This window comes from Bos javanicus, chromosome 5 (genome assembly GCF_032452875.1).
Source record: "Bos javanicus breed banteng chromosome 5, ARS-OSU_banteng_1.0, whole genome shotgun sequence".
NCBI classification, from domain to species: domain Eukaryota; kingdom Metazoa; phylum Chordata; class Mammalia; order Artiodactyla; family Bovidae; genus Bos; species Bos javanicus.
Window position 1 is genome coordinate 49,101,699 of NC_083872.1, and position 112,044 is coordinate 49,213,742.

At 40.1% G+C, this 112,044-nt stretch overlaps 1 protein-coding gene and 1 non-coding gene across 2 annotated transcripts; both read left to right on the forward strand.

Moving 5' to 3' along the window:
- The first annotated feature begins 19,418 nt into the window (after window positions 1-19,418).
- WIF1 (WNT inhibitory factor 1) lies at window positions 19,419-111,394 on the forward strand. Its single transcript, XM_061416602.1, has 10 exons — window positions 19,419-19,881; window positions 20,431-20,570; window positions 75,715-75,823; window positions 88,416-88,556; window positions 89,733-89,828; window positions 95,687-95,782; window positions 100,294-100,389; window positions 106,192-106,287; window positions 106,799-106,894; window positions 110,546-111,394. Exons 1-10 carry the CDS (start codon window positions 19,734-19,736, stop codon window positions 110,665-110,667), a joined length of 1,140 nt encoding a protein of 379 aa, XP_061272586.1. The 5' UTR covers window positions 19,419-19,733; the 3' UTR covers window positions 110,668-111,394.
- On the forward strand, window positions 98,730-98,841 carry LOC133248964 (U6 spliceosomal RNA). The gene has a single exon (XR_009736791.1). It is a non-coding gene; the product is annotated as a U6 spliceosomal RNA (small nuclear RNA).
- Window positions 111,395-112,044: the final 650 nt, after the last annotated feature.

Here is a 112,044-nt window from a genome sequence, read left to right on the forward strand (position 1 = left end):
CCATTGAAGCACAAAACTAGTGAGGCTGTATAATGTAGTAAATTATCACTAGAATTAAGTGGCTAGATTTTAATCCTAACTGCCAATAACTTGCCAGCTTTGATTGAGATGTAGTTCATTCACTGTCATGAGTCCCATAAAGAGGAGTTTATATCTCTGCACATATCTGACACTATGCAGAAGACTGAGGAGAATGAGGAGTTTAGTCACTAGAGATGTGAACTGTGGAAACTTAGATACGATCAGGGTGTCTATGGCTTAGTTGAGTGGTTCTCAACACTAAGACCCAACATTGCCATTTTGGTTGTTTATTTTCTGTGCTTTGTTTGTGGTTTTCTCCCCCCAGTTTTTAAACATTTAAAAATACACATACAGTAAAATTCAACCTTTTTTGGTATGCATGTCTGAGTTTTAACAAATGCATGCAGTCATATAGTAGTCTCTACCACAGTCAAGAATCAAAACAGTTAACTTTGTCCCCAAGAAGTTCCCTCTTGATGCCCGGTTGTAATTAAACCTTTCTTGGAACCCCTAGCCTCTGGCAACCATTGATGTATCCCCGATTTTTAGAATGTCACATAAATAGAATTACATAACATATAGCGTGCTGCTGCTGCTGCTAAGTTGCTTCAGTCGTGTCCGACTCTGTGCGACTTCATAGAGGGCAGCCCACCAGGCTCCCCTGTCCCTGGGATTCTCCAGGCAAGAACACTGGAGTGGGTTGCCATTTCCTTCTCCAGTGCATGAAAGTGAAAAGTGAAAGTGAAGTCGCTCAGTCGTGTCTGACTCTTAGCGACCCCATGGACTGCAGCCTACCAGGCTCCTCCATCCATGGGATTTGCCAGGCAAGACTACTGGAGTGGGCTGCCACTGCCTTCTCCAATATATAGCCTAGACTGACACAAAGTTGCCTTTTTATTGGGTCTGCCAAAATGTTCATTCAGGTTTTTCTGTAACATCTTATGGAAAAACCCAGTGAACTTTTGGCCAATCCAATGTTTTAGATATTTTGTTATTCTTACATTATGATCCTTAAATAAAATCCAAATGGATGTTTGCATCTACTTTAATGAAAAGTTTGGTTTTAAGGGAAATAAGAAGATAAGAAGGTATTATATATAAAAATATAGGGAAATGAAAAAAGCAGAGGTGTTATGTGATTTTTCCAAAAGGTGAATAATTCTTGGTAAAGATCCAAACAAAACCAAATACAGTGTTACTTTTCACAGAATCTCACTACTCCCAGTAGTTGCACTTCTGGAAATTCAGTGTATATTAAAACTGTATGTTTATATGTAGAATGGAGCTAGGTTTCTCAGTTCAGATAATTATAAGAGGCTTTCATCTACGTGAATCTCCAATGCAGTCATCAAAAATACGTAGACTCTGGGACAGTTCATGTGTCGTTGGGTCTTGTGCATAGCAGGACATCTGCTATCCCTGCTCACACCCTTTAAGAGCCCAAAGTGCCCTCCAACTGTTGTAATAACCAAAAGCTTCCCCACAAGGCATTTCTAAAATGCCTCCCAGTGGATGGCAGTGGAGACTCACTGGCCAAGATTAAGTAACTCATGCCAGCCAAGACTCTCAGTGGAGATACCCATTCACAGATCTTCTGATTACCAGGTGAATTCTGCATATACCTTCATACTAGGAAAGGGAAGTCTTAGAGTGCTGACTTTTATATTCTAGTTTCCAAAAATAGATTCCCCATGTTAGAGATTAACAGATTATCATTTTGGTTTATCCCAGTTCTGTTTTGAGTTTGTTTAGCCTGAAACAGTCTCTGAAAACCTGATCAAGTTGAAAGTGACAAAATTAATTTCCTATTTCGTACCTAACTCTGCCAAAGTATTTTTCCTTCAATAGGTCTTACTTTCACAATTAGTTAATTTCCCTTGAAAATTTTGAATGTGTCCTGGCTGCGATCCAAAAGTCTACAAATAATAAATGCTGGAGAGGGTGTGGAGAAAAGGGAACCCTCTTACACTGTTGGTGGGAATGCAAACTAGTACAGCCACTATGGAGAACAGTGTGGAGATTCCTTAAAAAACTGGAAATAGAACTGCCTTATGATCCAGCAATCCCACTGCTGGGCATACACACTGAGGAAACCAGAAGGGAAAGAGACACGTGTACCCCAATGTTCATCGCAGCACTGTTTATAATAGCCAGGACATGGAAGCAACCTAGATGTCCATCAGCAGATGAATGGATAAGAAAGCTGTGGTACATATACACAATGGAGTATTACTCAGCCATTAAAAAGAATACATTTGAATCAGTTCTAATGAGGTGGATGAAACTGGAGCCTATTATACAGAGTGAAGTAAGCCAGAAGGACAAACACCAATACAGTATACTAAGGCATATATATGGAATTTAGAAAGATGGTAACGATAACCCTGTATACGAGACAGCAAAAGAGACACTGATGTATAGAACAGGCTTATGGACTCTGTGGGAGAGGGAGAGGGTGGCAAGATTTGGGAGAATGGCATTGAAACATGTGAAATGTCATGTATGAAACGAGATGCCAGTCCAGGTTCAATGCACGATGCTGGATGCTTGGGACTGGTGCACTGGGACGACCCAGAGGGATGGTATGGGGAGGGAGGAGGGTTCAGGATGGATTTTCTTTTAAAAATTTAGGGAAAAAAAAAAAAACTTCACAAGTGCATATTTTTTAAGGTTACTACATGCAAAAATCTGTTTTGCCTTAGTTGTTGTTTAGTCAATAAGTCGTGTCTGACTATTTTGCGACTCCATGAACTCTAACCTGCCAGGCTCCTCTGTCCATGGGATTTTCCCAGGCAAGAATACTGGAATGGGTTGCCATTCCCTTTTCCAGGGGGTCTTCCTGACCCAGGGATCAAACCCACATCTCCTGCTTGGCAGGCAAATTCTTTACCACTGAGCCACCTGGGAAACCCAATTTTTTTTTTTTTTTTTGCCTTAGTATATTACACAAATGAAGCCAGTCACATAAACTGGCACTGTTTGATTGTGATTATTTCCATGAATGGAAAGAAAAGGTGTTATGTTCAAATGATCCAGAGAAAAATGCCTCAAGAAACTTGAGTATTCTCAGGAATGAATGCAAGAGAGAATTCAACCCTTATTATGGTTTTAAACAAGGCAACTTCCACAATATATTTTATAAAAGCCTTGGTAAATGTTTTTTAATTATGAAGAGAGTTTTTTCTTAGGTGAGAAGGGTTTTTAGAGTCATGATGTTTTCTGAGATACTAGTTGATGCTGCTAAGTTCTTGCAGATTCTGAAGCTAGACCTGTGTCCCCATTGTCTATTAATGGTAATGTTTTTATTGCAATAACCAAAGGGCAGAGCAAAGTTTCTTCTTGGGGCCCAAGTTATATAGCTTCATATACATTAGTGATAAATATTCAAGACATTTATGCCATTAGAATAACCTCTGTTGAGAGTAAAGTTTTGCAGACAGTCTGTAGTAACTTGGAAGAAGCTAGTAATTTACAGGAGAGAGCCATTTGGATCCAAATATTTTATTAAATCTTGCCATGTATATTTTACAGATGCTCACGAAATACCTATTATATTTCAGAGACTTTAAAGCCAGAAACATTCCTTAAACTAAATCTGAGTTGAAGTAGCTACTCAAACAAAGCATCCTCAAATATTCAGTTGATGGGTGTAGGGAAGGGAGGACTCTGTCCTGTTTCCACAATCTGTATTTTTTCCATTACTCCACATTGCCTCCCAAGTGGTACTAAGGTGAAATTTTGTGGGACTATAAATATATTGTAAACAAGGCTCCACTCAGCATTCAGTCCCTTGGTATTCTTGCATAAATGAGAACAGTCTTTGTAAAACCTGATTTTAATCAAGCTTGTTGATAGCTAACCTCAAATGATGCTATTGCAGACTCTCAAATAGTTGTTATTTGCAGAGGCACATGACATTTTGATTCAATCTCTTTGCTTGGGGCAAAAAAACCCATTAAATATTTTTCAAACCAGTGAAATAGCTTTACTGCTTTTTCTTATTAATACACCTTTATTGTAAAGGTCCTAGATAATAGAACTAAACAAGATAAAGAAGAAAGTGAAAATCTGTGATGAAGTAATCATTTAATCACTGTTAACATAAGTAGTGTCCAGATATACACAAATATGTTAACATGCATAGACATATTTTAAACCATTCTATAATTATACTGTTGAGAATACCATGATCACCCATGCTTTTTTCATTTAAAATAATGAGTACTTCTTTTTATGTCAACAAATTCCATTAGACCCCCTTTTTTTGGCCACACCACCCACGGCATGCAGATCTTTGTTCTCCCACCAGGGATGGAACCCATGCAGGGAAAGCATGGAGCCTTAACCACTGGACCTCTAGAGAAATCCCAGACCCCATTTTAACTTGCACCAAAGGAGTCTACTGTGTGGTCATTTGTTCAGTTTTGATGAAAATTATTTCTAGTTCTTTAATATAGTAAAGTTAATCAAGAACATTCGTGTTCATGTATGTCTCATTCCTATCTAGTTATTTCATCAATTCTCAGAAGTAAAAATTTTTGTCAAAAGAATATGCCTATCTAAAACGTTAATGTGCTCATTACATGCAGAGTCTAAAAAGACATATGTGTGAAATCTAAAAAGACAATACAAAGGAACTTATTTACAAAATAGAACAGACTCACAGACTTAGAAAACAAACTTACGGTTTTTGGGGCAGGGGAAGAATGCGGGGAAGGGATAGTTGAGTTTGGGAGGGACATATACACTCTGCTATATTTAAATTGGGTAACCGACTTCACTTTCACTTTTCACTTTCATCAACTGGAGAAGGAAATGGCAACCCACTCCAGTGTTCTTGCCTGGAAAATCCCAGGGACGGGGGAGCCTGGTGGGCTGCCGTCTATGGGGTCACACAGAGTCGGACACGACTGAAATGACTTAGCAGCAGCAGCAACCAACAAAAACCATGTATAGCACATGTTCCATATATAGCACATGGAACTCTCCTCAATGTTATGTGCCAGCCTGGATGGGAGAGGGGTTTGGGGGAGAATGGATACATGTATATATATGTGGCTGTCCCTTCACTGTTCACCTGAAACTATCACAACGTTGTTTTGTTTTGTTTTAGCTGGAGGCTAATTACAATTTTGTCACCACAATTTTTGCCATACATCGACATGAATCAGCTACGGGTTTTTTGGCTATACCCTAGTACAAAATGTTTTTCGTGTTAAAAAAAAAAAATTAAAAAAGAAAAAAATTTGATGTGATCATTATATGTGGAATCTAAAAAGACATGATACAAATGAACTTATCTGCAAAATAGAAACAGGGTCACAGACTTAGAGAACAAACTTACGGTTGCCAGGGTGGGAGCGAATGGGGGGAGGGCATAGTTAGGGAGTTTGGGACGGACATGTACACACTGCTGTATTTTAAATGGATAACCAACAAGGACTTACTGTACAGCACAGAGAACTCTACCCAATGTTATGTGACAGCCTGAATGGTAGGGAGTTTGAGGGAGAATGGATCCATGCATATTATGGCTGAGTCCCTTTGCTATTCACGTGAAACTATCACAACATTGTTAACTGGCCATACTCACATACAAAATTAAAAGTTTAAATAAATAAATAAACGTTGATATGAGATACCATATAACTCTCTGGAAAGACTGCACCAACTCCTAACTCTTGCAACAGAGAATGCTATCAATCATTTCCATCTTTTCTTTCAGTTCAGTTCAGTTCAGTTCAGTTGCTCAGTCATGTCCGACTCTGCGACCCCATGAATCGCAGCACGCCAGGCCACCCTGTCCATCACCAACTCCCGAGTTCACTCAGACTCACGTCCATCGAGTCAGTGATGCCATCCAGCCATCTCATCCTCTGTCATCCCCTTCTCCTCCTGCCCCCAATCCCTCCCAGCATCAGAGTCTTTTCCAATGAGTCAACTCTTCGAATGAGGTGGCCAAAGTACTGGAGTTTCAGCTTTAGCATCATTCCTTCCAAAGAAATCCCAGGACTGATCTCCTTCAGAATGGACTGTTTGGATCACCTTGCAGTCCAAGGGACTCTCAAGAGTCTTCTCCTACACCACAGTTCAAAAGCATCAATCCTTCCTCGCTCAGCTTTCTTCACAGTCCAACTCTCACATCCATACATGACCACAGGAAAAACCATAGCCTTGACTAGATGGACCGTTGTTGGCAAAGTAATGTCTCTGCTTTTGAATATGCTATCTAGGTTGGTCATAACCTTTCTTCCAAGGAGTAAGCATCTTTTAATTTCATGGCTGCAGTCACCATCTGCAGTGATTTTGGAGCCCAAAAAAATATCTAACACTGTTTCCCCTGTTTCCCCATCTATTTCCCATGAAGTGATGTGACCAGATGCCATGATATTCGTTTTCTGAATGTTGAGTTTTAAGCCAACTTTTTCACTCTCCTCTTTCACCTTCATCAAGAGGCTTTTTAGTTCCTCTTCACTTTCTGCCATAAGGGTGGTGTCATCTGCATATCTGAGGTTATTGAGATTTCTCCCGGCAATCTTGATTCCAGCTTGTGCTTCTTCCAGTCCAGCGTTTCTCATGATGTACTCTGCATAGAAGTTAAATAAGCAGGGTGACAACATACAGCCTTGACGTACTCCTTTTCCTATTTGGAACCAGACTGTTGTTCCATGTCCAGTTCTAACTGTTGCTTCCTGACCTGCATACAGGTTTCTCAAGAGGCAGGTCAGGTGGTCTGGTATTCCCATCTCTTGAAGAATTTTCCACAGTTGATTGTGATCCACACAGTCAAAGGCGTCAGCAAAGTCAATAAAGCAGAAATAGATGTTTTTCTGGAACTCTCTTGCTTTTTCCATGATCCAGCAGATGTTGGCAATTTGGTCTCTGGTTCCTCTGACTTTTCTCTTTTTATTATTATTATTATTTTTTAAAATTTTATTTAACTTTACAATATTGTATTTGTTTTGCCATATATTCCTCTGACTTTTCTAAAACCAGCTTGAACATCTGGAAGTTCACAGTTCACATATTGCTGAAGCCTAGCTTGGAGAATTTTGAGCATTACTTTACTGGCGTTTGAGATGAGTGCAATTGTGCGGTAGTTTGAGCATTCTTTGGCATTGCCTTTCTTTGGGATTGGAATGAAAACTGACCTTTTCCAGTCCGGTTAAAGGGAATATCTCATTGTTTTTATTTGCATTTCTGCAATTACCAGCAAAGTTAGATATCTTAAAATGCTAAACTGCTGCTGCTGCTGCTGCTAAGTCACTTCAGTCGTGTCTGACTCTGTGCGACCCCATAGACGGCAGCCCACCAGGCTCCCCGTCCCTGGGATTCTCCAGGCAAGAACACTGGAGTGGGTTGCCATTTCCTTCTCCAAGGCATGAAAGTGAAAATGAAAGTGAAGTCTCTCAGTCGTGTCCGACTCTTAGCGACCCCATGGACTACAGTCTACCAGGCTTCTCTGCCCATGGGATTTTCCAGGCAAGAGTACTGGAGTGGGTTGCCATTGCCTTCTCCAAAATGCTAAACTACTATAGTTTAAAAAAAAAATGTTATTGAAGTTTAGTTGACTTACAATGTTGTGTTAATTTCTGCTATACAACAAAGTGATTCGTTACACATACATATCTATATTCTTTTTCGTATTCTTTTCTATTGTGGATTATCGCAGCATATTGAATATAGTTCCCTGTGCTATACAATAGGACCTCATTGTTTATCCATTCTATATATAATAATTTGCATCAGCAAATTCCAAACTCCTAATCCATCCCCTCACCTCCCCTCCCCCTTGGCAACCATAAGACTGTTCTCTGTGTTTGTGAGTCTGTTTCTAGTTTGTAGATATGTTCATTTGTGTCATATTTTAGATTCTATATAGAAGCAATATCATATGATATTTGTCTTTCTCTGTCTTACTTACTTCGCTTAGTATGATAATCTCTAGGTCCATTCATGTTGCAAATAGCATTACTTCATTCTTTTTATGGCTGAGTAATATTCCATCATGTGTGAATATTTTGGTTGGTTCCATGTCTTTAAATGGCCATAGTGTTTAATTTATTTGTATGTGTATGTCAATTCTCTGGAGTTTTGCCCATATTTGCCATTTTTCTATTGGAAAGTCATCACTTTTTAAAATTTTGGCAAGAATTGTCTTTGTTATGGATTTATGTATATGGGAGTTGAACTATAAAGAAAGCTGAGTGCCAAAAATTGATGCTTTTGAACTGTGGTGTTGGAGAAGACTTTTGAGAGTCCCTTTGACTGCACGGAGATCCAAGCAGTCCATCCTAAAGAAGATCAGTCCTGGGTGTTCATTGGAAGGACTGATGCTGAAGCTGAAACTCCAATACTTTGGTCACCTGATGCGAAGAACTGACTCATTCGAAAAGACCCTCTTGCTGGGAAAGATTGAAGGCAGAAGGGGATGACAGAGGATGAGATGGTTGAATGGCATCACCAACTCGATGGACATGAGTCTGAGCAAGCTCCAGGAGTTGGTGCTGGACAGGGAAGCCTGGTGTGCTGCAGTCCATGAGGTCGCAAAGAGTCGGACATGACTGAGTGACTGAACTGAACTGAAGGATTTTAACCCAGCATTTCCCTCAGGATATCATTTACCTTTTAATATTATTTCTTATATCCCTGAGATATAGATATGATTATATATATATGAATATAAATATATATATGTATCTACATAGGTAAAGATACATATATATATCTTATATATGTATCTTTCATACATATATATGATATATATCCATGTATATCTTTAGAGTGTTAGTTTAGAAAGATTGCCAAATGCTCACCTATATTTTTTTCTAGAATGTTTGCAAACTATCAGACCCAAGATCTTCTTTTCCCAAGTGGTGTGCAAACTAGATGTCTTCACCCATCCTGTCAGTTCTTTGCCATCCCCCAACCTTACTAAACAGAAAGACTCAAGGAAGGAAGGAGTGAGGATTATCTTGTAGGGGTAACTGTACCATTCTTAGTAGTTCTACAACAGCCCTCTCAAAAGGATGAGTGAAAGTGGTATGTTTGCTTCTGCTCTAGGCAAAATGGCCTCATCAAAGTTCTATGTCAAAACTGTTCTGCTTTCTTTTTCTTCTTTGTTTTTTTTTTGACGCTCATTCTGAAAAAAAGCTCCTTCATGTAGTATTTGTTACCCATGGAATTTTCTGTTGCTTCAGGAGTCTGTATTCTAGGATGCCTGTGTCTGTGATGACTTTCAGATGAGATTAGAATTCATAAGATTAGCAAATAAACTGGAAAGAAGAATCAAGGGAGGAAGATTCATAGTGCTCTGGAGACTTCAGAGATCAGTGATCACAAGAAAATCCTCCCAGTCCTCTGTCCTGAGAACAGCCTGAGACGTACAAGTGAGGGCAGGCAGGCATCTTAGTGATTCAGGCCACTGCTGCTGGAGCTCCTACAATACTAGCTATGAGTAGGGCTTTGCAGATTACGAAGTGCTTTCACATGAACTATGTAGTTATTGTCGAAACAACATATTTGTGTTCTGTCGTCCTTCTCAGCTCTCTGTCTCTTGCCTGAGAAAGTTACATTCCTGGATGGGTCCAACCTCTCTGTCCATCTCAAACTCAACTCCCAGCTCCAACTTCAGACCCCAGTGCCTTCCTTCCTGTCATGATTTCTCATACAGGATGTGTCTTCACAGACTGGGTGGAGTTGTAACTAGGAGTTTCACTGGGACCTGCTTCTTTAATAATTTAAAAGGCCATAGTCATGAGCTCTATGTGACATGAACACAGACTTGGGAATTAAACTTTCCTGAGGCTGTTTGGCTCGGTGGAGTTTTCAGGGAATTAAACTTTCCTGAGGCTGTTTGGCTCGGTGGAGTTTTCAGGGAATTAAACTTTCCTGAGGTTGTTTGGCTCGGTGGAGTTTTCACTGCTTGACCTTATACAAGTTACCTAACCTCATTGAGCCTCTTCTATACACATGCACAGTGACTCCCTGACAGAACTTTTGTGAGGAGTAAATTAATAAAACAAATGCTTCATACATAGAAGTGGCTAACGTGACAGTTAGTGTCCTCCATTTCTTTCACAAGAATCCATAGCTACTGTTTCAGCAATAATTTTCAATATTTAAGTAACTTTTTGGTTGTAGAAATGTTAGAACATAACAATAAGCAAATAAAATTAAAACAAGCAAAAAGAAGAAAGGAAAAATAAGTGGAGAAAATAAAAACTTGAGAGAGCTACTATTAACATTTTAAGATTACATTAAATATATTCACATTGAAAGTAAAAGTTGCTTAATCATGTCTGGCTCTTTGTGACTTCATGGACTGTCCATGGAATCCTCCAGGCCAGAATACTGGAGTGGGTAGCTGTTGCCTTCACCAGGGGATCTTCCCAACCCAGGGGTTGAACCCTGGTCTCCCTCATTGCAGGCAGATTCTTTACCAGCTGAGCCACCAGGGAAGCCCAAGAATATCAGAGTGGGTGGCCTATCCCTTCTCCAGTGGATCTTCCCCACCAGGAATCGAACCAGGGTCTCCTGCATTGCAGGTGGATTCTTTACCAGCTGAGCCACCATATTCACATTATGGTGCAGTTATTACCACTGTCCACCTCCAGAACTTTTCATCATCCCAGACTGAAACTTTGTACCCGTTAAACTGGAATATCCCCTGGAGAAGGGAATGGCAAGCCACTCCGGTATTCTTGCCTGGAAAATTCCATGGACAGAGGAGCCTGGTGGGTTACAGTCCATGGGGTCACAAAGAGTCAGACACAACTGAAGGGACTTAGCACCCATGTGTGTATTCTGCTAAATATTTTATAATTTTGTTTTTATATGATAATTCTTAGTAAATGTTTTATTGAAATATACACATAGAAAAGAGCACAAATCATAAGTATTCAATTTAACAAATTTTTACAAAATAAACATTCCCATGTAGCTAACATCCAGATCAAGAAACAAAACATTAGCAACACCCTGAAGCACCTTTTATAGCCACTTCCAATCATTACCCGCTTCCAAACTCAATCCCTTCACTATTTTGACTTCTAGTATCATGGATAGTGTTTCCTATTTTGAGATTTTTAGTAAATGGAATCATGCAGTATGCACCCTTTGGGCTTATTTAGCTCAACCTGAGGTCTTCAGGAGTCATCTGTGTTGCATGTAATTGTTGTTGTTCAGTCGCTCAGTCGTGTCCAACTCTTTGTGACCCCATGGACTGCAGCACACCAGGCTTCCCTGTCATTCACTATCTCCTAGACTTTGCTCAAACTCATATCCATTGAATCAGCGATGCCATACAACCATCTCATTCTCTGTCGTCCCCTTCTCCTGCCTTCAATCTTTCCCAGAATCAGGTCTTTTCCTATGAGTTGGTTCTTCGCATCAGATGGCCAAAGGATTGGAGCTTTGGCTTTAGCATCAGTCCTTCCGATGAATTCAGGACTGATTTCCTTTAGGATTTATTGGTTTGATCTCCTTGCAGACCAAGGGACTCTCAAGAGTCTTCTCCAACACCATTGTTTGAAAGCATGAATTCTTCGACACTCAGCCTTCCTTATGGTCCACATCTCACATGTGAGATGTACATCACATCTCACGTCTGTACATGACTACTAGAAAAACCGTAGCTTTGACTATATGGACCTTTGTTGACAAAGTAATGTCTCTGCTTTTTATACGCTGTCTAGGTTTGTCATAGCTTTTTTCCAAGGAGCAAGTATCTTTATTTCATGACTGCAGTCACAGTCCGCAGTGATTTTGGAGCCCAAGAAAATAAAGTCTGTCACGGTTTCCATTTTTTATCCATCTGTTTGCCATGAAGTGATGGGACCAATGTCATGATCTTAGTTTGCATATTCTCATTGCTGTGTAAGTAGTCCACTGTACCAATAATAATAGCTGATTAATTCATTCCACTGTTGATATTTGAGTTGTTTTCACTTAGGGGCCAAGATAAATAGAGCATGTCTTTTTTTACTATTAGTATTTATTTGTTTACTTGGCCACACCGTGCCTTGTGGCATGTAGGAGCTTGATCAGGGATGGAACTCATGCCCCTGTAGTGGAAGCTCAGAGTCTTAACCACTGGGCCACCAGGAAAGTCCAGAATACTGCATGTCTTTGGATGAATAGGTGCACATTTTTTTGTTGTTGTTGGGCTTCTCCATAGAAGTGCAATCACTGAGCCTTACTAGTATTTCCAGTTTTCCAAAATAATTGTACTAATTTATACTTTCACCAGCAATATATGTTTCACTTCTTCACCAGCTTCACATAGTCTTTTTTTTTTTTTTTTTTTTTAACCATTCTGATGACATGAATTGGTTTCACTGTAGTTTTGATTCCATGATTGCTAATGAAGTTCAGCAGTTTCTCTTGTGTTAATTTGCCATTTAGGTATGCTCTTTTATGAAGTGCTTATTCAAGCCTTCTGACCATTTTTCTACTGGATTGTTTGACCTTTTTCTTACTAATTTATAGAACTTGTTTACGTATTCTGGATAAGAGTCATATATGCCCAAGTACCTTATCTCACTTTATAGCTTGTCTTTTCACTCTCAGTGCTATCCTTTGATTAAAAAATACTTCTTAATTTTAATATCACCCAATTTACCAATTTTTTTCTTTTATGATTAGTGTTCGTGTCCTGATGAAACTTCAATATTTTTTTATTTCTTAAAAATGTTTAAGCTTATGTAATTTAATGCAGTTGCCATATAATAAACTGCACATATTTAAAGTGTATATGATTTGTTCAACTTCTGGGAGTGATGGTTAATGGATGTTATCTTGACTGATAATAATTTCATGGTTGAATTCACAGGTCAGAACTTTAACAGTTCAGTAATAATTCATCTTACTAATTCATCTTATTCAAATTTGTTTTCCATTTCTCTACTACTGGATAATGCAGTTGTTTTCCTTTTATTCTCTATCATAAAAAATAGCACGGTTAGTACCAATTTTCTAGATATAGAATCTAGAGAAATGGTACTGATGAACCTAGTAGAGAACAGAGTTGTGAACACAGTGGGAAAGGTAAGGGTGGGACGAATTGAGAAAGTAGCGTCGACATGTATTCACTATCATGTGTGAAACAGAGAGCTAGTGGGAAGCTGCTGTGTGACACAGGGAGCCCAGCCTGGTGCTCTGCGACGACCTGGAGCGGTGGGATGCAAGGAGGGGAGGGAGGCTGCAAAGGGAGGGGATATATGTGTGTGTGTGTGTATATATATGTAATTATGATTGATTCACACTGTTGTATGGCAGAAACCAACACAACATTGTGAAGCAATTTTCCACCAATTAAAACATTTTTAAAAAGTAAAAAACAAAAAAGCAATGTTAAATGTCATAGGGATGAAACAGCATGGATGAAGAGAAAATAATGGGTATGGTTCGTGGAAGACAAGATATGCTAGGTTGCTTGGCAGTGCTATCATGGGAGGGAAGGAGAGCAGGAGTGTTACATGCGATGGTGAGGAATCCTCAGGCTGTGCTGTGCTTCAATAATGAGCTGTCAGGTGTTGTGATGTACAGTTCTTAAGTGATAAAGTATGCAAGCAATGTCATAAGAGGTGCTGGCTCAGCGTGGTGACAGCTGCCTATTTCAAGAGAAACTCACTGAAGCAGGAGAGAAACAACCTTTCTTCTTCAAAATGCTTTTTAATTACAAGAGCATCTGCCCATTAAAAAAAAAAAAATCAGAAAATATGCATAAAGTGAAAATCATTCCCTAGTCCAAGTCTCACTCCTCATAGGTAACCCCTGGAAATATTTTGGTGTGTAATCTTTTAGATATTTTCCATGTTTGATTTTATATGCACATTAACTTGATAGATACCGTGTTTGGTTTTTAAAACAGGACTGCATTAAAATAATGCTTGGTGCAACATGGATGGACTCAGAGATTGCCATAGTGAGTGAAGTAAGATAAGGAGAAATATTATATGCTATTATATGTGGGATCTAAAAAAGGGTACGAACAGTCATGGCTGGTTAGCTAGCTGGTTAGAGCACGGTGCTAATTTTAAAAAGGTACAAACAGAAATAGAGTTGCAGATGTTGAAAAAAAAAAAACTTATGGTTATCAGGAGGTAAGGGAAGGAGGGATAAATTAGGAGACTGGGATTGGCATATACACACTACTATATATAAAACAGATAACTAATAAAGACCTACTGTAGAGCACAAGGAACTCAGTGCTCTAGAATGGCTTGTATGGGAAAAGAATCTAAAAAATAGTGGATGTATATATATGTACGACTGAGTCACTTTGCTGTACATCTGAAACTAACATAACATTGTAAACCAACTATATGTCAATAAACATTTTTTTAAAATAATGCTTGGCAGCTTGCCCTCTTCACTTACAATCTTGTGGCTCCCTTTCCAGACCAGTGTGCTGCAGGGGTGCCTGCTCCCCATTCTCCAAATGCAGCTCACAGTGCACCTGATATGCCCTATTCTCGGTCCTAATCCCTGTGGTCACCAAAATACTCTGGCTGAGACCACAAGGCAGAGTGGCCAGCAGGAGAGTTGTGTCCGACTCTTTGCGACCCCATGGACTGTAGCCCACCATGCTCCTCTGTCCATGGGATTCCCCAGGTAAGAATACTTAAGTGGGTTGCCATGCCCTCCTCCAGGGGATCTTCCTGACACAGGGATCAAATCAGTGTCTCTGAGTCTCCTGCATTGGCAGGGAGATTCCTTACTGCTGAGCCATCGGGGAAGCCCTTGAGGACAGTGTGTCTCCATAAATTGCTGAGAATTCTTCTCAGCACAGTTTCCATAACCAACTCCTATGTTACCCTTTTGGCTTCATCCATCCCTCTCTCCCCAACTCCAGGCTCATCACACTGCAGGTCGGTACCTGCAGGGCCTGGATCGTACCATTCTTTCTCTCATCTCTTGGTTCTTGCTACTGCTGGACATCGTTTGTCCCAGTCTGCATTAGGGAACTTTTATCGAAGTCCCAAACTACCCTGTGCACAAACCCGTCACAGTGCTTATTCTTCCCTATTGTTCATTAACAATCTCCCCTGTTAGACTGAGTTCAAAAGCCGGGGCTGTCTTTTCACGTGCCTTTCTATCCCCTCTACCTGTACAGTGCATACATCACACACTGTTTTTTGAATGAATGAACTAAAAAACTTTCAGAATCCCAGATATGAGATTTCTCCTTTGAATTTCCGATCCTGTCTCATCAATAATCACTGTATGTTGCCTTGAATTATGGTTACTGAATCCTTATCTTACTCGTTTTAATAGCCCCAGTGGTCTTTGAGGGCTGGGATTGTGTTTTGTCTCTTATGTAGTTTCATGATATTTTTCATTGCCTTTGTCTTTCCTGTTGCTTCCAGGACAGTTTCTTACACAAAATAGGCTTTAATAAATATATGTTGAATGCGTACACGAGTGAACACATACATGAAGCTGCCCACAAATGTAATTGATGAGAGTGAGTTACACAAGGAAAGCAAGGATAGCGGACTGGAAAATAAATGGTAGAGTTTTCAAACTAAATGAAGTTGGCTTGTAATACCTCCTAGCACATTACTTCCAGAATTTTATCATGTGCCAATAAATATTGTTACATTACATTTTTATTTGAGCAGAGAAATCTTAAAATATGACTTTTTTTCTGAGTGAAAAAGCCTCCGTGCTCTTTAACATCAGAAGAAAATCCAGCCTGATTCAATCTTAGATGGACCTTCTTCCCCAAAAATACACCCTCTTACTCTTGAAAAATAGCTGACTAGCGTATAACATTTGCTCCTTCCTCCCCTTCAAAAACCAAAAGAAAGCAAATCCAGTATTTTTAAATAACCCTTTTCTCTACCATAAAATGTAATTTCTCCAAGTGTCCACTGCTGGGGAGAAGTAAACAGAGAAAAAAATTCCTTACAGCTGTATATATCACCAGTATCACCAGTACCAGAATCAACTGTTGCACAAGAACCTCCCTCAGAAGAAGTTGAGTTAGGAGGGAATTTAGTGCCTCTTTTTCTCTACCAAAAAGTAAATTTTATGAAGGCTATTTACCGATTACTATTTGATTAGAACAGCCTGTAGAGGGCGTCCTTACATTAAGAGCTAGAGGGGTTAGAGCACTATTGAGGGAAAAAAATACTTTCAACTAAAACTGCACCTTTCTGGAGTAAAGAAAATGTCTACTGTGTTGTGAAATTATTATCTTTGGGGAACAATTGGCATTACAATGCTAAAGTGCTTTAAGTATTGCTGAATGTATATGAATGCATTACATAAATGAATATTCACTGAAATAAAAAATAGTGAAATCTTTGAATAGATGTGAATTTTATTGTAAAGGTAGAACAGCTGTGAAGGTTTGGTTGCAAACAGACTTAATCATGATTTACTTGTCAGTGTGAGGTATAGTGGTTAAGAGAATAGGCTTTGAAATCAGAGTGACTGGGATTTGAACCCTGACTCTACCACTGACCAGGTAAGTAACCATAGTTAGCACTGGGTAACCACAGTCAGCTAACTTACTGGACCTTTTTGAGCCTGGTTTCTCCATCAGTAACGTGGGAATAATAATATCACCTACCTATTTAAAAGTGTTGTGAGAAGTAAGCTCTTAAAGTACTTTTACAATTAAGAAGTTCAAATCCATTGGAGATTTCTTGTTGTTAGGGAAATTAAAATGGAGGAAGTCTTGTTTTGGCTTCAGAAGCAGGAGAGCAGGTTCTGACTTGCTTCTGACTGGCCTGGACACTGCCTGGATTCTGTGCCTATCTGCAAACACAAGTCAGGCAGCACTGTAGATTAAAAAAAAAGGAGGTAGGTCTGGAATTCTTGAGCTCCTGAGGGTCTGGCCAGCATCCCCACACCCCAACCCCAGATCTAACAAAATCCTATGACTCACAAGATAAAACAAACAGCATTGTAAAAGTTTAAAAAAGAACCAGGGCTGCACTTTTGTGTGCAAATTGATGATATGTTTGTAGCCCAGGATTGTAAGTGGGAGCCCTGGAAACTGTAATTTGAAGTCTCACCCATGGGGTGGACGCATTGCCCAGGACCTTTTCCCAAATGGGACTCCAGATTGCTATTAATGAGGGACTTCCTAGGGCTGTTCAAGCCTGGATGTTGGTTGGCGCAATTTGGTGATATATGTGCTTTTACTTTTCTTTATTCTTTTTTCAGTTCAGTTGCTCAGCCATATCCAAATCTTTGCTACCCCATGGACTGCAGCACACCAGGCTTCCCTGTCCAGCACCAACTCCTAGAGCTTGCTCAAACTCATGTCCATTGAGTCAGTGATACCATCCAACCATCTTATCCTCTGTCTTCCCCTTCTCCTGCCTTCAATTTTTCCCAGCATCAGGGTCTTTTCCAATGAGTCAGTTCTTCACATCAGGTGGCCAAAGTACTGGAGTTTCAACTTCAGCTTCAGTCCTTTCGGTGAATATTCAGGACTGATTTCCTTTAGGGTTGACTAGTTTGATCTCCTTGTGGTCCAAGGGACTCTCAAGAGTCTTCTTCAACACCACAGTTTAAAAGCATCAATTCTTCTGTGCTCAGCTTTCTTTATGGTCCAACTCTCACATCCATACATGACTGCTGGAAAAACCATAGCTTTCACTAGAAGGATCTTTGTCTTTTCTTTTAATGACTGTATAATTGAAATGAAGGCAATTAATCCTCGATTAAATATTGAAATTGTTTATTGTGTGACCAGTGGTTTCTTTTGTTAACAAATCCTTCAAACCTAAAATGAAAGCAAAACTTTCATCAAAACACTTGTTCTTTTTGAAGATGAACAGTTGTACCACTGAAAATATTTCATAATTAGAAATGCATATGCTTTAGTAACTCATGACCCAATACTTAATGCATGCACCTGTTCCACTTCAGGTTTGTTCTCTCACCTTGTACCTGTGTGCTCAGTAATGTCCGACTCTTTGTGACCCCCTAGACTGTTGACCACCAGGCTCCTCTGTCCATGGGATTTCCCAGGCAAGAATACTGGAGTGGGTTGCCATTTCCTTCTCCAGAGGATCTTCCTGACCCAGGAATGGAACCCATGCCTCTCCTGCACTGACAGGCGGATTCTTTACCATTAAGCCACCAGGGAAGCCCCTCCCCACAAGGGATTGAGTCAAACAATATGCCAAACCCCACAGGCTCAATCCTTGGGACATCTGTTGCAGCATTTGGATGCCAAAAAACAGAGAAGTAAACAACCTTATTCTGAGTCTGAAATCTAAGTTAAACAAAAGAAGAAACCCCCTTTTGCTTCCGTTTTCATCACACACCCAAGGAATTTGGCAGGGGGGCAAATTAAATCCCTACTGGGGTTTAATGGGTGTAGCTGGCCAGAGCCCATTGCCAGCCAACTACTCTTCCCGTATGCAAGGCCAGAGCCTTGGCTTGCTCTAAAGCGCCTGAGATTTCAGTACCAGCGCGGCACGCCTCCAAATTTCTCAATATACTCGCAACTATGAAGATAGTCGGAGAAGGCAGTGGCACCCTACTCCAGTACTCCTGCCTGGAAAATCCCATGGACGGAGGAGCCTGGTGGGCTACAGTCCATGGAATCGCTGAGGGTCGGACACGACTCAGTGACTTCACTTTCACTTTTCACTTTCATGCATTGGAGAACGAGATGGCAACCCACTCCAGTGTTCTTGCCTGGAGAATCCCAGGGACGGGGGAGCCTGGTGGGCTGCCGTCTATGGGGTCACACAGAGTCAGACACGACTGAAGTGACTTAGCAGCAACATGAAGATAGTCATGACTTTTTGAGCCCGACCCCAGCACGTTAGGCAAGCCTGTCATCCAGAGCTCAGGGTGCTGCCGGTGAGCAGGGAGAAGAGCGTCCCCAGCTGTAAAAAGCATTCTCCGCAGTGTCAGACAAGCGAGGAGTGAAAGCCCCACGCCCTGGTCAGCCCCAGCGCCAGCAACCAGGGCACTTCTGGACAGTGGACTCTCGGGTTTTAAATAGATGGGAATGCGCCAAGTGTTTGCAGAGTGAAGAATGACAGGGGTGGAATATGGGAGAAGTGGGACAGTGAGAAAAGTGGAGGAATATGAGCCTTCATTTAACACCGGGGTACCAATGGAACTTATCATCATTATTATCGTCTGGGTTCAGTCAAGCCTTAATAAGTCAATTCACCGCATTTCCCTCCGTTCATGCCTCATCTGGCCAGAGGCAGCGCAAGTGACGTCCCAGGGGTCCCTTGGAGGGCCCTTTTCCGCGTCTGCTCCCAAGCGGCGCACGGCGGGTGGACTAGGTCTCCGGGGTTCCGCGCCTCCCCACCCCCGCGCGTCCCCCCAGCGCCCCCCAGTGGCGGCCGACTGGGCACCGTCACTCATTGCTCGCACCGCACTTGCGCCTGCCCTTCCTGCTCTAACTCTCCCGCTATATTTAACCCTCTGACCGTTGTGTCTCCTTCGGCGGGCTGGCATCTCCTGCTTTGCCAGTCTTGCGCCTCCGCTCCCTCCTCTCCCACCTGCTCCCCGTTCCCTTGTCCCGCTCTCTCCAGTTCTTCTCCCTCCTCCTACTCCTCCTCCAGCACACCCAGGCTCACGTACCAGAGCCAAGAGGCTACACGCCCAGCCGTCTACGCGGGGAACTGCTCCGGCTGGGAGACAACTTAAGGGCGGCAGGTTGGGTAGGTGCGGGAGGAGTTTCAGCTGCGAGAACCACGATCCAGGAGGTCCGGAGTAGCATGGCCCGGAAAAGCGCCTTCCCTGCCGGCGCGCTCTGGCTCTGGAGCATCCTCCCGTGCCTGCTGGTGTTGCGAGCGGAGGTCGGGCAGCAGCCGGAGGAAAGCCTGTACCTGTGGATCGACGCTCACCAGGCGAGAGTGCTCATAGGTAAGGTTTCGCGGGAGCTTCTACTTCTTCCCAAATGCCTGGGTCTTCACGCCCTGCAGCTCTTCTATTAAAGGAGAGATACATGCATTTAGAATGTTTGTAAAACTTAATTTCCAAGGAAGATTGTCCCCTTTTTAGTTAGTTGCGTGTTTGCTAAGCCCCTTCAGTCGTGTCGGACTCTTCGATCCTATGGACTATCGCTTTTCCATCTAAAAGCGTTTAAGCTTTTCTCTCCATAAATCTAAGCTGTTCTAATGTTCTGATCATGCTGTTGTTGGTTTCTACAATCCAGCGTTTTTCAGTGGACCGAGCATGTGTTGGCACCAGTTTACCCCACAGTTCACTCCGTTTCACTGAAAGCATGTCTTTGCCATCATTCTTATCATCCACAGGAACATTAATTGGTACTTGAAGGCAGGTGCTTTGTGAAAAGAAATGACCCATTACTAATTCTTCGGTGTTCTTTTGGCACGCAAGTTCTGTTTTGGATTCTTCTAAGTTCAGCTAGTTTGATAGCTTTATTTCTTTGTGTGTGTGTTTTTAAACCAGGACTTGAAGAAGATATCTTGATTGTTTCAGAGGGGAAAATGGCCCCCTTTACACATGATTTCAGAAGAGCACAGCAGAGAATGCCAGCTATTCCTGTCAATATCCATTCTATGAATTTCACCTGGCAAGCTGCAGGGCAGGTGAGTCCTGTTAACCAGAAAGGCTGGAGAAAATCACCCTATAATATTTCCAGCACCTGATGGCAGATAGAAATAAGGCGATATAACATGTAGTCGGCTACATTTTTCTTTTTTACAATTTTCAAGAGTGATTTCTCATCTGATCTCCAAAGCAAATAAAGAGTTAACTCCCATTTATTTAAATATGTCACATAAATTGAAGATTCCCAGAAGAAAGAGCTAGGCAAAGTGCCTAAGATCACTATTTTGATAAGTCTCAGTGTCTTCAGACTGCTGGAAATATAATGACCTCAAATAGCAGCATGACTTTTTTCTGTGCTCATTGACTTTAAAATTTAACATAATACTTAAAAGTCTCTTTTCCCCATAGTATCGATATATACCAACCAACCATCTGTGACATTGTTTACACTTTAAAACAATTTTTAAAGTCTGTAAGTACTTTTGATATTGTGCCTTTGAAAAAATGACATATTGAGTGTTATTCACTAATGATAACACTATATATTTCTGGTACAAGTTCACAGACTCAAAGTGTCATAGAAGAATGTTTGTAAAATATTGGAAGCTATTGGTTTTTTAATACCTTCACATGAAAAAGAAAACTACACTGTATTTTTATGAAGAAGCATTCCTTTTATTTCTTAGCATATTAGCATCTTTTTTTATGTTTCAGTATTAAATGACCTGTATTTTGGAAAAGAAAGGGAAGATAAAATGTAAGCTTAGTTTCTTTTGTTCAATTGGAGAATTTACTCTAGAGGACAAATGGTAAGTTAATAAATTCTTCTGCTCATTAGTGGGTAAAATGTGTCTACTTATGAAAATCATTGTAATTAAAACCACATTTTAGGTCTTTTTATTCTAAAGCTGCTTAAATGGCTATTTTCATAAAGAATGTGATCCAGAAAACACTTTATAAAAAGTAGTTACTTTGAATTGAGACACCACTTTGGTTCTCTCTAATTACCTGCTGTAGTATAGGCATGATTATTTAAGCTGCCTTTTCCACAGGTCTGTTCTCTCATTTTTCCTTTCAACTCTAGATCCTTCAACACTTCCATTGTCATACAGGAATAGATGTTTTGGGTCCACCAGAGTTCCTAACAGGAGGGTCATCTATTCTAATACCCCCATTTTGCAGATAAGCTCACTGAAGCTCCTACTGCTCTCTGAGGAGGGTATTCCTTCCTTCCCCCGCTACAGTTTCCTCTTCATAGATACTTTATGGACAGCTAATCTTGAATTATTGTGAAACCCAGTGATAAATCAATGAATGGCCTTTTATTGTCACCTTTTATTTTTCACCTGAATCTATTGTGTTTGACCACTTGTCAGCTGGGATCAATATTGATTCTGTGATTTTAAAAAGGAACATTTTCTTTATTTATACTTCTATAGATTTGTAAGAACCATTAGGGACTTCCCTTGTGTGTCAGTGGTAAGAAACCTACCTGTCAACGTGGGATACAAGGGTTTGATCCCTGGGCTGGGAAGACCCCCTGGAGGAGAAAATGGTAACCCATTCAAGTATCCTTGCCTAGGAAATCCCATGAACAGAGGAGCCTGGCAGGCTACAGTCTATGGGGGTCAAAAAAAGAGTCGGACACAACTTAGTGACCAAACAACAGCAAAGAACCGTTAGTTTGACTTGCACCCCTCCCTAGCTGACAGTGTTCAGTAACTTCAGGCAAAGTAGAAAATATTAGTAGCTCTGGTTAGTTGATTTGATTGGTTTATCAATCTATTTATTTTTCCTATGAGTTTGTCTTCCGAAGAATGGAACTTGAAGCAAAGGCTTAAATTCCATGCTCTCTCCCCTTTGCAAACGTTGTCATATTGTTGAGTACAAAATGGATTGCATATCCAAGAATCTGAGGAATATTTCTTGTAGAGGATTAGAGAGGGTGGTGGAACTGGCATGTAGATGAAGCTTCAAGAGTCTTTTTCTCTCTGGTTTAGTTGTTGATTCCTCTTGTGGATTATGCTGGCCAATGTTAGCACCTCAGTTCAGTTTGCTCCAGATTGGTTACCACAGGTAACTGTGTGAAATCTGTTATGTTTCCTTTTTGGAGGAGTGGGGGATACTGAGAAAGGAGAAAGGATCTACATGATGCCAAACAGCAAGATGTTTTAAAATATTATTTAGATGTGACTAATGCCAATAAAGTTCTGTGATTCCAGCACCATAATTTTTGAAATGCATGGAAATTTTGAATATGGAAAAAATATGACTTCAATACCAAAAAATACTCTAAGACTTTAGAAAGGCAACTTTGGCTAAATCCAAACCACATCAAAGCATCTACATGGAAAAATGAAGAGTTCCTTCCATTATCTAATTATTTCATTCAAAATGTCAAACATTTAGGGATTTCAGCACAAGCAAGACACATAGCTTATTAATGAAAATTTAATCTTAAATATTAAATGTTTCAGTAACCATGGAAAATTAAAAATTTTAGGATTGAAGATCCAGTAGGTGTTATCTACTTCCAATAAAGTATTTGTTCACTAACCCATGCTATTCTTGGGGCCATTTAAAATGACTTTCATGTTTGACTCCAAACAAATGCAAATAAAAATTACAGTGAGATTCGTATTCTCACACTACGTTGGTCAAGTTTTTAAAAGTATTTTTAGTTTGTGGAGGATTATCCTTACTGATTTGTTTCTGATGCATGTTAGCTTTTCTGTAGGGCAATTTGACTCTGATGGCAAAAGAATTGACATGGATCATTTGACTAGGATATTTTACTCCCAGAGATTCATCTTGAGAAAATAATCATGGATACGAATAAAGTTTTTGGTGCCAGCCTGTTCGTGGTCATGCTATTAATAAAAGGAAAAAAATGGGCAACCTAGAAGTCTCTGATAATGGCAAGAAGCATTAATAAAAATATCTAGATATCTACTCAATGCCATGGAAAGATGTTCATGACAAATTATGCAATAGCCTATAATAGTATATTCTGTTTAGTTTCATTACAGAATATATGGACAGTTATAGGAAAACATGTCTGATAAATGTCTAATCCTCCAAGGTGTTAACATTAGTTATATCTACCTTTTGGTTTTGGTTTTCTATGTTTTGGTTTATCTATGTTTTGGTTTTTCCACAGTGAATGTGTTTTGATTTGTAATTTTAAAAATTATTTTACATTAAACGTATGTAAAAAGTTATACTTCAGCGTCTAAAACTGGATGATGTACTGTATTATAAATAGTTTACTTATATTTTTATCCAGTTTCATTTTTGCACTGCAGATCACTCAACAAAATGGTAAAATGGCTGATCATAACCTATGGATCCCAAAGAATTTGCTTATGTATAGTTCTCACTGACTATTTTTTTGTGAAATCTTCAAAAGTCTGCTTTGCTAAACTTTCCTGCCTGAAATCAGATTCCTTGACCTCTTCCTCTCTCTTAAAAATTCTGTCTCTACTTGATTGCCCATTTAAAATATTCATTCATTTTATGACGTGCACCTTCTCAAGGCTTTTAGATTAGAGAATTTCTACTAAAGAGGCTTAAGCTTAGAAGATTGGGATAATTAAAGGGAAAATAGTCTTTATTACTGTATATAACTTTTAATAGTTGATATTTTTCAATGAGGCATTCTTTATTCTAATTTTTCCCTAAATTTGAGATAAGTAGAGGCCAAGAGCAACTACTTTGGTTTTCTACACTACACACTAATTAAACATTTTATTTGGAAAATAACCCTTTCTAAACCAAAAGGCTTTCAAATAAAACTTTAATGAGAAGTTTTGTTAGACAAATCTGAATTCTAATACTGAGACACCACTCTTGATTTCCATATGAAGAAATTTGGTGTCAGGCCAAATATTTTATTTCTAGAAATTGTATAAATAGATCTTTGTTTATAAAGATTATATAGACTTGATCTTAATCACTTTACTATATTCTATCACTTGCATAAAGATGCTAAGGTACTATGACTCTGGTCCCTAGTTAATAGGGCATCCCTTTTTCTGTTGGCTTCTGGTAGCGGTAATGATGAATTTATGCTGAGCCATCTATGCTAGTTTTCCTATCTTCTTATGACCAAATGCCTGTACTTCATGATGTTTGGCAAGGGTTGGAATGAAATTGGTGTCTATGGAAGAGAAATCTTCTGGATGAAGATAATGGGCCAATATTAACTTTAAGTCCATCACCTGAATTATTAAGCAAGCTCTGATGATCTGTACCAACAAGTCCAGATCTTAGAGTAAGCTTTTTGTCATGTATCATTGTTGTTTAGTTGCTGAGTCGTGTCCGACTCTTAAAACCCCATGGGCTATCCATGGGATTTCCCAGGCAAGAACACAGAAGTTGGTTGCCATTTCCTTCTCCAGGGGATCTTCCCAACCCAGGAATTGAACCAGAGGTTCTTGCCGCTTCTCCTACATTGCAAGCGGGCTCTTTACCACTGAGTCACCAGGAAAGCCCGGTATAGTAGTCATGTATAGTGGTCATAATTCTTGCAACCTCTAAAAGATATATATATATATATATATATATATATATATATATATATATATTCATTTTTCTCAGTTTTAGGATGTTTAAAAACAAAAGTTTAGAACATTGCTGTGGATACAGGAAAGGAAGAACGTTTTACCTGCTGCCCTGGGGAAATGGGTGGACATGTGTATGGTGTGGAAAATTTACTTTATTGGATTAAACTGCAGGAACATGCTCCTTTGTTCAATGTGTGATCATTGAAAATAGAAAATAGTAGATATGCTGAAGATACAGTGTATAAAGTGAAATATCTTCCAAAATGTAAGGTTAAATATAAATGTGTTCATAACTTTTATTAGCTCTCTACAATTAAAAAAACTTCTTGAATTACTGAAAACTGCCAGAATAACAATAATATAAAGCCAACTATAAGGAAAGACTGAGACTTTTGCCTAGATTGTTGTGTCTTTGTAAATGATTCCAGTTAGCACCCAAATTTAGCCTTTTTTGGTTGTTTTTAAGTGAAGCATTGTTGTTTTATTATAGAATGTTGTGTTATTTTATATGTACAGCAAGGTGGTTCAGTTATACATATATATATTATTTTTTAGATGGTTCAGTTATACATGTATATATATTTTTTGAAGATTCTTTTCTATTATAGATTACAAACTATTGAATATAGTTCCCTGTGCTATACAGTAGGTCCTTGTTTTTTATTTTATATATAATAGTGTGTAATGTAATGCACATGCATGCATAATGTGTATCTTTGCAATCTCATGGACTATAGCCCACCAGGCTCCTCTGTCCATGGGATCTTCCAGGCAAGAATACTGGAGCGGGTTGCCATTTCCTTCTCCAGGAGATTTTCCTGACATAGAGATCAAACCTGTGTCTCCTTTATTGGCAAGCAGATTCTTTACCTCTGTGCCACCTGGAAAGCCTGTATATGTGTATTTGTATCCAAATTCAGATTTAAAATGAAGAAAGTACCATTGAGGGGAAAAAAAAGTCAGAAACAGACTATTTTCCTGACAACTGACTCACATTTTTGCTAGGTTTTTTTTTTTTTTAATAGGATCACTCTACTGACAGGTATCTATAAAATCAACTGGATCATCCCCTAGAGAGCTTGTTTTGCAGTATGGTGGTTGATATGATGTAACACTGGGCCCCTTAATTTGGTTGCAATTCCAAGTCTCAAATTTCCCCTTGGACTGGTTGTGTTAAGAAGACCTGTATTAAAATGGTATTTTCCTTCCTTTCTCCCCTTGACCAAAATCAAAGAAAAACAATAGAGAGTGAATTTTCATTTAAATACTTCCTCTCGCTCTTCAAAGCAACTGCCAAATGCCCTTAAATACCTCCTCCCAACTCTGAAGTTATGGTAGTGCTTATTGTCATTAGTTAAATCCTTCAATGTGTACCGTCCACATTTTTTTCCTGATGGAGTTATGATTGTGTTGGTGGTTACAACCCAAGTAGTTTATCCCTTTGCACCCTTGGAGTTTGCAGTGGTTTTATGTCACCAAATGAAGGAAATGCCTCGATTTTTGATCCCTGTTTCATGGTTTCCAAGTGAGAACGTGGAAACGTTTACATACTGTGGGCATGATTTCTTCTTTTAAAAAAGAAGGTACTCATATCAAAAGCACAACTTTAAACCTTTAGTGTTTAGATTCTGCTGCGTTGTGGTATTTTGCATTGTGGTGTTGTGGACGTGCCACCAGGGATCAAAGAGTAATTCTGCAGAGGGCCCATTTCATTAAGCAAGCAGGCATGTGCCAGCCATCTGTTGTATCCACTGATAGAAAACAGCAGTAAGTTTCTCAAACTTTTGCCAGGGAAAAAAAAGAGAGACTTTATAGCTTAGAGGAGATGAGTTGCAAGGTACCTTGTAAGCCTCATCTGGTTCTAGAGCGATTTATATGGCATAAATGTAAACCCTGCTGGGTCTTCCTCACACAGTGGTGTCAACATACATAAACAAACCTTTTGCTGTTATCCTCTACGTTTATTCCTGACTTTTAAATGTTTGCACCAATAGAAATCTTTTAACTTGTTGTGGTGAGGTGGAAAGAAATGATGTTCGATAAAGCATTTTTTTTAAATCAAGACTTTATTGAATATATGTTACACAGCATTCTTTAACATTTAGGTCTCAGCATAGTTGTTTTGGGTTAAACTCATTTAACTTAAATGTCCCTGATGAGTAGGATGAGTGTTGTAAGGAAAGAATTTGAGGATTGAAGAGCGTACAGGAAGGGAGACACCTTCCATAGCCCGAGAGTGGACTTTCGTCTAACACTCTGAAATGAATTGTCTCCAAGGGAACACTTGCTGTCAAAGCAAGAGACTACTGGGAAAGGGGTGCCTGGGTGGAGAGCAGTAGGGTAAGGGAACCCAGGAGGACTGCTCTGCCATATGGCTCACTGTCTTGGGTTTTATGGTGATGGGATTAGTTTCTGGGTTTTCTCTAGCCAGTCATTCTGACTGAGGGTTCTTTCTCATGCCCCATGCATTGCTCAGCCAAGAGGGATTCCAGCGAGGAGGGTTCTGGGAAGTTGGTAGGACATGTGGCGTCTCCTTTTGACCTTTCCCAAATTCTTCCGGTTGGTGGTGGCTTGTTAGTTCCATGTTCCTTACCAGACCTCCTGTTATAAGATGACTCATGCAGATAGTTACTATGGTGCCTAACCGGGGTGGATAAGTTTCTGTCAGTGTTTCCCCTAACAAGAATGTAGTGAAAATGCTCTTCATCTTTCAGCCACATCTCTGGAAGAAGTATTATCAGATCAGGGCTTCTTTTGCTGCAGTTTTTTAGCCAGCTTTCTCCATTTGCCAGCCTGGGATGAACTTGGTTACATTCCCTTGAACACTTCGTGGATGAGGAGTTGTTCTCCCATGCAGTGTTTCTCTCTGCTGCTGGCACTCAGTCAGTGAACAGATACGGACACTCAGTCAGTCACTGGAGCATACAAAGAGGAGTAAACATGGTCCCTGCCCTCAGGGAGCCCATAGTCTAGGAAACAGATATCCGTCACACCCAGGCAAATGAGGTTAGAAAGTCTAGGGCTGGCTGAGAGCACAAAGAAGGCCACCCCTTTCCCTGTCTGGAGGAGGAAGGGAGCCAGGAGCTGAGCAGGTGACTTCCGAATTAATTCCTGCAGGATAAGTAAGCTTTCACCAGACCAGCAAGAGAAGAAAGTGCTTTTCAAGTGAAGAGCTCAGGCTGTTCAAGGGCGTGGAGGTCTTAAAGGGGAAGGCATCTTTTAGGTGATCACAGTGGATCTTGTATCTTATCTGACAGGTTATGGAAATTCAGTAAAGGAGATGTCAAGGTCAAACAATGGACAAGGGTTTGGGGAAGAAGAAGGTACAAACAATTTAAGGAGGTTTCTCTCTTTTCTACCATGAACAGAATGGACTCAAACATTTTGCAGCTTTGTCCCAGGGACATATTAAGTAAATCTGGTTTCTCTGTTAAGTTGACAGTGGCTTTTCTTTTTTAAAATTTATTTGAGTATAGTTGATTTACAGTGTTGTATTAATTTCTGCTGTACAGCAAAGTGACTCAGATATACATATACATAGATATACACACATTCTTTTTCATTTTCATTTATGGTTTATCACAGATATGAAATATAGTTCCCTGTGCTATATAGTAGGGCCTCGTTGTTTATCGTTTCTATACATAATAGTTTGCATTTGCGAATCCCAAACTCCTAAAACATCCCTTCCCCAAACCCTCTCCCACTTGGCAACCACAAGCCTGTGGTTTCATGTTTGCAACCTCTGTGTCTGCATGTTTCATAGATAAATTAATTTATGTCATATTTTAGATTATGTGACAATGGCTTTTCTACAACTATAATTTAGCTCTTGTTTTTCTTACTAAACTTTTGAAAGTTTGTGATGATTAGTCTCAGCTCCAGGTTAAATTTTTTTAGGTGATTAGAGCATAGAACTATTAAAGAAAACCACTTCATATAAAAAAAAAATCACTTTATGTGAGTGCATAGGAAAACAATTTGCTGATGGAATCTAGAGCTTTGCACTTACTGTAGAAGGATGCTTAAGTAAAGAAAATAATGTTCAAAGAGGAATTGACTTAGCATTCTCAACTCTTATATTACATTTCTAATTATTAAGAAAAACTTTCCAAGTATCAAGAAAAAGTATGATAAAGATAATAGGAATTATACTTGGCAGGTGATCTTGCAGTTGAAATGATAAGAAGTTGAACAGTGTAAATGGATGAATTCAAACTATGCCTGCTTCTTCAAGTATTCGATTTTCTTTCAAAACCTATGAGTTAAAACTCTAGGATCAAGGAACAAATGTCTCTGCCTCTGAGAGATACATTTTATCTTCTTTTTAGATTTTATGGATGAATCTGATGAAAGACACTTGGAAAATATCAGGCATTTTTGAAACCTATTCACCTGAACAAATCTCCCAGGCAGCAGTGTGTTGTGGGCCTGGGACAAAGCGACATATTTAGGGAGTGAATTCTTAGCTGACAGTGAGATAAAGGACATGAACCCAGTCCCTGCTTAGCTGCTCTTGGCCAGAACTCAGATCATGCCTTGGGTACAAAACATAATCAAGAACCCAGTCCCATATGGCTGGTTCATGTTGATGTATGGCAGAAACCAACACAATATTGTAAAGCAGTTATCCTTCAATTAAAAGTAAATGTTTCTTTAAAAAAAAAAAAAAAACTAAAAAGACAATCAGAATAAAACAACAAAGACAAAAAAACCAAAAGAACCCAATCCCTGCCCTTGAGAAAACTAGAAGCCAACAAGAGAGGCAGCTATATGGAGACAGATCACTTTAAGAATTCCTGGTAAGTAGTGTTGTAGAAGCCGGAGAAGGCAATGGCACCCCACTCCAGTACTCCTGCCTGGAAAATCCCATGGATGGAGGAGCCTGGAAGGCTGCAGTCCATGGGGTCACTAAGGGTCGGACACGACTGAGCAACTTCACTTTCACTTTTCACTTTCGTGCACTGGAGAAGGAAATGGCAACCCACTCCAGTATTCTTGCCTGGAGGATCCCAGGGACGGGGGAGCCTGGTGGGCTGCCATCTATGGGGTCGCACAGAGTCAGACACGACTGAAGCGACTTAGCAGCAGCAGCAGCAGTGTTGTAGAAGTACTGAAGCATTCCCAGGTTAGAATGAGAGCACACAGGAGAAAGATCTCTGGCCCTGAGTCTGAACTGGACAAGCACAAATGTGGAAGAGGGGATGATTTTCAGGGAAAGGAGACAACGTAAAGCAAGGCATAGAGACCAGGCATACATTATCTGGGGAACTAGTACTTTGGTGTGGCTGGAGTGTATGTGCAAGGTAGGCAGTGGAGAGGAAGGCAGGGGCTAGGTCTCCACAACTTCATCCTTCATGTCAAGGCACCTGAAACTTACTCTCTAGGTAATGTTGAGTCAATCCATGAAAAAGTATGAAACAGAGTACAATAGAATCTGCCTGCAATGCAGGAGACACCAATTAGATTCCTGGGTTGGGAAGATCCCCTGGAGAAGGAAATGGCAACCCACTCCTGTATTCTTGCCTGGAGAATCCCATGTACAGAGGAGCCTGGCAGGCTTCAGTCCATGGGGTCGCAAGGGTCAGCCACGACTTAGTGACTAACCCACTGGAGTATGACAGAGGCAGTTAGAATTTAGATCATCCTGTCAGCAGAATGGGGGATGCCTCTGAGCTGGGTGTTTCTATATAGCATTATGGAAAACCCAAACAAACTTTTTGGCCAAACCACTGTTCATTTTTAATTATTTGACTCTCCCCATAAATGTTCATGACAGCAAGGACTTTGACCTATTTACCATACAATTCTAGGTCCTGGAACAGCTCCTAACACACAATGCTGCTGCTGCTAAGTCACGTCAGTCGTGTCCAACTCTGTGCGACCCCACAGATGGCAGCCCACCAGGCTCCTGTCCTTGGGATTCTCCAGGCAACAATACTGGAGTGGGTTGCCGTTTCCTTCTCCAGTGAATGAAAGTGAAAAGTGAAAGTGAAGTCGCTCAGTCGTGTCCGACTCTTTATGACCCCATGGACTGTAGCCTACCACGCTCCTCCATCCATGGGATTTTTCAGGCAAGAGTACTGGAGTGGGTTGCCATTGCCTTCTCCGGACACACAATAGGCAATCAATAATGAACTGTTGAATGACTGAATACATTATTGTTCCCATTTGAGAGAGAAAACAACTGAGAAGAGCAAAGGAAGAACAAGTGAAGGGTGACAGAACTGGGATTTAAACCTAGACAGGTGGGATCTAGAGTCCTTGCACTCCAGTGTGTAATTGCTCAGTCATATCCGACTCTCTCCAGCCCCATAGACTGTAGCCCACCAGGCTCCTCTCTGTCCATGGGATTCTCCAGGCAAGAATACTGGAGTAAGTTGCCATTTCCTTCTCTAGGGGATCTTCCCAACCCAGGGATCAAACCCGTATCTCTTCCATCTACTGCATTGGCAGATGAGTTCTTTATCCCTGAGCCACCTGGGAAGTCCTGTCCTTACTCTGATTCATGCTAAATAGGTATATGAACACAGAGCGAGCTCTGGGAACACAGAGGAGGAAGCAGCTAGCTTTGGCTGAGGAAGTAGGGGAAGGCTTCACTAGAGAAGATCTAATAATCAAAGTGGGGCTTGAAGAATGTGCATGAGGGGTTAAATCCTCTAAGATGGGAGCAAGGCACAGGAAGGAAGATATCACAGGCAGAGGCAAAAAAAAGTTGTGAAAATGCATTGTGGGCAAGGCTAATGGTACCTGAGACTGAGGCTAGTTGAGTGGAAGGGAGAATATTGGGGGTTCTGGAAGAGAGGAAATGAAGAAATGATGCTGGACACTTGGTAAGGGTCAGATGGAGAAACACTAGAACCTGCAGAAAGGTCACTTGACCAGTTCTTATATCTATACGAAAAGCTGTTGGGTTACCTCTAAACTCCTTCCAAATTCTGAACTATTAGTATTCTATACCTTAATATTAAAATATCTTTAATCATTTAATATTAATGGTAATATCTTTATATAAACTGAAATGTCTCTATATTTTTTAAATCAAAGCAGAAAAATTCTTCTTCCAGAATTGTCTCATTGTCAATGTTAAAAAGATTCACCTCAGAATCTTTTCTTTTTTATCCTATGTTAATAGTAACAGACAATACTTAATAAGTCATACTCGGGACGGGGTGCTTTTCTGAGCACTTTACAGATACTATCTCATCAGATCCTCATAACAATCCTAGGGTAGGTACTATTTTTATGTCCACTACGTAGATGAGGAAACCAGGGCATAAGAAAGTCAAATTCCTTGCCCAAGACTACACAACTAAGAACACTTATGTACACATTTATATACTTAAGAGATCTTTGATAATTTTTGGAATATCTCCTCATGCCAAAAAATAGCCATTCAAACAATACTTATCAATGTTTACATGGCCTAGGTTCTGAGAATACAAATTTTGATTGATCTACCTGCCTTCTAGGAATTCATCAGCTGGTGGTAAAGACTGGCATCAGAAAGGCCATTATGTCTTGGGGCAATCCAAGTGCTGAGTGCTAAAGAACTTCCACACATAGAGCGTTTTAGAAGAAAATGAGTTTATTAAGGATGAAGAGCAGAGATAAAGGGGTATTATGAGCACAATGGGCGACCTCCTCACAGGCTAGGGAGAGTCAACAGTTTTCATGGATTCATAGCCAACTTTTATAGCCTCAAGACAAAGAAAATCCCTGCCGGAAGGTTAGTGTTAGGTGATTGGTTAGAGTGCCCTAAGGTGTTTACTGGAGTGGGCATCTTTGCCTAATTTGGAGTCGGGAAGCTTATTAGTGATGACCACTGGAATTTGGCCACAGTTACAGAGGGGCTCAATTAGCTTCAAAAATGTCTTTGGTTCTGGGCTCCACTTCTGTGGCATTGGTACAAGACCGCTCACCTGTTGCCTGGGGGCAGGACTCAACATTCTGGGACTGCCCTAGGGGTCCAGTGGCTAAGACTCCACGCTCCCAAGGCGGGGGGCTTGAGTTTGAGCCCTGGTCAGGGAACTAGATCCCCATGTGCCACAACTAACAGTTTTCATCCCACAACTAAAAGATCCCACATGCTGTAGCTAAGACCTGGTGCAGCCAAATAAATAAATATTTTTTTAAAAAATAAAAAAAAAGCAATCGTAATCATTGTGGTAAGTTCTTGGGCTACCATGTTCAGTTGGACGAGGTTTTTCACTGCTTGAGGGAATCTGACCAAAGCGTCAAGTTCAACCTGACTAAGCTGAAATCCAGCCCATATTTCACTTGTCAAGTCTTACAGCCTGACACAGAGCTGCCCCTGCCCAGAGGGGACACTTCTACCTAATTTGCACAGAGCTTTCCTATGGGCTAGCTGTTGCCCCTATTAAATGCCCTAAGGAAAGTGCTAGGGGAATATAAAACCAGAGGATCTTGCCATTGATTAGGTAAATTTGCAGTTGCTTATCTTCTGGGGTAAACAGCACAGTGGCGGTACCATCTAAACTGGGTCACAAACTGTTCAGTAGGCAGACAGTGACCAAGGCAGGTGGGGTTAGGATGGGCATTCTAGGTCTACTGGATGACCTGTGGGAAGGCACACAGGATTGAGAATCAGCAGAGCGGCTGGAGAAAGACAATTTGTCCAGAATTGTTAGGGTTTATGGAACAGAATATCTCAAAAAGTAAGTGTGAGAAGATTATGATGACTACTGTATGCCACTGTTGGCTTGTCTTATAAAAAGTGGCAAGCCATTGAAAGTTTAAAAGTAGATGATGATGTATCTGTATGGAGGATAATTTTGGTGGCAGATGAAGGGTAGATGAGGTAGCTGACTGAGGACAGGAGCAAATTAGGAAGTTATTTAAGATGCCATAAGAGGTGGCAAGGATGTGAACCAAAGCAGGTAATTGGGAGAAGGAGGGAGGAAATAGGAAGATACCACTGATGGGTCTCTTTCAGTATAATTGGCAGAACTTATTGAAAGTAGGTAGTCTGGAAATGGGGGAATAGAGGGTGACTTACATGGTTGGGAAGATGGTTAGATCTTAACTGGTAAACTAATTACAGAACAGTTTGAGGCACAACGATAGTAGGATTCATTTGGAAATTGCTGAAGATGAAATTTCTGCTGAGCATCTCAGATGGCAAAGTCTGAGATTTGAAAACTAGAGTCTGCATTTGAAAACTAGAGTCTAAAGCTAAGACATGAGGTATAGAATAGAAATACTGATTTTGGACACTTTGGATCCTTCTTGTCTTCCTCTCTTCCTTCCTTCTTTTGATCTCAACTCAATAAATACTTATTGAGGGACTACCTAATGACAAAGCATGTGTTGAATGCTAAAAAAATGAAATGTAAATTATATATGATGCTTGCTTTCAGTTCAGTTCAGTTCAGTCGCTCAGTCGTGTCCGACTCTTTGCAACCCCATGAATCGCAGCACACCAGGCCTCCCTGTCCATCACCAACTCCCGGAGTTCACCCAAACTCATGTCCATTGAGTCGGTGATGCCATCCAGCCATATCATCCTCTATCGTCCCCTTCTCCTCCTGCCCCCAATCCTTCCCAGCATCAGAGTCTTTTCCAGTGAGTCAACTCTTCTCATGAGGTGGCCGAAGTACTGGAGTTTAAGCATTACCATCAGTCCTTCCAAAGAACACCCAGGACTGATCTCCTTTAGAATGGACTGGTTGGATCTCCTTGCAGTCCAAGGGGTGCTCAAGAGTCTCTTCCAACACCACAGCTTGCTTTCAAGGAGACTACAATTTAGTACAGAAGCAGATAGGAACAAAAATAGCAATAATACAGTAACAACCACATTTTAAATGCAGAATGAACAAGATGCTATGAAAGTACCTCTGTTGGGGGAGGAGTGAATTATCAGCATAGGGGCCCTGTGTTCTTCAAAGCCTAGCCTATGACCTGTGAGACTAAAATATGTGCATTTGGAATGGCTTCTCTGCTTGACTTCATGACTTATGTACTTAAGATAATTTGGCCTAATGTAGTCTGCCTTCCACTTGCCATATATATTAAATATATATATATATATATATTTGGAAATGAATATAACAAATATCACTATATTACTAGGGGATAGAGTCAGCTCTCCCAAAGGAAACTATCTGTGGGAGCTGAACATTGGCCTGAATAAACTGCCAATGTAGGACTTGTTAGGATGCCTCATTTCCAAGGGCTGTTTCAGTACTGGTCATGGATGCACCACTGGGAGAATTCACAAGTCAAGTAGGACATCTAATTAAGGCAATAACCAGGTGGATCTCCAACAGACTTTTAAAAGTATTCTAGTATTTATTTTGCATTTGAGTACTTAGTGAAGCCATTTGATTCCTATCACTTGTAAGTTCAATCAGTATTCTTATTTCCAGTTGGATCTGATTAGAATATTTCAGATTGTATTATATTGCACTTATACCAGTAGCCAGCAGATGGCAATGTAAAGGTTACTTCTTTGTGGAGTTTTCCACTCCAGCATTTTTAAAGGCTGTAGGGGTGCTCTCTCTCTCACAGAGACCTGTTTGTGGGTACTGTGATCTTTATGTAACTCATTTCATTAGACCATTCATCTATTCAGTGTTAGAAAACAACTTTCCCAAATTCAGTGTCCCTGTAAACATTAAAACTCATCAGATGTTTGAGAACTCATCCTAAATAACTAAAAATGTGAATGATTTCATGATACACTGATTACCCATTTCTTCCTTTTAAACAACTGCTCAGTTTCAGACAGGAGTCAAGCTTTGGGTTATCTCTCCATGTTCATCCAGTTTTTTTTCCTTTGGTTTCTATGTAAAGGTCACGGACTAGCAGAGTTGAAAGCGATCTCAGAGCTCATCTACCCCGTGAATCCCAACCTTTCTTTGAAGCATCCATGATCATGATCACATAGCCTCTAGCTGAACATGCTCAGTGGCAGTGAACTTATTATGGCAGAATTTATTTAGTGATTTTGATCGTGGTAATCATAGAAAGTTGCTCTTCTTAATGGTCCAAAACATGTCTTCCTGTTGTAACTTTAATATTCCAAGACTCCACCAGTCTGTGCACTCACATTTGGTGAGTGCTACTTTGCATTTGTACCCTTAAATTTACTGACTTGTCCCCTCCATTGCTGATGTAGGGCCTCTGGTTCATTTACTCCTACTTCTTCTCTAGCAAAGACCAACTATTTCTGTGAGTTCTTAGAAAGGCTATACCCATTCCATCCTGGAGGGGACTGTCTTGACCTCTGCTGCTGCAGTGAGGCGCTGAGAGAAGCCGCCTCCTCAGGTCCAGGTTCAGCCTCTCCTTGCTTCCTAAGCTATACAAACTCAAGAGGCCAAGCTGGGCTATATTTTTCACAAGCCTTACAGCCTCAAAGCAGCTTGGTGTTCTGTGCAAAAATAAGTCTGCCCCTGTCCAAAGTTTAGCACTGAAGTCTGTCACTTGATACCTAATGCCATACAGCTAAGACCCTGACCCCAACTGAAGACATCAATATTGAGTTCCTGCAACCCATGTCATTTAGAGTCTTATTTTACAAGGCAAATAACAAATCATCTAAGTCAAGACCTATTTCAAATGCCAAATAGAACTTGACTCCAGACTAGCTGTCTTTGGTTCTCAAAGTTTGATTATTAAACTAATCTGATTTCTTGGATACCCACAGGCTTGAGTTTGGAGAATTATCATTGCATGTCCTATGGTGTCTAGAGTTTGAGGAAACATTTACTTGTTAATGGAAGGAGAGTGTATAAATTAGTACAGCTCTCGCGCTAGTGATAAAGAACCTGCCTGCCAATGCAGGAGACATAAGAGATGTGGGTTCAGTCCCTGGGTCAGGAAGATCCTCTGGAGAAGGAAATGGCAACCCACTCCAGTACTCTTGCCTGGAAAATCCCATGGACAGAGGAGCCTGGCAGGCTACAGACTGTAGAGTCACAAAGAGTCGGACACAACTGAAGCAACTTAGCACAACATGCTCCTAAATTGAGGTAAGACATTGCTCTATCATCCCATTAATAGCAATGATGCCTTTCTTTATTGCACTTAATAGTTTAAAACACATTTTCATTTATATGATCTCATTAGGTTCATTCAGTCCTTCCAATAACTGTGAAAAAAATCATGCATTAATGTAACTGCACATAACTAAATATGAGAGATAACTATAATTTACAGGGAGTAACCTTTAGTCAAAAGTAAAATAATTCAAGCCTAATCTTGAATAGCTATGCATTTTTCTATAATGCACAGATTTGTGTGTTTGTGATTTTGTGGAAAGGCTTTAGGATCTGTGCAGTAGAATACTGTTTAAATTATAAGGAAATATTTTCCATGGAAAATATAAGTGGGTTATCATTCCATTCCATAGTAAGCATAGAAATAATTACCTTTCATCTGTTTTCCTTTTTAAAATATTAATTTATTTGGCCGTGCTGGGCCTTAGCTGTGGCATACATGATCTTTAGTGGCAGATGTGGGATCTAGTTTCGTCACCAAGAATCGAGCCTCAGCCTCCTGCATCGGGAGCATGGAGTCTCAACCACTGGACAACCAGGGAATTCCCCCAGATCTGTTTTCTTTTGGTAGTCCAGATATTTTTTGCTTTCAATTCCTTAAGAAATTCTGCCTACCCAAGACTTTTCCAGAATGGTGTTTACATGATTCTGGAAAGTTGTTTCATAATATAAACACTTCAGTTTAAGAAAGGTAATTGAATCTGCCCTTTTGAGTGGAGCATAGAGCCAGGACGAGGGCGAGACTGGCAAGGCTTCCAGGGTGCTTGTTGAACCTGGAAGTGAGCGCCTCTGTAAATCCGTGATCCGGGTGTCTTGCTTACCTCTCCCTAGTCCAGGTCCTCAACATACTGAAGAATATGATGTATACTGGTTAATTTTATGTGTCAGCTGACCAGGCCATAGAGCACCCAGACATTTGATCAAACATTATTCTTGCTTTATCGGTGAAGTTGTTTTGGATGAGATTGACATTTGAATTGGTAGACTAAGGGCCAATGTGGGTGGGCCTCACCCAATAAGTTGAAGATCTGAATAGAACAAAAAGGTTGACCCTCTTAGGAGCGAGAGGGGAGAACTCCGCCTACCTGCTGCCTTCATTCAGAAAGAATGGCTCTTCTTGGGCCTTGAGCCTGCCTTCTTTCAGACTGGAATATATACCACTGATGCTCCTCATTCTCAGGCCTTTGGATTCTGATTGGAATAGCACCACGATCTCTCCTCAGTCTCCAGCTTGCTAACTATCAGCCTCCATGATTATATGAACCAATTCGTTATAGCCAGTCAATCTATTTATCCCTTTGGTTTCTTTTCTCTGGAGAAATCTAACACATCTACTTTTCCATGTCAGCTGCCTAACAGTGGGAGAAGTTACCATCAAAATGAGACAAATGAAAACCTCAGCCAAATCCTGATCGACTTAAACTCTTGGGGCCTTCATTTCTTCAAGTACTAAAAGAAAAGAATTAATTTACTTTGTACCGTGGCAGCAAAATGCAGTTGCATAATGTGTACAAAGTACTTGACACGTAGTAGACACTGAAAAAGTAAGGCCTTTTCTTCCCTTTGTATTAATGAGCTGTTAGTGCTAAATGGGAGCCATGAAGCCAAAGGAAGGTAGTCAGCCAGATCCCAGGCAGGGAGCGTGCTGGCAGGGTGCCCAGATTCCACCCCAAGCCATGGCAGCTCACTCTCTGAACTCAAGAGTGTCACACTGAGCCGGCCTCCGGAGACCTGGCTTCCGGCCTGGCCCCCACACCATTTATCTGGTTCCTCAGACAAGTATTTCATTTTCTTTCTCATCTGTAAAATAAGAGTTCCTTTCAGTTCTAAAATGTCTGTGATTTATTATTCATCATTACCATTTCTGCATTGTTCTTAGCTTTATGTCTGAATGCAAATCACAGGAAGAAAAAAACAGTTTGGACTGTTCAGTTAATTGTAACAACAACAAAAATAAATTTTAAGCAGAATTAACTTTTCAAAATCCTGTTTGCCTTCAGAATGCGGATCAAATCTCCTAAAATCTATTTTAGACAACTTTTCTCTGGTTTTCTTATTAGCTTGATTTTAGCCTATTCAGTTTGACTAATAAACTGAGAGCTAAACTCAGAGGCAGGTAAGACAGGGCAGCTATAGTATTACTATTGATTATCCTTTAAGAGCTTCTCCAAATCATAACATTTATTCCTGGCTTGGCTGTTTACAAAGAATAGAGAATCAACTCAGATCTTGTCTCACTGTTACAAATTGAGATTTTTTTTTTCTTTGCAAACTGTCTTTATAGTAATTATAACTTGCAAAACCCAATACTCAGGAACATAAACTAGGCTTCATTAGAGTTTGTAGTACTTAATTTCCTGGGTGTAACTCTTTCTTTTTATGAATGCTTATAGTTTTCTTTTAACTTCATTACGTTTTTCCATCATAAACTAGTACACTCTACATTTTTTTGGAAAATACAGAAAAAGAGAAAGAAGAATAGGAAAGTCATGTATGGTTAACTTATGTTAAGAAATGTTAATATTTTGGTGTTTTTTATAGAACATACTTATGGCTACTAAGTGGGGAAGGAATGGGATGAATAGGGAGATTGGGACTGACATATATACAGTGCTGCTGCTGCTGCTGTTGCTGCTAATTCGCTTCAGTCTTGTCCGACTCTGTGTGACCCCATAGACGGCAGCCCACCAGGCTCCCCTGTCCCTGGGATTCTCCAGGCAAGAACACTGGAGTGGGTTGCCATTTCCTTCTCCAGTGAATGAAAGTGAAAAGTGAAAGTGAAAAGTGAAAGTGAAGTCGCCCAGTCATATCCGACTCTTAGCGACCCCATAGACGGCAGCCCACCAGGCTCCCCCATCCCTGGGATTCTCCTATGTATAAAATCGATAACTAATGAGAACCTACTGTATAGCACAGAGAACTCTACTCAATGCTCTCTGGTGACCTAAATGGGAAGTAAATCCAAAAAGGAGGGAATATATGTATACGTACAGCTGATTCAGTTTGCTGTACAGCAGAAACTAACACACCGTTGTAAAGCAACTATACTCCAATAAAAACTAATAAAAAATATTTTGGTTTTTTTTCATCTAGTTCTTTGCACTGAAGTAACAATTTATGTCCTTATTTGTTTGTTGTTGGGCTTCCCTGGTGGCTCAGCTGGTAAAGAATCCACCCACAATGTGGGAGACCTGGGTTCGATCCCTGGGTTGGGAAGATCCCCTAGAGAAGGGAAAGGCTACCCACTCTAGTATTCTGGTCTGGAGAATTCCACGGACTGCATAGTCCATGGGGTCACAAAGAGTCGGACAGGACTAAGCGACTTTCACTTGTTTGTTGTTCGCTTAAGGACAAGTGGGAGCAGTTTCACATGTTATTATGTTTGTTCTCTGGTTTATTTAAATATTCTCCTGTTTTGATTATGTCTCTAGATAGTTTTTCACTATATAAATTACTCTGTGAAGGGCATCTTGATGCATAAAAGTTTTTCCATATTAGGATTAATAGTATGAATAAAATTGTCCCTTAGGACTGAATTCCACAAGTGGAATTCTGTGTCAGAGCAACTGGGATATCCTTGGACAGGCTCTTGGCACATACACTGTGGCTGTGGATGGAAGACAGCACTTGTCATAGCTACACATTTTAAACACAATTAGGCAAGGGTGTCCTTTTCAGTGTCCTTTTGTGGCGTATTTCTAAACCTCCAAATGAAGTTTTCTAAATGGTACTGATGGAGGTTGATTTTAGCCTGCATTTTGCTAAGTTCTAACCAATTCACCTCAGTGGGAATTTCCTACTGTAGGGGGCAGTGGGGGAGCAGTAAGCAACTCTCCTTTCCACACAGGGATGTGAAGCCCTCCAAGGTCAACACCGCCTCATAGGGGTGGTTATTAACTGTGGAAATAGCTCTTCAGATAGATATTAATTAAAATTATACTTCTAATCTAAAAATAATGCCAAAGAATGCTCAAACTACCACACAATTGCACTCATCTCATACGCTAGTAAAGTAATGCTCAAAATTCTCCAAGCCAGGCTTCAGCAATACGTGAACCATGAACTTCCAGATGTTCAAGCTGGATTTAGAAAAGGCAGAGGAACCAGAGATCAAATTGCCAACATCTGCTGGATCATCAAAAAGACAAGAAAGTTCCAGAAAAACATCTATTTCTGCTTTATTGACTATGCCAAAGCCTTTGATTGTGTGGATCACAATAAACTGGAAAATTCTTCAAGAGATGGGAATACCAGACCGCCTGACCTGCCTCTTGAGAAACCTATATGCAGGTCAGGAAGCAACAGTTAGAACTGGATATAGAACAACAGACTGGTTCCAGATAGGAAAAGGAGTACGTCAAGGCTGTATATTGTCACCCTGCTTAACTTCTATGCAGAGTACATCATGAGAAATGCTGGGCTGGAAGAAGCACAAGCTGGAATCAAGATTGCCGGGAGAAATATCAATCACCTCAGATATGCAGATGACACCACCCTTATGGCAGAAAGTGAAGAGGAACTAAAAAGCCTCTTGATGAAAGTGAAAGAGGAGAGTGAAAAAGTTGGCTTAAAGCTCAATATTCAGAAAACAAAGATCATGGCATCTGGTCCCATCACTTCATGGGAAATAGATGGGGAAACAGTGGAAACAGTGTCAGACTTTATGACACTGAAATTAAAAGACATGAAAATTAAAAGACGCCTACTCCTTGGAAGGAAAGTTATGACCAATGGAGATAGCATATTAAAAAGCAGAGACATTACTTTGCCAACAAAGGTCCGTCTGATCAAGGCTCTGGTTTTTCCAGTGGTCATGTATGGATGTGAGAGTTGGACTGTGAAGAAGGCTGAGCACCAAAGAATTGATGCTTTTGGACTGTGGTGTTGGAGAAGACTCTTGAGAGTCCCTTGGACTGCAAGGAGATCCAACCAGTCCATCCTAAAGGAAATCAGTCCTGGGTGTTCATTGGAAGGACTGATGCTGAGGCTGAAACTTCAATACTTTGGCCACCTCATGCGAAGAGTTGACTCAATGGAAAAGACCCAGATGCTGGGAGGGATTGGGGGCAGGAGGAGAAGGGTATGACAGAGGATGAGATGGCTGGATGGCATCACCAACTTGACGCACATGAGTTTGGGTGAACTCTGGGAGTTAGTGATGGACAGGGTGGCCTGGCGTGCTGCGATTCATGGGGTCGCAAAGAGTCGGACACAACTGAGTGACTGAAGTGAACTGAATCTAAAAACACAAAACTAGTAGGTAATTTCTAAAGAATAAACCAGGTAATTCCTTTAACATAGCAACAAAGCACATTTTCTATGAATTTTCAGTGACTATGAATAAATATTTATGAGTTTCTCTGCCTGTTTCATATAGATATTTAGAAATATTTATCCAAAAATATTTTGAAATAGTGATTGGAATATTTATTTTTGCATGTATACTCATTACATTTTTTTCTAAACAGATATTAAGTAATTTTTTCTCCCAACACTCTGTGGTAAAGTTTTGTCACTTTTGATTGGGACAAGGTAGAGGGGAATTAGCAAGTAGATCAACTTCAAAGCTTAGAGAGTTACTATCATTAGTAGCTAGAAGATAGCACTTTCTACAAGGAAGAATGTCATAGTTTGCTGCTGCTACTGCTGCTGCTGCCACTAAGTCACTTCAGTCGTGTCCGACTCTGTGTGACCCCATAGATGGCAGCCCACCAGACTCCCCTGTCCCTGGGATTCTCCAGACAAGAACACTGGAGTGGGTTGCCATTTCCTTCTCCAGTGCATGAAAGTGAAAAGTGAAAGTGAAGTCACTCAGTCGTGTCGGACCCTCAGGGACCCCATGGACTGCAGCCTACCAGGCTCCTCCATCCATGGGATTTTCCAGGCAGGAGTACTGGAGTGGGGTGCCATTGCCTTCTCCGCATAGTTTGCTATATTTATCAAAATAAGGAAACCCTGGTTTGATTCCTGGGTTGAAATATCCACTGGAGAAGGAATAGGCTACCCACTCCCATATTCTTGGGCTTCCCTTGTGGCTCAGCTGGTAAAGAATCTACCTGTAATGTGGGAGACCTGGGTTCGATCCCTGGGTTGGGAAGATCCCCTGGAAAAGAGAAAGGTTACCCAGTCCATTATTCAGGCCTGGAGAATTCCATGGACTATATCCATGGGGTCGCAAAGAGTTGGACACAACTGAGCGATTTTCACTTCACTTCACTATGGGTGTTTGGTAACAGAGAAGACAAAGTAAATTTGCTTATCAGAGCTGAACATCCAAGTGGGTAGAAGGGGAAAGAGTGGAAGGGGGAGTATTTAAGAGAAAGTGCTCGGGCAGCTAAAGAACTGGTTTCACTTGATTCAGCAGTCTTGATATCTGAGTAAATACTCTGCATGTTAGCCTTTAAAGCGTGTTAACTTCGGCTGAATGTGCTCTCTGTGGAATACAATGTTCAGAGGGGAACTAAAACCTGGTAGGTAGATTCAAATAATGATTTATAAACTGCTGGCCTCTCTGTTGTGAGTATCTTCTGCAGCCACTTCGAAGGCAGGAGCTCTTCCCATGCTTCTCTGAGATCTCCTATGTGAACACATGATGAACAGAAGAGAAATGGGCATAAGCGTTCTCAGCCACCCCATTGGCTCCCTCGTTCTAAGTCATCTATTTACTTGCTTATCAAAATGTGTCTCTGCACTTTGAAGAACCCAGACATTGATAAAGACAAAAATGTGCGAACAAGGATGTCTGTGTGTCAAATATCCATGTCTCCATACACTCTGCAAGGATGACTCTAATGAATCATGAGTCTCCAATCACTAAGAGCACAGAGCTGATATGCCATGGCTTTAACATTGAGAACTATTTTTTAAAAACATATATATATATATATATCATATTTTTAAACTTTATATTATATATTGGAGCATAGCCGATTAACAATGTTGTGATAGTTTCAGGTGGACAGCAAAGGGAATCAGCCATACATATACATGTATCCATTCTCCCCAAACTCCCCTCCCATCCAGGCTGCCTATAACACTGAGCAACATTCCCTGTGCTACACAGTAGGACCTTGTTGGTTTATATTTTAAATATAGCAGTGTGTGCATGTTGATCACAATCTCCGTAACTATCCCTTCCCCACCACCCCCCATCCTTCCCCTGGTAACTGTAAGTTCAAGAACTAACTCTTCACTGAGCCCAGTTCTCCATCTAGTTATCTATGCAGGATGAACTACAAGAACACATGGTGAACAGAAGAGAAATGGCCAAGTGTTCAGACTCTAGGTTCAACCCTGGAAGAATTTGTCAAGAACTGCCTCCACCTAGAATGATAAACTCTTAAAAGAGAAGGAATCTTAAAGATTCCTCAGACACCTTATTTTTCTGATGAGAAAATTCAAGACCAGAGATGATGACTGACTTTCTGAGGATCACAGAGAAAGCTAGCCACAGAGCTGGCCAAAGAGCACACATCTGCTGACAGCCAGAGCAGAGCTTTCCACTTTGTTTCACTCTGAATCTTTAAGCTGTGAAAAGGTGTAGTAGCATCACCACATCACAATTCAATGGTCCCATAAAATGTGGAAGGAAAGAATTGCCTACAATTTTTCTGCCGGGATGGAGTCAAGGAAATCTGTTGATCTGTTCTTGTGTTATCCAGTCCAATAAACACACACACATACACACACACACTTTAAAGTTCAATTTGGGGGCAGCAGTTGGATGGAATCCTTACAGATGCTGCTCAGCTCTGGCCATGATATGTTTCATCCAACACAGTGCCTAGGACACGGTGGATATTTAATGATGGCAGTCCCCCAAATCCTAGGCTAGTATCAGTGTGGGTTTTTCCCCTTTCATTTCAACGTTAGCATCATGGAAATGGTTGTTAGGGAGGCAGTGTGATATCATGGAAAACATGCTGGTCCGGTTCTGCCAGTGCTGACCTTGGAAATATAACCTAACCTCTATGACCTTCAATTTCCCCACATGATCTCCTGGCATTCTTCCAGCTCAAAGCTACCATGTTCTACCATTTTACCTTAGAGGGGGCGCTTTATGAAGACTGACCTGTTTACAGAGCTCTCTGAGATCCTGAATTGTGGAGATTCCAACAGCATCAAAAGAAACTATAGATAAAGGTTTTTCAATGAGAGCTGAAAAGTTTTTAGTAGTCAGATCATATATATCTTTAAACATAGCACTGTTTTTACTTGACTTTGAAAGGCAAAGGATTGGCTTTGTCTTTTGTCCACTGCCTAAGAAGGAAGAAAGTCATCATGTCAGCACAATGTCTAGTGACCCTTATGTCCTGTTGTCCTTCTCTCATTTCATTTTAGAATGTTGGCTTTTCCTGGGGCTAAATTCTTTCCCCTAGAAGCCACCAATCTTAGAATTACAGCCTCTCCCCTTTTCCTTCCTTCTTCCATTTAATAAACATGATTTCCCCCCATGGTACTAGAACTTCTGTTACTTTCATTTCCTCTAATAGTATGAAAAGTGATACGGCTCAACCAAAGCAAATTGAGGGAAAACACTCGGGACAGAAATATAAGGGATAATGCCAAGATGACTCTAAAAAAAAAAGCTGATGGAAAGAGTTCTGTGGGAGTGAGATAACTTAGAAATAAATGTATGGGAGGATTTTTTTTTCCAGAATAAAGCAGTTTTGGGGGGCTCAGGAAGAGTAGCATGAACAAATGACAAAGTTTGGGAGTGGAAAAAGTCGAAACAAGAAGGAGCCAGTGCACCAGTCCAGACAGGAGTGGGGAGGAAATGTTGACAGAGAAGCTGCTTGTGAACAAAGACACTTTCAAGGTCAGCCATAGCTTAGCAGAGCTGGAAGGGAGCTCAGCCTCTCACAGGAAGCATTGCAGGGTGAATCTTCAAGTGCCTCTGTAAGAACTCCCCCATCATTTTGGCTATCCAGACTTTCGTCATATTGATGGCCCACACTTTCTATCCATCTAGAATCTCACTTACTACAATGAAATCTCACTTCTTTTTGTTGTACCCTTAAGGACAGCCATTTAGAAAAAAGTCACTGACATCAGAGACTAGTTTCCCATACTGATATGTAAAAAGAAAGAAAGAAAAAAAGCCTTGTTAGAATTAAAGACAAAAAACAAAATTAGAAAAGTAATACTTAACTTTCAAAAACAGCTTTCATAAGCCATTTTAAATAGCTTTAGTAAGCTTTTTGTATGTTTCTCTGAAATTTTGGATTCATATAATTTAAATAAATAGTAGTATTATATTTAATGCATGGCACGAAAGGATTTTTGCACACAATAGGTTTCATAATCAAGTTGACTTTTTGTATAGCATGAAATTGCTTACTCAAATTCAGGTTGTGATAAGCTATGATTTTCTAGATTGATTTGCCTAGTTTCAATTGCCCCATTATGCTTTAGTGGTTGGCATATTTTATTCTAGTTTTAATAATGTTTTATTTAATTTAACCAATTAAAATAGGTTAAGATGTGGACACTTCTGTCCTGCAGTGTGTTAAAATCTACTTGATTTAAGAAAGTCTACAGCTGTTGTGAGCAACTTCACATTTTGTTTCTAAAAGAATAAGAATATCTAAGTGGTTGGTTTTCCAAGATCAGTTTGAGTGAAACACCAGTGTGCCGACTAGCCTTCTATAGGTTTATGCTTTGGGCATACCTCTTAGTTTGATTGTGTCACCATTCCATAGCATGATAGAAAGGCTAGATGTCCCAGTTGTGGGAAGGAATCCATAGTGATTCTGAAATAAAAGTAGACTCTCTCCATCGTTTCCTGTGCTCTCTCTTAAGGAAAACCATCAGTTAAGTCAGGCACTATTTGGGCCTTGTGACTCTACGTTGATGTCTAGCTTATCCCTTTAGCTATTAAAAGAGAGATATTGATGCTGATCTGCTTGTAATTTCCAGAGCCATTCTTTTTTTCCCCTCCTGAAAGGGTCTTAGCTACAGCATGTGGGATCTTTTAGTTGTGGGATGAAAACTGTGAGTTGTGGCACATGGGGATCTAGTTCCTTGACCAGGGCTCAAACCCAAGCCCCCTGCCTTGGGAGCATGGAGTCTTAGCCACTGGACCACCAGGGCAGTCCCAGGATGTTGAGTCCTGCTCCCAGGCAACCGGTGAGAGGTCTTGTACCAATGCCACAGAAGGGGAGCCCAGAACCAAGGACATTTTTGAAGTTAATCGAGCCCCTCTTGAATTTTTAATTTCCACACATTCACGCAAATCATGATTCAGATCATATAAGCTCTGCTGATTTGCATACATACAGTTTTCCTATTGGTCTGTCTTTTCCTCCTTATGTAACCTGTTATCCTCTGTCACAACTGGGGACTGATCTCAGCAAGGCTGCAATGAGAGGGGGCGTGAAGCGACATCTTAATTCCCTACCCAGGAATTGAACCTGGACCAAAATAAGCTCACTGATATTTTCTTAAAAAAAAAAAAAATCAAACTGAAGAAGTTAAAAGCCGGATCCTTCTTCCATTGATGTTATGGCCTGCTTTGATCATCCCTTTCTGTATGTGTGTGCATGCACAAGATATTTGAATTTACTTTTATAAAATGACATTAAACCATTTAAAAGAGATTTGCTAAACAATTATGGTCTCAGCCTTTAGGAATTGTAATCAAATAGAGGAGATATAAAGCCAGATATCATATTTCTTCGTAGATGGGTACAATGAATGCATTGTGAGTTAGTAGTTCAAATTTCAATTTGAAAGCTAGTAACATTTGCAAGTGGAGACATTCTATACAATAGCAGTAGAGTTACAAAGATTTAGCAGTGCTATTTTGAACTAAGGCATCTAAAGGCATATATACATTTGCTAGGAAATAGATTGGGCAACTTTAAAATATATTGCAAAAGGAAAAGAATCGTGGTTACTGGTAATGAAACTGAATAGGTGACACTGGGCCGGGGTAGTAATAGTTTTGAGGAAGGGGCCAACATGCAAAAACAACTCCTTTGACGTGTCCTCTCTTTGCCATTGCTTTTGGCTTTATATTCTCATTTCTCTTTAAAGATCTGATGTTTAGTCCAAAAAGGTAGGACTGATCTTTGGATATCTTTTATTCTGTCATTAAGTGTTCCTTCAATTTAGACTTCCTTGTCCCCTTACATAGATCAGAAAACTCTGGATTTGTTTTGTTTGTATTAAACTCCCATGGCTCTGGATTAGGTACTTTCCTTTCCAAATCTTCTCTCATTTGCTACTGCCCTTCCACCCAAAGTGAAGCTAGTGAAGCTACACTGAACACCCACATTTTAAAATTTAGTAATAATGTAATTTAGCTTAATGAGAGAGAGCTAGAAGTAAATATAAATCTTAGATACTATAAATAATGACATAATGGCTTCCTTGCCAAGTCCAGGTTATTTGAGAACTTCACATGAGAGTATGCCTTTTGCTGAATGAATATAGTTTCCATTTATGTTTTAACAGTGATTTGTTGGAGAAGTCTTTTATTCCCCTGATAACATTTTTTTCAAAGCACACAAGCCATGCAATTAAGTAAAAAGTTATTGGCTTTGATTTAATTGCTTTACACAAATGAGTGTCTGTTGGATTTGGAGGAAGTAGCCTTTTAAGCTTTCCCCGAATTCCTACCCGCTAGGTACCCACACCCTAGTTTAAGGGCCCAGAGAGTTCAAGGCTGAACTCTTTTCGGTAGCTGTGAAAAGTTTCATAGCCTTTTAAAAAAGTTCAGCGGCTGTGTTTGGGGAAGAGATACGTGTATTATGCAAGACTGCTAGCTAATGCTGAGATTGTAACATATGGAATTCATAAAGGTCCAATTACAGGATCGTCACTGTTTGCCATGGTTGTAACTTATGTAAGTTATTGATTAGACTTTCATGAGATCATAATCAAAAGGTTATTCTTTGGTAATGGTGTGTTAGAAGAGCTTTATCCTGAACTTCAAAGCCATCCTCTGAGCCCCAGGAACAAAGGCTTAGAAGTTTGAACCAGGGCCAGAATCAGTCTATGAGTTAACGATGTCCCAGACCATCAGGGAGCCCAGTGGACTCATCCACGTGTGTGAACTTTCTCTCATCACATCAGATCAACAGTCATCATGGAAAGATGACAGTTGATTCAGCTTTAATGTGCTTTTTTTTTTTTTTTAAATGAATCAGCTTGGCTGACTGTGGTGTCTGCTTGCATTTGCCTCGTAACTGTTTATTTTACCTGTAAAGCACATTCACAGTGCTTGGGAAGACAGTGCTTATCCTTAACTCGGTTTACCTCTCAGAAGAGGAACTACAGTCAGCCACGGTGCTTTTCAAGTTCTAGTTAAGGGCGGGGAGGAGTTTTAACTATGAATACATGTTTACTACTACATAGAAATAGGTATTTTGATTACTGAAATGAAAACAGTTTTAGCACTAATCAGAGGACATTTTATTATCCTGTAGATAACTAATCTACAGGAAATAACTTTTAGAAATGAAAAAGCAACTATGTAACATAACAATTAGTAATAAAGGAAGGTTCAGAATGGTGCTAATCTTCTGCCGTGTTTTAAGTGGGCAAAATGAGAGGCTGTGTGGTTGGCTTACACTCAAATGGAAAATGCGGTGTCCTGTCTTTGGCTCTTAAAAATCCTTCTGTAAGGATCTAAGGACTTAAAACTATTACAGCAAATAAGCAAAATGCCATAGAGCAGTCTTTTTCACAACAGCACCTCCAAATCTACTATGTGGGCTTCTTTCTCCTAGACCTTTGGACAAATCCTCAGGCAGATCCTGGATTTTGCTCGTCAGCCAGAGATAATAAAATGTCTTCTGATTAGTGCTAAAACTGTTCTCATTTCAGTAATCAAAATATCCATTTCTGTGTAGTAGTAAACCTGTTCTCATAGTTAAAACTCCTCCCCGCCCTTAGCTGGGACCTGAAAGGCACCACGGCTGACTGTTCTCACTAGACCTCCTCCTGGGCTAGATGCCCAGGGTGCAGGTGGGAGGGCCACAAAAGAGCGAGACGAGATGCGAGGCAGGGTGTTGGTGTCACCCACGTCAAACACAGTTAACCTCCAGAGGATGGTTAGAGCTGATCTTGTTATTAAGGGCAGTTTTCCTGAGTCCCTCCTCTGGGAGCATCTGGCACCTTTGCCTGTGCCAGGGCAATGCTTTCCCTCCCATCTGGGCGCCCATAATCACAGTGCCCAGTCTGCTCTGGTCTTGCCACATTGGCTTCCATGCTGTTTCCTGATTGTCCTATGTCCCATCCCGCCCAAGGGATTTGGCGCTAACCATTCCTTGTGCCGGAGAAGGCAATAGGACCCCACTCCAGTACTCTTGCCTGGAAAATCCCATGGACACAGGAGCCTGGGAGGCTGCAGTCCATGGGGTCGCTAAGAGTCGGACATGACTGAGCGACTTCACTTTTACTCTTCACTTTCATGCACTGGAGAAGGAAATGGCAGCCCACTCCAGTGTTCTTGCCTGGAGAATCCCAGGGACGGGGGAGCCTTGTGGGCTGCTGTCTATGGGGTCGAACAGAGTCGGACACGACTGACATGACTTAGCAGCAGCAGCAGCATTCCTTGTGCTGGCGTACTCTTCTCCCAGATACTTGTTCAATTATTTACAAGACTTCTCATCCTCATATTCACCTACTTGTATTGATACAGACACTTTTCTGACAAAAACAACAACAGATATATATATATATATAGTACTGGTTTAAGTCAGTAGTATTTATTGCCTATATCATCTACAGTGTTAGACAAGATAAGAACTACAGAAGTCGTCTTTGCCTCTGTCTTCAAGAAACTACTACTTGACTGAACTTACTTAAGGGTATAAGTATCCACAGGGTGTTGGTTGCATGTGCTAAGTCACTTCGGTCATGTCCAACTTTTTGTGACCCCATGGACTACTACCCACAAGGCTCATCTGCCCATGGGATTTTCCAGGCAAGAATACTAGAGTGGGTTGCCATGCCCTTCTCCAGGGGATCTTCCTGACCCAGGGATTGAACCCGCGTCTCTTGTGTCTCTTGCATTGGAAAGTAGGTTCTTTTTCACTAGCACCACCTGGGGAGTATCCAGGAGCCCCCATGAACACCCAAATTGATGATGTTCTACCCATTAGTATATATGATGGTGCAGTGCAATGAACACAGTTGGCCTTCTATATCTGCAGCTTCATCCATTTTCCATCAGTGGTTGGTTGAATCCATGGATGCAAAACCAATGGATGCAGAGTTGATTGTCTTGCTTCTGCTTAAACTAAATGTAATGTTTTCTCCCATACGACCAATTTCCTATATTTCAATTTGAACAGAAGTCACACAACAGATAAAAATGATACTGTGGTTAAATTATACTGTGTGTATATTTCCAAAAGCATGTTTGATTTTCCTAGATCTTGCCTTTTACCTTATGGCTCCATTTCAGCCAACAGCTCTGACGATGGCAAAGGTTTTAAAGTAAATTAATTCTGATTAATTAATAACAAAATCTTCTCCAAATTGAAACATAAACAGAAGAATAGATGATTGTATGTAGCTGATCTTTATTCCTTCCATCTCTCCTTCATCCTGTGAGTTGACTGAGCACTTGCAATGCGGCAGGCACTGCTTGAGGTGGTAGGGATGCAGCAGAGAAGAGAGGTGAAGTGTTGGCCCTCATGGGGCTCACTTTCCATGTGGTGAATAGGAGATATAAGAAGTTTAAGTGGACATAGGTCAAGTAATGATAAGTGTTATGTGGGAAATTATAAGCAGAAAATAAGAATATGCATGGTGGGAGTTGTTATTTCAGAGAGGAGGTATGAGCAAGGTTGCTTGGATGAGATGGCATTTTACTTGAATAAAATTCAGGGTGTAACTGTGTACATATCTGAGGGGCAAGCACCCTAGCAGAAGGAATAGTTAGTGCCCAGCTCCCCAGGCAGGAAGGTGCCTGGCACGCTAAGGCAGCAGCAAGGAAGCTGGTGTGTCTGGATGAGAGAGGTGGGGGAGCCTTGGTTATGAACATCCAGCCAGAGGGTTAGCACTTGAGAATGAAGTTTCATTGTGTGTGTGTGTGTGTGTGTGTGTGTGTGTGTTTTGCTGTGCCACATATGGGATCTTATTTCCCCAACCAGGGATCGAACCTGTGCCCCCTGTATTGGAAGCACTGGACTGGCAGGGAAACTCTGCTGTATCACTTGGGGTGTGTTATTCTCTGTGAATTGAAGCTTATTCACTCCACACAGATGTCAATATGAGATTTTGTTTTCTTTTTTAAAAAGCTTTTTATTATGGAAAATTTTAAACATATACAAATATAGACAGAATAGTAAAATGAACACCCATGTGTCCATCATCCAAATTCAAGAATTGTTAACTTTGGCTGGTCTTGTTTTATCTATACTCTGTACCTACTTCCTCTCCCCATAGCATTTTGAAACAATTTCAGGTGGTATATCACTTCATCCATAAATATTTTAGTATGTTGCTATAAAGATAACTACAACTCCCCTACAAAACTAGTAAAAATAATTCTCTAATATAGACAAACATCTGGTTAGTGTTTACATTTCCTACTATCTCTCAGAAACATCATACATTTTTAAAGATTTCTTTATTTGAATAAGGATCCAGAATAAGGTCCACATATTGTGATTGGTTAAGTCTTTTCAGTTTAGTTCAGTCGCTTAGTCGTGTCCGACTCTTTGCAACCCCATGAACCGCAGCACACCAGGCCTCCCTGTCCATCACCAACTCCTGGAGTCTACCCAAACTCATGTCCATTGAGTTGGTGATGCCATCCAACCATCTCATTCTCTGTCGTCCCCTTCTCCTCCTGCCCTGTCTTTCCCACCATCAGGGTCTTTTCAAATGAGTCAGCTCTTTGCATCAAGTGGCCAAAGTATTGGAGTTTCAGCTTCAACATCAGTCCTTCCAATGAACACCCAGGACTGATCTCCTTTAGGATGGACTGATTGGATCTCCTTGCAGTCCAAGGGACTCTCAAGAGTCTTCTCTGATACCACAGTTCAAAAGCATCAATTCTTTGGTACTCAGCTTTCTTTATAGTCCAACTCTCACAGCATATTAAAAGAACAGAGACATTACTTTGTCAGCAAAGGTCCGTCTAGTCAAGGCTATGCTTTTTCTAGTAGTCATGTATGGATGTGAGAGTTGGACTAAGTCTTTTAGGTCTCATGTAATCTGTGTTTGGCCTTCATTGCTCTCCTTTTTTAAATTGCTTCAAATCTTTGTTGAGGAGACTAGGTTTTTGGCCTATAGAGGTTCCCATAACCTAAATTTTGTAGATTACATCTTTGTGGTGTAGTTTCACTTTCTCTTCTGTCTTCTAAATTAATATTTTTTGTAGCTATACCTTAGTGTGTTAAATAGAAACATAATATTCCATTTTACAGATATACTATAATTTGTAGGAAAAAAGTTAAAAAAATTTTATTGTGGTAAACATCACATAAAATATAAAACATCCTATTTTAACCATATCTAAATTAATACTTTGATAAGCATTTCTAACTTGTTTTTAAGCTAAAGAAATAAGGTAATTGCAATTTTGCCATGTATGATAACATGGACTGTAAATGCATGTCTGAAAAAAGCAAACAAAGGAAAAGTTTTTAGACTATTTTCTCAGCCACTGCTTCCCTTTTGAACTCTTCTGTCACCTCAGCTCATGGCTGATGTCCTTCAGGATGGTTTGATTTCATTCCTCCCGCCCCAAACATCCAGAAACCTCCAGACTGCTTCTTTCTACCTGTGGGTTCTCCCACTGTTTAGAAACTTTTGCTGCCACACCCCATCAATAAGGGACTTGCATAATCCTAATATTTGTTGAATGCTTACTATGTGCCAACATTGGCTACCTACTTTACACATGGCACTTATTTTAATCCTTGCAACACTGCTGTGAAGCAGGGGCTGGCCTCCCTCCGGTTCCTCATGCTTGCCAAAGTTCTGTCAGAGCTTCCTCACCTGGCCTTTCCACTGCCAAAAGCGCTGTTCCCTCTTTGACCTGTTTAACTTCCACTTATGCGGCAGAAGTCAGGCAAGCCTTTCTTGAGCCCCTGTGTGTACGTGCTAAGTCTCTTCAGTCATGTCCCACTCTGTGCAACCCTCTGGACTGCAGCCTGCCAGGCTCTTCTTCCATGGGATTCTCCAGGCGAGAATACTGGAGTGGGTTGCCATGCCTTCTTTACCACTAGTGCCACCTGGGAAACCCAGCGAAGTCAAATTACATATTCTCAAAGCACTACACACTTCTACTCTGAAGTACTTTATCACAGTCTTAATTATTTGATCAACTCCCTTCTAGCATGCAAACTCTATAAGGACAAATACTGGTTTTGTACCTCGGCACTGGAGGCATACACAATGCCCGGTGCCTGGCACACTCAGGAATATGGGTTGAAAGAATAAGAGGCTAAGACTTTGCCCAAGGCCAGCTAGTAAGCAGTGGGATGAGAATTCAAGCCAAGTTGGTCTGCTGCTGCGGCGGCTGCTAAGTCGCTTCTCATGTCCGATTCTGTGTGACCCCATAGACGGCAGCCAACCAGGCTCCCCCATTCCTGGGATTCTCCAGGCAAGAACACTGGAGTAGGTTGCCATTTCCTTCTCCAGTGCATGAAAGTGAAAAGTGAAAGTCAAGTCACTCAGTCTCGTCCGACTCTTAGCGACCCCATGGACTGCACCCTACCAGGCTCCTCCGCCCATGGGATTTTCCAAGCAAGAGTACTGGAGTGGGGTGCCATTGCCTTCTCCCAAGTTGGTCTGACTGTAGCCCAAATTCACGCCTGCCTCTGGATGATATTATTTGGACTGCTAGCCATCTCCATTGGAGAAGGCAATGGCACCCCACTCCAATACTCTTGCCTGGAAAATCCCATGGACGGAGGGGCCTGGTAGGCTGCAGTCCATGGGGTCACTGAGGGTCAGACACGACTGAGCAACTTCACTTTCACTTTTCACTTTCTGCACTGGAGAAGGAAATGGCAACCCACTCCAGTGTTCTTGCCTGGAGAATCCCAGGGACGGCGGAGCCTGGTGGGCTGCCATCTATGAGGTCACACAGAGTGGGACACGACTGAAGCGACTTAGCAGCAGCAGCAGCTGTCTCCATGGAGAGTAGGCTCAGAACCAGTGTAGCTGGTGGCCTCACTGTCACCCTTTCCTGCTAAGTTGTTATTGGAATCCTGGTCTACCTCTCTCAGTCAAAGCTTCACAAGTATACTGGGGCTTCTGTTTCCTTTAAAATCAGAAATTTCATGACTTGGACTAGACATAGTAAGACATGATTTACCTATTTTTTTTAAGGATATAACTAATTGAACCTAAAGCTTTTGAGCCACAAAAATATATTAGTCACTGGGGATTCAAATAAGAATAGTTTTTGAGCCACAAAAATATATATTGAGTTGGCCAAAAGGTTCATTTGGGTTTTTCTGTAAGATGTTTTGAAAAACTCCAGATGAACTTTTTGGCCAACATAATATTAGTCACTGGGGATTCAAATAAAAATAGACAATAGACAAAGTTCTTGCCACAGAGGAGAGTGGGAAGTCAAGTAAATAGATTGTTAGTATAAATACAATAGTAAAGATAAGGGAAAGTACAGGAAAGATTCATCTGGAATGGAAAAGTTTTACCAAAGAGGTGACATTTTACCTGAGTCTGGAAGGTTAAGTCAAAGTTTGCTTGGTAGACAAAAGTGTGCATGCTCAGTCGCTCAGTCATATCCCACAGGGCAGGTGGTAAACATTTCAAACATAGAGAAGGGAGCAGGGTTTGTGTGAAAGCATGGCAGCTTAATGGACTCAAAACTTGCTGTCACTGGATCAAAGCCTTGTGAGGGAAGACATGAGAGAAGAGCTTGTGGGCAGAGCCTGATGTAAAGCTGTAACTGAACTCCGCCTTGTCATCAGAAATCATTAAGAGTTTTAAGTGGGAACAGTGATGTGGTCCAGCTGGCATGAAAGAGGAAAAAACTGGATGATAATGTGGATTGGAGGGGATAAATCTGGGAGTCATTAATTAATGGAGAGAGAGGTCAGGGACAATTACAGCAGCATGGGTGAGAAGTGTCTGAATTTTGGTAGTAACAGTGGGAAGGAAAAGAAAGGGATAGATCTGAAAAATCAATGAGGATTTGTGGAGGTGATTGGTGAAAGAATAGTTTATAAAGACTAACACATTTATAGGTTGGACAATTGGTTATGGACTGGTTGCTATCTTAAGAAATAAAAGTGAAGAGGTTCTTTGGGAAGATAATGAGTTTGGTTCAAACATGTTAAGTCCAAGGGGAGCTGTCTTGTAGATAGTTGTTGATATGAATCTAGAACTCAGAAGAAGGGTAAAAACTGGAGATAAAAATGTGGAGATCACAGAAACATAGGTGTAAGTTGAAGACAGAGAAACAGATAAGATACCCCAAGAAGAGAGCAAAAGCAGGAAGAGGAGTCCAGAAGTTGTATCCTGGAAACATTCACCTTGAAGGCAGTGATTCTTAACCCTTTTTTTGGAGTCGTGGACTCCTTTAAGAATGTGATAAAAGCTAGGGTCTACTCTCCACAGAAAAACAGTCATATTTATGGCAACACAAAAGCTATGGATTCTCTAATGGTGTCTGGGCCCACATCTGAACTCTTTGTCAGGTGCAGTTATAAAAGGAGAAGTATGTGAAGGTCATAGTGAAAGACATCAGAGAAAGAGAGAGAGAAGAGAAAGTGTTGTAATGTATAGGTCAAAAAAAAAAAAAAAAAGAGAGAGAGAGAAAGAGAAATTGATTGTAATAAAAAACATTTAAGAGAATATTTTTGTTTGTTCAGTCACTAATTTTTGTTGGACTCTTTGTGACCCCATAGACTGCACCACACCAGGCTTCCCTGTCCTTCCCTATCTCCCAGAGTTTGTGCAAACTTATATCATTGATTTGGATGCCATCCAACCATGTTATCCTCTATCACCCGCTTCTCCTGCACTCAGTCTTTCCCAGCATCAGGTTGTTTTCCAATAAGTCGGCTCTTCACATCAAGTAGCCAAAGTATTGAAGCTTCAGCATCAGTCCTTCCAGTGAATATTCAGGGTTGATTTCCTTTAGGTTTGACTGGTTCAATCTCCTTGCTGTTCAAGGGACCATCAAGAGTCTTCTCAGGACCGCAGTTCAAAAGCATCAATTCTTCAGTGCTCAGCCTTCTTTATGGTCCAACTCTCACATCTGTACATGATTACTAGAAAAGCCATAGCTCTGACTATACAGACCTTTATCAGCAAAGTGATGTCTCTGCTTTTTAATATGCTGCCTAGGTTTGTCATAGCTTTTCTTCCAAGGAGCAAGGTCCAGCTCTCAATGGATTTAACAATTTGGAAGTCATCAGTGATCTTTTAAGAAAGCATGTTGTTAGTAATGAGGGCAAAAGCCATATTGTAGTGAGCAGAAGACTGATGGGCAAGAAAACCAAGCCCATGAGTATAGCCTCCTCTGGCAGCATCATAATGACAGGAAGGAAGAAAGATAGCCTGGTAGAGACAGGGTTGGGTTTTTAACCTTTTCATTACATTAATATAAATGAGAGAAGATGACATTATCGATGCTGCCAGACTCAGGATGTGGGAAGGAAGCAAGATGGAATGTGGGTGTGCCTGTTTGTAGATGGATGGAGGAAAGTGGAGAGTATTCCTGTCTAACAGTCTTGTGGATAAGATATTGTCATCAGTTGAGTGAAGACAGTAGGAATGGGCAGAGGACTTCGAGGAGTCTATGGAATTGTTGTGTGTAGGAGAAGAGATGTTTAAAAGAATTGTTCAGGGGTCCTTGGATACTACTGGAGTTGGCCACATAGACTGAGCCAGTCCTCAGACTATGGATTGTCAGCATCAGTATTCTCCAGAAAATTCCTTTGATTCTGTTTCTTGAAGAGGGATGATTGGTGTATGTATGAGTAACAATTTAAAATAGCAAATATCCAGAGGAGCCTAGAAAATTAAAAAGGCTAATTGTGTTACATGTTCTAGGCAATGGTTTTTCCTGAAGTATAAAAAACATTTATAGTGGTGACTGTTACTCGACTATATAGAGCTTCTCCAGGTTTGGCTGCAAATAATGTAATCAGTCTGATTTCAGTATTGACCATCTGGTGATATGCATGTGTAGAGTCTTCTCTTGTGCTGTTGGAAGAGGGTATTTGCTATGACCAGTGTGTTCTCTTGGCAAAACTCTATTAGCCTTTGCCCTGCTTCATTTTGTACTCCAAGGTCAAACTTGCCTGTTACTCCAGGTAGTTCTTAACTTTCTACTTTTGCATTCCAGTACCCTATAATGAAAAGGACATCTTTTTTGGGTGTTAGTTCTAGAAGGTCTTGTAGGTCTTCATAGAACCGTTCAACTTCAGCTTCTTCAGCATTACTGGTCAGGGCATAGACTTGGATTAATGTGACATTGAATGGTTTGCCTTGGAGATGAACAGAGACCGTTCTGTCATTTTTGAGATTGTATCCAAGTACTGCATTTTGGACTCTCTTGAGGGCTATGCCATTTCTTCTAAGGGATTCTTGCCCACAGTGGTAGATATAAAGGTCATCTGAGTTAAATTCACCCATTCCAGTCCATTTTAGTTCACTGATTCCTAAAATGTCAATGTTCACTCTTGCCATCTCCTGTTTGGTCACCTCCAATTTACCTTGATTCATGGACCTAACATTCTAAGTTCCTATGCAGTATTGTTCTTTACAACATCATTTTTTTTTTTTTTTTTGCTTTGGCTCCATCTCTTCATTCTTTCTGGAGTTATTTCTCCACTCTTCTCCAGGAGCATATTGGGCACTACCGACCTAGGGAGTTCATCTTTCAGTGTCTTATCTTTCAGCAAAAATAAGACCAGGAACTGACTCAGATTATATGGCTCAGATCATGAACTCCGTATTGCCAAATGCAAACTTAAATTGAAGAAAGTAGGGAAAACCACTGACCATTCAGGTATGACCTAAATCAAATCCCTTACAATTATACAATGGAAGTGACAAATAGATTAAAGGGACTAGATCTGATAGACAGAGTGCCTGAAGAGCTATGGATGGAGGTTTCTGACATTGTACAGGAGGCAGTGATCAAGACCATCCCTAAGAAAAAGAAATACAAAAAGGCAAAATGGTTTTCTGAAGAGGCCTTACAAATAGTGAAAAGAAGAGACGCAAAAGGCAAAGGAGAAAAGGAAAGATATACCCATCTGAATGCAGAGTTCCAAAGAATGGCAAGGAGAGATAAGAAAGCTTTCTTAAGTGAACAATGCAAAGAAATACAGGAAAACAATAGAATGGGAAAGACTAGTGATCTCTTCAAGAAAATTAGAGATACCAAGGGAACATTTCATGCAAAGATGGGCTCAATAAAGGAAAGAAATGGTAGGGACCTAACAGAAGCTGAAGATATTAAGAAGAGGTGGCAACACTACACAGAAGAACTATGTAAAAAAGATCTTAATGACACAGATAACCATGATGGTGTGATCACTGAGCTAGAGTCAGACATTCTGGAGTGCGAAGTCAAGTGGGCCTTAGGAATCATCACTATGAACAAAGCTAGTGGAGGTGATAGAATTCCACTTGAGCTATTTCAAATCCTGAAAGATGATGCTGTGAAAGTGCTTCACTCAAGATGCCAGCAAATTTGGAAAACTCAGTAGTGGCCACAGGACTGGAAAAGGTCCGTTTTCATTCCAATCCCAAAGAAAGGCAATGCCAAAGAATGCTCAAACTACCACACAATTGCACTCATCTCACATGCTAGCAAAGTAATGTTCAAAATTCTCCAAGCCAGGCTTCAACAGTACATGAACTGTGAACTTCCAGATGTTCAAGCTGGATTTAGAAAAGGCAGAGGAACCAAAGATCAAATTGCCAACATCCGTTGGATCGTCGAAAAAGCAAGAAAGTTCCAGAAAAACATCTACTTTTGCTTTATTGACTATGCCAAAGCCTTTGACTGTGTGGATCACAATAAACTGGAAAATTCTTAAAGAGATGGGAATATCAGACCACCTCCTGAGAAATCTGTATGCACGTCAAGAAGCCTCCTGAGAAATCTGTATGCAGGTCAAGAAGCAACAGTTAGAACTAGACATGGAACAACAGACTGGTTCCAAATCAGGAAAGGAGTACATCAAGGCTGTATATTGTCACCCTGTTTATTTCACTTGTATGCAGAGTACATCATGGGAAATGCTGGGCTGGATTAAGTACAAGCCAGAATCAAGATTGCCAGGAGAAATATCAATAACCTCAGATATGCAGGTAACACCATTCTTATGGCAGAAAGTGAAAAAGAACTAAAGAGCCTTTTGATAAAAGTGAAAGAGGAGAGTGAAAAAGTTGGCTTAAAACTCAACATTCAAAAAAAAAAAAAAAACTCAACATTCAGAAAACTAAGATTATGGCATCTGGTCCCATCATTTCATGGCAAATAGATAGGGAAACAATGGAAACAGTGACAAACTTTATTTTGGGGGGCTCCAAAATCACTGCAAATGGTGACTATAGCCATGAAATTAAAAGATGCTTGCTCCTTGGAAGAAAAGCTATGACCAACCTAGACAGCATATTAAAAAGCAGAGACATTACTTTGCCAACAAAGGTCCGTCTAGTCAAGGCTATAGTTTTTCCAATGGTCATGTATGGATGTGAGAGTTGGACTGTAAAGAAAGCTGAGCACTGAAGAATTGATGCTTTGGAACTATGGTGTTGGAGAAGACTCTTGAGAGCCCCTTGGACTCCTAGGAGATCCAACCAGTCCATCCTAAAGGCAATCAGTCCTGAATATTCATTGGAAGGACTGATGCTAAAGCTGAAACTCCAATAGTTTGGCCACCTGATGTGAAGAACTGACTCACTGGAAAAGACCCTGATGCTGGGAAAGATTGAAGGCAGGTAAAGAAGGGGAAGACAGAGGATGAGATGGTTAGATGGCATCACCAACTTGATGGACATGAATTTGAGCAAGCTCTGGGAGTTGGTGATGGACAGGGAGGCCTGGCGTGCTGCAGTCCATGGGGTCAGAAAAAGTCAGACACGACTGAGCGACTGAACTGAACTGAACTGATTACTCAACTAGTTCTGTAAATTTTGGCCTCTGTGAATCTAATTATGAGGTTACAGATTTTTTTTTTTTTTCTGTTTGGCTCTTAGGTAGGAACAGAACAACTGGGCATTGGAAGATATCTTGTCACATAGTATTCTAGTATATGAAATTGAAATTATATGAACAAAGCAGTCAAATTAAGGCCTATCTCACAGCCGTTACCAAGGTAGTTTGATGCATCTTTTTTAAAACATAAAGTTAAGGGGGAAAGTCTGGTTTTTATGATTTTTATCAAAGAAGTTAATACTGTCCATGTGGATTCAAGAAAAATATATTAAATAATTGAAGAAAATTACCTGAAGCTGAAACTAAGAAAAATAAGACCTGATATTAAATATGGGATAAGCCATCATTGACAATATCTCCCAATATTTCTAAGCCCATTAAAAATTTTAGCGCTTTTTATCAATAGAATGAAATATGTATACCTCTGCTGCTGCTGCTAAGTCTCTTCAGTCGTGTCCGACTCTGTGCGACCCCATAGACGGCAGCCCACCAGGCTCCCCCATCCCTGGGATTCTCCAGGCAAGAACACTGGAGTGGGTTGCCATTTCCTTCTCCAATGCATGAAAGTGAAAAGTGAAAGTGAAGTCACTTAGTCGTGTCCAACTCTTCGCAACCCCATGGACTGCAGCCCACCAGGCTCCTCCGCCCATGGGATTTTCCAGGCAACAGTACTGGAGTGGGGTGTCATCGCCTTCTCCGTGTATACCTCTAGAGATAACTATATATTATAAAGAACTCTGGAAGAAACACAATATTGACTTGCTATGTATAAGTGAAAGTGAAGTCGCTCAGTCGTGTCCGACTCTTTGCGACCCCATGGCCACCAGGCTCCTCTGTCCATGGGATTTTCTAGGCAAGAGTACTGGAGTGAGTTGCCTTTTCCTTCTCCAGGGAACTTCCAGACCCAGGGATCGAACTCAGGTCTCCCGCATTGTAGACAGATGCTTTACCATCTGAGCCACCAGGGAAGTATATGTATATGTACTACCCAAATTTATTGGTACATTTTGTAAGTGTCATTATGTCCCCCCAAAATGTGATGTGCTGAAATACACTGCCATGTGAATTGTGTGAAGGAGAGAACAAGGAGATGAGATGCTGATGAAGAATAAATGAGGTCTAAGTGTGATTGCTCAGTTTTTAAATAATTATTAAAGAAATAACTCTTAGTACATTCTCCCCCACCCTAGCCAATGCATGAATACCCAGTGATGCTTCTGAAGCTTTAACAAAAATATATTCAAATATAAATCCTGAGATGTGGAGGGAAAAATAGAAAAAGTATTCCTTTTTCTTTGTTAGAACTGAACCCTCCCTCTCCCATCTCCTCTAAGACCATTCAGACTGCTTTATTAGCCCTCCCATGGTCTCCAATAACTTTTCTGTCGTAGTACTTGGGAGAAATTGTAGCTGTGCTCCTGAGTTCCTCCACACGGTTTCCCCCCCATACTTATAGACTGTCCCTAGTCTCCAAAGTGCCATCTGCACCTCTTGGAATGATGTTCCTTACCTTACCCCACTCAATATTGCCCCAAACAATCCTTCTTCTTAGGGCCTAATTTTTAGGTTGGCAGTGATCCATAACTTTGCAAATGTTTGAATCAGGGCAAGATTATTCTAAGAAGGAGGTACTTGTCCCAGAAGCCTCGAGGTCAGAGGCCCCACTGCTGCCTGTGATCTCAGAAAGACAGCAGTGAACAGTCCTAAAGTGGGATCTTAGTGCCCAGGAGTTGAAACCTAGATACAAACCAGGAATCCTAGCTGCTAGGACACGAGGGGCTAGAGGCAAAGTTTCCCTGGCTCTTACCTCCTTTGAAAGCAAGAATGTTTCATAGAGGCAAAAACTGTAAAAACAGGCACAGAGTTTGTCATCAGAGACAGTGTAACATGTGAGAGCACAGAAGCAGTTTGTTTAAGACAGAAGCAAGGCAGAAATACACACCCAGAGAGGAGTGTGGGCATCCTGAATGAGAAGCACAGCTACGTCAGAAGCTAGGCAGAGATGCAGACCCAGAGAGAAAGCATATGGGCATCCTCTCTAAAAAGGGACACGGTAAAGAAGTGATTTAAATCGTGTATATAGGATAGTACTTCTGGGTCTTTGTTTACTTTTGGCCAATTAGATTTTTTCCTTACACCTGACTGATTCATAGACCCTGCTCAATACACGTGTGCAACCTTTTGCTAAGACGGTCCCCCTGCAGAGGCCTGTTGGAGTATGTCCACACTTATTATGGGTGGTGACCCCTCCTTTTTTAACCCCCAAGGAGCCTTCCTGCACATGTGCAAGACAGGGAAGTTTTCCTTGACCTCAGGAAAGGTCATCTTATCTCTTTAGCAGAGCTCAGCTTCTGCCATTAGCTTTGTCCTTCAAGTGTCTGAATAAGAACAAATCTTCAATTTTATTTCACTTGACAAAGACCAGCTGTTCAGTCTGGGGACCCATCTATTTCTTACCTCACCTCCATTGCTCTTTCCAAGGAAAATTTTGGGAGTCTGATGAATGTGTGCTGAACAGGATTTTCTTTAGAGCCTACATGGTCTACTGTGCTAGTGGTGGTGGTTTAATCACTAAATTGTGTCCAACTCCTGCAACCCCATGGACCATAGCCTGGGAGGCTTCTCTGACTGTGGGATTTCCCAGGCAAGAATGCTGGAGTGGGATGCCATTTTCTTCTCCAGGGAATATTCCCGACCCAGGGATCGAACCTAGGTCTCCTGCATTGCAGGCATATTCTTTCTACTGACTGAGCCACCAGGGAAGCTGGACATGGTCTTTACGCTGATATCCATTTTTTCAGTCTTCAAAAGAACTTAAGAAAACCTTTTTTATTGTCGAATGCTTTGCTTTTCTACTTCCTTGTTCAGTTCAGTTCAGTCGCTCAGTCGTGTCCGACTCTTTGCGACCCCATGAATCGCAGCACACCCCCATGAATCGCAGCACGCCAGGCCTCCCTGTCCATCACCAACTCCCGGAGTTCACTCAGACTCACGTCCATCGAGTCAGTGATGCCATCCGTCCCCTCTGTCGTCCCCTTCTCCTCCTGCCCCCAATCCCTCCCAGCATCAGAGTCTTCTCCAATGAGTCAACTCTTTAACTCTCCCACATAAAATACATTAAAAAAAAATAAACAATCCTAACTTTTGGTTTTATCTAATACAAAATAGCAATTTAATTCTCTATTGCATTGCTTTCCTATCTTTAGGACTCTTAAAAGAGAGTGACTAGCCAGGGATTTGTCGGATAACCAGGTCTGTTTTTGGTTTGCATGAGCAAGGATAGTTCCAAACCCTAGGAGGAAAAAATGGAAAATGTCTTAGATATTTCAGATGCATGTGAAGCCAAACCGTGTGATCTCCTGCCAGTTTTAGTTTACAAAACTCTTGTGGTCCTGGGTGTGTTTACTTGGACTTTAACTTTTAGTATTACCATTATATTCCAATAACTTCACTCCCTCAACCGGTCCACTGACTGTGGTCTAGTCTAGGGTGTATAAAAAATGATTACTAGAATAGAAGAACTAGGCAAATTGAAATTCTCTCTTTAAGCCTTGTTAATCTCAGTGTCAATTTCATCCAAGCCAGCGACATGAGGAAATAACTACCCTGCATGAGAAGGTGCTTTTTCTTTTTGTTTTTGAAGCAAATTCCTCTTAGGGCCTTCAAAAGAAAGCAGGAAAAAAGTCATTGTTGATATTTTAGTGACATTGCAATTGCATATTGTAATTTACAGAACACATAGTTTATGTACATTTATACAACTTTACAAATTTGGTAGCTCAATTGATAAAGAATCTGCCTGCAATGCATGAGACCCTGGTTCAATTCCTGGGTCAGGAAGATTCACTGGCGAAGGGATAGGCTACCCACTCCAGGATTCTGGCCTGGAGAATTCCATGGCCTGTATAGTCCATGGGGTCGCAAAGAGTCGGACACAACTGAGTGAATTTCACAAATTTAATTAACTTTAAAACTTATACAAATTACTTGTCTTTATCATTATACATATGTAACTTATAGGAGAGACCCAAGTAGAAAATATGAACCAGAAGAGCACTGGATAAAGTCATGTTTTAGAACTAGACCTTGTTTATATTATTTGCTTGTATTCTTTCTGGGAGCCTGATTGCCAAGGTTTTGTCCCTAAACAAGCATGAAACAGTTACAAACTATGCCCAGACTGGCTGGCTATCAAATGTCAATGTTTGTTTGATCTTTTCTTCCAAAACCTTCACTATTCTCTATGTATGCTGGGGTGACTGGCCAGACAGCAAAATAAAAGAGACTCTTCTGACCCGTAAAAGTAATTTACCAATTGCCAAAACAGAGAAGCTGCTGCTTGTCAGTAGAATCAGAGGCTAATGCCACTTCACCACAACAGAGTGTTCTGGATGCACTGGGCTTACACATCTGAATGCTTCCTGGTAGGTCATTCATTCATTCAGCAAATATTTAAAGGCTGAGTGAATCTCCAGTAGAGTGCCGGAAAAAAAATGTAATCCCATTCTTAACACAAAGAATCCAAGATGTACATGAGAATACATGATATACCCATGTGAAAAATTTCTTAATAATATATGGTGGTACATGTTTAAGGGCCAAATTGGTTTAAGTCCTATCACAGGTCAGTATGGGCTTCCCAGTGGCTCAGCAGTAAAGAATCCACCTGCAGTGCAGGAGCTGCAGGAGACGCAGGCTTGATCCCTGGGTCAGGAAGATCCTCTGGAGAAGAGCATGGCAACCACTCCAGTATTCTTGCCTGGGAAGTCCTACAGTTAGAGGAGCCTGGTGGGCTACAGTCTGACTTGCAAAGAGTCAGACACGACTGAAGCAACTTAGCGCACACACACACACACACACACGCGAGTCAGTGTAAGTGAAAACACTGGAATACAGGCATGGCTCTGGTATGTTCAAAGTAGGCCAGTTGAGCTCCAGCAGCATGTCCCTGTTGAGGAATATTAAAAAATAAGAGAAACATGGAGCCAAATTTTGGAGAGCATTCAAACAGGCTAAAGGCCTTATCCTGGAGATAAGGAGAAACAGGGGAATGGTGATGTGACAAAAGTGATACTAGGTCAAAAAGATACATGCACCCCTGTGTTCATAGCAGCACTGTTTACAATAGCCAGGACATGAAAGTAACCTAGATGTCCAGCAGAGGAGTAAATAAAGATGTGGTACATACATACAACGGAATACTGTTGTCATTCAGTCGCTCAGTCACATCTGACTCTTTGTGACCCCATGGACTGCAGCACGGCAGGATTCCCTGTCCTTCACCATTTCCCAGAGTTTGTCCAAACTCATGTCCATTGACTGGAGAAGGCAATGGCACCCCACTCCAGTACTCTTGCCTAGAAAATCCCATGGACAGAGGAGCCTGGTAGGCTACAGTCCATGGGGTCGCAAAGAGTCAGACACGACTGAGCAACTTCACTTTTACTTTTCACTCTCATGCACTGGAGAAGGAAATGGCAACCCACTCCAGTATTCTTGCCTGGAGAATCCCAGGGACAGAGGAGCCTGGTGGGCTGCTGTCTATGGGGTCGCACAGGGTCGGACACGACTGAAGCGACTTAGCAGCAGCAGCAGCAGCATGTCCATTGACTCGGTGATGCCATCCCACCATCTCGTCCTCTGTCACCCCCTTCTCCGCCTGCCCTCAATCTTTCCCAGCATCAAGCTCCTTACCAGTGAATCTGCTCTTCTCATAAGGAGGCCAAAGTATTTGAACTTTAGCTTCAGCATCAGTCCTTCCAATGAATATTCAGGATTGATTTCCTTTAGGATTGACTGGTTTGATCTCCTTGCTATCCAAGGGACTCTTGCTATCAAGAGTCTTCTCCAGCAGCACGGTTTGAAAGCATCACTTCTTTAGTGCTCAGCCTTCCTTATGGTCTGACCCTCACATCTGTACAAGACTACTGGTAAAATTGTAGCTTTGACTATACAGACCTTTGTTGGCAAAATGATGTCTCTGCTTTTTAATACATTCTCTAGGTTTGTCTTAGCTTTTCTTCCAAGGAGCAAGCATCTTTTAATTTCCTGGCTGCTGTCTCTGTCCACAGTGATTTTGGAGCCCAAGAAAATAAAGTCTGTCACTGTTTCCATTTTTCCCTATCTATTTACTGTGAAGTGATGGGACCAGATTCCATAATCTTTGTTTTTTGATGTTGAGTTTTAAGCCAGGTTTTCACTCTCCTCTTTCACGTTCAACAACAGCTTTTTAGTTCCTCTTCACTTTCTGCCATTAGAGTGGTATCATCTGCATATCTGAGATTGTTGGTATTTCTTCTGGCAATTTTGATACTAACTTGTGATTTCTCCAGCCTGGCATTTCACATGATGTACTCTGTATAGAAGTTAAATAAGCAGGATGACAATATACAGCCTTGATGTACTCCTTTCCCAATTTTGAAACAGTCCATTGTTCCATGTCCAGTTCTAAATGTTGCTTCTTGACTTGCATACAGCTTTCACAGAAGACAGGTAAGGTGGTCTGGTATTCCCAGTGGAAGAGTATTCCACAGTTTGTTGTGATCCACATAGTCAAAGGCTTTAGTATAGTCAATGAAGCAGATATTTTTCTGGAATTCCCTTGCTTTTTCTAAGATCCAACAGATATTGACAACTTGATCTCTGGTTCCTCTGCCTTTTCTAAATCCAGGGCTTCCTTGGTGGCTCAGATGGTAAAGAATCTGCCTGCAATGCAGGAGACCTGGGTTTGATCCCTGGGTTTGATCCCTGGGTCGAGAAGATCCCCTGAAGAAGGCAATGGCTGACCCACCTCAGTATTCTTGCCTGGAGAATTCCACAGACAGAGGAGCCTGGCAGGCTACAGTTCATGGGGGTCACAAAGAGTCAGACACAACTGAGCAACTAACACAATGGAATATTACTCCACCATAAAAAAGAAAGAGCTACTGCCATCTGCAGCAACATGGATGGATCTAGAGAATGTTATGCTTAGTGAAGTGAGAAGAAAAGAAAAATGCTATATGATACCACTTATATGTGGAATCTGAAAAAATAATACAAGTAAGTGTTAATCACTCAGTCATGTCTAACTCTTTGTGACCTCGTGGACTGTAGCCCTCGCCTCCTCTGTCCATAGAATTCTCCAGGCAAGAATACTGGGGTGGGTTGCCATTCCCTTCTCCAGAGGATCTTCCCAACCCAGGGATCAAATTCAGGTTTCCTGTATTGTATGTGGATTCTTTACCATCTGAGCCATCAGGGAAAATTTATGTCCAAAACCGAAACAGACTCACAGATAGGGAAAACAAACTTGTGATTACTAAAAGGCAGAGGGGATTAGGGAAAGGCAAATTAGGAGTTTCAGTTCAGTTCAGTCGCTCAGTTGTGTCTGACTCCCTGTAACCCCATGAACCGCAGCACTCCAGGCCTCCCTGTCCATCACCAACTCCCGGAGTTTACCCAAATTCATGTCCACTGAGTCGGTGATGCCATCCAGCCATCTCATCCTCTGTCATCCCCTTCTCCTCCTGCCTGCAATCTTTCCCAACATCAGGGTCTTTTCAAATGAGTCAGCTCTTTGCATCAGGTGGCCAAAGTATTGGAGTTTGAGCTTCAGCATCAATCCTTCCAATGAACACCCAGGTCTGATTTCCTTTAGGATGGACTGGTTGGATCTCCTTACAGTCCAGGGGACTCTCAAGAGTCTTCTCCAACACCACAGTTCAAAAGCATCAATTCTTCTGTGCTCAGCTTTCTTCACAGTCCAACTCTCACATCTATATATGACCACTGGAAAAACCATAGCCTTGACTAGACGGACCTTTGTTGGCAAAGTAATGTCTCTGCTTTTTAATATGCTGTCTAGGTTGGTCATAACTTTCCTTCCAAGGAGTAAGCGTCTTTTAATTTCATGGCTGCAGTCACCATCTGCAGTGATTTTGGAGCCCCAAAAATAAAGTCAGCCACTGTTTCCACGTCTATTTGCCATGAAGTGATGGGACCAGATGCCATGATCTTAGTTTTCTGAATGTTGAGTTTTAAGCCAACTTTTTCACTCTCCTCTTTCACTTTCATCAAGAGGCTCTTTAGCTCTTTACTTTCTGCCATGAAGGGTGGTGTCATCTGCCTATCTGAGGTTATTGATATTTCTCCTGGCAATCCTGATTCCAGCTTGTGCTTCCTCCAGACCAGCATTTCTCATGATGTACTCTGCATGTAAGTTAAATAAGCAGGGTGACAATATACAGCCTTGACATACTCCTTTTCCTATTTGGAACCACTCTGTTGTTCCATGTCCAGTTCTAACTGTTCCTTCCTGACCTGCATATAGGTTTCTCAAGAGGCAGGTCAGGTGGTCTGGTATTCCCATCTCTTTCAGAATTTTCCACAATTTATTGTGATCCACACAGTCAAAGGCTTTGGCATAGTCAGATCATGAACTCCTTATTGCCAAAATTCAGACTTAAATTGAAGAAAGTGGGGAAGACCACTAGATAATTCAGGTATGATCTCAATCAAATCCCTTATGATTATACGGTGGAAGTGAGAAATAGATTTAAGGGACTAGATCTGATAGAATGCCTGATGAACTATGGATGGAGGTTCGTGACATTGTACAGGAGACAGGGATCAAGACCATCCCCAAGAAAAAATTAGGAGTATAGAATTAAGAAATATAAATCTATATAAAATAGATGAGCAACAAAGATATACTGGATAGCACTGATAATTATACCCACTATCTTGTAATAGCCTATTATGGAATATAATCTTCAAAAATACTGAATCACTATATGATACACCTGAAGACAACACAATATTGTAAATTATACTTTAATAAAAGGGAAAGGGAAGTTGCTCAGTCGTGTCCGACTCTTCGCGACCCCATGCACTGCAGCCTACCAGGCTCCTCCATCCATGGGATTTTCCAGGCAAGAGTACTGGAGTGGGGTGCCATTGCCTTCTCCAACTTTAATAAGAAAGTGATGTTAAAAAAAAGAGATGTTTCAGTTAGATATATTAGTTTTTGTTATGGCATTAAAGAGGCAGGGAGGGAGGATATTTCAGAAATTTTACAGTAATGCCACCTTGAGGAAATAAAGTCTGAGTTAAGATGGAAGCAATGGGAATGGAAGAGACAGACTCAAAAGAGATTATGGAGAGACAAACGATAAGATTTTGGTGTCTGGCTATCGGAAGAGGCAAGAAATGACAACTCTGAGGTTCAGTACCTTTGTCATGAAAAAATAATAATTCTGTCAACAGAAATTAAGAAATCAGGTGGGGAAGCTGTTTTGGGCAGGTGATGAATGAGGCTCTGTGTGCCCAAGCACGGCCATGAGGTGCTGTGAACTATTCACACCGCGCAGCTCGTTGCTCAGGAGCAAAAAGTTCAGTCTGTGAAAGTGCAGGAGTTTTATGGCAGAATATAAAGATTGAAGAGCTGAGGCTTGGGTCCTAATGATTTTTCCGAGATTTTGAGCTGACAGGAGCCTTAATAAGGAAATGCAGGAAAAGCAAGATGTGGGAGAAGAATCAGCAGACTGTCACAGAATCCAGGGACAACGAGTTGTGAATTTGAAGGATGAAATTTTGCAGAGAGGTGACAAGAAGAATGCTGAGGAAGAATGCGAGATCTGGCAATTTTGGGGTCTAGACATTCAGGCGTCAGATTATTTGAAGCATTAGGCATGCTTATTCGTTTTGTTTGGAACTTCAACATTGAACTATTTTCCTTTCTTATTTTAGTAGATTTCTTCTTGCCTTTCACATACTGTATAGGAGCTATTTTATATTCCTTTAGTAATTCTCACGCTCAGGGCCTGGCTAATCGGAACATACTTGAATGCTATAATAGTAGTAGGTTTTTGTGAGAATTAAATGAACGGTGACTGGAGTATAGTAAACACTTAGTAAAAATTATTTGTAAAATTGCAAACTTTACAGCACTATATTCTATATTTTTGAATTACTTAAAATTTTAGGGGGGGCAGATACGATGTCTTTACTGTTTTAGTATTTTCCCGTGAATGCTTAGGCCAACATCATAATACGTGAAGTTGAAAGGGGTTTGAGAACCATGGTTTTATGAAGAACCTTTGATTCTTAACTCAGAGGTTCCTGCAATTATTGTGCTTATTAGATTAAGTGTACACCATAAACTCAGAACTTCAAAGGTAAAAAAGAAATACTGGATTCTCTCCATTCCCTCCAATGGTTAATGCAATTCTCTGCTTCCTTTCTCTATGTCTACTCAAAAAAGAGTGCCAGACTGAAGGCCTTCTGAGTTGTCCCATTTGTATTTTAAATGATGTCTTCATCTCTTCTGGAAGGAACAACCTGAATATTCAGCCAAGTTGCTTGGAAGCAAGTTAAATGGGCTCCAGCACTCCTTCCTTGATAATATTTGGGTGTCTTTTATACTTCTGTATGAAAAGAAAATTTACTGTGTGGCGAACCAGGCCAGCAAGATTTCTCAGCAACTTAATTTAGAAGTGAATTATTCTTCTGAATAGACCCATTCTTTGTTTGAGTACAAGGCAATCTTTTCATGTGATTCCTAAATAAGCACCCTGGTTACCTCTACCTGAGTTTCCACTAGTGTCACTGAGTGTAACAAAATGTACTTTTTCCTAATAGAGGTTTTATGCTCTCCAGCATAGTACCTCCCTATTACAGTTCATACTCTGGGCTCCTTTTATCTTAGTAATAAATCTGAAATTTGTAAGACTTGTTCCCAAACTTTAAAGCTAGCTCTCTGTTCCCTTTGGCATAGAATTTAGGTTTTATTTGCCCCCAAATAAGTTTTTCCAGGAGAGAGTTTGGGACTAAGAATAGTTATTATATTATAAATAAAGTAAAAGCAGAAAGTCCTATCTAGGAGTTATAACATTAATAAATCTATCACTTATTTCATCAACCATTCTCTATGACTTTGAGGGGAGTGTTTAAGTCCTTAATTTAAATGAGGAATTTATTTCATCTCTACTTCATGGTGATGATGATTTATTTGTAAAAACATTTATATGGTATTGATGGTTTGGATAGATTGCTTTATAATGACAGTGAAACTTTGAAAGAAGTCTGTTTCACTATCAGACAAAGAATTGGTCAATTTCTAAGTGATTTTCAACTTAGAGTTTTTAAGAAGGCAGTGGACATAAACTTCTTTTAAAAACAAATATACCATATATGAAGAAAATTGTTTATTTTAGAGATTAGAGCATCAATATCTCTAAAAAGAAAGCCAAACAAATAAAAATGGGTTTCTCTGGCAACTGTCTTTTGCTGATAAAATCCAAAGAAGAAGCCATTTTAACCAGTTCCTGCTTTATGATACAGTCTTAGGATTGTAGCAGAAAAGCCATGATGTTTACTGATTCTCAGAGAAATCAAAGGGTCACCCTACTGTGAAATTTGTGATTGATAAGATCAGAGTATTGGTTGGCCAGATGAGTTCATTAAACCCAGCTACATCCTGCAGTGAGGTCATGCCAACGCAAATTATAAACTCTCTGGGACTGAATATAGCACATTCATGCTTCCCAACCCACCTTACATGATCATACTGAAAAACAGCAACAGGAGGGACTTTCCTGGCAGTCCAGTGGTTAGCAGTCTGCCTTGCAATACAGGGGTCTCGGGTTCAATCCCTGGTCAGGGAACTAAAATCCCACACACCACAGGGCAACTAAGCCTGTGTGCCACAACTACAGAGCCTGTATGTTCTAGATCCCACGTGCTGCGACTACTGAGCCTGCCCATCACAACAAGAGAGACCACAGGCCACGGGGAAAGATCCTGCAGGATGCAATGAAGACCCCACATGCCATAACTAAGACTTGAAGCATGCCAAATGATAATTTTGAAAAAAAATTAAAAAGAAACTGGCAAAGGTTGTGTTTGTTTGTTTGTTATGAAACGATAATAACAGGAGACCCAAAGGTTCTATGAAGTTACGTTTTTGGACTGGGTGAAATTCTTTCTGTCCCACATTGGGTGAACATCATCAAAAGCTTCTGAAAGAGACATTTAGAAGCTGCTTAGATACTGAGTGTTGTTTTCTTGAAGCACAGTTTCAGGAAGAAGAGCAAGAGATTTGAATACATTGTTACCTGAGCACAGCCATGCTAAATAGAAGCCTAAGAAGAATATTTCGTCTATGATCAGAGATTTATACAAGTAGAGCCGGTGATTATCAGCCACACAGAACTGAAAGCAGGGTATATGATTTATGTCTGTTGTTAAATTAGTGTATTTATTTCACTATGAAAGGCATGGAACCATATGTAGAAAATTTGGGAGAGAGAGAAAAGGCAAAAAATCAGTTATCATCAATCCTATGCAGTCATTCTCTTTAATCTTCATCTCTCGTCTTTCATCCTTTTTCTTATTAACCCAAAAAATAATTTTTAAAACTTGCTGAAATTACATTTGTTTTTATAAATGCGATTTTAAAATATATCATCCACATAAACATAGATTTAGTGTATAATGTGATAAAGCTCAAAGGTATAATTATGGAGCAACAAATGATAACATGCGGTATTTGAAGCAATATAGCTTCAAACTGTTTTATTTTCAATAAAACTGAATTGTTTTATTTTCAACATATTTGCACTCTGTTCACTCAACCCTTTTCCAATGTTAAATGTACTACAAATACAAATATTTCGAGTAAGTCTTGGCTTGTAGTATGCCATTCGTGAGTGATGTTTTATTGTTGCTAGTTATTATTACTGTATTTGGTAATATAAATAACCAAAAGTTACTAACTATAAAGGCATACAGCACCAAATCCTTTATAATGCCAACCAAGATATGTTTTAGAACAAAATGTGAAATGATAAATATTATCTAGTAAAGTGTAGAGGGAAGTACAGCTTGTAGAAGTCATTTAAAACACTTGAATTCATGAAATGCCATCTAAGATGTAGCTCACTTTTAATAATCATTGGTTTTCTTGAAGGGACATAATTAATGTTCTTGCTTTCAAAGGGATTCATTCAATTGAATGACCTTTCCTGATGATACTCCTTTCATCAGACTTCTTGCAATTCTCTGCCTTCCCTTAAACAGGGTAGGAATTAACTCTTGATGACTCTTTATCCTCAAGGCCCTCCTAATGAATGAATTTATTAAAATTAATTCACACAACATTTTTACCCACCCAGGAAACCCTTCACAGTGGTCTTATGGAACCATTGCCACAAGTCAAAGAAACAGTTGCAGTGGAATTTTGGTTAATGAAGGTGCTCTTTTTGACCTGGTAAAACCTTGAAGTGCTTTTCAGCTTGAGACAGGTGTGACAGTATCCCTACAGATTACCTTCTAAGATTAACCTTTTACATTATTTTACTCATGAAGTTCTTAATGCCTAATACATTGATATTGTGACTTAAAGCAGAAAGGTGTATCAGTCTACCATGTATCTCTTATATCTTCCATGTTGGAAAATAAATTTTATAATGCATGTAAATTTTTTATACTGCATGTAAGAAAGGCTGTATTTTTAAAACCTCTTCCTAGCCCATGTTTATGTAATCAGCTTAATTAACCGATCCAAATTCTGGATATCTCTGCAGATAACTGCAGAACCACTTAGTCTGCCTAACTTTTATTTTGGTATCTGTATGATTTATTGATTGTTCTTTATTCCTAAGCAAGAACACATTGTTTCCATTACAAGTCCCTTTAATAACCCAGATGAGAATCAGTTAAGCATCAAAGCTCTACAGTGAGATTATACATTACTACTATCAGTAGTTCGTGGCCATTCAAGTAACAAGAATCAACTTCTCAACTAGATTCAGTGGGAAAGTGAAAATGTTTACAATGTAAAGTTTTATGGCTTATTGTCATATTGCAGAGGTGGTTTTTACATTTTTAGACTTTTTCTCTCCATAATTAAATTGAGATATTATATAAACCTTCCAAAGGAAATGATACTGAAAAATACATGTTAACACCAAGATTATATAAACCTTCCAAAGGAAATGATACTGAAAAATAAATGTTAACACCAAGATCATTAAATTTTGGACTTCCATATCTTCTTTTGCACTTAGGTTTTTGCTTTTGTTATCACTTGTTTATTATGTCTTTCCAAATTCTGATCAAAAAAGTCACTTCACATTTGAAAAGAATTAAAGAATGACCCAAGAAACAGATGGATTTTATAAGGGCTAGTTGAAGATTGTTTTGACATCAACTATTTCCTTCAGAGCATTTTTCTCAATCCTTTTAAGCTAAAAGGCTACCTTGTAAATATCTTGGATATGTGTTATTAATGTTTGCTTCTCTCCAAGCAGTCTAATTCTAGAGTTCTAAAACGCAGAAGAGAGAGTTACGCCTATACAATATTATAGGTGTCGTGTGTTCCAGAATTCCGATGGTGAAAAATGTCAGTATTCCATCAGAGGGATGATGAATTGAGAAGTGCCTTCCCACTCTCTGTGGTTTCCATGGTACTGATTGTCAATGCCTTTTGTTGTAGGCAGAATACTTCTATGAATTCCTGTCCTTGCGCTCCTTGGATAAAGGCATCATGGCAGACCCAACTGTCAATGTCCCTCTTCTGGGAACAGTGCCTCACAAGGCATCAGGTGGGTGGTCTTTGCCTCAGAGAAAGGTTTATGCTTAAAATATAATAGTGGTGGGAATACTATTTTAGATCCAAATGTCATCCATCAGAGAGATTACAGGATGTTTTCTTGAAGACAGCTATTGATTTTAGGGCAAATCAGTTGTTATGTCCCAATTTCCTTTGGACAAAAGATTAGGATAGGCGTGAAGAAATGGAAGTTTTAGAATTTCCTAAAAATTCAGTTCATAAATGATTTCAGATTAAAAAAAGAAAGTCATTGTATGAAATATACTTGGCCAACAAGTGCTAATTAATGTAATGCATATAAGTGTGGCAAAGATACAAACTAAGTGATTGAGAGGGAATGGGATAAATCAAGAAAAATTTCCCCTAAATGAACATTGTATTAAATAGGAATTCGAAGTAGAGAAGAGAAATGCAAAAGTGGGAGAAAAGGGTTCAGTCTTTCAGACCTAATCATCCTTCTTTGCTTAGAAAGTATAGTATGCAGTTAGGTATTTAGAACTTTTCAGCTTACAAAGCACCAATTCTTACATTATCTAATTCATGTTCTGGGAGAGAGTCAAGGCTTAAATTACATCTCCATTTTAAAAATTAGAAAATCGAGGCTTGTGAGGTTTAACTGACTTTCCCAAAGTCATATATTAGTAGTAAGTGGCAGAGCTGAAACTAGAGCCCAGGTTTTATGACTTTTAGAAAAATACAGAGATCTCTTATGTTAACATGTTCCAATATTTCCTTCTGCCTTGAGTCTATTTTTTTTTACATAATTGTAGTAATATTATATATTGTTTTTACATGATGTTTTTCTGGCTTTTAACATTTTAACATAAGCATTTTCCCATGTCATTGCAGATTTTTCCGAAAGTTCTTAATGTGCTTATAATATTCTATTTTATGAACATACCATAATTTATGTTCCCTTATTGTATGTTATGTAGATTGTTTTTAGGGTTTGCATACTAAAAATATCACAGTAACCATTCTTTTTTAAAGTAATAGATGGTCAATACACCACGACTGTCAATATAAGGCCCTGCACAGAATGGGCATTCAAAAAACACTTGTTGGATTACTGTGTGTAGCAGAATCTTAAAGTTCATCGCATTATTTTTTTTTTTGAAAAAAATATATTTTTAATTTTATTTTATTTAACTTTATGATATTATATTGGTTTTGCCATATATCAAAATGAATCTGCCACAGGTATACATGTGTTCCCCATCCTGAACCCTCCTCCCTCCTCCCTCCCCATACCATCCTTCTGGGTTGTCCCAGTGCACCAGCCCCAAGCATCCAGTATCCTGCATCGAACCTGGACTGGCGACTCGTTTCATATATGATATTATACATATTTCAATGCCATTCTCCCAAATCATCCCACCCTCTCCCTCTCCCACAGAGTCCAAAAGACTGTTCTATACATCAGTGTCTCTCTTGCTGTCTCGTATACAGGGTTACTGTTACCATCTTTCTAAATTCCATATATATGCGTTAGTATACTGTATTGGTGTTTTTCTTTCTGGCTTACTTCACTCTGTATAATAGGCTCCAGTTTCATCCACCTCATTAGAACTGATTCAAATGTATTCTTTTTAATGGCTGAGTAATACTCCATTGTGTATATGTACCACAGCTTTCTTTATCCATTCATCTGTTGATGGGCATCTAGGTTGCCTTCCATGTCCTGGCTGTTATAAACAGTGCTGCGATGAACACTGGGGTACACATGTCTCTTTCCCTTCTGGTTTCCTCAGTGTGTATGCCCAGCAGTGGGATTGCTGGATCATAAGGCAGTTCTATTTCCAGTTTTTAAAGGAATCTCCACACTGTTCTCCATAGTGGCTGTACTAGTTTGCATTCCCACCAACAGTGTAAGAGAGTTCCCTTTTCTCCACACCCTCTCCAGCATTTATTATTTGTAGACTTTTGGATCGCAGCCATTCTGACTGGTGTGAAATGGTACCTCATAGTGGTTTTGATTTGCATTTCTCTGATAATGAGTGATGTTGAGCATCTTTTCATGTGTTTGTTAGCCATCTGTATGTCTTCTTTGGAAAAATGTCTATTTAGTTCTTTGGCCCATTTTTTGATTGGGTCATTTATTTTTCTGGAATTCAGCTGTAGGAGTTGCTTGTAGATTTTTAAGATTAGTTGTTTGTCTGTTGCTTCATTTGCTATTATTTTCTCCCATTCTGAAGGCTGTCTTTTCACCTTGCTTATAGTTTCCTTTGTTGTGCAGAAGCTTTTAAGTTTAATTAGGTCCCACTTGTTTATTTTTGCTTTTATTTCCAATATTCTGGGAGGTGGGTCATAGAGGATCCTGCTGTGATGTATGTTGGAGAGTGTTTTGCCTATGTTCTCCTCTAGGAGTTTTATAGTTTCTGGTCTTACGTTGAGATCTTTAATCCATTTTGAGTTTATTTTTGTGTATGGTGTTAGAAAGTGTTCTAGTTTCATTCTTTTACAAGTGGTTGACCAGATTTCCCAGCACCACTTGTTAAAGAGATTGTCTTTAATCCATTGTATATTCTTGCCTCCTTTGTCAAAGATAAGGTGTCCATATGTGCATGGATTTATCTCTGGGCTCTCTATTTTGTTCCATTGATCTATATTTCTGTCTTTGTGCCAGTACCATACTGTCTTGATGACTGTGGCTTTGTAGTAGAGCCTGAAGTCAGGCAGGTTGATTCCTCCAGTTCCATTCTTCTTTCTCAAGATCGCTTTGGCTATTCGAGGTTTTTTGTATTTCCATACAAATTGTGAAATTATTTGTTCTAGCTCTGTGAAGAATACGTTTGGTAGCTTGATAGGGATTGCATTGAATCTATAAATTGCTTTGGGTAATATACTCATTTTCACTATATTGATTCTTCCAATCCATGAACATGGTATATTTCTCCATCTATTAGTGTCCTCTTTGATTTCTTTCACCAGTGTTTTATAGTTTTCTATATATAGGTCTTTAGTTTCTTTAGGTAGATATATTCCTAAGTATTTTATTCTTTCCGTTGCAATGGTGAATGGAATTGTTTCCTTAATTTCTCTTTCTGTTTTCTCATTATTAGTGTATAGGAATGCAAGGGATTTCTGTGTGTTGATTTTATATCCTGCAACTTTACTATATTCATTGATTAATTCTAGTAATTTTCTGGTGGAGTCTTTAGGGTGTTCTATGTAGAGGATCATGTCATCTTCAAACAGTGAGTTCTCATTATTTTTTTAAAATAGTTTCTTAGAGGTAAAATTATCGTGTCAAAAGATATGAACTTGAACTTTTTATAAGGCTCTTGGAACAAATTGCCAAAATCCCAAATTACTTTCTGCAAAGATTGCACCCATTGGTACCTTGGCTACCAGTGTGGCAGACAGCCTGACTTATTGCAGTCTCATCAACATGGGTTATTAATCATGTTAGCTGTTTAGCTGGCTTAAAAAGTGAAAAGTGGTTTCTCAATGTTCTTTTAATTTGATTTTTTAAATGCCTATTGAGGTAGGAGACTATTTTCTTGTATTAGACAATGTAAAATGTCTGTACATTGTGCTCATTTTTTGTGGTTCTTTTCATTAATTTGCAAAGCTCACTGTGCCAGGGTCCAGCTCCGGTAGATCCAGGGAATTCGAAGGGGAGACGACGTCGGTGATCAGGAGACAATAGCTTAATTAAGTGTTAATTAGAGATATAAAGAGTGGTTAAATAGGGATAGCTCAGTGAAAAAATTCAGTGGAGAAAAGAGGCTGAATAACTTGGTTTACGTGGAAAACCAATAAAACTCCAAGACAAGGAGTTTGCAGGTGTCCTCCCATTCTCCCGAAGTAGAGGAGACACTAAGGCCTCCCCGGTCAGATCTTAGAAGTCCAGGCAAAATTAGTAGGCTTGGCGAGCCTCCATGCTCCAGATGTGAATTCAGCCAGAAGGTGAGAGAAAGAACAACATGGGGAGACCAAGCTTCGGTGAGCAAGGCCCGCACTTTATTTTCCAAAGTAGTTTTTATACCTTAAGTTGTGCATAGAGGATAATGGGGGGAGGGGTAGAGTCATGCAAGGTCAGCAGTCCTTGATCCTTATCGAAGCCTGGCTTTCTTCCTACAAACTTATCATATGCAAAAGTTTAGGTGATTTACATCATCTTCTGGCCAGGAGGCCTGTTAACATTTTATGACCCTTTCTTCAGAAAACTTATTTTTCTCTAAAGGTGATTATTCTAAAGTCAGGCGCCACCCTCTGAAAGCATTAGATAAAGTTGCATTCCTATAGGGCAAAAATGTGGTGGGCTGTAACAAGAAAAGAATTAACTCAAGGGTCCAAGGTTACAAACATTAGAGCTACTACTTACATTCCTATACACCAACTATATTAATCAATACACTCCCAGGGACACAGTAGGTAAGGGATATGGAAACTTAGCAGCAGACATTGGCCCAATAAATGAAAACCCTTCACCAATATAATTTCTAATCAACCCACTATACTATACTAATAATCTTCTAACTGCTCAAAGGAATCTGTATTTAGAAAGTTTAGAACATCTCGTGCCTCTCACGATTGGGAGGCTGTGAACAATCACAGCCTGTGGCCGGAAGAACCTGTTCAGGCAGGCTAGAGAACTTCCAAAGGAGTTTGTGAACTAAAACACTCTTGTCACGTCCAGGAACTTTATTAACTGGAGCTGTAAGTTAACTCTTTTTCAGAGAGAGAGAGGTGGTGGGGGACAGTTCCCCATAAAGTCAGAGGTGTAGGTGAGAGCACAAAGCAGTAAAGTAGGCAGACTCTGGTTTTGGGGGTAGATGCTCGAGAATTGCCAGGGGGACTCCTGAGGCTCAATCCCACCTTTGTGTATGCCGAGCCTCCTTCCTCATGACCTTTGCCACAGGCGGAGTTCCTCACGCTGGCTCCCGGCATCACTGTAAAGTATTTGTAGTTTTTTTCAACTTATCATTTATGTTTTATTTTTTTTTTTTTGAGGAGGGTTAAAATCCTGTGTGGTCAAAACTATCTTTTCATTTGTGATGGATCGCATTCATTATTTGTAGACTTTTTAATGATGACCATTCTGACCAATGTGAGGTGGTATAGTTTTGATTTGTGTTTCTCTAATAATTAGTGATGCTGAGCATCTTTTCATGTGCCTGTTGGCTGTTTGTATCTCTTCTTTGGAGAAATATCTGTTTGGATCTTCTGCCTATTTTCTGATTGGGTTGTTCGTTTTTTTGATATTGAGCTGTATGAACCTTTTGCATATTTTGGAGATGAACCTCTTGTCAGTCATCATTTGTGAATATTGTCTCCTAGTCCATAGGTTGCCCTTTCATTTTGTCTATGGTTTCCTCCCTAGGGAGCTCATTTAAATTGGTGAAACAGGAAATCAGGCACCCTTACAGAGTCCATTTTCAGGTTGTGATTATCTACTACTTCCAAATGTATCTGTATTGATGAATCCCAGCACTGTAAGAGTTGGGGATTAAATAAGCACAGAGTTTTTCTAATTTTCTGGCATAGGCGCCCATGTGAGTATAGACAGGAAGAGTGAATCTGAGTTTCTCGTGGGTCATCACAATGCTGCTGCTATGACTCACAGCCCTCTCAGAGGATTTGCTTCCAATCAAGATGGAAGTTCCCATGAAGGAAAAGGCCATGGGTTCCGGAGATACACTCACCTGAGGTTTATAGCCCCAAGGATGTGAATATCCCTTTCCAAATACAGGAAAACCCCAATTCTGCTCAGATGATCGTGCTTGTACTATTGCATACCGCTGCATCATGGAGACAAGAAAGTTCTTAGAATATGACCACCAAATTCTTAGAATAGGGCGTTACTCAGTTTTGTGCCATGTCAGTTGATGTTCTTTTTTGGTCAAAGATAATTTTCTATAAAATTTTTCTTGATATTTTTTGATCTTTTAAGAAGTGATCAGGAATAAGAAATATATACAACATGTCTCTCAATTTCCATTTTATATTTTTGAATTTTTCCTGCATCTTTTTCTGTTATTAAAGAACTGCAAACTCATTTAACCCTTTGAAAATGCATTAATTAAATTAATTGCACAGTGACACCTGCTCAACTTAAATTAATCTTGTATCTTTGGATTTCTAATCAAATGCTTGTCTCCAAAATCTTCCCAGCTTTATTAATTTTTTGTGTCTGCTGGAAAAAAAAAAAAAGCTTACTGAAAATCTACTTCTTGGGATGTTGAAACTGTAAGGTTTTGAATATATATTTCAATCGGTTACATTTAGAGAAAACATCATTTACTGATAATTTAGAATCTTTATAAATCAAATGTAGAGGGGAAAGTGGATGATGCATTAGACAAGGTGAGACTAAAAAGAACAAACCTTCTGGGATGAGGCGACTCATGCATGTGTATGCATGCACACACACATACACTTTACACAGATAACCTCCCCTCCTTCAGTTCAGGTCAGTTCAGTCGCTCAGTCGTGTCCGACTCTTTGCGACCCCATGAATCACAGCACGCCAGGCCTCCCTGTCCATCACCAACTCCCGGAGTTCACTCAGACTCAAGTCCATTGAGTCAGTGATGCCATCCAGCCATCTCATCCTCTGGCGTTCCCTTCTCCTCCTGCCCTCAATCCCTCCCAGCATCAGAGTCTTTTCCAATGAGTCAGCTCTTCGCATGAGGTGACCAAAGTAGGTTTTTGGAAGCAGATGTAGGATTTTTTTTTGCAGAAATGCAGGTGCAGGAAGTTTATGGGAATTTTAGTCCACTGCAGGGCATTATTCATTGCCTCATTAAGCTCAGTACCCCCAGCCTGAGCAATGAGGGTAACTTGAATTATTAAAAAGTAATCAAATCAGTGTGTCTTGCTCCTAAGCATCCAGGTAGCATTCATTACTCTGCTGGTCTGTTTAATATCTTCAAGCTGCTAAGGTGTTCTTTTCTCCTACAGACTCCTATGTGCCTAAGCATTGCATGAAATAGAAAACTCTTGATCTTTAACAGTTAGGAAGTGCCTGCCTTCTGGCATCAGAAGGGAACAAAAAGAGGAAATACAAACTGGATGGTCCAGTAAAATACCTGAGTTGGATAACAAAAAACATTTTCCATCAAGCCAAGGCTTGGCCTGTTGGAACACTCTGTCTCTGTCATCCCATGAAACCAAGGCAGCAGGAATGTTTCTCAACCAAGACCATCAGGAATCCAATGAGTAGGAACTGTCATATAGGTGTTAATGCTGGGAGGACCATCTTCTTCTCAGTGACCCCTGTTCTGAGCAGAAAGTGAAGCCCAGAGTAGATGCTCAGTAAGTATTGCTGGGAGAATGAATGGCTGTCAGCACAGCGTGGAGCATGGATGACTACTTGTGTTGAATGATTTATATTCATGGAGCAGCATATAATCATGTGATATTGAGGATGAGCTCTGGCCTAGCCTGCCTTTCTCATTTCTTCCTTTGTTGGGAGGCAGTGGCTTGCATGACCAAGGCTGAGGCTGTGTGAGCACTGTGCCTGTCTCAGTGTAGAAGAGCTATTTAATCAGAATAAGTTTGTTGTTTATGTCTATAGAAGAGTTAGTTTGTGTGCAGTTGGTGGCACATCAGTGTGTACTTGAATGCCATGTGAGTTATGTTCAATCTACTTGAGTTTTTCTGAGTTGTTCTAATTTACCCTGGTCTCGATTATACAACCTAGAAGGCACTGGAATTCACAACATCTGACCTCATTTCCATCTAGCTTTTGGTAAAAGTGGCTCTCTATTCATAGGCTTATTGCTGCAATAGCACATGGTAACTTTCACGTTTCTGTTATTCCTTGGAAATAGACAGCCTGTGCTGTTTCTCCCTTTGAGGTCTTTTTCTTTATGCGTGTGTTTTTTCTGAGTACACATTGTTCATATTGTACTCTGTCTCCCACTGCCTAAGGGGTATTTCTGTCTCTTTCTGTGTATGTGTGCAGGTGTGCACATGTATTTGTGCAAGTGTGTGTCTGTGTAAAGTATATGGATGTCTCCCATAAGGTATATCTTTGTTACTGTCAGTGCCTAGTTTGTGACAATGTACTAAGTGCTGAGGTTATAAAAACACATACCATACGGTCCTTCCCTTTGAAAATCACGTTCTTAGCAAAGGATTTGTTGTTTGTTGTTGTTTAGAGGCTCAGTCATGTCTGACTCTTTTGTGACCCCATGGACTGTAGCCCACCAGGCTTCTCTGTCCATGGGATTTCCCAGGCAAGAATTCTGGAGTGGGTTGCCATTTCCTTCTCCAGGGGATCTTCCTGATCTAGGGATCAAACCTGCATCTCCTGCATTGGCAGGTGGATTCTTTACCACTGAGCCATCTGGGAAGCCTAGCAAGGGTGCATAATCATAATCAAATCATTAGATTATAATGCAGTTGTATACAGAGGTATATGTGAACTGATGTCATCGGCGGCGGCGGGGGATGTTAGGGAAACCTACAGAGAACAAGTGCTGTTTAATTTGGGTTTTGAGAGGTGAGCAGGAGAACATGGGACAGAAAAGAGGAGAAAGAACATTACAGGCAGCAGGATAGGTGTGCAGAGTCAGGTACTGCAGACATGCACCACGTGTTTGGGAACTGAAAGAAATCTATTTTGAGTTGAGCACAGGTTATATACAAGTCCCTGAAAATGAGGCTAACTAAAGTCAGATTTTGTTTTCTAAGCAAAATTCTTTGAAATATGTTTAAAAAGGTGTTCAATTATAATTCTTATTACCTGAACAGTCTTACAGGTAAAATTTATAAACAGAAAACAGGACAAGTGGAATTTGCAGAAAAGGAATAAAATTTCTATTTCACATTTCAAAACTGAAAAGTGGGCAAGTGTAATTAGTGCAATTTATACATCTTTCCTTAATTTCTACTTTTACTTTAAAAGTGAATTTATTGAAACTCATAAACTATGTATCTCCTAACCTCTGAACATTATTTCCTAGTTCCTTTCAAATCATTCTGTACTGAGGTTAACATAACAGTTATGTTTACATGCCTCCTATATCAAAAGAGGTGAATATATATGGAAAAATATTTTTACCTAGGGTGAGAGGATTTTTCATGTGTTCATCTTTCACTGGAAGTTGAATTTGTCAGGTTGATATTACAAATATATAAATAAAATGAGCAGAATTTTAAACCTAGAGTTTATTAGATCTTTACATGATGAAGATAGAAAATACTTCATATTAATATTCATTGAGCATAATTTTAGATTGGTAAAATAATTCTTTTCTTTGATTTACTCAGAAGATGAAGATGTCACATCTTTAGTTTTCTGCCAAGATTGCCTCAGGTTTTCCTAATCAAAAATATAAAAGACTTTATTTTCCTCTATTTGCATTTGGCATAATTTTGCAGAACTATGCTAGATGTGTGAGTTTTTTTAATGACTTTTTAAAATGAAAGACATGTTTGATGGTCAACAGTAACATTACAGTTTTAACCTTTCAAATGGCAGGTCTTTCCACACCAAAAAAAAAATTTTTTTTAACTACTTTAGTAGTAGTATTATTGGTCTTATGGCTAAAGGAGGAGACTGAGGCCTGAGAAGTTTAACTAAACCACGTGATCCATCCAAATCAATGGATCACAGCAAGTGCAATTCTCCACCTGATCCTTTTTAAGCATTAGACAATATGCTCAGAAGACACTTATGCATCTGTTGTGAAGTTAAAATACAGGCAAATTGAACTTAGGTTATAAAAGTTGAGACCCAAAGAATCTAGTAGTTGCAGACTCAAACATTGCAGCTACTTTGAATTCTAACCAGTCTGTAGCTTTAAACATGTATCAATGTTTGCTTTATTTTTCTAGATGTTTTAAATGATTGAAATATTTAACTGTCACAAAATATCTCCAAAATAAATCATTGAGACCTCGGTGCCACAAAAGCCTGGGGTTTTTGTCTTGTTTGCTAAAGCACCCCCACTGCTTAGAACAGTGTCACATGGTAACATCAGTAACTATTTACTGAATGGATGAACTCTGTGTGTGCTCAGTTGTGTCCAACTCTGCCATTTCCTACTCCAGGGCATCTTCCTGACCCAGGGATCGAACCTGAGTCTCTTGCTTCTTCTGCGTTGGCAGGCAGATTGTTTACCACTAGTGCCACTGGGAACTGTTTGTATATTGACTCAAATTTGTATTTATCCATTTAAAGGGAAAAATTCATCTTGAAAACTCTAAAGAAGTTACTTATGGCATGTTTTCTTTCTGTTGGACTTTATATCCTCATTTTTCTTCCCTGGAATTGCTCAGAGCCATATTGTTTAGGTGGGACTATTATGGCTCAGATGGTAAAGAATCTGCCTACAATGCAGGAGACCTGGGTTCTGTCCCTGGGTCAGGAAGGTCCCCTGCAGAAGACAATGGCTACCCACTCCAGTATTCTTGCCTGGAGAATTCCATGGACAGAGGAGCCTGGTGGGCTATACTTCATGGGATGGCAAAGAGTCAGATACAACTAATTGACTGACACTCACTCATATTTAAGGCCAGGGAACTCTGTGCATCTTGGTACCTACACTGAACTTAGAGGCTATGTTAACTAATCACACATTTACATGAGAACCTTCCAAATTGTCTAGAAGACCCCCTGATGACTGGAGCATGTGGACATGTAGTCATAACTTAGATTTGTAAATGGTTTGCTTTTAGCACATCTGGAAATATGGACAAACTAGTAATTATTCTCAATGGAATTTCCTATACATATTATAAGACATGTTTTGATATTTGATATCTAAGATATGTTTTGCAACTTGACAATGCTGATAAATAGAAATGAAGATTAGTTTGCATACAAGGATCTTCTCTTCCATACAAAGATTTTGAAAGCTAAAAAAACTCTGAAGTGCCTTGAAGAGAATTAGGTGGGCTACAAAGTAGAGGCTCAGTAAGGTCCAAGAAAAAGATAAACCTGAAAGATGTGGTAAGGAAGATTCTGAAAGTTCTATCTTTTAGGTTCTTCCATGTTTTTATGCCTCAGGGCAATTATTGGCCTACCCATCTGCGCAAGAGTCACGAGAAAAACACTTTATATCTGAACAAAGTGAAAATGCATTGTAGCGTTAATGATTGAAAGAAATTACCTGTCAGCTCCTCCACCTCCTTTTGAAATGGAAATCCCTACAATGGATTTTAGTGTTTTGTAAATTTACGTTTTCATATATAAGATTTCATTCAACCAAGGTTTTCAATGGGGACAATTTTACTTTGGAACTTCAGAAACAATTTTGGTTTTTTCTCTTTTTAGTTCTTTTAAACTGTCCCCACCCCCAAACCCCCCTCCCCATTTAACTGGTTATTTGCAATGGTCAGATCTCAAGATTCAGGAAACAAATTCATGTTATTTGGAGAAGGGCACAGTAATGAACACTGACAATGCCAAAGCCTTGAGAGTAGGTTTTTGGTTGCCAAGCATGTTAAGAAGATTTTATGACCAGCTGGTGTGCAGTGCCTTACGGAAAAGAGAAGATCAGTTTCTAGCTCATTTCTTCTTATAAACTTAGGAAGAAGTTTTATAAAAACTCTTAAGGGAAAGAATTTTTCTTGGCGTGGTATGATTTTCCCAAGCTTGGCAATAACCATAACCTGCCATACAGAAACAAAATGAAACAATTTCATACGTATGTCTCTTAGTAATATTTCTTCTATTCATAAGGAAGAACTAGAATCTAGTGGATCAGTTTTCCCCAGTGGATATGTGATGATAATCCTGTAGATTTCAGAAATGTTATGTAGTCAGCCTCTCAGCCAATGGCTTGAGCCCATTTCTACCTAATGACTTGTGGGTACTTCACAATTGGTGGCCCTCTCTCCTCCTCTGTACAGCAACACTCTTAGTTCCCACTTTCTGTTGAGTCACACCTAGACACCCCAAGGGATTGTTCATCTCACTGAAAAGGAGGAGCTCCTGTTTAGGAACCTAAACCATTAGTTATAAGTCTATTGTGAGATTATTTCACCACAGCAAACTCTCTTCTAAATCCCTGAGATACGAATACTTCTTAATATTGACAATTAGCCTGAGGAAATACTAACTTCATTAACTCGGTCCAATGACTAGGGTCTAGTCTGAGTTGTGGTGTATTTCCAAAGGAGATATTTTGTCACTTTCAAGCATAGAGAGTAAAAATAAACCAGTAGGGGTGTTGCTTATAGAGCTTTATTTAATGGATTCTGGAATGTTGATTTTTAGCTCTTTTTGAATTATATGGAGGCTGGTAAAGATGCTCATACAGTTTCTTTTCCTAATTAATTAATTAATCTATGCTACCTATTTGCACCTTTACTTTTCAGAGAAAATTTTACCATCTTTTTTTCAAGATGGTACAAGTTCAGACTATGAACAGAATATCTTCAGTTTTATATAAGTAGGGTACAAATTAAGGAGGGTCATTAATTCTTTCTCTACCCAGCATGATGTATATGTTCTGGGGAGAATGCCCAGATAATCAAAATATAGCTCTTACTTTAGTGGAGATACAAGAATGTCAAATAACGGAATGTGAACATTTTTGTTTTGTTCTTTGCTGTCTTACTGAGGTGTCTGTAAAACTGGAATCAACTAGATAAACCGTGTCTCCATACTTCTTTTTCTTTAGTTGTTCAGGTTGGTTTCCCATGTCTCGGCAAACAAGATGGAGTGGCAGCATTTGAAGTGAATGTGATTGTCATGAATTCTGAAGGCAATACCATCCTGCAGACACCTCAAAATGCCATCTTCTTTAAAACATGTCAACAAGGTAATCAGTGATGGTGATTCTAGAGAAGACATAAAACTTCCAGGTGTGATTTGAACAAAAAAATTGTAGCTAGCTAGCTAGATAATTATTTTGTATAATTATAACCACACCAGTGGGAGGAGGGGCTGCTAAGTGCAGGGTCCAGTAATAGTACTAAGATAGACTTGTTCTCGGAGAAGGCAATGGCACCCCACTCCAGTACTCTTGCCTGGAAAATCCCATGGATGGAGGAGCCAGGTAGGCTGCAGTCCATGGGGTCGCTAGGAGTCGGACATGACTGAGCAACTTCACGTTCACTTTTCACTTTCATGCATTGGAGAAGGAAATGGCAACCCACTCCAGTGTTCTTGCCTGGAGAATCCCAGGGACGGGGGAGCCTGGTGGGCTGCTGTCTATGGGGTTGCACAGAGTCGGACACAACTTAAGTGACTTAGCAGTAGCAGACTTGCTCTACTTTGACCCCACTCAAAATTTTAGGGACTCCAGTACCCTTCAAAATGCTCTGTCTTCCACCTCTTTCTCTCCCTATTCCAGTATAGTCTTGGGAGTCCTCAACCTCATAGCAAGGTCACCAGTCATCACTAGCAACTACGACTACCCATACATGCTGCCAAACACTTGATCCTTTTGACTTTCATGGAAAACAGGTCACTGCCATCTCAACAGCAATCTCTGCCAGGCAAAGTCACCTCCCACCACAGCCCGGGTAACCAGGGAAAGGGAAGGCCTGTCCCCTTCCCTATTCTGATATAAGCTCTTCCAGCACAGAATTTTAGCTCTGGAGGCTTTCAGTGCCCTAGGGATGTACCAAAAAGTCATTACCCACTCTGACAATGAATATGGAGGGCAATATCCATTGTTCTATCTCAGTGTGAATTGAAAGTCCAGTGCAGTAAATTGATAGGTGAGATGAAGGAAGAACATAAAGCTTGCTTTGCCTTCTTCCACGAGCCCCTTAACTGTTGAAAGTAGGATTGAGAGAAGCAAAGTCTTACTTTCCTGAAAACTTAAGAAAGTACAAGTGATGTAGAGAGAATGAAGTGGAAATATTGGTATTCAATAGATTACAATCGGTGTGCTGGGGAAAATGTGACCGCTAAACTCCTTGTGCTCCCTGTAATTCACTCACTATGTTTTGAAAAGTGTCTATACAAAGCTTGTTTCTCTTTGGTGAAGCTGAGTGCCCAGGAGGATGCAGAAATGGAGGCTTTTGTAATGAAAGACGGGTCTGCGAATGTCCTGATGGATTCTACGGCCCTCACTGTGAAAAAGGTAAAGAACACGGACAGCCAGCTCCCTGGCTTGCTTCTTAGTGAAATGGGTGTCACACAGGAGCCCCACATGTATTTTTAGCACATCCCCTGAAATTATCTTTCTGATCACATTATATGGATTCATGCAGCCTTAAAAAGCCACAGGAAAGCTATTGGGAAGTGTTTCTTCTAGGAGTGGTTTTCTGTTAAATCCAATATGTGGTGACAGGCGCAGAAAACTGGTGCAGTGTTGACATTCTTTGTGGCCACTTTACTCTCCTCCATCCCCCTACCCAGGCTCACTGTTATATACACTCTGCTTTGGCACAATCTTACAAAAGTTTTGAGTTTTTCTCCCTCCACTAAAATTGGTTTTAAAAAGAGTATTGTGACCGATTTGAAAGTATCTACTCCAATTAAAAGTAGCTTGAATCACAATTAAGTCTACACCTGAGTTATGAAGGTGCTCTAGGCAAAAAAGGGAGGATGAAGATCATATTTGTGTAGTAAGTATATCTGTTTCAGTGAAACTACTACTAAGAAAGTTATACGAAAAAAAGAGATGAACATGAAAATGTTTACTAATCCCATGACTGGCTGCATGCTTAGTCTTTCAGTTGTGTCCAGCTCTCAACCACAAAGGTATATAAACCACAAGCTCACATAGAATGAATTCATTTAACAAGAATAAGAAAAATATTTTTCATCTTCGAAAAAATAAGAATTTTTCTTGTTTGCATTTATTTTTTTATTTTTTGGATTAAAATATTTGATTTACAATGTTGTTAGCTTCAAGTGTACAGCAAAATGATTCAGTTATTCATACATATATATCTATTTTTTCAGGTTCTTTTCCTTTGTGTGTTATTACAAAATACTGAGTATAGCTTCCTAAGCTACAGTAGGTCCTTGTTGATTATCTGTTCTATACATAGTGGTACAAATATATAAATTCTAAACTCCAAATTTATCCCTCTCTGGGCCTCCTTTCAACCATAAGTTTGCCCTCCATGTCTGTAGGTCTGTTTCTTCTTTGCATATAAGTTCATTTGTATCATGTTTTTAGATTCCATATGATAAGCCATGCCATATGATATTTGTCTTTCCCTTCCTTCACTTAGTATGATAATCTCTAAGTCCATCCATTTTGCTGCAAATGGCATTATTTTATTCTTTTATGCCTGAGTATTTTTCCATTGTGTGTATATGCATACCATGTCTTTATTCATCTGTCAATGTACATTTAAGTTACTTCCATGTCTTGGCTATTATATATAGTGCTGCAATGAACACTGGGGTGCATGTATATTTTCAAATTCTGGTTTTCTCTGGATATGCCTAGGAGTGGGATTGTAGGATCATATGGTAACTCTATTTCTAGTTTTTTGGGGAACCTCCATACTGTTCTCCCGGAGAAGGCAATGGCACCCCATTCCAGTACTCTTGCCTGGAAAATCCCATGGACAGAGGAGCCTGGTAGGCTGCAGTCCATGGGTTCGCTAGGAGTTGGACACGACTGAGCAACTTCACGTTCACTTTTCACTTTCATGCATTGGAGAAGGAAATGGCAACCCACTCCAGTGTTCTTGCCTGGAGAATCCCAGGGACAGGAGAGCCTGGTGGACTGCCGTCTCTGGGGTCGCACAGAGTCGGACACAACTGAAGCGATTTAGCAGCAGTAGCATACTGTTCTCCATAGAGACTGCACCAATTTACATTCCCACCAACAGTGTAGGAGAGTTCCTCTTTCTCCAAACCCACTCCAACATTTATTGTTTGTAGAATTTTTGATGATGGCCAGCCTGATCAGTGTGAGGTAATATCTCATTGCAGCTTAGATTTGCATTTCTCTAATAATTAGTGATATTGAGCATCTTTTCATGTGCCTGTTAGTCCTGTATCTCTTCTTTGGAAAAACATCTATTTAGAACTTCTGCCCATTTTTTGATTAAGTTGTTTGTTCTTTTGATATTGAACTATATGAGCTGTTTGTACACTTCAAAAATTAATCCCTTGTTGGTGACATCATTTGCAAATATTTTCTGCCATTCTGCAGCTTGTCTTCTCATTTTGTTTATGGTTACCTTTACTATTCAAAAGCATTTAACTTTAAATAGGTCCTATTTGGTTTTGTTTTTATTTCCATTACTCTAGGGGATGAATCCCAAAAGATCTTGCTGCAGTATATGTCAAAGAGTGTTCTGCCTATGCTTTCCTTTAAGAGTATTATAGTATCTGGTCTCATCTTTAGGTCTTCAGTCATTTTGATTTTTATGTTTGTGTGTGTGTGTGTGGTGTTAGACAATGTTCTAATTTCATCTTTTACATGGAGCTGTCCACTTTTCTCAGGACCACTTATTGAAGAGATCATCTTCTCTCCGTTGCATGGACCTGCCTCCTTTGTCACAGATGAATTGACCACAGATGTGCATAGGTTTATTTCTGGACTTTCTATCATGTTCCATTGATCTCTCTGTCTGGTTTTGTGCAAGTGCCATACTATTTTGATGATTGTAGCCTTGTAGTATAATCTGAAGTCAGGGAGTCTGATTCCTCCAGCTCTGTTTTTCTTTCTCAAGATTTCCTTGGCTGTTCCAGGGGTCTTTTGTGTTTCCATGCAAATTAAAAAATGTTTGCCCTAGTTCTGTGAAAAATGCTATTTGTAATTTGATAGGGATTACAGTGAAAGTGCTGCACTCAATATGCCAACAAATTTGGAAAACTCAGCAGTGGCCACAGGACTGGAAAAGGTCCATTTTCATTCCAATCCCAAAGAAAGGCAATGCCAAAGAATGCTCAAACTACCACACAATTGCACTCATCTCACACGCTAGTAAAGGAATGCTCAAAATTCTCCAAGCCAGGCTTCAGCAATACGTGAACCGTGAACTTCCAGATGTTCAAGCTGGTTTTAGAAAAGGCAGAAGAACCAGAGATCAAATTGCAAAACATCCGCTGGATCATGGAAAAAGCAAGAGAGTTCCAGAAAAACATCTATTTCTGCTTTATTGAGTATGCCAAAGCCTTTGACTGTGTGGATCACAATAAACTGTGGAAAATTCTTCAAAAGATGGGAATACCAGACCACCTGACTGGCCTCTTGAGAAGCCTGACTGGCTTCTATGCAGGTCAGGAAGCAACAGTTAGAACTGGACACGGAACAACAGACTGGTTCCAAATAGGAAAAGGAGTATGTCAAGGCTGTATATTGTCACCCTGCTTATTTAACTTATATGCAGAGTACATCATGAGAAATGCTGGGCTGGAAGAAGCACAAGCTGGAATCAAGATTTGCTGGGAGAAATACCTCAGATATGCAGATGACACCACCCTTATGGCAGAAAGTGAAGAGGAACTAAAGAGACCCTTGATGAAAGTGAAAGAGGAGAGTGAAAAAGTTGGCGTAAAGCTCAACATTCAGAAAACGAAGATCATGGCATCCGGTCCCATTGCTTCATGGCAAATAGATGGAGAAACAATGGACACAGTGGCAGACTTTATTTTTGGGGGCTCCAAAATCACTGCAGATGGTGACTGCAGCCATGAAATTAAAAGACGCTTACTCCTTAGAAGAAAAGTTATGACCAACCTAGATAGCACATTAAAAAGCAGAGACATTACTTTGCCAACAAAGGTCCGTCTAGTCAAGGCTATGGTTTTTCCAGTGGTCATGTATGGATGTGAGAGTTGGACTGTGAAGAAAGCTGAGCACCGAAAAATTGATGCTTTTGAACTGTGGTGTTGGAGAAGACTCTTGAGAGTCCCTTGGACTGCAAGGAGGTCCAACCAGTCCATCCTAAAGGAGATCAGTTCTGGGTGTTCATTGGAAGGACTGTTGCTAAAGCTGAAACTCTAATACTTTGGCCACCTCATGAGAAGAGTTGACTAATTGGAAAAGACTTTGATGCTGGGAGGGGTTGGGGGCAAGAGGAGAAGGGGATGACGGAGGATGAGATGGCTGGATGGCATCACTGACTCGATGCACATGAGTTTGAATAAACTCCAGGAGTTGCTGATGGACAGGGAGGCCTGGCGTGCTGTGATTCATGGGGTCGCAAAGAGTCAGACATGACTGAGTGACTGAACTGAACTGAATAGTGAATTTGTAGACTTCCTTGGATAGTATGGTCATTCTAACAATATTGATTCTTCCAATCTGAGAAGATGGTGCATCTTTCCATCTGATTGTATCATCTTCAATTTTTTTTTATCAGTGACTTACAGTTTTTTTGAGTATAGATCTTTTATCTTCTCAGATAGCTTTCCTCTTAGGTATTTTATTCTTTTTGATGTGATGGTAAGTGGGATTGTTTCCATGGTGTCCCAAAGCTTGTGTTGGCCTGCTAGTTGCAGGTCTGGGGCCCAGTTGGTCCCACCCAGGGTAGCGTCTGGCCTGTTGTGGGTAGGCTAGGTCCTCAGACTGAGGGGTTGTGGTTTTCTTGCATCTGTTATCTGCCCCTCAGTGGGTGAGGCTGGTCTAGAGGCTTATGTAGGCTTTCTGTTTGGAGGGGCCTTGTGAGTGAAGCTGGGTGTTGGCCCTCTGGTGGGGAGGGCCATGTCAAGGGGTGTCTCTAGCGGTGACTGATGCTGAGAAAGATTGAGGGCAGGAGGAGAAGGAGACGACAGAGGATGAGATGGTTGGATGGCATCATTGAGATGTAGACATGAGTTTAAACAATCGTGAAGGACAGGGAAGCCTGCTGTTCTGCAGTCCATGGAGTTGCAGAGTCAGACATGACTTAGTGACTGAACAAGATGAGGTGGCTATGAGGTCACGAAGTCTTTAGGCAGCCTGTCTGCTGATGAGTAGGCTGTGTTCCTACCCTGTTTATTGTTTGGCCTGAGGTGTACAAGCACTGGATCCTATAGGCTGTTGGGTGTGTTCTGGTCTTGGTGCCAAAATGTTGGCCTGGCCTCCATGAGAGCTCATGCCAGTGAAAATTCCCTGAATCTTCTGACCAGTGTCCTTGTCCCCAGAGTGAGCCACAGCTTGCCCCTGCCTCTCCTGGAGATCCTCCAAGACTAGGTAGGTCTAGCCCAGGCTCCTGTAAAGTCACTACTTTTGCCCTGGGTCTTGGTAACACAAGACCCAGGTATGCCCTCCAAGAGTGGAGTCTTTGCTTCCCGAAGTCCGGTGGAGCTCCTGCACTCAAGTCTAGCCTCCTCCTGATGCCAGACCCCCAGACTGGGGAGGCTGATGTGGGACTCAGAGCTCTCACTCCTGTGGGAGAGCTTCTGCAACTGTTGTCAGTTTGTGGGTCACCCACCCAGGGGGTATGGGATTTGACTGTGTAGAGAGTGTGCCCCTCCTGCCTTCTTGTTGTGGTTTGTTCTTTATGTCTTTGTGATGTAGAATATCTTTTTTGGTACGTTCCAGTCTTTTTTTTATCAATGATTGTTTAGCAGTTGTGATTTTGGTCTTCTCATGAGAGGAAGTGATCTCAAAGTCCTTCTATTCCACCATCTTGTCCTGAGCTCCATCTGGACTGATTTTGAAATTGAAAGATTGAGGAAATACAGCAGAAAATGATATTTACAGAAGATAGTTTGAAATTGAAAAATTGAGGAAATAAGGCAGAAAAAGGTACTTCTTAAGAAGACCACATCTTACTTAAAATAATGATTCTGGGAAAATTTTAATCAGCCATTCAAGTGGAACAATTCCAAAATTCTCTTCTATGAAATTGGTTAAAAATATAACCTTATTTACAGCACAAAAATAATTTTAATATAGCAAACTTCTATCTTTACAGAGCAACCCCTTTAGAGTCAACCACAAAGCTTGAAAATGTAGACCTGTTATATTATCGACATTTCCAAAATGGTCCTGTTTCTAAAACCCTATTGGCCTTAATTAGAATTCTCTCTCCCCATTAGTCCTTTGCTCACCACGATGCATGAATGGCGGGCTATGTGTTACTCCCGGTTTCTGCATCTGTCCACCTGGATTCTATGGAGTCAATTGCGATAAAGGTAACTTCCTAAGAACAAGGTTCTTTTTACTTTTTTTTTTTTTTTTACTGGAGGATAATTGCTTTATAATGCTGTGTTGGTTTCTTCTATACAACAAGGTGAATCAGCCATAAGTACACATTCGTCCCCTCCCCCTTGAACCTCCTTCCCAGCCCTCTAGGTCATTATAGAGCACTTGTTTGAGCTCCCTGTGTTATACAGCAACTTCCCACTAGCTACCTATTTTACATATGGTAATATATATGTTTCAATTAAAAGAAGTATATTTACTATATCATCACTCTTCATAACAGCTTTATAAATAGGGTGTATCACTTCGCTGGTTGCTTTAACATTAACTATAAATTTCAGTGTAGCTTAACACAGTACAAGTTTACATTCACTCACAGAATGCTCCAGCGCAGGAACCTGGTCAGTGGGCAAGGCAGTTCTCCATACAGTGACTCAGGGCCCCAGGCACTGATGATCCTGCTGACAGCTTAGGAGCTCTCTGGTTCCAGCAAAGATTGGAATAGGCACTGCTTAAAAAAAAACAAAAAAAGTCCAAAAGTGACCCACAAAACTTTCAACACACATTCCATGGATAGGAATTAGCCTCATTACCTACCTGGATGCAAGCAGGAGAAATGTCATTCCTGGTTGGACAGCTATCTCCCTTTATGGGAGGGGAGCATGAAGTTTCATGGACAGTTAGCTACTCCTGGCCCATTGCTGTTTTCGTATGTCCTAAATCAGTTTTATGGGTGAGCTTCTAAAACAATCTCTTCCAAATTGCCTGACCTAGAAGTTCACTGATCACCCACTTAATTCTCTGCTCACAGATCACATCCCTGAGAGCATGGGTCCCTCCTTCCTATGAAGCAGCAGCATAGCCAGATTTTACTCTCAGAAAGTAGATTCAAACATGGCTCTAGAGTAGAATGGTGTGATTCATAGTCTCGCAAGACACCTATCTACTTTGCCTGGTTCACATCTTTTATGGAAAAAAATGAACATCTGTAAAGTATATGATGGAAAAAAATTAACATCCTTAAAGTGTATGTATTTAATGAAATTATCCTTCTGTCAAAAATGCTAATTGTGTGAGTTGTTGTTGTTTGGTTGCTTGGTTGTGTCCGACTCTTTTGCAACCCCATGGACTGTAGCCCACCAGGCTCCTCAGTCCATGAGATTCTCCAGGCAAGAACATTGGAGTGGGTTGCCATTTCCTCCTCCAGGGATCTTCCCGACCCAGGGACTGACTCACATCTCCTACATGGGCAGCCGGGTTCTTTACCACTGAGCCACCAGAAAAGCCAATTGCACGAGTAGGGCACTATTTTCTAAAATAAATATTGGATTGGCCAAAATAAAATAATGTGCTTATTTTTGAGAAGTGTCTCTTTAGTGATAATACAGATAGCACCAATTAACATCAAAATGAGCAGCTTTTTTAAAATGAAAGAAAAGCTAAAGGAAAGAGCCCTTAGCATGAGTCAGAATAATCATTATGGTTGTCTGTTATTTTGTGATATGCAAAGTACCTTCATACAATTACCTGACTTTAGTTCTAACAATCTTTTGAGATATGTAAATAATTATTCATCATAGTCCCAGATAAGCAAAATAAAGTTTATAGACCTTGAGTAGTTTGACCCAAATTCACACCCTCCACTGTACCGTGTTGCCACTCAGGCTACCTGTTTCAGAACCCGGTTCCTCTACAAGTGACTCTGAGTACAGAAACCAATCTCTGTGGGCCATGCTTTTCCCAACTGTAAATAGAAATTAAGCCATTGACCCCTGGTTCCCCCATCTCTAAGCTAACTGAGAGCACATGTTCACATCTCTACCTTTTATTTGTAGGTGGTCTTTGAAAACTATAGCACTGGAATGAAAACAACTTTAAAATTTTATAAAGATTAATCACTAATGACACTGATAATAATAGCCAGTGAGTAAAAAATTCTTTCTTGTGCAGCTTCTTTTCATTTGTCTAAATTTAGCATTCAGCCCTTCTGCTACTTCAGAATTGGGCAGAATTTAATTCTAGAAGCAGAATTAAATTCATATTATCTCAAATTTACTAGGCAATAGAGCCAATCCTTCAGAAATTTGGATGAAGAACAAGTGTATTATCCAATTTTAAAAGACCATTTATGAGGCTTATTATTGGTGTAGTATGCACAGTGACTGATAATCAACTATAATGTCTTTTTTATGCCAGGGTGTCTCAACACTGCATGGTCCTGTGAAGGAAAATATCTATGTGTATTCCAGTCCTTTTACATTTGTAATATTTTACCTTTCAGATGAAAGATTTTCCTTCTTGTTAGACTCCAGTAACTTTTTCTTATTCTTTTGGAAAGTCTGTTGAAATTCCACTTGGTCTCACTGGAGATCTGGGAACATTAAAAGAAATAATGTTTTTTTACTATCTCAACCAAAAGATGCATTTATTATCCAGGAGGGAGTATAGAGCTTCTGAAAAATGGTTTAATTACTGGCATGGAACTAGACCTTGGCACTACAGATTCAAAGAAACACTAAAGATTAACTTTCATTGGCTCTTGGGACATCTGTTGTAAACGTTAACGGCTGAGTGGTTAAATACCGGCCCAGCAAACCTTCAGCCCCAGTGAAAGTCCTTTGGTGTCTCTGGCTCATTTTTTTGGTCAAGAATCATCGCACAACAGAGATGGAGAGAAGCAATTATGCAATTATTAAGGGTGTGGCCAGATTCAATAATCAGTTTTGTCACATTTGTAATGTGACACATTTGTAATGTTGGTCACATTCTGTAACTTTTGATTAAACTCCCAGGTTCATTGCATTCTACATGTTAGTAAGGATAGTGTCCAGCGAGATCCAGCAAAGTGGACACAGATCCTGATGTTTTCTCATCTCCTATTATCCCCAGGAGAAACAGGGGCAAGTGGGGAGATAGGACATGCTCACAAAAACAACTGTCCTCTGCTCACTTTGGCAATACATGTGATAACGTTGGAACAGGACAGAGAAGATTAGCATGGCCCCTGTGTAAGGATGACAGGCAAACTTGTGAAACATTCCATAATAATTCTAGATTATTACAAAAGGTCCAGCCCTAATATTAGCTTCAGTGGCTCAGATGGTAATTGCCTGCAAGGAGGAGACCTGGGTTCGATCCCTGGGTGGGGAAGATACTACCCTGGAGAAGGATGGGAATGGCTACCCTCTCCAATATTCTTGCCTGGAGAATTCCATGACAGAGGAGGCTGGTGAGCTACAGCCTATGCGGTTGTGAAGTCAGACAGCACTGAGCAACACTTCACTTTCAACAATGTTAGCAGCAAGTAACAAAGGAAGTTCAAAAATCGGATTCTCCTAAATCCTAAATCCTGTCCTCCAGTGCTTTTGTTACCCTCTATGACAGGAAACTTGATTTTGCCAAGGCAAGTACAGCATGGCCTTAAGCTAGGAGATGCTTATGATTTTTAACAAAAGTTTTATCATTTAGGAAGCAAGATATTCATAGAATATTTTAGTTGGATTTCATTTCCGCAAAGAAAGCACACACTTAGAACTTTTGGAAATCCTTTCTGATTTTCTTCCTGGACGCTTATTCCAGCTCTCATTCACCTACAGCCAATTTTGGCCTGTTTTATATAGGACAAGAACAAAGAGGCCGTGAAACTGGAATAGCTGAGTTCTTATTTTCATCTCCATTATAGAATGAGCCAACTTGTCTATTTTTAGATACTTGCTCTCCCCCGTTTTCATTTCTGTCCTCCCTCTATTTTAGGTGCCAGTGAGCAGTGAAACTCCAGAAGCTGACTCTAAAAAGGAGGGTTTAGGATGAACTACCAGCAGTATGATTATCACCTGGAAAATCTAGTTTATTGGACTCCCACAGTCACATACCCACTTTCGTCATCCCTCTAGCTCATGCCGCTGCCACTTCCCTGCCTACGGGATCTCATAAAGGGGAATAGGCTGCCCTTTCCTGAATATAATTACTCTTTCTTGCAAACGTCATAAAAACTTATTTTTTTCAAAAATTTCTGTTATATAAGATGCATCTCTGTTCCTCTTAATCAGGAAAAAAGTTGCTTTCTCCTCTGTCCAATCCTAATATTTATGACTTCTTTCCCTTTTATCTGCTCCAAAGAAGGTTTTCTCCTTTTATTCTTCATTCATCTTAAATATTTTCTTGGGTTTATAGCATTCTTTTCCTTTTTAAGAGCATAGATATTTACAATAAAATTAAAAAGATATTTGTTTTTACCCACTGTTGCCTTTTTTCACTAAGAGGCAAACAAACCCCTAGAGGTGGGTCTGGTGTCATGTGTGTGGTATCCTGTTATATTGCCTGAATCTGCAAATGATCAAGCAATTGATTACCACTGCTGTCTGGGTAATATGGCTTATTTTATTAAATAAGTAAATGGGCAAGTAGCAGATGCCTAAGAAGTATCACTTAGCCTTAATGAAATGTTGTTGTTAGATTTAAGTGACTATCTAATGCAATACCCTGTTATTCATTCTAACAGCAAATTGCTCAGCCACCTGCTTTAACGGAGGGACCTGTTTCTACCCTGGAAAGTGTATTTGCCCTCCAGGACTAGAGGGAGAGCAGTGTGAAACAAGTGAGTACTGACCCGCATTGTCTTTGTTTGGGGTGGGGAACATGAGCGGCACCATCTGACCCCTTCATTTTATTGATGAGGAATCTGAAGCCCCGAGACAATGAATAGCTCGTCTAAGGTCTCAGGCCAGGGGTTTCTTTTTACTAGATTCAGCCGCCATCCATTTTGGCTAACAGTGGGGTAGAGGAGAGGCATAGATCAGCTCAGCTGACTCATTAAACACTCTCTGACTCGGTTGTGTCTGGTTTGCGCTCTTCACCATGTTGCACTGTTTCTTGTGGAGAGTTCATAGTTTGAGACTAGAAATGTAGACCAGAGCTTAAGGACAGCTGGAATTTGTTCACTTACCTGCAGGCATAGAGTCTTTTTCCCCCACCTCTGGCTTTCTTCTTTCTGTTCACATTTCCCAACTCACTGCCACATTTCCCAACCAGCCAGAGCCTAGTAATCCATCTCAGAGAAAAAGACAGACTCAAGAAAAAGGAGGGAAGTAAGGTAAAGAGCAATAAAAACAAAAGCATCTAATAGCACACACAACAGCGTGAATGAATTGCACAGATGTTATGCTAAGTAAAAGAAGTTAGACACACGAAAATGCATGCTGGACGATTCCATTTTTATGAAGTTCAAGAACAGACAAAAGTATTAGGAGATCATAGAAACCAGAATAGTGATTGGGAGCACAATAAAACTTTCTGATGTGCCTAAAATGCTCTGTATCTAGATTGAGGAAGTGTCTCTTAAGTGTTTATTTATGGTTGACAAAAAAAAAATAGTTGATCCATAAACTTAAAATCAATGCACATTATGCCTTCTCTAGATGTTTGTCATGCTGTGATACCAAAAAAAAAAAAAATACAAATTTAAGGGTGGAATGTGGTGGATAATCATTGTTTTGGGAACCAGGATACCAAACTCTTTGCCCTGGCCCTGTTATCTTCCCATCACTGAAGCTCTCTGCTCAACTCAGAAATGAGCCAACCTCACCCTAGATTGCTCTGTGACCCCAAAAACAGATAACACCAAAGCCTGGCTCAGGAAGAAACGAAAGGAATGTGAGTGAGCATGTCCCTACTTTTCTGGAAGTTCTGGAATACAGCATTTTCACCTCCAGCTGCATTATGTCCATAAAACACCACTGTGTTTGCTCTAGCCATAGTTTCTGAAGTTGTAGTGGGTTCAGAATTAAATAATACTGACTTACTATTTTAACTTTCAACCTCTAATTTATTTGTGGGGATTTTTTCACTTTAATGAGTAATAGCTGAAATGACTATTTTTTTTATAGAGTTCAAATGAAATACTTCTGAAGTTTTCATAGAACATGTAATTTAATTGTCAGGATGTGGTTTCTGTTCTTGTTAATTACCCTGCCCCGATAAAGATATCTCTGAACTAACTCCCCTCAATTTTCTCCACACACTTACACTCAGACTTTGTGTACTTAATTGGTTCATGTTTATGAATCTTTGTTCATGGGTTCCTTTCTCTTCATGGACATATGCTCTTTCATGCCCTTAGGTTTATGACCTTTCCATTGGCAGAGATAATGTTTTCTATTCTTTTTTTTCCCTAATTGCACCAAAAATGTGGGCCTTTGAAAGCTCTTGATTATTGCCATCACAAGTTATACTCAAATCCTTTTAGGAAATTTTTTTTTCTATCGCCAGAACCATATTACCAGGAAAAATTAAAATCGGCCTTGTATTGAAAAGTGCCTATAGTGTAATAGAGACAAAAAGTTGAATTATATATCTTATTTTTAACAAGAGACATAATTCACATACATAAAATTATTTTAAAGCATACAATTGATATTGATTATATTCACAAAGTTGTACAGCATCTACTTCTAGAACATGTTACCATCCCCCAAAGAAACCCTATTCCCATCAGCAGTCACTCCTCATGGTCCTCACCCCAAACCCCTGGAATCCACTAATGTACTTAGATATTGGATATTTCATATAAATAGAATTATACAATATGTGGCCTTTTATGTCTGACTTCTTTCACTTAGCATATTTTCAAGGTTCACCTCTATTTTTACATGTATCATTACTTCCTTTTACTTGCTAAATAATATTCCATTGTGTGGATATACCAACGACATTTGGTTTATCCATCCATCAGCTGATGGGCACCTGGGCTGTCCCCACTTTAGGGCTACTGCAAATAGTAGTGCTGCTATGAATATTTGTGTACGAGTTTTTGTGTGAACATGTTTTCAGTTCTCCTGAGTATTCCTAGGAGTGGAATTGCTAGACCATGTGCTAACTCTTTAATTTTTTGAGGAACTGCCAAACTATTTTTCAAAGTGGTTGTACCATTTTACATTCCTACCAGCAATGTACAAGGATTCCAATTTCTCCATATCCTTACCAGTATTTGTTATTGTCTCTCTTTTTTTTAGATAAAATATGTATTCTGATGCTGTTATCATTTCCCCTGGCCTCTATCAAAGTTGATGGCTTCTCAAACTTCATTCTGACTTGATTGTGAGATATACTTGCAGGTTAACAAACAAGACTATGGTTAGAAGTATCTGGATATTTGTACATATGTTTTTCTTGTTCTTTAAGGTTCATAAACTTTATAAGATTCCTTAATGAACCTTCAGTTTAAAAAACCAAATTATTTATATGGTACCAAAATTGGGTTTTTTAATACCTTAATGGGTTTTATTATTGTAATCTATATAAAATGTTTGCCATAAAAAATTAGAATATTGGATAAAACAGTTAAAAATCACTTGTAAAATTCTAAGACTCAGAGATGGTGGTTGTTGGCACTTATGGTAAACCACTTTAATCTTTTCTCTATGTGAAGGATAGTCACAGATTTACCTCCCAATCTGATGGGTGGAGGAAGTTTAATATCTTTATTTTGTCAATACCTTATCTCACTGTCCTCACTGGTTATAGATAAAATTTGAATTGTTTAGAATTAGTCAAATCTATTTGTCTTCAGGCAGTGCTTAGTCTCATTTGGGTAAAAATGTGTGATTTCTCACATTGACTCAGGGTTCCACTATCCAATGATAAGAATTTGTTCACAATATAGTTTTAGGAAAAGAAAGTCAATAATAAAGACATTTATAGAATTCTGAACTTTAAAACAGTCATCCCTTCATGATATTTTGGTTCCATGAGGTTTGATCTAGGAATGGCCTTCTAATAGTCACCTGCAAAGAGATTTCTGTTCTGTGATAACCAAGAGAGAACGTCTTCCCTGTTGGCTGCAGTAAGCCTCAGGGTCCTCACTTCCCTCTTGCCAAGGGAACAAAAACATCCTTGGAGACAATGAAAAGATTGTCTCTATCAGCCATTCTCTCCATTCTCTCTGGATACTAAGTTCACATCTCCTGGAATATGGGGAACCTTGGACCCCCCAAGTAGTTCACAATATATCCTCTATCTTTTCTGCCATTTAATTATTGTCCCACATCTTGCTTAGTTGAAAAACCCCAGTACATTGCAAAGTATCCAATTTTGAGCATATGATGGGATCAGATGTTCCTTTGACACAAATGGAAATTCAGAGTTAGATATTCCTTTCCTTAAATTGAAGTTGGATCTTGACCACAGAGTAAGTGCTATTCTTTGTGTCCAAACCTAGCAAAAAGGGTTCTTTTGGATTTTAATGGTTGATAGAAAGGTGGCATTCAAGTATTAAGGTTGTTTTAACACCTTTCTGTGAAACATCCCTGTGTCAGAAAAGCCTACAGCTCTAATGGCATTTCAATTTTCTGAGAGACACTAACATCTCAATTGTCTCTCTAATCTCCACAGTGAGATTTATATGTGAGGAAAGTCATTTTGGATAAATAAAAGAAAGTGTTTTTAGCAAAATGATTTTCATATGGGATTCACTTCATGTCTGTCAAGCATAATGCTTACCCAGAAAAAACTTCGGCCTCAGGATGGCAAATTCTAGATTGCAAATGCATAGAAGTAAGAAAGAAGAAAAATATGATTTTTACATCTATATCCAGCTCTAAAATCCTGGGATGCAGAGATCTGTGAAAATATCAGCACTCCTCATTTGGCACAGAGATAAAGCATGAAGTATTCTTAGGATCTGAGACATTCCAGGAAAATGCCCAAGTGTGGAATCAAGGACTTTGTGTGCCCCACCTCGTGTCCTTCTCAGCCAGCCTTTCCCTCCATCACTGCGATGACCTAATCTGTACAAACACAGTCTGATTGCACCTGAGCTGAGCCACACGTCTCTCGCTTCCCACCAGAGACCCTGAGTACTAAATACAAATATAAATAAATAAATAAATATATATATATATATAATCACAACAAACTGTGGAAAATTCTTAAAGAGATGGGAATACCAGAACACTTTACCTGCCTCCTGAGAAACCTATATGTAGGTCAAGAAACAACAGTTAGAACCGGATATGGAACAACAGACTGGTTCCAAATTGGGAAAGGAGTCCGTCAAGGCTATATATTGTCACCCTGCTTATTTAACTTATATGCAGAGTACATCATGAGAAATGCTGGGCTGGAAGAAGCACAAGCTGGAATCAAGATTGCCAGGAGAAATATCAATCACCTCAGATGTGCAGATGACACCATCCTTATGGCAGAAAGTGAAAAGGAACTCAAAAGCCTCTTGATGAAAGTGAAAGAGGAGGGTGGAAAAGGTTGGCTTTTAAAATTCAACATTCAAAAAATGAAGATCATAGCATCCAGTCCCATCGCTTCATGGCAAATAGATGGGGAAACAATGGAAACAGTGAGAGACTTTATTTTCTTGGGCTCCAAAATCACTGCAGATGGTCACCACAGCCATGAAATTAAAAGACACTTGCTCCTTGGAAGAAAAGCTATGACAAACCTAGACAGCATATTAAAAAGCAGAGACATTACTTTGCCAACAAAGATCTGTATGGTCAGTGCTATAGTTTTCCAGTAGTTGTGTATGGATGTGAGAATTGAACCATAAAGAAAACTGAGCGCTGAAGAACTGATGAAGTATGGTGTTGGAGAAGACTCTTGAGAGTCAGACATGACTGAGCAACTGCACATGTATACAGATTATACATATATAATCTGTAGTCACAGACTAGAAATTCAAGAAAGTGATTCCATGGGGTGACCTTTGGTCAGTGGACACTGGTGCAGATGAATAAACACTCCCCTCTCGCTCCCTTCAGGCAACTTGAAGGAGCAGTCCATCTACCTGACTCCTCAGAAAGATGCTGCAGAATAGAGCCCAGTTGCTATAGTGATGAACAACCTACAAACATACTTTTGTGTTGGCTTTTTCTCTTCTGCTGTTGACTCTCCCTGCCCTCTATTCCTCATCCCAAGGATCACTTCCCCGAATAAACTCTGCAGGCAGGTCCTGATTTCTGGAGAATCCTAAGCTAAGACAGAAGTCATCGTGTCCAGGTATAGGCCTGCTTTCAGAAATAGTGACATACAAAAATCAGAACTCAGAGGAAAGATCACTTAGGGGGCTATCCATATCTTCACTTTCAATATATCTTGAATTACAAGTTTTTATGAATCAGATAAAACATTGTCAAAAAAGTGATATAAATACAGCATTTGAACAATACTCATTGTGGAAGATTCATATCCAAAATTATAAAATATGAGCCTATTTGTCCCCAAAACGAAGCTCAAACAGTAACAAAGCCAGGGTTGATCCGAAATAAGTGGAAATAACTGCCACTTAAAAGCCTTGATCCTCTCAAAGCCTTGCGATTCCTTTGAAAAAATGTAATTGCCTCTGAAAGGAGAACAGAGTTCCTTGCTTATTTGCATTCTTCTATTTCAGGCAAATGCCCACAGCCCTGTCGAAATGGAGGTAAATGCATTGGTAAAAACAAATGCAAGTGCTCCAAAGGTTACCAAGGAGACCTCTGTTCAAAGCGTAAGTGCCCTGTACACACAGCTGACCTGTGTTATGGGGTAGTTAAACTAGCAGGGATCTCTTCTCTCTTACTTCCTAACTTCTGTACCTGCTGCATGTTGCCAAGGCATCACAATTAACCTTTCTTCACTGACATTTATGTTTCTTGAGGTAGACCAAAGACATATGAAATCCATGCATGTAAAAAAAAAAAACTTAGACACATTTGCACACACCACCAAACTTTTTAACTATTAGGAGTTTTCTTAAGGAAGATAAACTTCCATTGCCTGGCAGTTTCAAAGTCCTCCTGAGTGTCTTTTGTCACTGAGAAACATCAAGTCTAGCTCACTTCCAGGACTGACTCAAAAGAGTCCAAAACTGACTTCTAGCTGGAGACTGACTTAGAAAAACACATGAAGGGATGAAGCCAAAACTAACACATTCGAAAGAACTGCGGGGAAGATAGCTGCGTAATTCTGTTAACCGGTGAAAGCTCAGGAAACTTTCTATTTATCTCCTTTGACTCTAGCTGTCTGCAAACCTGGCTGTGGCACACATGGAACCTGCCACGAACCCAACAAATGCCAGTGTCGGGAAGGCTGGCATGGGAGACACTGCAATAAAAGTGAGTGTGAACTGTCTGGGGAGCCAGACTCTTGCACGTCTATTCCCTGGCTCCAAAGGCTAGGACAGACAAGCCATAACTCAGCTCTGCTTTCCGTTGCATAAAACCAACTTCTCCTCCTCTTCCTGCTCTCTCCACTGGTCCCCACTACCACCAGAACTCTCTAAGCTTTAGAGTGTAGAGGAAAGAAAGCATCGCTGTAAAATACCACCACATCTGTAAAATATCACCACAAATATTTTCCAGGTTAAATTAGTATTCCAGGTTGGTTTGGTAATATGGTATGTTAACTATGATAGAAATGAATAAAAGTAAGATTTCTAAATCAAATGTAGATCAGTAGCTACAAAGTTCTCATATTATCGTTCAGGATTGATCAAGGAGCATTAGAACATGAGTTTGCTGTGTAAAATCTTTACACTGTGTTGGTTTTGGGATGCTTTAAATAGGTTCTTTCAAGGGAGAGAAAAGGTCTGTGAAGTACAGGAGAGATGTTAACATGGAGTTGTATTTTTTTTCACATTTACTGACCACCAAAAATGGACTATCTCTCCGGGAGTTGGTGATGGACAGGGAGGCCTGGCGTGCTGCGATTCATGGGGTCGCAAAGAGTTGGACACGACTGAGCAACTGATCTGATCTGATCTGATAAGATAATAAACCACTGGTCTATTTTATACACAAAATGAAAGTTAAAGTTGCTAAATTCAATCATTCTGTTTTGATTGATATCGTCTCTGTGCTAAACATGAATCCAGGCACTGGAAACATACCAGTGAACAGACAGAAAAGATCCTTCCTGGTGGTGCCCAGAATCAAGAGAGAGGGGCAGTCGATCAGCAAGTGAAGGAAACAAATAATGCATTTCTGCAGTTTCATCCTGCAGCTTGAACTCTAACTGCTGAGGATGGACCCACTGGCTACTTTCTGTGGGCAAAGGAAGGCTTCATTCAGTCATGCAGCTCCCTTGATTAATACAAGTCCAGATTGTGCCTATCAAGTTGTTTCCAAAATAATGTACACAAAGTGAACAGATCACTTTCATATCAGGTGTTTTTCTAATGGTCTCCAAAGGGTGATGCATATAGCCCGGTGAGTGTGGAATAATCATCTGGGGTGCTAAGGGAAAATATTAGTTCGAAGACATTTAAAAAAATATTTTATGTTCTTTTATTACATTTATGTAGAAATTTTATATGTATAGTTATATATCTCAATCTCTAATTCCTACTTTTTGTACATATTTTATAACACACATTGTACTATTCTGATATGTATAAAACCAGTTATGTGTAGCTTTACATATTTGTTTGTTTTAAAGTATATTGGTGTCTGGCCTAGGCTACACTGAGCCATTGAGCTGAGTCTTTTTTCCACCATTGCCTTGGCTGGATGGTAGGTTGAATTGGCTTCAGGTGGACATAGCTTAACAAAAAGTGGATTCCTCTGGAAAATGGCTCATTTACCCAGGTGGGAATGATGGAATGGTACCAAATGGGGCAGAAGGGGACCTTCCTTCAGGTAAAAGACCTATAGACAATTAACCATTCCAAGAAGGCAAGTGAGAGGCCCTCATGCGTGCAGTTTAGGTGAGCAGTTCTGACAGGTCTCCCAGCCCCAGTAGCACCCTCACTTGTAGACTTTGCTGCTGAAAGCTTTTGTCATCTCTGCCACCTTCAGATTCAGCCATGCATTTCAGATTCAGCCATGCATGTCAAGAAGATGCCTTGGTGCTTGATTAAAATGCAAGCAGGTTTTACAGGAGAGGCCCCCCAGCCATTTTGTACAGTGGCTGAGAGAATCAGGCTGAAAGAATGAGGTTAATTTTGCTTAAAAGGAGATGACAAGGAAGCTGTGAGGCAGAGAGTTCTGCTAAGAACAGATTTCCAGTGAGGCGACACATTGGGAGGTCCCAGGCACCCAGACATCCTTGATGGGAGGAGGACACTGGAGACAGACTTCCTGGCTCAGGCTCTGCCTCACCAGGGAGGTTTGGGCTTCATGGGTGGCAGGGTGAGCAGCAGGGTAGGGATTGTTGGCTCATTGTCTTGGCCGGTCCATGAGCTACTAGCCTACATGCTGACAATTCAAAGAAAAGCATTCAGGAACGAAGCATTCTGTTCTCAGCAGTTACTTAACGGCATGCTTGCATTTAAAAACCACAGGGAACAAATGAAATGCCAAACTTGACTCTAATGCACAGGAAGATGGAGGCAGATTTTTAACTGCTGATCGGTTTTAGGAAATCAGCAGAAGTGAGTCAGTGATCCGGGCATCTTCAGAAGTTCATAAGTAAGAAGAAAAGAAGTCTCGAGTTGTGTAACTCACAACTCACATTGTATTATTGTGTTATACTCCTCTAACGATGAACTGGAAATGCTATCAGTAGACACCCATCTTGACCAAGGCTCACAAAAGCCCACTGAGAAGGAGGCAGTTCAAATCCTAACCCTTCTCTAATATATGTACTGGTGTACTTTTTTTTAAACACTTCTCTTTTCCTAAATTCTTTTAGATTGATTCATTTTTTTAAAACTTTCTATTTTGTATTGGGGTATAGCCAATTAATAAACAATGTTGTGATAGTTTCAGGTGGATAGCAAAGGGACTCTGCTACACATAAATGTAGCCATTCTCCCCCAAACTCACCTTCCATCCAGGCTGCCATATAACATTGAGCAGAGTTCCCTGTGTTATGCAGGCCTTTTTGGTTGTCCATTTCAAACATAGCAGTGTGTACATGTTCATCCCAAACTCCCTAGCTATCCCTTCTACCCATCCTTCTCCTTCACCCCCTGCAACCAGAAGTTCATTCTCTAGGTCTATGAGTCTCTTTCTTTTTTTAAGTAAATTTGTTTGTATCATTTCTTTTTAGATTCCACATATAAGGGATCTCATACAATAATTCACCTTCTCTGTCTGACTTATGGAAGTCTTTAATTCTTATAAAATTCATATTTTGTGTAAATGCAATAGCCATGCCTAATCATGTGATCTTTATGAAGAATGGGAGTTGTTATTATTGAACTGCTGCTGCTACTGCTAAGTCACTTCAGTCGTGTCTGACTCTGTGCGATCCCATAGATGGCAGCCCACCAGGCTCCCCCGTCTCTGGGATTCTCCAGGCAAGAACACTGGAGTGGGTTGCCATTTCCTTCTCCAATGTGTGAAAGTGAAAAGTGAAAGTGAAGTCGCTCAGTCGTGTCCGACTCTTCGAGACCCCATGGACTGCAGTTCAATAATAATGGAGATTGGTTTTGCAAGGCAATGAAAGGATCAATGACAACGTTCTCTGCAGAAGCACTCCTGCAATGAGACCTCAGTGCTTGATCCTTACGAGCCTTTGGATGGAGAACATCCTTCCATTCAATAACATTCATCCCAAGTTTGCTTCATGCGTGTCATGACCAAAATATATAGTGAATCAGAGATTCAATGGAAGCCAGATTTGATGGAGTTAGTAAAATGAATTTCTTTTAAAAGAGATCTTGAACCTGTAACATCTCATCATTCAGGTAGCTTTTTGTGGTCACTGTGGTCTTTCACTCTGGGTTGGAAAGGGAAAATGGATTTTATTTGAATGGTGAATAATGAATGTGAAGAGCTTGTTTTTGTAGTTTCTTTTCTTTTAAGCTGTGAATAATTTTGCAGGGTATGGAGCCAGCCTCCTGCATACCCTGAGGCCAGCAGGCGCCCAGCTCAGGCAGCACACGCCTTCAGTTAAAAAGGCCGAGGAGCGGCAGGACCCACCTGAATCCAATTACATCTGGTGAACTCCGACATCTGAAACATTTTAAGTTACACCAAGTTCATAGCCTTTGTTAACCTTTCATGTGTTGAATGTTCAAGTAATGTTTATTACAGTTAAGAATACTGGCCTGAATTTTATTAGCTTCATTATAAATCACTGAGCTGATATTTACTCTTCCTTTTAAGTTTTCTAAGTACAGCTGTAGCATGATGGTATAGATTTTCTTGTTTCGGTGCTTTGGGACCAACTTTATGTTATGTCAGTTGTTCAGGTTAAATTTTTGTCTTTTCAGTGTGTACTTGGCAGATAATTTCCAAAAGTGCAATGCATTCACGGTATTGAGAGGCTGGGCAACATTAGAGAAGATAAATGGAATAAAAATGCATAAATCACAAGGGTTTGGATGAAGCAGTTAAAAGTGCTGAAGTCTTCGCATTTCAATTTATTTTGTCATGTATTTAGACACTTGTTACATTTTTTGAATTCCCCTTAAACTCATAATACATTTTACCTTACCATGACCTTACCATGATTCCAGAGAATTCAGTATTAAAAAAGAGAGAGAAAGAAATAACACTGTGGTAGTGACATTTAATGATATAATATATTGTAAACACAATAAAATAGGGAATATATGTATGAACTGTTGGCATTGGCTTGAAGCAATATAATATATTGTAAACAAAACACAGCTCTTACATAAACATTTTATACTGTTTGTATAAAATAAAGATGCTGCTTTAGTTTTCTGAATGTGGTATGGAGTGGTCTTTGCATGTGCTAGTTTATGGAAATAAAGTTGGTTGCAATTGAATAGAAGTTAAAACTTTGCAATATCATAAAAAAGAGAAGATATTCTTTCCCTGACTCTGGACTAGCTCTCCAGCCCCATCTTTCCCTCCCAGTTCTGCCTCTGCTTCAGCCAGGCCACCCTACACTCCTCTGTTGTCAGAGCCTGCAACACTCCTATTTATGTCAGCTCCCAGCTTGTTGTCATTTCTTTCAAGAAATCTTCTCTAACTAGACCATGTTAAATATCCCATTAGTGAAGACTTTCTAATGGTGTGAAAATATTACAAATGAAAGTGTTACCAACTGGGAATGTAAATTGATGCAGCCACTGTGGAAAACCGTATGGAGATTCTTTAAAAAACTAAAATAGAGTTACCATATGATCCCACAATCCCACTCCTGGACACAAATCTGGAGAAAACTATAATTCAAAAAGGTATATGCATTTTAGCATTCATAGCAGCGCTATTTATAATACCTAAGGCATGGAGACAACCTAAATGTCCCTCAGCAGATGAAAGGATAAAGAAGATGTGGGACACACAGTGGAATATTACTCAGCCATAAAAGGAATGAGGTAATGCTATGTGCAGCTACATGGATAGAC

Excerpts from the sequence above, each read along its gene's own strand:
- WIF1 (XM_061416602.1), top strand. The coding sequence starts at position 19,734 with ATGGCCCGGAAAAGCGCCTTCCCTGCCGGCGCGCTCTGGCTCTGGAGC. Across the intron at positions 89,829-95,686 it reads CGGCCCTCACTGTGAAAAAG|TCCTTTGCTCACCACGATGC; the intron begins GTAAAGAACACG and ends TCTCCCCATTAG. Across the intron at positions 106,895-110,545 it reads TGGGAGACACTGCAATAAAA|GGTATGGAGCCAGCCTCCTG; the intron begins GTGAGTGTGAAC and ends ATAATTTTGCAG.